This window comes from Chenopodium album, chromosome 12 (genome assembly GCF_948465745.1).
Source record: "Chenopodium album chromosome 12, dcCheAlbu1.1, whole genome shotgun sequence".
NCBI classification, from domain to species: Eukaryota; Viridiplantae; Streptophyta; class Magnoliopsida; order Caryophyllales; family Amaranthaceae; genus Chenopodium; species Chenopodium album.
In genome coordinates, this window is record NC_137845.1 from 13,834,034 (window position 1) to 13,978,212 (window position 144,179).

A 144,179-nucleotide genomic window follows, 5' to 3' on the forward strand; every position below is an offset into this window, starting at 1 on the left:
AGAATTTCCAATTTGCATATGTCATTTTAACCAAACAATTACGAACCTAAGCGTTGCCTAGAAATTTGTGTTGCCTATGTCGAAGAAGTGCAACCAAAAATGAAGGTTGTACAATTTTTTTTTTTTTGGTGCCAAGGTGGACCAAGTCCGAGCAAACATAAAAACCTAAATTTGGTTGTACAATGTTTAATGAGTGAGAAAATTGGTAAGATCAAAGTAGTGTACAGAGTTTTTTTTTTTTTTTTTTTCAAAGGTAAGAAAAAAGAAAATATTAGAAACCCCTCCTTACAAGGAGAATTCCTAATGCATGTGTACGTTAGAATAAAGTAACAACCTTTTATGTCATTCATGATATGAAGCAAATTCAATGGCACATCAAAATGATTAAATGAAGACTATGGAGCAATACCGAAGGATCAAAGAAAGTATCATAATGATTTTATATCTATACTAGAATTAAACTCATGCATCAATAAACGATTCTCTTTTTCATTTTATTCACTTTGAGCAACAATCAGTTATCTTTATACATCAAATATAGAGTAGTATATTTGTTTTTATTGCATTAGAAGAATGATTTATAAATAATTATCATTAAACTTTTAAATTTTTGAAACGGTGATGTTTAAACATAATTAAAGTAAAGAAGATATAAAATGAATTAGACTATAAATTACAAACTCATACATTATATTCATTAATCTTTTATACACAGTTTCTCACTTGGGAGTGATTCTGGGATTGATTCTCATCACTCGCTCTTGGCTCTCTAAACACCAAAAAAAAAAAAAAAAAACAAAGGTTTTTCTATATAATAACCCTTTAACTTTCTGTTTTCTACAATGTGCCACCTCTTTTTAAGAAATCCACACTATAACCCCAAAATACATTTAGTTTCTATATGGTAACCTTGCCGTTATCTCGCCGTTAACGAATTCCATTAGTGAGGCCAACTCTCCACTTAATAATATTTTTTTTATTGATTTGCTTGTTGGAAATTGTTTTGTTAAAGGTTTTGAGGGGTATTTTGGCCCTTAAAGTTCCAAATTGAGCTCAAGTTTTGGAAAAATACACATAAACGCCTCTTTGAGTATTATGAAATATCTCGATTAGCGTATTTTCGCATTCATTACGTAAAACGAGACATTTACGTTATTTTTTGCCAAATCTGAGCTCAATTTGGTCCCTAAAGAACCAAAATAGAAACCAAGACCTTTAACGGAACAATTTCCAACATGCAAATCAATAAAAAAAAAATATTATTAAGTGGAGAGTGGGATCCCACTAACGGAATTTGTTAATGGCGGGATAATGATAAGGTTACTGTATAGAAAGTAGAAACTAAATGTATTTTAGGGTTATAGTGTGGATTTCTCAAAAAAGGGCACAATGTAAAAAACTAAAAGTTAAAGGGTTAAAAAAAATTAAAAAAAAAAAAAGGTAGTCTCTCACTTATGTTGCCCCCATGTGCTTACCCACAACAAGATTTTGTAAAAACAAAAAGGCCGCGAGTGCTTTAGAGGGCCCAATTGAAAACTTTAGATCTCAATTCCTTGAAAAAGTAAAGGAGAAATTCTCGGTTTCTAATAACTTGAGTTTTTAAGGGCCCAAATAATAATTGTTGGTATTAAGTTGCATTTAAATGATATCATATTATCATCTTAATATTAACAAAGTATTTAATCTATCTATAATAATAATAATAATAATATTAAAACTTAACGGGATAACATGGTATCGTCACGTGTCATCTTTCCTTTAATAAATTTGGCGTCACATGAGCAATATGTGTCATGACTTATTCATCTACACTAAATACCTTCAATGCAGATTTATTGTGCTTAATAGAATGATTTAAATTAAGTGTTGTAACTTTCTAATTTGAATGTAATGCTCCTTACTTTAGCCAATTTCTCTATGAAATGCTTTATTCGAATGCACGAGCAACATGCTCCTCAAACCTAAGGATGCCTAATCTTTATTGGGATTAAAGTTTGACTTTATCATCCAACATGCTCCTCAAAGGCTCAAACCAAAGTGTGCAAAAGACAAACATGGCTTTCATTTATGGACAAAGATGTGTAGTTTAATTCTTTATGATACAGTATAACATCACATTTTAGTATAACAAATTAACTACACATTATATAACTATTTATTGTAGATATTGAATCAAACACAAGTCCTAAACTCCTAATGTGTCTAAGAACTTTATTACAGTGCTATGCAGAGGTCAAATATGTCATATGATAAAAACAACTGGTTGTATGCTAATCCAATCCTTAATGAAGCCATCTTTATCTCTAAATCTAATAACAATGTGAAGTTTAAATGTACTCACTTCTTTGTTCATTATATATTTCCATCTTTAAGGGCTCTAGCAATTCTTGTAGAAATGCAGTAAGCTGTTGATTCAATAGTAATCATTGGATTAACTCCTAAAGCAGTTGGCAGAACACTTCCATCACATACATACAGTCCCTTGGCTTCCCAAGTTTCTCCATTTTCATCCACTGCCCCTTCCTCCTCGGACGCCCCCATTCTGCAACTGCTCATCTGATGAGCATTCCCATATATTGTCCACTTCTCGGTCCTAGACCTTGCACCCCCTGGTGCAATAACCGAGTCCAGAAACTCCTCCACCTCCTCGTCTTTCACCCCATCACATTTTAACCTCTGCCCATCACTTCTATATGTTCCAACTTCAACAGCTCCTGCTGCTATTAGAATCCTGATGCACTGTTTTAATCCTATCTTCAGATTTTCCTTGTCAAATGCATTTAAGCGATACTTAACTCTGCCTTCTTTTTTAACTTCACCTGTACTCTGATCTCTGACTAATGAGAAAAGTGTAGCTGTTCTTCCATACTTCACCATCCTCTCTTTAAAATCAAGCCCTGAGACCCATGGCACTAAGGCGGAAAATGCTGCAGGACCTAGTGCAGACGCTTCTATGATAGCATGAACGTTAGAAGTTTCAGAAATTACCTTATGCAGTGAAGTAATGATTCCTCCTTCATAGCATTTTCCTTTAAAATCCGGAGTAGATTCAGGAAAGTAACCCCAGGCTAACAGTGTAGGATGCAGGTGGAGGTTTGTGCCAATGTTCGAGTTCTGCAGACCACTACGTATCAATAGAGGGGGTGTTGAGAGAGATCCACAAGCTGAAATCGAGACTTTGGCCTCAATAATAAGCTTCTTTGATACATTATTGCTCAATGAAGTTGCTAGGACTCCAACACATTTCTTTCTTCCTCCATTTTCATCCTGTTTCAATATGAACTTCTCTGCTTTGCATCCTGTCAAAATTATAGCACCTTGATTAACTGCATCTACCAGCCAAGTAGTATCGGTTCCTTTCTTGTCTCCAGTTCTACATCCATAACAGCACGAACCACAATAATGATCCTTAGATGAATTCCTCGGCACTCTCTCAGCTTTCAAGCCTAGACCTTCACACCCTTTTCGAAGAACTTGATTCTGAAATCCTTCTTGTGAACAATCTTCTGTGACTCCTAATCTATTCCACACCTCATTCATGGCTGATTTGTAATCAGGGCTGCCAAAAACAGGTAACTTGTGATTCACTGACCATTCTCTGAGGACATTATCCGGTGTTCTTATGGATGCTGACCAATTCACAGCAGACCCCCCACCAACTGTTGATCCAGCAAAGATTGTCATTTTCCCATCAAGAGTCGTAAGCAATCCTCCTGACATGTATAGTTCATCGAATGATGGTCCCTCCAAAGAGGAGTAATCACCTGGAGCAAAGTAGTTCCCTCTCTCAAGGACTACTACTTTATGGCCTTGACTTGCAAGAATGGCAGCTGCAACTCCTCCTCCGCAACCAGAACCAACTATTACAGCGTCACATTGTATTTTTAAAACTCTCTGGTCGACATCCTCTTCAACTTTTAGGCCTTTGTCTTCAAGATCTTTAACAAGAGTTGAGTCATTCGTCTTCCTACACTCAACTATTCCCTTCTGAAGTGGTCTTCGTTCTTGGGAGTTCACCAGTGGCGGCTCTCTAGAGTCCACCTTGTAACCGATGGCTTCCCATGTTGGATTTTCAGCCTTTTCATCAGCCTACAAAATTACAAGAAAAAGAAAGGCATGGGTTCAGATACGACTTCTAAAACAGCAGAGTATATGTACACAAGGTATTAGAAAGATTAATATAGTTTCATGCCAATAAACACAATCAAACCAGTGATGTATCCAAAACTTAACAAGAGAATCTCTTGAATCCTCAAAAGAAAAATACATTAATGAGAAGTTCATCATTATTTACATTTGTTCATTTTTCTACAAGATGAATATAGTCCGAGGTTCAGATGAATGAGCTGTCAGAGGATGTGATCGGAGCTTACAAGTTGCAAAGATTGCTCTAACAATGTCCTATATTTCGGATACTAATATCATGAGAAAAATACTTCACGCTATCTGCATTTCCAACAATCATCATTATGGTTAGCATACCACATCTAAGAAGTACCAAACCCAAAGATCTGAAGATACTATTTCCTGTTGTTACTTATTGGTTAATCTTTTCATTAGTGAGTAGTAGTGACCTTCAGTTTGTGTAAAATAACAACAAAGTAAAAGGTTGATATAGTGTGACAACTAATTACTTCAAATGGTAGACGATTGGGCATATATAAGTATATAGCTCGGGTTTAAGTTGGCTGTAAGGTAAAATTTGATGATTGCTAAAGACAGCCCAATGATGCAGATGATATTCCATCCCAGTTTCTTAAAGTCTCGGATACCACCCTCCAAAACTTTAACCACCCAAGCAAGTTGACAGAATTGCGTAGCATTGAATCAATCATCCAAAACTAATCAGAATATATCAAGGTATGCAAAGACAATTGAAAAGGACAATCAACCAAGAGTATGAGGAAAGTGGTGAAACTGTCAGTCTGTTGTTTTTATCTCTTCAGAGCACAAAATAACAGAAGGTCCTTCCTTTATCATTCCAAACCTTCATCTTATCTTCCCAAACCCATACCCCATTGTTAATTTGTAACGATTATCAATCTTATACACAAGCGTAATATTAACTATAGATTCATGTATTTGGTATAACAATCCTTCTTTTAGAAATATGATGCTAATGATCTATAAGTATATTAGAGGTGTCTAAACTTATAATCAACAAAATTAAAAAGACGAAATACTGTTGTTTTACACTCTTTCTCAACAAAGTTCACAATATTTTTCACTTGCATTGCTTGTTTCATCATCTTAAAAATTCAGCAAAGAGACATAATGTTAGGTAAAATGTTTCCATTTTACAATTGATTAATAAATGTATACTCTTTTATTGAACCACCCAATAACAGTAGCATAAAACCATTGATTTTCAAAACGTAATGCCACATACAAAGAGTACTAATTTTTATGACAGTAGTCATATTGGTTCATTACTTAAAATAGTTATTACACTTCACTTAAATTTATTTGTGCCAAATCGTTTTCGTTTGATTTATAAAGAAGCATAAAAGCTTCATAGAAAAAAAAATACTACGTATACAAGTTATAAAGAATAAGAAAGCATAAATTAATCTCAATTTAACATATAGACATGTTCAAACCCACATCTTTCGTACAAAATTAAGACTTTACTTGTTCAAAATCTAGTTGTTTATTGTGTTGAGTAGACTTGCGTACTAAGTTATAATTAAACTAACAATTTCCCCTCTTTCAGAAAACATAATATGCCTACTATCAAGGGGTAATAAACTAAAAACTATCAAATCAAATCAATATTTACTAACTACTTTAGGTCTTTAGGCTTTTCTTTCGGGCTACCATTTGTTTAATTATTCTCTAGACTAATGGTATGATGGTTATAGTTGGTTTTGCTAATTTAGCTCGTCACCTAACTACTACTCTATATGTCTCTAATAATAGGCACATATCAGCCCATCTTGTGTACCACTTATAAATAAACAACGTAACTCCTATAACACTGCCAGTAAAACTGACAAAGTAATGGTTATAACATTGACCAAGTAACCCTATAACACCGATCAAGTAACCCCTATTACACTAACAAAGTACGTACTCCTGTAATAGTTGGCCACATAACGTGGCTAGTCACATATAAGAATTTATGTTCATATATATGTTTCTATCGTCCTCCCATCATGTATTGAGTACTATGTGGTAACATATGAGAAATCGATCATACGAAGTACGAAGTAATTTGTAACACATTACAACAATACTCATACTATATTAGGAAAAAAACTAGTTACATAGTGGCATACGTCCAAAAACAACAGCTGTAGATGTAATTATCTGCTCTAGAATATCTGTAGCAATTTCACTCTTTCATTGTTTATACATTAACTAATTTAACTCTGATCGATCACATTTATCACTAATAATGCATTAAAAAAACTACTCCTTAATAGTTATTGTGTACAATGATATATTGTTGAATTAGTTTTAATGTCTATATTACAACTTTCGATATATATTTATGGTCAAACTTATGCGCACCAACATATGTATTAATCACACTGTTATTTCGAAACAGGGGATTGATTAATTTCAAAGGTATGACATTAGGAGTTAGAATTAGGAGCATTACCCGGGAGAAGAAGACGAAGCAACAAGCAACTTTGAGGAAAAGAAATACAACTTTTAAGGAAGTCCAATAACTTTCTTTAGACCAAGTTTGTAGCAATTTTTCTCTTTTCTCCAAACTCATTTCAGTTAATTTGTGAATAAAAGGCCATTTCCATTCCAAACAAAGCCTCCCACAAATCAAAAGTGTTCCTAATCTTGTTGATAGCAGTTTCATCACCAATTTCATTAGAAGTACTGCTTCTTTTACTCCTCTTTTGGCTATCAACTCAGCCACCTGCAAAATTTGATTTACATGAATTCATCATTATAACCTCTTTGACATACTATTCACTTATCTAAAGAGTATAGACACTATTGCAAATTCACATTCCTTTATGATCTTTTTTGTTCTTCCCACTTCGAGGTATCAGAGAATACTTGTTCGAATAAATATTACTTCTTCCGTCCCCAAACTTCGACCCTTTTGGGTTGATTTCACGGTTATTAAGAAACTTAAATAAAAAGAAATAAAAATATATTGCAAAGATAAATTTACATGAAATTTATAAAAAAGTAGAGAGATAAAGTATTAAAAATACATGAAAAAACAAAAATTTATATGGGGAATCTAATTTTGCACAAATATTGTTGTAAATTGATGGGTATTTTAATATAAATAAGTCGATTATTTTGGAACTAAAATTAGGCTAAAAGGGTCAAAATTTTGGAGACGGAGGGAGTAATAGAAAATTTATATACTACGTATAGTTGTATAATCTAAACCAATAAATTAAAAGTTTGTGGCTTTTAAGTTATCATCAAAGGTCAATGTTTTCTAAAAGTTGATGATTAAAGTGTAAAATAATAAACAAGATTCAATCTATGTCAAATTAAAATTCAAACTTTGGTACTAAGGTGTTCCAATTTCAATATGACCATATAAAATTGGTCTTTATATTCCACTACACGGTGGTTAGTAGGGCGGGGCGAGCACCGGAGTAACACTACGTCGCAGTAACATAATTTATGTCAAGGTTGGACCCCGGGGATAAAGCCTAACGGCAAAAAACTGAATGTACATATTGTACATTAAATTTCTTAAACCAACTGGCTACTAGCTAGCATGAAAGAGACATGGACGTATAAATTCTTCAAATAAATTGTTCAACCATTATTATTTACTTTGTACTTGTATATTTTTGCTGAAATTAAGATGGGAGGGTCCAAAGAAAAATTATACGGGTTAATCATTGCTAAAAAAACTAATTTGAAACCACTAAATTAATATTATGCCGACAAAATTATACAAAGTACTATTTATTTTCGCTATTTTTATTTTTGTTAGAGGGTTACACTAACACGACAATTGTTCTACTATAGATTTTCTATTATTTCTCAATGCGATATATAATACTCTCTCCGTTTCATAATGTTAATCCCATATACTATTTTGGGCGTTTTAAAAAGATCTATCCATATTGAATATATTTCATTTATAACTTGATTTTTTTTAGAATTATTTGATTGTGGATTGATAACATGACTCTAAGTAAGGAAATTTTTACCTTAAATTATGCAATTATAACTTTTGCTTTCCTAATGAAAAATCAAAAAAATTAAATAAGATAAACTAATTATGAAATTTGTTATACTTTAATGTTAGATTCCAAATATATTATGAAATCTGTTGTACTCCCTCCGTTTCATAATGTTAGTCTCATATGAAACGGAGAGAGTAATTATGAAATCAAAAGTCATCCACCAAGATAACGAAAGAAGTGGACACTTTTGTGATCGTCAAAGCGAAAATCTTTAATGTTCCAATAGAAAAATTGGTGGTCAATAGTCAATACACTTAATACTTTCGCAAGCAGCATCACAAACCTACGATTAAACTAAAATATCTAAATAGTACTTCCTCCGTCTCTTAATTATAAACCTATATTTAATATTTACTTCTCTCTGTTATGTTAGGAATAAATACTAGAAATAGTCATTTAATAAAGGGGCGGAGATAGTACATAATCATCAGAAAAATCCCGGAAATATCATGCTCCCTCTTTTATAATCCCTCAATATTTGACCATTACTCTGTAATTTCTTAACTTATACCCCATATATATTATTAATAAAAAAAAATAACAATTTGGATAATTGCAAAGTACATATCAAAACAAATTCACATGACAAGCAATGAACTATACAAGTATAAGTGAGAAGAACAGTATGAAACGGAGGCAGATATATTACCTCATCTGAAACACCAGGCTGAGAGGCAGAGGCAGTAAAAAAGGTAAAAACTGCTTCTTCAGAATTAACAGACCGAATTTCATCAGTAACAGCAGTAGGTGGGAGTGAAGGGATAAGAGCTTCAAGCAAAGCAGCCAATGTTTGGATTTCAGATGCTGTGAATCCATGCTTAAACCCACCACCACCACTGCTGCTGTTGTCGTTGTTGTCGCCGCCTCGCTTCCTCCCTCCTTTCAACAAAGGATGACAATCCATGGCATCAATGGTGGGTGCTCAGATTTGATAATTAACAAATACGAGTAATTATCAGCAACAGATTTGACAATTATTAGTAACAGGGTTTGAATGCAGAAACTGTAGGAAGGTTTGACTAGTTATGATTTTGTGTGTCTTTTTGGTGTGGGAGTTTGTTTAATTGGTTGGTTTTCCCTCGTTTAAATAGAAAAAAGTTTGTTCCTAAAAAAAAAAATAGAAAAAGTTTGGAGATTTGAAGGTGACGTGGCCGTTTAATAGCAGAAATCATATTCCAACTGTATATTCATTGCACTGTACGAGTACAATTTAAAGGCCTATTTGTAACTTGTAAATGAATAATTAAAAACCTGACTTTTATTTAAAGTAGTTTTTTTAAAAAAATTTAATTTTGAGGAGTATATATAGTTTGTACTGTATTGCAGAGTAACAGAAATAGTTGGTTGAAATTAATTAGCATTTGGCCAAAAAAAAAAAAAAAAAAAAAAAAAAACAGTATATTTTAGTTTTTGAGTTGTGATGGAATTTGGAGTTTTTGGATAATATTTTGTAATTAAGAGATAATAAATAAAATAGAGTTTCAAAATAATGAAATAATTGACTATGGAGTAATTATATTGCTCGCGGAGTTTATAAGATAACACCACATCAACAATGTTACTGACTTACTGTAATAGGCGTAACTACTTTCCAAAATTCTTAACAAGTATAGTGTCAAGCAGTTGGGATTGAATCTCAGCAACGAAGGGCAGGAAAAAATGGCGCACCTTTTCAAATTTTAAGATGACTTTTTAATTTCTTTTACGGGCAACAAGGGTAACTCACTTACTCTCCAAAATCTAGAAAGATGACTTAAGATCTACATCAAATACTCCAGAATTTGTTAGGCTAACCATAATATCAATGAAAACTTCCCAGGGAAGGTAATACTATCTTTTTTATGCTGTATGTACAAGCTCTTATCAATCTGCGTGTGGATCATATGCATCGGTGTGTGCAGTTATGACGCAATACAAGTATGCCATATGAGATTGACTTACTTGACAGAGCACGAGTTGCATTTGCAAGCAGGAACACATAGCAAGGGAGCGAGGGTGTAGCCATATAGCTGCTTTTCTAAGCATGAAGAACCTCAATGCAACATCAGCAATTGAAAAGTGCATGAGCAACCTCAATCAAGAGCCACCATCTCAAAAGATAAATAATTCTACTCGTCTTAAAAATTCTCATAAAGCTAGAGTTATATTACATAATGCAGTACTTTTACAATGCAGATTCAACTATTCAAGGAACTCAGTTTATAAAAAAAGTAACAATTGGTAAAGATTCGGAATTTGGACCCAAAGATGTTCATGAAAACATAACAATTGTAAAAGATAAGAGTGATTATTGATTTAACAAATGCAGTGGCTTTCAATTTCCATAATTTCACTTGTTTCACACAGATTTTTTCTGAATCCCTGTTATTATAATATGTTCATACATGTCAATGACTTCAAAAGTAAAAACGTCATCAAGTATCTTCTTTTCAAGCAAGGCAGAAAGTTAACAGCTACTATAGATGGAAGTTCAAACAGAAGCACCAGTAGTTATCAGTCTTATCATACTATGTCGAAGAAGAACAGACATCAGCCACAAGGTAATGCAGCTGTTTTCGCACGTGCAGAATCTGCAACAAACCAAAAGCGCACAAAATTGTTGAGGCTGCCTTAGAGGATCTTGGAGAAGGAACATACTAAATATCAGGGTCCATAAACAACACTAACAGTAATAACTGAAATATATCAAGTTAAAAGGCTTCTACACTTTCCTCAAAAAAAAAAAAAAAAAGGCTTCTACACTGTTTAAGGAGATAAGAGGAAAATGACTTTTACAGCACAAATTGCCAAAATGTCCTAAAACAAAATCTTTGTCATTTCTTATCATACATCAGTAACTAAAGTGAACCTTAAACAAACAAGACATTGACATAAATTTTCAAATAGGGGTAGGGAGAGGGGAGGAAGAAGATGGATCAGTGGAGACATAATATTTATTTCAGGTGCAGATTTATATTTGTTTTTGTTTTCCATTTGGCAATGATAGTTGTACCCTTCTACTTAGTGGAGAATCTAATTTTATGCAAACAGCCTGTTCCTGCTTTCTTTAGCCATTTGGCTTTTTATCTGTAAAACCATAAACTTCAATTATATTACATACTTTCTTCATCTTCCTTCAGAACCTACAACAGAACACTACAGAAGATATGTTTTTTCGACATAGCATTACATATTTACATGTGTTTGTGTCATGATAATGCTCCTCCTTAATACTCCCTGTAATAAATACCATGTAAACAAGCTTAAATATCCAACTCACAATTTCATTAATTTTACTTCTAGAAGTTAAATCTTATGGGTTTTCCAAGTTCCTCAAGCCCTGTACCAACTCTATATTCTCTTTTTGCATCAATAAGTCTACAGTCTACACAAGTTCCAGCAACTTCGAAGTTAAAAGAAAACACAAAATACATTAATCTAGTAACATTAACTAACCTCATGTTGGAGTAAGTCCGGGAGATTGTTGGTGAGCACTATACTACAAAATTCTTCTCGCAGCTTTGGATTTTTAAGATGATACCATGTATCAGGAGGCAGGGTCAAAATTAAAATGGTTAGAGCATCAACCACTGATGGATGGTGCCTATTATAACAACCAGAATGTCTTTGACTGTACGGGACCAGCACTTCCACTCCACATTCAGAATTTTCCACAATCACTTTGCCAGAAATTACAGTGGTAGACTCAACAATGTCACAGTCTGAGGAACTCAATTCTGTTGTTCTACAGCAAATTGCATTGCAAGAGCCAACCTTGCCACGGAAAACCTTAGCATCGTGACAGCACACTTCAGAAGCAACTTTATCTATAGAATTATGACCATCCAAATTTGCATTGCACGTGAAATCTGCTCCAGATGAAAGCCATACTATGATGTGTTTAAAAAGTTCTGTTTCCTGTAGTTGTTTCAACACCTCTTCCTGAAACCAATAAAAATCATAGAGGAAAATTGATAGACAGTGAAAGAGAGTGAAAAAGGGCAAAGGTTTAAAAAAAGTTCTACCTTGATGCTCAACCTTCCCCGTTCCTCTTCACTAATAAAATTACTCTCATCCTCTTTTCTTCGAACTTCAGCAACCCAATGTATGATATAACTCAGATATGAAGGAGATGATGTAAATATAACTGATAGTATATCTTTAATGCTATTGATTTCTTCAGAAGTTACAAGCTGTGGGACCTCTTTAGTCAAGTACATAGCTGTAGTGTCCCAGCCATCATGACAACAACTCTGCCAAAAATCTAGATGTTTAGCGCCTCCAATGCTATGATAGACCAGCAGAACACCAATTTATGATAATTTGCCAAAAGACAACATATTTCCGCTCAAATTAATCATTTTTTACACAAAATAATAACATTCTGTTGTGATGGAAACAATGAATTAGGCCATATTCGGTTCTCCTTTTTTCCACTTGTTTCAAGAAATATAAGCTAGAGTTAGAGAAAAATAAGTTCAGTTAAGTACAGGAACAATAAGGACTGCCCAATTTCAACTTAAAACTATAGTAAGTTCAAATAAATGAAAAACAGGTGAAATAAATGCACCCTTAAAGCTCATGTTGAAACAATTACATGAAATTTTCACAAAGTTCATTTATTATATTGTACATATGCAAAGAAAGTATTATAAGTTTCATGAAACAAAAATAGGATATAAAGGATGAAAAAAAAAAAAACAAAACAAAAAACAAAATACCAGAGTATACAGAATTGATGATGCTCTCTCAGGCCTTGATAGAAGCATGAACCTGACAACAGTGTAAGCTAGATTTTAAAAAATGCCAAAGTAATCAATCAAAATTTCAACAATGGTGACATAACTAAATATGAACTAGAGATCCTCTTCCTTTACTAGGTACTCGTTTCCTTTCCATTCATTTCGTTTTTTGGCTTGTGTTGAGGGGCCAATGAGGATATTGAGAAGGGTAAAGTGTGAGGATAGAGGAAGGTACCAGCACATAGAGGTGAATTACCTAAATATAGGAAATGGGGAATAAATCCCCGAGACTGTTGAAACTATATACTTTGATTCAATCTCCCCTACTCCTCATAGGTATCTACCCCACACCAATATATGATTATATGTTTTTCCATTAAGACTAACATCATACATGCAATCAGAACAAGCAGGTTATACAGCAAATAAATGGTTGATATTCATTAGCAGGATTAAAGACTATAGGTTTGACAATATGACTGCTCAATCTTGCTATTGAACGAACAGAAGCAAGCTGAAAACTAAGTACCTCTTCCAAGAAGACTGCATATGAGAAGCAATGTAATTTCATGGCTTACTATGAATTAATTGTTTAATAAAGAACTAGCATCTCAAAACAAAGTATCAGACCTACAGCCAACTCGTTGTTTGGATGAACATTGGATTTGTGAAGCCTTTAGTGACATTCAATCAGAAAAAGATGGCTTCTTAAAGAGAAAGCCCACTGATATAGAGATTCAGTGAAGAATTTCAAACAACATTGCCCCCTCATATCAGCAAGCAACTAATAATATAACATATGTGTTCACACTTCACATACCCCCTATAAAATCCAGTAGCTTCATCAACTGTGTTCATAGCATCCCATAAAAGTGTGAGGGGAACCCAATGAGGAGGGTACTTGAATCGAGCAACATCTAAAATAAGAACCATATCCTTTCCAGCATGGTAACCACCAATTGGAGAAAAATGACCACTTCCTGTCTGCCAAACAAAATTAAGAAATGCCATTCTTTACCAAGTTCAGCATGACATCACAAGTAAACTATACAAAAATGGCCAAACATGTGATAGTGAATTTTCTCCTCAAAATTCAAACCTCGACAGGAAGTGATCTGCTCTCTTACAATCCCAATAACCCAAACAATTTGAATAACCTTCCATTTTGGTGTACTAGAGTCTAGAGAGTGTAAACAATAGTGATTTATACACAAGGTCAGATGTACACTTGATGTACATTAGATTCCCTTTCTCATCATTCTATTTATACATCAAAATACTATTATCTGGCAGGGAAGCATATACTATTTCAAGTTGACATTCAAAACAGCACAGGTTCAGAAATAATTACTTCATTTAACTAATTTAGTACTGCTTAGGGAATCTAATAATAAACATTTTAATTTTATTACAGAATAATCACTTTTGGTTCATGTAGCCAACCCCACTTATGGGATTAAGGTTTTGATTGATTGATTGATTTTTTTTCAGCTATCTCAAAGAGGGTCCAAATGCAGCCTTTTTCTTCAATTGTTAGATAAAACTGGAGAATATTAATTAGTAAGATATTCAGCACAGAGTATGAACATTAATAATAATACTTTTAGGATAAAGCCCAGAATTTTGACGATTTTATACAAGAGGGTGCTTATGATTATGCTGCAGTATTCTATGGGAAATGACAATAAACAATAAAAGAGACTTGCAGTTTATGATAGGACAGTTAATTCGGAAAAGCTACGCTGCTACTATAGTTTATTGAACTTATTATATCTTACAAGATTGTATCTAACAACCAAATTTGACAAATAAGCTGTAATGAACCCTGTACAAGGAGCAACAACAGGAGACAAAATTAATTAAAGAAGCACTAGGGAGTGTGGCGACATAGGACTGAATTCTGATCTCTTGAGCAGTAGAGGACAAACAATATTAATGTTAGGTTATTTTGTAGTTTTGCTTGGTTATATTAGGGTAGTAGTATAGCAGTAGAAGGCATGAGATTTGTATTGAGAAATATGAGAAAGAATGGTGACTTCAAGTTACTAGGAGAGTGATAACCTAAAGTTATCAAGGAGAGTAATAGCCTAAAGCTATTAACCTATCACCTTTGTATCAAATTCTGCCATTGTCTGTTAAAATTCCAAGCTTTCATCTTATTATCCATATAATATACAAATCAGATTACCAGTCTATTACATAAGCATTAATCATTAGCTACATGTGTTTCAAGGCTTTAATACCTGCTTCAGAATTGTTCTGTGGTAAGAGACGATCATGTGAAAATTTCCAGAAGAAGAACTAGAAATCACATAGCTCCGGAAGTTGTCTATTGCACTATCATTTGTGTGGAATGCTTCTACTTCTGCTCCATTACAATGAGCCAGGCATGCAACTTTGCTAAAAGTGATACCGTTAGCCTTAATTTTCTCCACAGGCTCACAACAATCTAACATAGAATCATCAAACCATCTCCATGGACCTAAGAACATATAACCCATCTGTGAAGTAATTTAATTATATTAAAAATAAATAAAATAAAAATAAAATTTGAGAAGTTCACATCAAGAAAAAGAAAAAAAAAAACTGAAAGATGATTCATGAAAAGCAGCATCTATCTTCTTAGAAACTTATGTTGGTTATCAGATACTGAGAATCTGAGATACAACAGGATCATTAGCAAAGCAACATAATGTAGTATAGTCTCTGACATAGCAGATGTATTATATCATGTTTTTAAAAAGTGTACAGGTTGTCGATTATTTGCTTTTTGGGAATTAATGCAAAAACTCCTTATGAAAGAACAATGTTAGAAAGAACTAGTGAACATTGATCATCTCAGAATGCCCTTAGCGCCACAAGTGGCCAATAATTACGTCAAGAGTCAAACAAGCCTTTAATTGGAAAGGGGAAAAAAAAAATTCAAATTCAGTGCAGTGAGTGTAGCTGAAAAGTTGAACGGATCGGATTTAGAACATTCTCTAAGCCCTCAAATTCTACTCCAAATCAGTTTTAAAATGTAAAGTTCACCTTTCCACTTCCTCCTAGGGTCAATTGCAAGGGCATTTAAAACCATAGCAAGGGTAGCCAGCCCACAATATGCAGGTTCTGATTGAGTCTGGTAATATGACACCAACTTAAAAAAGCCTTCCATATTTCTTTCCAGGAGAGCTTCTGAAAAGAGAATCTGCAATTTTGAATAACTCAATAAAGACAAAAATGAGAGGGGAAAAAAAAAAAGACAAAACTTAACTTATACAGGTATATGAGGAATTTCATGTAGAGAATAAAGATAGCCAACATTCTACAATTGCACAAGTTCTTACCAATCAATGCAGTGAAAGTACTACTACTGACATGAATGATAGCATCGATGATATACATCACAAACTCAAACACCGCCCACAGTGAGAGCTGAGAGGCTATGAGCTATTTCCCAGGACAATCTTCAGCACAATGAAGGTTAATGGATAGCAAATATATGATTAATATCTAATTTTACCCTTAAATGATCAACCAGTAAGGAGTTTGTACGTTGTATGAATTTTATACATATTGTACATTTGCGAAGAATATGGGGGCAAGTTTGCTAAGTTTACAATAATTTATTCTAGAGCTTTGCAAGCTTTATAATTAAATTTGTACTGATGAAACTATAAGACATGCTTTAATGAAATTTAGCTTACATGTTCAGCTCTAAACTCTACACAGGAAACAAGGAGAGATCCTCTCAATTCAGCAATTGCACAAAATGAAGGCGTAGGAAACAAGCAATCAAGCATTAAAAATGATATGCAGTCTCTAGTCCACTTACTTCCCAATTTCACCTATCTCCCGGATTCTCCCCACTCTCTTTCTGCTTAATAGCTGACATAATCAAGCAAATATCTTACAACATATTAGTTTTTGTAACATCATATAAGACCTTCAAAGTCAACATCATAGCGATTTGGAGAGCTTATTCTCACCTATGGGTTTTTCCATTTACTCCATACAATTCTATTTTGTGCAGAAAAATATCATGTCCACTCTCTTTTATAATTGCTCCATTTATTTTACAAGTCAATTTGTATATAGATGTCTACGCCCAAATCGAATAGTTCAAAGGACCACGAGCGGTAACAATATGAACATAATAGGTTCATTTTAGTTCAAAGACCCTCAACAACTTGTTATTATTTAAACCCTAGCCAAATTTAGCATGTAACCTTTGAAGACCTAGGGCCTGTTCTGATTTACTGAACTGAACTGATTGGAGCTAAACTGAACAATAGAGCTGAACTGAAATGTTTATGAGTGAAGGAAATTCAGAACTGAACTGATTGGAGCTAAACTGAACTGAACTGAAATTAAGCTGAAGAGAACAGGCCCCTAGATCCATCTAACTAATTAACTATAAATCTATAATTATAAACTAGTTTTCATTCTCCCATTAAATAGTTATGATATACAAAGTTATACCACAATTAGGAAACTATCCTAAAGATTATTAGAAAGACTATTCACAAAATTAATCTACATCGATGACAACTAGCTTAATTGCTTAAAAGTCTTAGGGTTATATCCAAAACCTGAGATCAAATCTCCGGACATTGAACAAATTATGTTTTCTTTCGATTCTTCATGCATAATCACAATTGACCCAAAATTTCATAAATGATGGAGAAACTAGTTGTGATAAAAGTGAACATTTACAAAATTTCAGGTCATTCAATCAAAGCAAATTCCACAAATAATGATAAAAATAAACGAGAAATTGTATAGAAGGAGAGAGAATTTAACCTTGCCTTCTGAAGAAGCAAATTCAATGGCAGGTGAAGGAAGCGATCTTCTGTAATATCCAGCCACTGCCGCCATTAATTATCAATTTTTAATCGGCAATTGCAGTCCTTACTATTGGTTTTAACTGATTGAATTAGAAATTTGAAATTTGAAACAATTTTGAATTTAGGGTTTTTAAAATTGGGGGATTTGATCAGCTTTTGAATGGAAGCTTGTTCAATGTTCAATTTTAAAATGGCGGGTAAATGTTGACTTTTTTTTTTTTTTTTTTTTTTTTTTTGTGTGTGACTGATTTTTTAAAGAAATCTACCAAGTTAGTCAACTAGGGGTGATCAAATCAACTCATAAGACAATGGCCTTGTTTGGCAATTGGCTGTTGGCTGTTGGCTGCTGGCTGTTTAACTTGGCTTGTTTGACTGACTGTTAGTATTGGCTGTTTGTAGTGGCTGTTTGACTATTTATTGTATGTAAATATGTTTGGTAAAATTAGCTTTTAGATATTGGCTGTAACTATGCAAAACAACCTTAAAGGGCATTATTATGTATTCTTATACATTTATTATCAGTATTATTAATTATTAATTACTAATACAAAATATTAACTACTAATTTATAATTACTTATTATTAATTATAAACTACTAGTTATTAAGTACTAATTACTAATTATTAAGCACTTAATATTAATTACATATTACTAACAATTGTTAATTACTAGTTATTAATAATTAAGTACTAATAATTACTAATTACGGAGTACTAACTATTAATTTTTAAGTACTTATAACTACTAATTATTAAATAATAATTATTAATTATTAATTACTAATAATAGATTATTAATTACTAATTATAAATTATTAATTACTAATTATTAATTACTAATTACTAATTATAAATTATTAATTAATAAGTATTGATTATGAATTACTAATTATAAATTATTAACTATTGATTATTGATTATTAATTACTATTTATAAATTATTAATTACTAATTATTAATTACTGATTACTTATTATTAATTACTAATTATTAATTATTAATAATTAATTATTAATTACTGATTATTAATTATTAATTATAGATTAATAATTATTAATTATTAATTACTGATTATTAATTATCAATTATCAATTACTAATTACAAATTAATAATTAATTATTAATTAATTACCAATTATTAATTACTAATTATTGGTTGATAATTATTAATTACTAATTACTAATTACTAATTATTGATTGATAATTATTAATTACTAATTATTAATTATTAATTATTATTAATTATTAATTATTAATTATTAATTATTAATTATTAATTATTAATTATTAATTATTAATTATTAATTATTAATTATTAATTATTAATTATTAATTATTAATTATTAATTATTAATTATTAATTATTAATTATTAATTATTAATTATTAATTATTAATTATTAATTATTAATTATTAATTATTAATTATTAATTATTAATTATTAATTATTAATTATTAATTAATAATTAAGGATAAAAAGTAATTTGTTTAATGAAAAGCCAAAAGCCAAAACCAAAAAGCTAGTAACACTAGCTTTTTGTTTTTGGCGGAAAAGCCGGCTTTTTCACCTAGCTGAAAAGCCATTTACCAAACAAGTATTTTGGCTGTTTGACCAAAAGAAAAAGCCAAAAGCCAAAAGCCAACCAAAAAGCCAACTAAAAGCCAATTACCAAACAAGGCCAATTAGGGCACAAAATTAAATGTTACTTGTAAGATCATACTCATTATTAGACTTTTTTTAACTTTTCTTTCTTCTTACTTCCTTTCTCGACATTACTTTTCACTAATTTTACTCTCTATTTGCTATTCAATTTTTTTTTTTTTGTTCCCCATATATTAGGTGCCTAAGATTGTCGTAACACTATTTCTTCTATATTATACACCACTAAACATTAGAATTATTACTACTTAGACTCGCCTTGTAAAATTAATTTAATAATAAATCACTAAAAATGTAAATACAAAATAAGCAGCTTCAACGCAGTAAAATCAGTTGTAAAAAACGTTAATAATATGTGAATATCATTGAAGTGAGGTAGAGATAGTGGAGTAGTGATATTGTTTCCTGGCTCACAACCATACACAATCGAGAAATCAAATCTTTATTGCCCAATAAGATATGACAAAGCACTAGAGAAGTGATTGGACAACAACAAAGAGTATGCTATAAAGTGAAGGGCATTTTTGTAAATCTATCCCCCTTCTTCCTCCATCTCTTTATTGCAAAAAAAAAAAAAAAAGTTTTTCTAAATTATGTCCCCAAATTTCTTTGGTTTCTAAGCTGTACCCATGTCTTTTCAAACGTCTAAGTTGTGCCCTCAACCTCACTAATTTTTATTAACAATAATCTTTGACGTTAACAATAACTTTTTTATTTATTATTATTTTATTTTCTGATTTTTTAAAGTGTTAAATCAATTAGAACGGGACACATGTGAAATTAATAACGCCACAACATCATTGTTGATAAAACAACTTAACTTTCGTTAACGGATATGGCTGTCAAAAGGTATTGTTGATAAAATATCATGAGGTGGAGGACACAGCTTATAACTTTAAAAATGCATGGGTACAGCTTGGAAACCGAACAATTTGGGGGGCATAGCTTAGACAAACCCAAAAAAAAAAAAAAAAAAAAAAATCAACCTGGTTTGCCTCTTATCCGAGAATGATTAACACGTTTTAACTTTTTGTACTATTTAAAATAACATTGAGGTCATATTCTCTTTTATTCACGAAGTCCCTTTGGTTATATATTGTGATTTATACCTAATGAAAACATATTGTTCATAAATAATTTTATTAGATTCGTTTTAATTTATACTGTCGAAATATCAATTGTTACATACTGAAAATTACACATGCATATAATTAAAGTTATACGTTGAGAACCTTAAAAGTCTCCATGGTGCAATATTTGGGGAACAAAGGAATAGAGGGGGAAGTATAAATTTTATTAATCTATATTGAAAGTAGGGTTTAATGGTTTATGTGAGGATAACAAACCACAAATGCTTCACACTCAAAGTGTCACATCAGCAGTCGCGTTATACCATATAAAAAACAGTTATGTTTATTACACTTTGAGTGACATACCAATCAACCAGAATCAAATAACAATCATCTTCAATTAAGTAACAAGATATGTTTACAAGATTTCAATAGAGAAAGGCTAGTACAATACAATACAATACAATTTAATTATTAATTTTCAACCCTCTTCTCTCTCCTAACTAAAAAGCTCTCTTCTCTCTCCTAATATTAAAACCCTCCTGTAAACCTAGAAGGCTCGCCGGAGATCCGACGCCGCAGCCGTTTCTCCGGCGAGTGTCCCCCCCTTTTTTCATTTCTTTTTCTCTGTGAGGATCGCCGCCGAAGAGTTTCAGCACTCCTCCTCTTCTCTTACTTCTCTTCTCCTATCTTCTTTCCCCTTCTTGATATGTTGTTCTTTTAGACTTCTTCAAACTCCGATCGACGCCCTCATCCCTTATCTTAAAAACATATTAATCTCAGTTTAGAAGGTGTTTTGTGACCCTTCTCCCGGCTAAGAAAATTTAGAGAAGCCCCTGCATTACCCACCTTAAAGAGGAAGGTTCAAGTTCAAAGGATTTTGCCAGCGAAACAAGAGGTCTAAGGACTAAACCTAACGCCGCCGTCATAAAGGTCATTGGTATTTTGACCGTGACGGAAACGGTGAAGTTAGGGTTAGGGTTTCATGGGTCCTTGCGCTGGAGGGCTAAGCCTAACGCCGCCGTCAGGAGTGGTTCGTGACGGAAACGGTGAAGTTAGGGTTAGGGTTTTGAGGTTCTTTGCTGTTATGGTTTCGGATTATGGGTCCGAAAGGGGCTCTCTGATTTGGTCGGCTTACCTAAGTATGTACTTCCTTCTTGTTATTCAGAGTTTGCTTTATTTTTTAAAGTTATGTATGGTTTATTTTAGCGTTTCTTGGTTGTTGTCCAGTATTTCTGGTTATATTGGCTATAGTTTATTGAATGGTTGTGTGTGGAGGGAGTTTGGATCCCTTGTTAAGGGATTGGGTTTTGTTGTTGTGTTGAGAGAGTTAACATGGGTTGCCGTTGTTTGGAGGACGAACAAGAAGTTGACCATGGCTAGGGTGAAGTGTGTGTTATGGTGGAATGATTATGGTTGTCATTCTGCTCCCTTCTTTGTAGTGATCATCATGATCATTACTCTTGAAAATTTCTATCCGAAGCAGGCGTCCAAACTTTGTTTTGGGGTTTCTCGAGCCTCGACGTTGTCAAAGCTTTCTTGCCAACAAGAACAGCTTTTGAAGGAAAGGTCACATGTCCATGTGATCGGTTTGAAGGCCTTACTTGGTGATAAGTTGATCCCACTAGGTAAGGTTAATCTAGCCATGATCGAACAATTTCGTTACTCTTTGCTCTCTTTGTGTTTTGAAGTAGGTATCTGCTCTTTGGCCTATAAAAAGGCCCTAATCCGCAACATGTCCGGCCAACCCCAGTTATGTAATATGGTTTTTAATGTCGAAAGTTGTAAAGGCTTAAATGAAAAAAGCCATCTAATAGTAAATTTTAGTTTTTATTTCGTATGTTGTAAACTCTGACTTTATTAATATGATTTGCTATTGTCAAAAAAAAAAACAAAAAAAAAAAAGATTTCAATAGAGAAAATGCAAGAAATTTTCAATATTTTTCCTTATGCAAATTGGTACATTTCGTGCATTTGACACATATATGTAACATGCTAGAATGGAGGTAGCAAAAAATGAGGCAGTGAGCAAACCACTTGTCAGCAAATGAATGGTCAATAAATAAAAGGGAAAAAAAAAAAACAGAGTTTAATTGGGGGGCTTTTGTTCTGGAAGGGTGCCCCATAAATTCATAATCTCAACCTCCCCAATCATTGGAAGAGTTTTTGGGTATGCTCTAAATGAGTAACTGGTACTGCAACTGTTTTACAAAAATTTATGTCATTATGAATTTGTTGTCAATTATGAATAATTGAGTATAAATACATGTCCACAAAAAGTTCTTACAAAAATAATGTTGAAATAGCATATGCAAGAAGCATTTAAAATCCAGCAAATACAAGTTTATCTACCAGATAAACAAATTTTTGTTAATCTGGTGGCATTTTTGTAAATATATTGAAAAACTGTGGTCATTTATTCAGTATTTTAGGTGAATTGTCCAATTACTGTTTACAACTTGCATTTACTGTTTGGTAAGGAAATTACATATGTACCCCTCAATTAGTACATGAAAAGACGCATGTACCCCTCCACTAGTACTTGAAAAGACGATTATACCTCCAGATAAACAAATTTTGTTTATGTGGGAAATTAACTAGAGACAGCTTTTTAAAGTCGAGATATCCATTGATGGCTTGTTACACCATTTAACTGTATCACTATACTAGCTCCCCCCCCCCCCTACTTCGTATTATGTTAATTGTTATGGTTGTAATTTGTAACTCGATAACGATTACATATTCGAATGAAAATTTGGAAATAGACAGTTTTCCGTTGTTATTTTCTTAGAATAATTAAAGACATTAGAAAGATCAAAGGGAGAAAAACAAATGATCGAGGACCAAGGTATTGGTGCTCTCGTATTAATGAACAACTTCATACTTTTACTTCAAAATATTTGTATTTGGTTAGGGGAAAACCTCATTTTATTGCGAGGAAAATCAGATGGAAATATCCATCTACACTCTAAACAGCTACACCAATTTCAGAACCTCAATTTATTGCGAGGTATTGACAGGACAATCAGATGGGCATTGCACCAGCAACTTCAATACATTTTGGAGCAGATGAGTATCTGTATACAAAGAGTATGCTTCTTGATGTAACAGTGCTTCTGAAGTTCTTATCCTTATTATGTCCTGCGCTTCACACAAAATGTATACAGATGCTTCTCCATGTGATTTAACGTGCAGTGATATCAGTATCTCCAAAAGCAAACTTCATCAACTCTCAGTTTCTATCATGCTAATTGCTGACTTAGATGCCAAGTTTATGAAATCCCCAAAGCTCATCATATCACGTCGAAGAACAGCAGACATCAGTCACAAGGAAATACAGCTGCTTTCGCAAATGCAGTATCTGCAACAAATCACAACCACATAAACACTGTTGATACTGCTTAAAAATGAACCTGAAACCTTTAGAAATCAGAAGTTCCAATTACTGAAAATTTTAAAGGAAAATATAAAGCAGCCATCTTGTAAGATTGTAGTTACCTCCTGCTGGAGTAAGTCGGGAAGATTTTTGGGGGATATTATACCACAAAATTCTTTTAGGAGCTTTGCATCTTTAAGACAAGACCATGTATCAGGAGGCAGGGCCAATAGTAGTACAGTTAGACCATCAACCACCGATGGACGTTCCCTATCAGAAGTATTCGAACCACATTCACAAGGATTACCAGGGCTCTTTTGGCAGCTTGGGACCAGTATTTCTGCTCCACACTCTGAATCTTCCACAATAACTTTGGCAGATACTACCGTGACAGACTTAGCATTGTCACAGTCAGAGGATCTTAATTGTGTTGTTTTAGAGCTAATTGCATTGCAAGAGCTAACCTTGCTGCAAAACGGTTGAGCACCTTGACAACATACTTCAGAAGCAATTTTTTCCAGTGAATCTGTACCATCCAGAATAGCTTTGGGAATGCAAGATGATCCAGATAAAAACCATCTGGTTAGGTGTTTGAAAAGCTCAGTCTCTCGCACTTGCTGCAACACCTTTTCCTGGAACCAAAATAAATATATAAAAACAATTTTAAAAATTAAGGAAGAATGTATGGGAAAAGCACAAAACTACAAAGGAGTGAGCAATGGCAAAGGTAAGAGAAAATGTCCAACCTTGGTAACCAACCTTCCCTGTTCTTCTTCACTCACAAGATTACTCCCATTCTCCTGTTTTCGAACTTCAGCAACTCAATTGATGAAATTACTCAGATATGCAGGAGCTGATGCCAGAATAACAGATAATATATCCTGAATATTGTGAATTCCTTCAGAAGATAGGAGTTGTTGAAGTTTTTACTCAAGTACTTAGCAATAGTGTCCCAGCCATCATGACAACAACTCTGCAACAAATTGAGATGTTCAGCTCCTCCAATGCTACAATAGGCCAGCAGAGCACCACAAAAAACAATAGACTAAAGTCACAACATAAGGATAACAGTGACTTTAGATGTTAGAGAAGCTATGATGATTTTCAATATACTATATTCATTGGCTTGAGCCTGAGCAGAAAAATTAAACAATTATACCTAGTGTGAATGTGTGATGGACAGTGAATTAGAGTTCCTGTTGAGCTAACTATACAAATTTTGCACAATATCCATAGTTTGTAGTTTAACAAACAAGAAAGTTGTAAGAGATTCATGAAATATTAAGGGAGATAGAGACAAGAGTAAAAAAAATATACCAGAGTATATAGGATTGATGATGATGCCTGAAACCTCGTTAGAAGCATAAACCTGAAACAATAATATAATATTCATAAGGTTTCAAGCCTTTGAAATCAAGCTGAATTAATTATATTTCAATAGTGATAAACATTGAAGATATCCACTCTTTTACTCTTTTTGCTTATACTTGGCTTGGAATGAGGGACAGGGTGGGTAATTAAGAAGGCAGAGTTTGAGGGTTAAAACATGGTACTAACACTAATATGGGAAGAAAAGGGAAAGAAAAACCCCCAAAGACTAAGTATTCAAAGGGTGATCTAATCTAATCAAATCAAACAAATTTCATACATCCAGTTAGAAACTTCCATCCATAGATAATGAACATGGGTATGACAGCTAAAAACCTTGCTATTGACCAAATGAGAAACATTCCGCCTAAAAAAAATCCTCTTACAAAGGACATTGTGTATGAGCAGTAATGAGCTACGCCTTTTCGTTTCAAGCATAATCAAAATTCTGAGAACGTAAGCATAAGTCCTATGTCAACTCATCAGTAGGATGAGGATTGGATTTGTGAAAAAATTAGCAATAGACAATCACAACAAGAGGACTACTTACAGAAACAGCCCACTGATACAGTATGTATTTGAATAAATAATATCCAACAACACTGATGTATGTAAGTGTAATATATTAAAGAAATAAATATAGTGAATTGAAGAAGAATAGTACTCGTATTTAGGAAAGAGTATATAATTGGTTGCAATATAACGCAGTTAATCATCATATTGGGTATAAAATCCCAGATCTTCAATTAGCTGGCCACTACCAACTTACCAAGAGTACCAACTAGAGCTAAAACAAAGTAAATTCACTCAACAATTTTCTGATAATATTTTCTCTCCCCAATCCCTCTATATATAGATTCCTGCATTTACTAAAAAACTTAAAGAACAGGCATTGCACATACCCCCTGTAAAATCCAGTATCTTTATCAACCGTGTTCATGGCATCCCATAGAAGTGTGAGGGGTACCCAGTGAGGAGGATACTTGAATCGAGCAACATCCAAAATAAGAACCATATCCTTTCCAGCATGGTAACCACCAATTGGAGAAAAATGACCACCTCCTGTCTGCCAAAAGAAAAGTATGAATTGTTATTTATTTATTTTTTTTCAACAGGTTCAGATGAAATCACAATTAAACTGTACAAAGATGGCAAAACAACTGAATATTCTTAGTTTTCTTACTCCAGGCACAAACCTACCTTAGCAACAATCTGATCCATCATAATTCCAATACCTACTAGACTCGACAGATGGTGCTTCACAAAATATATTATGCACACAAGAAATTTGGAACATACAAAAGAAAGCCATGACTCAAACATGCTCTTGGCTGCATAAAATCAGTATATAAAACAAAGGTGGGTCCAAAGTAGTGTCAACTACATTTGCATCAAAATGTGTAATAGAGACAGTACGGATTGAGTACCTGCTTCAGAAATGATCTGTGGTATGAGACGATCATGTGACAATTTTCTGAGGAAGTTCATGAGATTACATAGTTTCGGAAGTTGTCCAGGGTACTTTCATTTGTATGATATGTGTCAACTTCTGCTCCATTACAATGAGCCAAGCATGCAACTTTGTTAAATGAGATGCCGCTGACCTTAACCTTCTCAAGGGGCTCACAGCAGTCCAACATAGAATCATCAAACCATCTCCATGGACCTATTAATAGTCTAATATGTACCCACATGATTTGGTTTATAGTAATTATACAAAGCAGGAAATACATATATCTTATAAACTTCAGTAAATTATCAGATATGACAAGATCATCAACAAATAGTTACAAAAAATGTGACGTGGAAAGAAAATTTCACAAAGCAGCACTGCATAACCACTGACATAACAGCCGTATTATGTCATATTTCTTTAAAGCAATAAAGGTTGCCAATAAACCAATAGCATCCTTTGCTTTGTGGGTTACAGTCCAAAACACCTTGTGAAACGACAAAAAAATTAGAAAAAAAAAAATGAAACAACCAGTGAGCGTAGGTTATTTTCAAATGCCCTTAGCATCACTGGCAGTAAATTGATCATGTCAAAGGTCAAGAGTCTTGAGCAAATTAACACTAAGTAACTAAATTTCTTTCAATGGAGTGTATTGAAGTAGTTGAAGTAGAAAGAACATTAAACAACATTTAAGCATTCGGTCTTTCATAATTTCACTTCTGGAATACAAAGGTCACCTTTCCACTTCCTTCCAGGGTCAATTGCAAGGGCATTTAAGACCACAGCAAGGGTAGCCAACCCACAGTATGCAGGTTCGGATTGAGTCTTGTAATATGAAACCAAGTTGAAAAAGCCTTCCATATATCCTTCCAGGAGAGCTTCAGAAAAGAGTTGCTGCAAATTGAACAACTGATGAAAGATCTACCAAATTTCTTATAAAAGCAGCATAAGAAATTCCAGATAAAGACAACCATGACTTTTGCTGGATGTGCATTGCACCTAAATCTTACCTGTCACTAGTCACTACAATGACAAAGGTTTTATTGATGTTAGTGAGATACATCAGATTCATACACCATCCCACAGTTTCAGATATATGTTAAACACACAATTCATAAGCAAAAAAAATAAATAAAAATAAAATTACTAGTTTTGAACCACATACTCAAATGCTTCAATGCTTCATTAGCAGTTCAGCTTAAGTTTCTCTAGTACAATTTTAATTTCTTCCTCCATTGATAAACAAGGCACTTAGGGTAGGTTGCACATCTATTAATAACATTGCTCAAGATGCCATAAACCCCTTTAAAACTTTATACTTGTAGGAGCCATAATTTGTGAATAGTCCCTCCAATGATTGTGCTCCTTAAGTAACACATATATGAATGGAGGTAGAACTAATGCCATATAATGTAGCACAAAACTACGAAGATTGGAGGGATGAATGTGCGGACACTAAGAGAGAAGGTACATATGAGTTGGAATTGGTGAACATGCTTTCTTCTAATAAGCCTTGTGATGACTCAATCATAAAAGTCAAGTACGCTTACTCCACCACATAATCATTCTTCTTCGTCATTGATTTGCTTAAATCAACATCAAAAATGTCCAAGCATAATGAGTCTAATGTTAATAGTATGTCTAAAGATAATGTCGATAATGTCTATTGTGATATGCGTGGTGCATATTATCATCCCCTTCTCAATGCTAATTGTTTAAAAATGTCCCTCTTAGATCCATGGAACAAGTAAAGCTTTAACAATGTACATCATGACCTTTATTCTAACACTTTATATCAGGGTAGGAGACACCACTCCCACCTTGGTTGGAAAGAAAATCAACCTCAAAAGTATGGGGAATCGCAAAACCAAGGGAGTTTCTAAGGAAACACCCGGAATCATGCAACTTTCCATAACAAGGGAACTTTGAAGCTCAAATTGGGCAAGTTAATTATGAAAGTCAAGCCAATCTTAATGGCCAAGGCTACCACAATAACCAAGGCCAATTCTTTAACCAAGGAAGATTTGGGGGGCAAGACAATCGTAGTGGCCAAGACAAAAACTCAAGTTTTCATAATCAAGGCCAAATGCTCCCAAATAATTTTCAAGGCTCTAGAATTTCAAGCAACCCTCCTCCCGAATTTACAAACCCCCTCCCCAAAAGTAATCCATAAAATTTGTGGTAAAGAGCTAAAGACCATTAGGCAATTGACCCTAAAGTAGAAGTCCATAGTCACAAGAATTTAGAGACTCAATTTGCCCAACAAAGCACATGAGCACATCTCATTCAAAGCAACCCGGATTGTATCGTAAATAAATAACATTCATTTATTAAGACTCGATTTGTTAGTATCCTTGTTGAAAATTCACCAAGGCTTTGTTTTCCTCTATTAATCTAGATAAATTTCAGCATAAATAAGTTAAGTTTAGGGAAATCAAGTTAAGTTCAACAAAAATAAGTTAAATTCAACCAAAAAGAAAAATCAAAATTAAGTGAACTCCGACAAAAACAAGCTCAAGCTAACAAAGCTCAAACATAAATCAATATTGATAACAATGCATTATGAATATATGATCATGGTGACATTATAACAATGACCAATTGACAATTCTATAAAAATAATTTATTAATGATAGTTATAAATCTTATGATGACACTAACAGTAATAAGGAATGATAAACATTAACACAAAGTAATTTTAAATGATCAGAAAATTACTACAGTACCCAAAACTAATCAAATCTGTTCAGTTATCTCACTTATTATACATAGATAAAGATATTAATGATCAAAGCTGTATCGTAACCCGCAAATAAGAAAGGGATTGTAGAAAATGGAGGAATGAAACGAACCTTGCCATCCTTAGAAGCAAATTCAATACAAGGTGGCGAAGGAAGCGCCCTTCTGTAGAGTCCAGCCACTGCTGCCATTGTTTTTGCACACCAATCGATTTCCGGGCTATTAAAATGTCGTAGTCTAAACAGATGATGAAAAAAAGAATTTTTTTTTTTCTGTAAAAAGAAGAGGAATAATCTGTAACTCCCACTTTCTGTGGTAATATGTGCGTGTATCATGTATTCATGTACGATCTTGACTTTCTGGTAAAATGCTTTTTTTTTTTGACTTGCAGACTTGGCGGAAAATAATTAAAAACAAAAAGACGTATTTTTATTTTATTTTATTATTTGGCAGAAAAAAAAAATTATATTATGCACGTTTTTTGAAAGTATGAAGAATAATTTTGTTGGATCAAAACTCGTGACATCTGTCAAAAAAAAGGTTATAAAGTGAAATACCTATCAATTATATCAAGAACGCAAGTACTACTTGGTGCTTGTAAATTATTGCAAATTTTGAAGCATGATGGAATGTAGATCCATAGATGTACAAATACAATAGAGTAGTAGACAGTAAGAAGAGAAAAGCTAAAGGTGTGAGAATTCGATACATTAGATACATACACCGCTTGCTGGATTCGAAGCAAGAGGCAGGAAAATTGATATTTGAAAGGTACTCTAGGTGTTGAACAAATCAGGTAATCCCAACTAGTATTAGACAAGCAGTTGCGAAATTGCGCCAATAAATATCAGATTGCCTGCTTTACTTTGTGACATGATTGGATTCATCATACATGAAGTATTCCTGCTTGTCATATTTGTAAAAGGACCCCTGGAAATGTTTTATGGGAATGTGTCTTGTTGGCTTTTCGCAATCAGCACCAGGGATTTGATGAAGAATAGTCGGTAAATAATCTCAGCACACCAATTCAACTCAGAAGTGTTGGACAAAAGAGAGCTTACTTGCACTCTCCGGTATCAAGTTATGCGTGTCTTGTTTCATTCAGTACCTGCTTTCTGACAAGTGGTTTTTGCGTCCTACTAATTATTGTGCAAAGCTTTACAGCATTAGCGCTGTAAAAAGATGGTTCTTGGAAATAATGGACAAAGGCAGCAGGTCAATATTACTCTCCTTGCTTCAAAGCATCAAAAAGTAAAGTTTTGTTGCTCTCTTTGATGTTATACACCACCACACCCAGTAACAGGTATAGCGAATTCTATGATAAAGCGAGTTACTGCAGGTGATGAAACCATTTCACTGAAAAGTAAACAATGATGTGCATGGCCTTTCAAATATCATCTCTTTCTCATAAATTAACACAAAGTACTTTACAAAGTTTCAATCAGCACTATGACTTTTCAGCTACCTGTGCTTAATCTCATATAATGATCATTATGAAAGGGATTTCAACCCATAGAGACCACCTAACTTTAAGAGTCAGATGAATAAATAGCTATTCCCTAGTTCAATTAATTTGTAGACGTGGTTTGTTTTCCAAAGTAAATGTGAGATGTTAGAGAAGAATATACATTACACGGTAGATACACTAAGTTGGCCATCCACCTCATTATCTTGACATTGCTTGAGAAGAATTAGCTGACGTCGCAAGTGCAATACCTAACATACCAGATAGCAAGGATGAGATTCTTTTATTAACTGAAGCAATTATACTTGCAAACTTGCAAGGAACAGATAAAAAGGGTAGCTGGTCTTTTTCATGAATTTACCTTCATTTCAAATTAATAGGCTATTAGAATTCTGTTATAAAAACTCGTTAATTTTGACCACTAAAGGAATACATAATGTACGAGTAAAAATGTAAAGGTGTCATTGATGCAATTATCAGAAAAATGTGTTCATAAGATTGTTATTAATTTATACTCTGTAGTTTTTACTATAAAATACTGCTCACAATTGACTAGGTTTTCACCATAAAAATCAGATGTTGCGCAATTTTTTGAAACTAGGGGTGATATTAAAACAAACCGAAGTAGCTATAAATTTCATTGTACATACAAGGATGCAATCCTGCATCATCAGATACCCCAAGTCTTAAGTACTGCTCTTCTACAAGAATTGAGAACAGCACAAAACATATACATGTAGCATAGCCGATATTGTTTAAAAATAAGAAAATATACTCCGAATGCACGGGGTAATATCAAATTTGCAAAGTTAAACAGCGTTGGCGTGGAATTGCACAAAATTAAGGTTATGGGTTTGGAGACATTCGCATTTATATAGGATGTCCCCAGCTCATGTGCGATTGCTGGATAAACAGATTTGGAGATGTGTCTCCAGACTATGTGAGACCAACCATAAAACCATGAAGTTAGAAATTTGCAATGAGCCTAGGATAACACTTCAATGTTGACCTTCATAGTATGAGAAGACACATATAATACCAGCACTCCAGTGAATAGTGGTGATTGGTGAATCAAATAGTTGCTCACATGACTCGTCATTAAGAAAAGTAGTAGAATTAAAAGATTATATTTCTTACCTCCTCCTTGAGTAAAGTGGGAAGATGTTCAGTATAAACCAGCCTTGTCAATTCTTGGACAAGCATTTTATCCTTGATACCAGACCATGTTTGCATTGGCAGTGCAAGCAAAAGTACAGTTAGAACATCATTTCCAGCAGGGTGCATTCCAGAACAGTTTGGGTCAGAGCAGCAATTGGATTGTTGTTGAGTTACAGGGACCAAAATTTGCAATCCTTGCTTGCTTGCACCATCCTTTACTGTTCCTGAGACAAGAGTCACAGGCTTGCCACCATCACCCCTTATCAGTTTCACACATGTTTTCTCACAACAAAATCCACCAGAAGATCCAGGCTGACCAGTTAAAAGCTCTGCTCCCTCGCAACAAACAGCCGCTGCAACATCAGATAAACTGTGCTCATGACCCAACATGTCACTTTTTCTGGAACACATAAATAGTGAGGCTAGAAATTTAGTCACTTGCTTATATAGACCAGTATAGTGAACTTGTTTGAGTAGCTCTTCCTGCAAAAGGAATTTTCAGGTCTGCAGTAATGCAATATGAAATGGGATGTAAATTACATTTTAAAGCTGCAGCTACAAAGTACAAACCTTTAGCAAATGCCTTTTCATTTCCTCCTGGCTTAGACTTTGACCATCATCTTCATGCCTTCGAACTTCAGCTACCCACTTAATAAAGTCCCTAAAGTTTGAAGGTAAAGACATGCAAACAGCAGAGATGGCACTCTCTATGTCCTTCACATTCTCTAACTTTAAAAGAAGAGGTACATCCTCCATTAAGTACTTCGCTATACTAGCTCTGTTTTCATGCTTACAGCTCTACAAAGAGATAATCTGAGTAAAATTTCTATATTGGCGAATGATATGGTAAAAGAATTAAATTCTATGCAGTGTCACATTGTGTTTACCACAACATCTGGAATATTTTTGTGATAAACAAAATCTGTACGAAAAAACTGTATTTCATGCTATCTAGAGTTCTAGGAAGAGGTATCAATAATTAGTGTTGTTACTTTTTACACGTTTCACAGCACAATTTACGAGCAGGTTAATGAATTAAGCAACAATGTCACAAAGCTTTTTATCGAAGTGGTTGTTTAAGAGGGCATGAATGTAATGTCTAATAAGCTTGTAAGAAGATCACATTTAAGCTTGTAATACTAGGCACCATAAAGAAATTCTCCAGTGCTTTCTTAGTCAGATGTCCTCTAAAACTCTTGCATATTGTAAAGTTAATATATCAGTAATGTGTGGTGGAACAAGACATGAAATTAGTGCTAAAAGTGTAATAATCTGAAACAAATTATCATACAGCAGATCAGACATGGAAAGACAAAGGGGCATTTAACATTAAACAGCATTAAGCTATTAACTATCAGGCAACTAAAAAAAATACGACACGTGGTCTACAAACCCCACTTCACTATAAGTATATCTGGTCAATTGTCTCTATACAGAACCTAACAATCTCATGCTGAAAGAGTTCCTGATCTTCACTTTATACAAGGACAAAGGGTGCAAAAGATTTATTAGCACAGAGCTAATTTGTTATATCCTAGTGCATAATATTGTTAGCTTAGACCATCATACGCATAATATCAGAAGACAATTTTCAACATAATTCTAGAAAAGAGAGTTTTTCTATAAATCATCTTTCACAAGAAATACTCACTGATGTGAATACAGGCATCACGAAGTCAAAATCCATGGTTCATAGTATACGCAGCCAGCATATCATACCAAGGTATAAAGAAGTCCTGGCTCATGCTGTTGTCTTGATACGAGTACATACCTGGAAAACAGACACTTCAATAGTAAGAAGAAAAGGTTACTCAAGGGTTAGGGGATGAAAAAAGACGAATGCGCCGAAGTACATCTCGATAATTATATTTTAACAAAAAAAAAAAAAATCCTGTTGAAAAATGACTGTTGGTAGATGAAACATTATCATCCTCCATATCAAATGATTAAGATACATGTAACATTAGAGAAGGATTTGATATGGAGGATGACAATGTATCAACTACCAACAAAATTTCAGTAGGAAATCCAACGTGAACAACAGGCAGTGCATTTCCAGTCAACTATCTCTAGCTTTCTTTCCCAAATCAAGTATTAGAATAACCTTAAATTGGTTTGCCCCTTAAAACTACCCAGCATAAGGAGTCTTATTTCCTAGGTCATTAACCTAGCCTACTCATACATGTTGTATTTCCTTAAGATCAATAAAAACAGACTCTGCATGTGCTCAAAGCTAACACATTTTTAGTGAACCACATAAATCTGTGTGTATTGTGCATCTTCTTTGTTGTTCTTCGTCAGTCCTTTGCATCTGCTACAACATCAAAATTAGACACTAGCAATATAAAACCAGCAACATTATATTTGCTGCTTTAATTTCATAAGCCTATTTTTATTTTAGTAGTGGCTTTTTAACAATAACTATGTCTATATTGAAGAGAGATCAACAACCTTAAAGTATCCTCCTATATAGTTATTAAGAATATATTATGAGACCCCTTAAAAATACATTAATGGATCTAATTGTAGAATGTCATACATTGATCAGTCTCAATGTATATGATTCATTCTAAAAAACAACCTAGTGCACATATTGTTCAGGCTATTTCCACTATATTCTATTTTCTTAATATATTCGTTTTCTTTCTTACTTGTGTCAAATCCTTTATCTTTCTGCATGAGTATACAACTAAGGGTGTGTTCTTTTCGCCTCAAATTTACTCAAATTGAAGTTATTTGAACTTATTGGAACTCATCTTAACTAATCTGGACTTATTTGGACTTTGGCAGCCCTTTTTAGAATTTATATAAACTTTATTGGCCCTCATCTGAATAATAACTTCTATAATCAGTTTTTGAAGGTAAAAAGAACAGAGCCTAAACTATAGACAAAATCACCAGTACCTTATCTGTGGAAAGCAGAATGAGTACAAGAATGCAATTTGTTAATCGATAATCTAATCTGAAAGCTTTAGGCCTTTAGCACTGTAACAAAAATAATGATTTATATTGGATCATATTTTGAGAGGGGACAGAGAGTTGGGTACAAAGTATTTGATAAACAAGTAGATTGTGGGGAAGGAGGGAAGCACAGACAAATTCCTACCCTCTGCGTTGGCCACTTGCTTCAACAACCGTATCCATGGCTTCCCAAAGAAGAGATAAAGGGACCCAATGAGGGGGGTACTTAAAACGTGCAACATCCAGAATCAGTGCCATGTCCCTTCCACCATGATAACCACCAATAGGAGAGAAGTGACCAGTTCCAGTCTGAGATTGTTGAGTAGTAAGATCAATTACAATTTATACATTAGAGAAAAAAGAACACAATAATCTGTAGAAGTCATATCATATATTCTTATATAAAGAGAAATAAAAAAATCCTACTTCATTGCTATGCTGACATAGTGACATGAAAAAAGTCAGTAAGTAAAAAACTGAAAATTGGTAAGAAAAATTAGAGGCCATAATTCTTACTGTTAATGCCACTGAGCTAATTTTATATACTTGGTTTTTACTTTGCTTCTTATGCTTCTTTTATTTTTATTTTTTAATTTGTGATGATCAGTTTGTTAACAGATTGGTTTAAATTGCAGAAGATTTCATAAGTAAATAGGCATTCTTCTCTTTTAGGGGAGGATTAAGAGTTGGCTATCAAGATCATCCCTAGAAAGCCATGCAATGTTGAAAGACACATTCTACAACAATGAAATAAAGTCAGATAAACACACACACACGCACAAGCACACCAAAAAAAAAAAAAAAAGCAAATAACAACTCCTTGATATGAATCCTGCACCAATAGCAAAACTAAGCCATCAATAATTGCAAAATATGTAGAGAAGCACACTTTGAGTTTATTATTTTATTAATACCTGTTTGAAAATCCCCCTATGGTAGGATGAGATGACATGACACTCATCTGAGATGGAGCATGCCTTGACGTAATTTCTAAACTCACTAATTGAACTCTCACTCGTACGAAAAGCTTGAACATTTGCACCAGCACACTGAGCCAGACAAGTGAGTTTCCCAAAGGGAATCCCTTTAGATTTAACTTTTTCTAGAGGCTCGCAACAGTCTAGCATTGATTCATCAAACCATCTCCATGGTCCTATAGAAAGAAAAAATAAAAATAGATTTGGAAGTTAATAAGAAGTGAAAAGTTTAAGTGTCAAAGCTTCATTAAATTTTAGAAAAATATGGATTCCTTATGTTGAAATCTATGACAGACAATCTATCTTTTCATATCTGATTTTATATTAAATAAAAGGAAATGAGAAGCACACTTTCTTTCTATCCAATAGTTCATCAAAAATTCAGGGGAGACACGTGAGTTCATAACAATATCATACCTCATTACATAATACTGAATCATATTTACAAGTTAGAACAATAGAGAAACTAAAGACAAACTACCATGTAGTAGTAAAGTAGTAACTTTGGTTCAGCTTCTACAACTGTGCCCATTTCTAAATAACAAGACACGTATTTATTTCAAGACATCCCGAAATAATACAGACTAGGCCACTATTTTTTAAGTTGAATTTGACAATTTTCTCATAGTAGTATAATACCCAAGAATATATAATTCATCATGAATATAATTGGGAACTTCAAAGAGTGAAGGATTACCATATTCAAATTATTAAAACTAGCCCTAGATCAAATGTGGCCTGATTAGAGACATTCCATATCTACATCCGATTTTAAGACCTCCTTCCGAGTTCCAATTTCCATATTTCACATTTATGCTACTCAGATAGGCCTTATGTATTTATTCTAAGATAGTCTGATATCATAAAGCTACTGCCTGTCTGACTTTGAAATGTTCAGCTTACTTTAAGGAATGTATTCATTTCTGGTCTCCTATTGACTTTTACCCCTGATAACATTGATTTCATAGTCCATACCAACCCACGTAATCTTACACAATATAATACGGAGTACTTCATAGTACTTAAGTCATTAGTTCATCTTCTCCATTCAACATTTCAACCAAGTAATCTTACATAATAATATAGCCAATGCGATGAAACAAATTCAAACTGCTGCACTATAAAACTATAATCCTCATTCAGCAATCAATATAATGCTTAAACAAATTAACCTTATAATTTCCCTTGTGGGTTAATGTACCCTTATAAGATGTTGCCTTCAATCATGCTTCAGATTTTCAAAATTCTACAGTATATTTGTGTTCACCACGGATAACAAAAACCTTAAAATCTAAAATAAACATCAACTGCAAGGCAACTACAAAGAGTCAAAGACAAAGAGGAAACGGGGGTGGTAGAAAATGTATCTACTATAAGTTCAAGTATGCAAAATGTAATCCTAGTAATAGTTTTGCACCTTTCCAAGTCCTCCCGGGGTCGATAGCCAATGCATTTAAGACCATCGAAAGGCTAGCTAATCCACAATAAGCAGGCTCAGACTGCGTTTGGAAGTAAGAAATCAATTTGAAAAAACCTTCCATCGTTCCATCTTGAACAGCTTCTATGAAAAGTTTCTGCATTGCCATATAAATTATAAGGACAAGCTGAATATACAAAGGCCCAAAAATCCTTTTAACATTCAATTCTAACAATCATATCCATTCGAGTAATCTAACATGACAAAACAGCAAAATTTTAGAGAAAGGCAAGCCCTTGTTTCTAATTATGCACTTCAAATCATTAAAGAAAAACATGTAAACAATTTCTTTCTGATTTTCTGAACTTAGGGCACAAAATTTTAATCAAACTAAAACATTGACTCCAATTTCAGGCACAACGGGCTTCAATTACAGGATCATAACCCAATAAATTGACAAAAAATAAGAATTACATAAAAATCAAGCATCAATTTAGCCAAATTAAATGCAATTTAACTGTGATTGCAACCAAAAAAATAACTAAAAATGAGAATTTTGAAAATGAAATATTCAGCACAGAATTAGTGAAAGACCTAACCTTGCCTTCAGTAGAAGCAAAATCAATGGCGGGAGGTGATGGAAGAACACGACGATATAATCCAGCCGTCGCCATTGTTGTTGCTTGTGAATTCTCTCCCTTAGTTAGGGTTTAATGCGGGTTTAAGAAAGATCCCCGCCAAATCTTTTGTTTCGAAAAATACTGACTTTTTTTCCCCAATTTAAGAATTTAGCCATTCTTACATTACTTGCTTTTAGTCACTTACCATAGTAGTGTCGAGTGGTAATACAAATTTTTTCGCGATCTCGGGAAATTATAGGGTTTTTGGAGAAAATAATTAAAGAATACGGATTTTAAATTAATTTAAAGGCTAAGTAATTGTATCACGTAAGATATGTAATGGTTGCATTGGATATTTTCTATCACATATGCCTTATTTGGCAATTAGCTTTTAGCTATTAGTTGTTTCATTGTTTGTATGAATTTTTTATTAGTTGATTGTAATTAGTTGTTTTGTATAATACTCCGTAGTGTTTTACAAGTAGTTATTAGATGTTTTAGCGTATATAACACAATAAAGTTAAAAAACTCTTTTAAAAAGCTCTTTTTTTCTCTTTCGAAATAGCTCTTAACCAACACCACTATTAGCTTTTAAAATGGTAAGACACCTCTTGTTACTTTAGAAACTATTTTTTCCCAAAATAAACTCCTAACTAAACACTCCATAATCTCATTTTAGTTTGATGGTGTGGAATTGTCGACATTATCACTTTTCATCACAGCAACGTCTTAATATATATGACCACATCATTTAACATATTTCGTGAAATCGTCTCATTATCTATAAAATAAATAAAAAAAATAAAAAAAATTACTTGTAGTAACAACAATAATATTGTTGCCTTGATGCTTAAATCCCTTTAATACCTACCAAGGCTGTCCAAGGCTACCATTATGGCACTATAAGTTATACCAACCCAAACTCCATTGTATACCAATAAGCAACAAGCCAAAAGTAGTGAGCAAAGATCCATCCTAATTCCCAAAGGATACCTAACTACCAACGTTTATTGAAGTCTCACATCTTCACCACAGAAAAATAGCACCTAAACTATGTAACACTAAACCAAGCTAATTTGCAGAACAGCTCTGAATCCAGTAACTTTTACAAAAACAAAATATTTATTTTTTACTCCATTTAATTAATACAGTAAAAATTACAAAAACAGAGTAAATAACCAAAAATTACCCGCAGAAGGTAAGACACTGTAACCAGTACTCATAACATCCTCATTATTCTCTTTTCCACTTTAGTCGATTACTTCCAACATTCACCAAAAAGTTAAAAATAAAATCAGAAATCCCACCATAAATATAATATAAAATGATAGATAAATTAATAAATAAAAATTCCTTTGATATGGGCCCCACTAACCTTGTTTGGTTGGTGGGAAATTTTTTTCAAGTTTTATGTAAAATGAGAAATTCTAAAGTCCTGTTGAGATTTTGTTTTAAAAAACAAAAACAGGTATCTTTGCCAAAATGTACCTTAAGATTTTTAAACCAGGTGGGTATCCAATGAATGAATTACACGTGTTAATATAATGTTTTTTTTGCATTGTTGTCTTTATTTTTAAAGTTTTATCATCTGTGTGTATGTAGCTTAGTCGCTTTCAAGGAGAGTAGACAGAGTGACAAACCGGCGGCGATGGAAGTTTTGTAATTGGGGTTAAAGGTGTTGCCTTTTCTTCTATTACTCCGTACAAGGTTGTCTCATCAACATGGTTAATACTCTTATTTAAGTGTTCTAATTTGACCAATACATTTGCTAACACGCAACTTTAATTAATGATATTATAAATTATTAATAAATATTAATTTTATTTTATCTTATGTTTAAAGCACAAGCATTGGTAAAAGCACTGTATGTAAATAGTGTCAAAGTCAAACTAGAGCACTTAAACAAAAATGGAGAAAGTAATATACAGGGTATATACAAAGTAAATATGGTCCTGTTTTAAAATATTTGTACCATTTCTCTTTTAAACGTATGGTATTAGTAATGTATGGTATTAGTAAGATTTTGTTAAATGATCTCTATATACTTTCTCATTTTATTCAAAATAGTTGATAGGTTTTGATTTTTAACACTATTTACAAACTCTACTTTGATTAGCTTTTGTGATTTTATAGGGTGGTAAAATATACAAGTATATAGTCAAGTGAAATCTTATTAAAATTGTTTTAGTAAACATATTCACAAAATCACAACTAACTTTTTACACTATTTACAAACTCTACTTTGATTAAAATTGTTTTAATTACAGATAAATAATAGTTGAACTTTTGGGTTAACAAATGTAATCAAAGGCACGTGTCAACTAAATTATATGGAGGCAGTATATTTTTAGGGTCAAATTAAGACATTATTAGAGATCATTAAAAACAAGCCTTTGGAAGAGTAAAATGACCTTCTCAACCGATTTAAAATATTTCACTGGTCAACTCGACCCGAGTTAACCAATAAGTATATATCCATGATTAAGATTATACCCACAACCTCATGGTTGGAAATTTTATTCCTTGTACTATAACTCTATAATGTTATTTCTATTTTACTTTTTTTTTTCAACTCAGTCATTATTACGGATCTACCTCAACTTATTTCAATTCAACTTAAAAGAATAGGGCATAATAGACAAATACTTGATTGATCAACCATTAAAAATTAAACAATGGTTACGTAGGTGAAACTATTATAATAATGTAATTATGGAGTATCTGAGTAGAGCTACTTATTAATTAAACTTTTTTTTTCCCTTCAAGTTTTGCCATTTTTAATTGTCTGATTTGAAAGCAATTTAATATGTACAAAATTATTATAAAGAAGGTGCTTTAATATGTGAGGATTATGTCATGAAGTCAGTTATGATGTTCTTATAGATTGGAATTGGTGACATATAGGAATAAAGTTTAGATGTAAGCCTATAATATGGGACTTCCGTGAGTTCCATCATGTAAAACGATTACCCTTCACAAATTCACAATTCAAACGCACTAGTTACGAAGGAAGGACTTGAATTAGATCAGATCAATTAATGTTTAAAGTAGGTTAAAACACATGGCAACAATTATGCATGCTCCTATTAATAAACTTATTTAGGCCACTTCAAAATTTCACTTTATTAAATTTTAAATATGTAGATTTTTTTAAGTATGTAAACAACTGCTCAAAAAAATGAAAATATGGATCAATCATTAAGAAGCGAAGGGGTTGTCAAATATATGGCCAAACATGCACGTACATGTTCATCAACAAATAATAAAACAGTACTTCGTAACGAAATTAAAGTCTTAAATTTTTTAACCAAGAGTTATCCAATCGTATACTATCCTTTATTTAATTAATTTTTTTGTGGGTAATTCACTATATTTGTTACCAAAAACCCAATAAAAGAGCTATGAAAAAAAACAAGGACAAGAGAATGGCAACTAATGTATAGATCATGCATGCGTGAAATGTGGTTAACAATGCACAAGACATGTAACTACCCTGACAGTGTGTTTGGATAGATGATTGAGAAGGAAAAGAAGGGGAGGGAGGGGAAGGGATAGGAAAAGAAGGGGAGGGAGGGGAAGAAGGATGAGTTTTCCTTTCAAATCTCTCCATTGTTGGAGAGATCGATTTCTTACAATTTAATCCCTCCAATTCTCTTCCTCTCTCGTTTGTTATCCAAATGAAAGATAATCTACCCTTCCAATTCCTTTCCTTTCTTTTCCCTCATTTTCCTTCGATCCAAATAAAGTATAAGTTTATTACAGATAAATCCAGTAACTAATTTCTTGGTAACTTGGTAAGAGCTCTAAAAGGAGGAATTGAGGAGACAAGTAACTAGGAGCAGTAACTTTATATGCTTGCATGAATGGCCATGCTTAGATTAGCTAGCTTAGGCCTGTGTATTAGCTTCTTACTTTACCTTGTTTTTCCTCAATGCAATAATTAGATAAATGCCTACTTGCATACTGATGATACATTGATGCCCACTTCCTAGAAAACTCCTTTTGTTTCTTTTTGTTGTTTTGACTTTTTTTGTCTGGCATAATCGTTCAAAGGGGGACAAGGCCGGGAGTTTTAATTAAGAGGAAATTTGTTAAGGAAAATGAATAGATTAACAAAAAAAAAAAAGGAAATAATAGGGAGTAATTCCGCAATTGGATTGGGTGAACCAAATTTAAAATTAACTTAAGGAGTAAGATCGTCCCTAAGAAGAATGAGGGACCATTAAATATATAGCCTAAAGGGTGAAACGGGTAGAACACTAAAAAAAAAAAAAAAAGGCCTAGTAATTAGAAATAATTATCTTGTAGAAGTTGAAGTTTAGGAAATTAGACATAAGTTCACTGATTCTAGTCAAAATCCATGTTATGTAATTATAATTAAACTCCACTTAGCTAGAATCAACCGCAGTCTCAATTAATATGTTGATTATATATATCTAACAGTAATTAAGGTTAACCTAATGAATCATTTGAACACACAAAAAACATTGAATTTTGGAGTGCTAGATTATGTAGAAGAGAGTAGCAAGCAACAAAAGAAATGTATCTTGCATTCAACCATTATTAATGGTCTTACCAAATACATTTTGGTTTGATCAAGTAACTTTTAATTTTTACTTTTCACCTCCTCTTTTTACTTATGAGTAATTTTTAACTTTGAGCATTTTTTTTAATTTGTACTTCGTAATTTATAAGATGAAATGAAAACATTAAACTCATCAATCTATCTTTATTACTCACTTAATAAGCTCATTTTTTTTTCTTCCCAATATTGATGCATATTTCTATTTCTGTGATCCTTAAAATTCCTTCCAAATGTTCCAAACTACGCAAACTAGAAAGAAAAATTCCTTACCTCATTGATGAGACTAACCAAAAAACCTTCGGACAATCCCCTCCCATCTCATCTTCCTTTCCCTTTTCCCAATAACCTCCAAATTTTAGGTCAAATCATCAACTCAAATCAACATCTCACCCCAACCTTACATTGTTTGTAAAAAATTACTTATTTTTACTTTATATGTAAACTATCAATTATACTCGCTCTATTTTTTTATATGCATCAGTTTGACCACCACATTTGCAGAGATACTACTTTAACTATTAATATCTTTAATTCTATATTAATAAAAATTGTAACAAAATTATATTATGAAACTAGACATTATGGCAAATCTAATGATATATTATATAATAACATTTATTTATTTTTTAGAGGTGAAAAAATTAAGTCAACCATGGTATGTGAATAATGCAATTGTCAAAGTGATGGATTTAAAAAAAAAACAAAGGGAGTAACATTTTAATTTTCATATTTGTTAATTTATATACTTCCTTTTGTTTTTAAATACTTGCTCCATTTCTCCACACGCCGAGTTATAAGAGAAATTGGAGAAAGTAATAAAATATGGAGTCAGTAGAATAGGTGGGAAAATAAAAAAAAATTGTAAAAAGCAAAAGTAGTGGAGAGAATTGAATTAAAGAGAATATGAAATTAATAAAATATGATACAAGGTGGGTCCACTAGATGAGAAAAATTAATTAAATATTGTAAAAGCTTTCCAAATAAGGAAATGGAACAAGTATTTAAAAATGACCGGAAATGAAAAAGTAAAACAAGTATTTAAAAACGGAGGGAGTATTTGTTAACTAGTAATTTAAACCCTATTTGAGTAATTTTTAATTGTAACGTTTTTAATTTCCAAATTTGCTAGACAATATCAAATGTTGTGGCCCAAAATAAACAAAGAAAGTACTTGTATTGTATCTATGTTATTATTAAAAAAAAAAATACTCATATGAAAATGGTTAGAGCTTGTTTTTCGATTCCAAGGTACCCTCGATTCTCATTATTCGCCTTTGTGGCTCTCTTTAAAAAAAATAAAAAAAAAATAAAACAATTACTTGTATGGAAGTATACTCGTATTTATGTTATTCTAAATTAAATTCAATCTAAAAATTTGATATCTCAAACATAATTATCAAGATAAATCAAATAAGACATCACTTGATTATTTTATTTATTTATTTTTTTTTGAAAGAATGATTATGATTTTCTTAAGAATTAAGATAATGTGTATAAAGTTATACTCACTCTATTTTAGAATAATCAACACATTTGACTTTTTTCACCATTTATTTGTTAACTTTGACTATATATTGTTAAATACTACTTTCTCCATCCCCAAAACTTCGACCCTTTTAGCCTAATTTTAGTCCCAAAATGATAAATCCATTTGTATTAAAATACCCACCAATTTACAACAATATTTGTGGAAAATTAGCTTCCCCATATAAAATTTTGTTTTTTAATTTATTTTTAATATATTATCTCTCTACTTTTTTACAAACCCCATGTAAATTTATCTTTTCAATATGTTTTAATTTCTTTTTATTTAAGTTTCTTAATAACCGCGAAATCAACCCAAAAGGATTGAAATTTTGGAAATGGAAAGAGTAATATTAATATAAAATTTAATGATGCAATTATTTTTATAACTTTCATTAATACTTAATTAAATAAAAATAAGGTCAAATTGGTACCACAACTCGTATAAATTTTTTTTTGGATCAACGGAGTAAATAGGAACATCATTTTGAAACGGAGGAAGTAGTACCTTTAAAAACAAAAAGATGTAACGACTAACGAGTATAAAAACAAAACCAAAACCCAACTGTATTACTGTGCACACTACGGAGCACTCTTCTTCAACAAACCTCCCTCTCTCCTTCTCTTTAAAAACCCTCTCTAAACCTCACTTTCTCTCTCCTCATCCATTTTCCACAACAATGGCGTTTTCTCTCTCCTCCTCTTCTTCTTCTTCTTCTTCAACCCTCTTCCTCACTCTCACCCTCTTCTCTCTCCTCCTCCTCTCCCACCAACAACAGCAACAACTCCCACCACTCAACTCAGCTGAGCAAGAATCCGTCTACCTCGCTCTCGAATCAATCAACCCAGAAATTCAATGGCGAACTCTCTACCCAGACGACCTCTGTCTCTCCGCCCCACACGGCGTCGTTTGCGGCTATCTCCCCAACCCCAACGACACCGTTTTCACTCCCCACATTGTCGAGCTCAATTTCGGGTATGTTCTAGATTCTTCTGATAATCCTCCTTGTTCTTCCAACTCTTCTTTCCCGCTTTCTCTCTCCTCTTTCTCTCACCTCCGTAAACTCTTCTTCTACCGTTGTTTTACGGGTTCCCCTGTTTTGATCCCTTCTCTTAAAACGGTGTCGTCTGAGCTTGAGGAGCTCGTTTTCATGGAGAATCCCGCGCTTTTTGGGTCACTCAGTGGTATTTTTGGTAATTTTACTTCGTTGAGGAGGTTTATTTTGACTGGTAGTAACGTCTCTGGTGGGGTACCTGATGAAATTACGAAATTACCCTCGATTGAGCAACTTACTATTTCTGGAAATGGGAATTTGGGAATGATGGAAAAGGGAATGATTCCAAATGATTTGGGATTTTTGGAGAAATTAAGGGTGCTTGATTTGAGCAGAAATGGGTTATCGGGTACAATCCCAAATTCTTTGGGTAACCTCAAATTATTGCTTAAACTTGATTTGAGTTGCAATAATTTTGTGGGTAAAATTCCAGAAGATTTGGAGAATTTGCAAAACCTTGAATTTCTTGATTTAGGGTTTAACAAATTTGGGAACTTTGGGATTCCTTTGTTTTTGGGTAACATGCCCAGATTAAGGGAAGTTTACTTGAGTGGGAATCCACTGGGAGGGGCAATTCCGGAGATATGGAAAAATCTCGGGGATATTTTAGGAATTGGACTTTCCGGGGTCGGTCTCATTGGTAATATACCTTCTTCTATGGGGGTATTTTTGACAAATTTGAGCTACATTGGGCTAGACAATAACAAACTGGAAGGAACAATACCAAAAGAATTGGGGTTGTTGGAACATGTAAATGAGATGAATTTGCAAAATAACCAATTAAGTGGTGGAATTCCCTTTTCTGCCCCTTTTGTTGCTAGAATTGGTGGGAAGCTTAAACTTGAGGGTAATTCTGGAATTTGCTTGGATAAGAGTATGAAATGGTCTGTTGACCAAGTTAAGGGTAGTTTGAGAAATTTGAAAATTTGCAGTCCTACAACTGAAAATCCCAATGCTGCCCTTTTCGTCGATGGCTATGGCGGTGTCTCTCTCCGTCGCAATTGGTATTTGGTCGTCATATTAGGGGTATTTTGGTCATTTTATATTGTGGGATGTTAGTGTACGTGACTGACACTTTACTATGTTAGTGCACACCAAATTTTTGTGAAGAGGGGAAGACTTAGGTCATCTTCTGTTTTAGGCTAACCTTGGGTAGAAATGAAAATGTAAATTTTCAGATTTGCATTTTGCTGTAATTAAAGGGCTAACTAAGCTGCAAATCTTTGTAATTATCGAATTTTGCAATATTATTAAAGTACTTTTACTATATTTATCATGTGTTTGGAAATCATTTCCTACAATTAAATTTCTAATTATTCCAAACGTGATAATAAATTATCGAAAGGTGCTTCATTTTCATGTAGGGGTGCTAACACTTTGGATGGGTTATGACTTATGTGAGCTACATAGCCATATGTACAAATTAAGACTACTAGCCGCTAATTATGGTGTAATTATCGACCACTTATATAATCATAAAAGTTTGGAAAATTCTCAATGATAGCTCTCTATTTTTGCTTATTTTCAATGGTAGCCCATTTTTATTACGATTATCATTGGTAGCCATATACTTTTATAAATTTTCAACCGTAGCCTTATTAAGCCTAAATCCGTTAAATAGCCGTTAAGTTTTATATCTCTATTTAACCATTTTCTTTCCCATTCCCTTATCTTTGATGGCTGCGAGCCGCCTGCCACCACACACTAACCCCAGAACCCTCCACCACAACAAACCACCCCCTCTCCATCCCCTCCACTGCAACCTCCCTCGGAATCGGCCATTGCCAACTCTAAACCCCACTCAAAATGCCTCCACCCACAAAAACCACAACCCACCAAAACCTTACCCACGAAAAATCCCCCCACGAAACCAGCTGGCCACCCACCAAAACCCCACCCAAGAAACCCCCAACCCACGACAACACCATCCGCCAAAACCCCACCCACGAAAAACACTCCATTTCCCACGAAACCAATCACCCATCAAAACCCCACCCAAGAATCGGTTATTTCTAGTGCTAGAATTAGGGTGTGGTTTTGATGTTAAATTATCCAATAATGGTGCTAAACCGCTAATCCATGAGGAGGAGAGAGAATCAAGAACCCAAATTTTTTATTGAAGAGGAAAGACGGGAATGAAAATGAAGGGGGATTGCTGTGGGTACTAACTACAAGCACCATCTTTTTTTTTTTTTTTTGATAAAGTAAATCTTAGTTTCTTAGTTATGTTAGATTTAACGGAATTTTAACGAAAAAATATCATTAAGGTTACGGTTGAGAATTTATAAAAGTATATGGCTACCAAAGATAATCGAAATAAAACTTGGCTACCATTGAAAATAAGCAAAAACAGAGGACTACCATTTAGATTTCCCTAAAAGTTTTTACATGTCTTAATAATTTACAAGTACGTATCCATATGTCCGAAATTAGTTACTCATATTAGTACGACTCTACGAGTAGTACTCCATTAACGGTACAAAACTTTTCAATGGGAGGAAATGGGAAATTACATGTTGACGATCTTGTTTATGCTTGAGCAATTGAAAAAGAAAGGAGATGTAGCATGAATTTCAATTGTCATGAAAATCAGATAACAGCACTTTAGTTTGCCTACGAAGGTATTTAGCCGTAAGAGTAGGTCTGCTCTAGGCTGGATTATGTCGATTAAAGTTTTAAGGCTAGACTAAAGTCCAAAGTTATAAATGTTGGGGGCAAACAGCAAAATGTGTGTGTTCTTTTCTGCCCACTTTTTCTTTTTGTTGGGAGTGTCGTGTTTCTGTGGATAGAGATGGCTTTTATTACTACTGTCAAAACACCAATTTTTTATTTTTATTTTGAAAGAAGAGTGATATACAAATGATTCAGAAAAAAGATTTTACCAAAAATCTACCCTAATATAAAGGTTAAAAGAACAAAAGAAGTTTTCACAAATTTGCATTAACCAACTTGTTTTGTCTGAAATTAGGCTTATTTTCACTATTTCTAAACATGAAAATGTATCAACTTACCTTTATTTAAACTTATATTATCTCTGTTTTTGCTGAGTCTTACTGAGTTACTATAGCTACCCAAACCAAGGAAAAGTAAAAGTGAAGATCATATATGTGAGCACTTTTGTATAAAAGAGGAGAGTGATAAGTAAAAGATTTATTATATAAAACTGGACTTCACAAAGTGAGGTTGTGGATGATAAAAAATGAATAAAAAAGTTGTTATAAAAGGAATAAAGTAAAAGTGAGAAGAACTTCACAAATTTTTATATGTAGTCGGTCATACCGTGTGTTCGAGATCACTCGAGTTACTCGGTCAGAGGTTACTTGAGGAGTTAATCTGTCAGGGGTTACTCGTTCAGGAGTAACTCGAGTAATTCCGATCACACGGTGTAGCCAGCCACATAGAAAAATCCCGAAAAACTTAGAAAAATGCAAGACTTAGAAAAACAAAGGTAGTGCTTGTACGCTATTTTGTGTAATAGTTAACTGAAATAAATCAAAATAAGATAATCTAAGGTGAAATGTTTATGAACATAATCTTTTAAGCCCTATTTTAGAGTTTCTACTTTCCTTGAGCTATCTATTGTAGATTCGTCAACGGCTACAGCATGCCCCTTACAAGTTCTACCACCTCCAAAGAAGACAAGTTGTTTGACATCTCTAAACCAGAGTCAGACGGACTTAATTGTCAATCATAGTTGTGGAGTATTAGAAGTTTAATTAGTCAATTCAAATTGGCACAAATTAAGCTCAATTTGAAACTGGATTTCAAAAAGTAAATTCAGCTAGGAACGTAAAGCAGTATATTACACAAAACACTATATACAATACAATATTACTGGTCCACTGAATACAATTTTTGTTGTTAAATATTAACGAACTCAAATCAGAAAGATGGCTCAGGAAAACAACTGCTTGGTCATTAAACTGCATATGAATTATACAAATGACAACTGATGAGAAGAAAATCAGCTCGCTAAGCTTCCTCCCTCACTGTAAGGTATATCCGTAGCACATCAGAGTAAGTACTAGTAAGCATCAATTTGCAAATAACCAATGAAGGCTTGCCCTGAAAGATTCATGTACCCCTAAGAGCAGCCAGTCTCTCCTCTAGATCATCAATGCCGGACCTGAAGAAAGAGAGAAGGAAAATGCCACACAATTGATAGATATAGTTAATCAATGTAATGTTCCACAAGAAGTTAAATGAGATATAAGAACAGGTCACACAGAACTGGCACCAAAATACCCCAAATAATAGTGAATCCCTAGCTAGAAACTAAAACCATACATTGCTATATAAAATGATGAGAGGGTGATGACTGACAAGAACTAAATATTCAATTGCTTGAAATTCACGGGTAATGAAAAGATACCCAGAGACAAATATAAGGACATAAGGTCTTTTTCTTCCTGGTCATTTCAACAAGTCACTATATGTATCAAATATGCATGTCCTACATTAAAACCCTTTTTTCCAGTAATCTACCACAACATAAATAGTTCAGCCAGCAAATAAAGCAAGCCATAGTTTAGGATCAATTGCTTCCATGTAAATGAAGATACCAGATTCTTGAACACGGAAGGAATGTTCACGTAGAGCAAAGTCAGCCAGGACATCTATGACATCTATGACTCATCAGCTACATTAAAAACTAAAAAGCTCAGAGACATGAGCATAAATACATATAAGAGAAACTCAAGGGCCAACTTTCAGATGACCAACAATGATGCTACTAAAAATTTAGGCACATAGGCTTACAATCGTCAACATTGCCATCTCATCACCTCAATAATAAAACACTTTAGCTCAATTTCTAAAGTAAAGTTCACCAAAGAGAACAGCAGTAAAAGGGAAAGGAAAGCCTGTGAGCAAAGTTGGTATAGCCAATGATCATGGTAGGCCTGTAGCAAGTGGTGATTGTAAAAAGAGCCTAAGCGAAAGTGATGAAAATCTTAAGCTAGATGCAGCAAATTATCAAGATGGTCAAGGCTAAAGAGCGGTCACAAAATCATTGGAATTGTCCATATATCAATAGCAATCAAGGAAACTTAGAATGGCAGTATCAAGTAATATAACAGCATTTGCTTTATACAAGGAGCTAAAAGTTTGTTTGATGCACTACCTAAAGCAAATTTTTAACAAGGAAAAACACCACTGCTATATTGCTACAACAGACGGAATTTTTTCTCAAGATATTGTCAAGTCTAAACATAACATGCAGGAATTGTTTTTAAGGGAGGGGAAAAAATGATGTTTTGTATTGCCGAAATGAGGATACAATTATAAGGATATTATTACCCTCAATACAGTAATTTTGTTTCCCAGCTCCCCCTCCCCTACAAAGTAATTTTTCCCCCTTAAACAAATTACCCTCTTATCCTATTTTTTCCCCAATATATCTCACCCCTCTCCAACCTTACTCTTCTCCACCCACCACCACTACCACTACCTCTGCTTTTGTCTTCCTCTTATTCCATTTATCTCTTGTTCACTCAGTTCTTGATGATCTTGCCTCTGCCGTGATTTATGTGGGTTAAATTTTAAGCCTAAGGTGGCTGAAATTGACCGGAGATGATAAAAATTCTCCATTGCCAATTTTAACCACCATGGATTTGGATTAAGCCCAAAGTGGTGATGAATGCATCTCTGTCTTATTTACTCTTTCCTTTTGGACAACTTTGTGCATTACCATCGCCAAACTTAAGGGGAAAAAAAAAATCTTTATTTGATCCTCCCAGTGAAAGTTACCCTATCAAATTTTGCCACTTTATTTTACGGAAAGCAAGCATGCCCTAAATAAGAAAGATCAATAAAACAAGTGTACGCATTTTGAATGATTGAAAGGAACACATTGCTCTCCATGTTGAAAATATTTATCCAGGTACAGTTATAGTTGAACACAATTGACAGAATGTCAGTATATCTAAAAGTTTCGTCATGTAAAACCATAATAAATGCATGAAATGAAGTCAAGGCAACTCGAGAAATCTAACTGTTGCCCCAAAAGTATGAGTCGAAGAGGAATAAAACCAGACGAAAGGCCAAAAGATGAGTGAATATTTTGTGAGAATATAATGTACCATAATTTATATACATAAAAAAATAGTTGCATTAGGTTGGTGTCCTAGGGTGCAAGAAAAAGTAGGAAGTATATCATGGAGGGATGAAATGAGAGAATTTGATTTTAGTACAAGAGTAAGCCTCTAGAGAAAATGGTACATAGTACCAGCCAACCATGGGAGCACACACTTCTATGTCCCACAGTCCCACCAATTTGCCAAAAGAAGACCATATCTTCCCATCCTCTACAACTACTACGACTCTACGAGACAAGTAGGTTTGACTACTCTACATTACAATACACATGATGCTATTCCATCACCATTTTTGGCTTGTTTGTATGGTAGCTAGTTATAAAAAAGCAAAAATGAAATGAATATTAGTGTAATTTGACAAGCAAAATAACCCCCTAATATCCACATATTTGCAATCTCATCCCAAACTTGTGTTTTTCTTCATAAATATCCCTTACTATCTAAACCACACCCAAATGGTAATGGATGTTAATGAAATTTTGTGAAGTAAAAGTATAATTTGGGGGTGAACTAGCATTACTATGGGAATGAGCATTAATTTTCTTACAAATTTGTACAAATAATCCATTTTCTTTACCACTATTAACAATTACTTAACAAATGGGTAGTTCTAACTTCTGAAAATTTTCATGTTTTTAATCTCCCCTTCTGATATCATTATCATTTGCTGCCATTATCCACCATCTTACCACATCCATCATACAATCCGTATATGTTGTTTAGCCACGCCTCAACACATGAAACAAACACCCCTAGGTCCTCAACTCTTCAGCGAGCCAAAAAATTACACTTTGTACCAATTTTTTCTAAAGTAAATAAGGAATCTATATAAGTAATGTAAGGAAACCCTAGTTTATCATCATGATAAGCAAAGATCGTTTATCTAGTGGCATTTTGGTAAATAAATCAACAAAAAATCCAAGTTATGGCCCACATTTAATAAAAAGTTGTTGATTTATTTAAAAAAATGCCACTAAATAAACATTTTTTTTTGTTTATCATGATGATAAACTTGTATTTTCCCGTAATGTATTAAGCAGGCAAAAGATTCCATATTTCCATCTGAGTGGAAATTGGCAATGCTGATTGTTACATGAAAACCAGTAAAGGGGAAGATCAAGAGTCTCATAGATAGATTTTTGAAAAACTGAAAGAAAGACACAAGGCTAAAGTAGGATAATACTTCTTAGCAAGGTAGCAATGGCAGTATATCAAAGCAGAGAAAGAGTGACAGGCAAGTTTTGTTTATGCTGCCAGATTTAGCTTGGGTTGTGTGCCGAAAGTTGGGATACATGACTGAAATTAAATTCAACAATCTGATGAAAAAATAAAGAAGTAACCTATGCAGTTCTTGTAAGGGTGATTGAAAAAGTAAACTAAGTGCAAGTATCTGATCTCAGCTCTATGTGAGGCTAATAGTTAGCAGAAGCTACCCAACTACTAAAATGACTTGTTGAAAACAAAGCGAGAAAAGGAAGCATATTACATCAATCTAATGAAAGTATAGTGGCAATGTGTGAATTTGATGAACCAAGAGCTCATGGTTGATTTTCACCTTTTCAAGTTATGTGAAACATGAACAAGACAAAACTTGTGTTAGAATGTCCCCAGGGACAACAAATTCTTTTCTAAAGATATTAATTTAAATCCTTTCACTTTTAAGTTCTAAGTGGTTTTCAATGTGTTCAGGCCATTAGTTAAATCTTGATGAGTGCTCTGGACCATTGCTTGCTATTGTTTCAAAGTCTATAGGGGAGGAGGGGCCAGGGTTGTGTGTGTCAACATTAGGTTACACAAAAGTACCATCTAAAGTTGGTTGGGTAAAAACCCAATATGGAAGTTGTTAGGGTATAAATAATGGATCTCGATCAAAGAGTTGAGCCTGCTAGGCTTGAGGGGAGAATTTTATAGATATAGCAAGTTCAACAAGGTTAGTGGGGTGACTGTTGTCAGAATACACATGATAGGTTACAAATTCTTTTGCAGAAGAGGTCAAAGAACATAGCAAGTGAAACAAGAAACTGAAGCAAAAGCATTACGAGTACAATCACGGTGCCACAACTGAGACCATGGCCCATGTCCATGAGTGGAGAAAGGAAGAGGTGGTTATGCAGGTTTTGCTTGCGGAGTAAATTAGTTTCCTTAGCTTGGTTGTTTTAGGATTTACGTTCCTATTTCATTATTAGGAAGATAATATTTAGTATCCTAATATCCTTCTAATATTCTAAACGTAGGATAAATTTTAGAATACTGTTTACTTAGAAGAGTAAGAATATAACTTCTATTTAAAGAGGTTTTGAGGTTATTGGATATTTGGATGTATAATAAAACAGTGAGAGAACTTGTAAACACTCTTAGGATACAAGATATAGTCTTGAAAGAGGGGCTGTAATGTTTGGGATAGGTTTTGGGGTCATTGGATGTTTGGGATGGGTGTCAAACACTCAAAACACACATAAGAATCTGGAGTAGAGTTCTTGAGATACGAATGGTTGTAAAATACGGGGTATTGAGAGGGGGTTACTAATATTCGTTGAAGGATTAGTGACATTGTGTAATGGACTAGATAATCTGCTAACTTAACTCACACAAATAACAGGAAAATAGAGCGGAAAAGATTGAATCTTTGAGTGAACTATATAATCTGATTTTAGTAAATTGATTGAATATGAAGAAATAATAAAGATGGAAGCTTGAATATTGATTGATAGGTTAATAGCTTTATGATATTACTCTCACAATAGCTTGAGGCTATCACTCTCACAATCACTTGAGGCTATCACTCTCAGAAAAACTTGAGGCTATCACTCTCTAACAATGGTTTATGCCATGACTCTCTAAGATTTCCCTTCAATACAAATTTCTGCCTATCCTTCTCAATATCTATCTTCCAATATATATTTACATGCCAGTGTTTGAAAAAGCGCGCCTAGGCGCTAAGGCGCAAGGCGTTAGAGGTCATGCGCCTTTTATGGTCTAGGCAAGACGACTTCGAAGAGGCGCGCCTAGGCGCAGCTTAAGGCGCACCCCTGAGGCGCACAAAGAGATTTTTTCAGAATTTTTTTATTGCTTATTATATGCGCCTCACTTCAATGAGGCGCACCGAGGCGCGCCTTAGGCGCAAGGTACTCCGAAACGCCTTGGTACGCCTTGAGCCTTTTTACACATAGTTACATGCTCCATCCCTAGGATGATTCTAGAATAAGTTTTTGTCTCATGTGCACACATGACATCTTTGGTTCATTGCCTATTTTCCCTCATTATGTACTACATTTGATGACTACTAACATACTAAATTACCTGTAATAACCTCCCCTAAGTCAGTTCATTACATAGTTGATTTTTCCCTACTAGCCATGGATGGTTTACCACGTAAGATAGCATTTTTCATTTTTATCTTTTGCACCTTTGTTTTGTTCATGTTATCTTGTTTAATTATTGTATTTTGCTTCTGTTAAGCCTAAAAAGTTTAGATTGAAATCAAATTCAAAATCGGGATGCAAAACATATTAAATAATGGGTTATTTAGATACCATGGATGAATCATTGAACCAATTGAAAAATAGAGAAAATTATAAAAGACTAAATATTTTTTCAACTATTATTATTCTATTAGTGCTATTGTGCTAACTAATACAGAAAACTATTAAGACTACTGCTATTAATTTTCCTACAACTGTGTACTATGATGATGAACATTAACTTTAAATCTCATCAGGGTAAGTGGGGAACATGTTAGCCTAACCTAGCTTCCAAAAAAATTTAAAGCATAAGCTCAGCTGGGAACAGGGCCATCAAGTCATCAACCCTAAACCATTTTTTTTTTAAATAAGCATTTTTGAAGCACATTAATAAATAAAAATTAGCCCTGTTGCAATTTTGTCTTCATTTGTTGTTAGGATACAAGGAGAATCTAGCTGAATGTGCGAAAAACCCTACATATTAGAGGATCACATGAGAGTGTTTCTGATACCCACATAATCAAGCAAATAAGCAATCTACCAATCAAATAAGGTAGCTAGAGATTCAGTATAAGGCCAGCCTAGAACTACCTACTCCGGTATAAGATACATGCCATGTACAAACCCTTTGCGGTAGTTACATACTTCGTATATAGTTCAAAGTAGCTAATGCTACCAGCTATTGATCTTCTGCTATGCTGGAATCACAAAATAAATAATGCAAGTGCCCGATACAAATGAATTTTGATATAAAAGGGGGACAGAGAGGTTTACTTACGTGCTGACTTCCTCAGTTTTCTTTCCAGCAATTTTCCCCTTTGGAGCTGCTGACAACTGCAATAAAATCAAGGGAGATAACCATCAATATTGTTTCAACATAGCTTGAGAAGTTCAAAAAAAATTGGACCAATACCAACCTGTGAAGCAACATCAACTCCAATTTCATCAAGCACCTGAACAGTGATGAACACATTATTAAATTAATGCATAAATGAGAAGATGAGGCACTTTTAAGTCTGTTTCATCCATATATCACTAACTTGCATGAAAATCAACAAATTCAGTGTTCCCATGATAGTAGAATGCAGATTATTTGAAGCATTTTCTACAATGAATTCTAAATTTTGAAGTTTAAACTCATGTTCCCTTAATACAGCAACTAACATAAACCAAAAAATGAACAAAACATCTACCATACATATCATGTTATACAGTGTTTTCAAGATGATGGACGAGGATACTTGAGAAGGTTAAACCATAAACTATAAGCAATCTAATACACTGTAATAATTATTTATTTGGCACAAGATCAAAATGAGTTAAAAGAACAAAGCACACTCCCAGTTGTCAGATGATGATATAAACCTGATTTGTTAACTCGTCTGTTTCCTCTTCAGCCTCATCATTGTCTAAAGCATCGTCAATTGCATCAGACATCATTTCAGTCTGCAAAGAAGATTGAAAATCAAGGTCAATACTTCCCTGTCAAAAAAAGGATGCATACCTCACAGAGGAATGCGGCAGCATTGGTAAAACTTACTGTCATGTCCATCTGGGCGGATTGTTTCTGAAAATCTTGCAATATTTTCATTTGTTTTGCAGGTGCCATTTGCTGACAAAATAGAAAACCATTAATCAATTCTGATGTAAGTGCTCTTTTTTTTGGGGGGGGGGGGTGACACAATAATTAATTATCAGTAATATTTATAAGAATTTAAACAGATATATCCAATTGAACATGAAAATATGTCCACTGTATGTCAAATTGTAAATGGTGTGTGTTCAAACCTTATTCATTGCTGACATTGCTTTGGTGGCACCCTTCAAGCCAGTAGCAACAGAGGATTGGGCATGCATGGCCTGTAGAGGGGCAATACAATGTCAAGGTCAGAGATTTGCATTAACGGAAATTTTAATTACCGACTCTCAGACAACAGAAGGGAGTTCGAAGGTGCACCTGTGTGTGTGTCGCTATACCCCTCATTTGTGCTCGACTGCCTTGCAGATTAGCAATTTGTTTTCTAAGTCTAACCAGCTGACGGGCAAGAATCTTAGTTGCAGCCTGCAGATTAGATACTTTTAAGTAAAGTTATCAATTTTAAGGCCAAAAATTGGAGCACGGAGATGGATGTATTCCAAGATAAGTGTTAACAACCAGAATACACACACTTCCGACATTCCCATATACAATAACCATTGAGAGATTTTTTCCTTCCATTTTAAAGTGTTATTTTTTTTTTGGATGGGGGGTGTAGTATGCCCTACCTCATTGCCTGTTTTTGCAGTTTTTTTAATTTCAGCTACCAGCCTCTTTTCCTGTCATCATAGCATATTACATCAGACATATATACTCAAGCAGTCGAGCCTAATCAAAAAAGTTAGAACCAATAACACAATTGACATACTTCCACTTGTAGTGCAGAAATTTCCTTTTCGATGCCTGAAATAAAGGCAAGTACACCGCACAAATCAGCATAGATTATTACATGACAACGCCAGCACAATATATTGGGTGATCAAACCTAACAATTGAATTATAATCATTAGCTGTTTAACCCAATAGCTTAATTAAACAAATCAAGTATCAAAATCGCGCAAATAATAATAATTCTAGTATTAAAATTTCAAAATCTGTAATAATTAAGAAGTTTTGTCCAATGAAACCCCCTAATTTAACAATTACCCACTTATGAAGACTTCCCTAGGTAAAGTGATGAACTTCAAATGAAGTTTAAGTACTACAATTGAAAGTCCAAACTTAAAACTCATAACTTCATAAGAAATATACTACTTATGAGAACTAATGTATTCCCATTTCACATACAATAATACATTAAACTGAAGTATGATTACTATAATAATTAATAATCACTTGATAATTTACTAGTAAAAATTAAACTCCAAAGTAGTACATAACATCAATTAATCAACAATTCAAGAAAATCAATTGAGTAAAATTAAAAATCAAACAATACCTCGAGTAGCATTTGCCATTTCTCGCTTACTTTCCCGAAGTGCCTCTGTGATTAAAGATCATGACAACTTCATAAACTTAGTAAAATTAAAATAATTGATCAAATATCAAATTTAGCTTAATTAAATAAAAACCCAGAATTTGCAGTAATTCAAGCTTTAGAAAAGTGAGAAAATCAATCAAAATATGGAAAAATTAGGGCAAAAAAAAAGTACCTTTGGCAGTAGGTTTCTTCTTAAAGATGTTCATGGTGGGTGAAATCTGTAAAATTGGGAATTTTTGAAATTTGAATCCCTTTTAAGGTGATTGGGGAGGAGAGAGAAAGAGAGGAAATCGAACCGTTGGAAGACTTTTTATGAGTTTGGGAAGAAGAGGTTTTTTACTGGGTACTTTACACGCTCTTCTCTCTAGTTTTCTTCCTATCAAGGATTGTTGCTCCCTCGGTCGTTTTTCTCTTTCCGGTTTCCTTTTTTTAATGATTAGTTTCGATTATGAGTACTTGCTCCGGATATAATCGGAACTAAACTCCGGTGAATCGGGTGGGACAAACACAACGAGTACTTGCTCCGATTTTTAAAGTGCTAATTCTTCGTGTTTAAATGAGTGAATTTTTTTGACTTTTTACACTATTTATCTAATAAAATTTGATTAATGTTTGTAATTTATACATATTAATATACTTGATATATTTCTATTTAATTAATGCGTTCAAGTTACACACGCATGTACATGTTAAGGAAAGGAGAGAGAATAAGATGAATGATAAAGCAAGTAGGATGGACTAGTAAATGCAAAGTATTAAATTTTGCAACCATAGCAATGCTAGAAGAGCGGTACTATTCAATGTTATTCTGGTGACTCTTGCTATGCACATACTGTCTATTTATCTGTGCCCTTCTACAGTGGCACAAAAGTTAAAGTCGGCCATGCTAAGGTTCTGGTGGAGTTCCAAACATGGATGCAAACCAATATACTAGAGGAAGAAAGAGTTGTTGTTCACCCTCAAGCATGCAGGGGGTCTCGGATTGCGTAATCTAACCTCTCTCAACATAGTTTTGGTGGCTAGGTAAGCATGGAGACTTCACTTAAAACCGAACTCGCTGGCTAGCAGAATGTTCCAAGTAAAATATGGAGCTTCTTCGGTGACTCTTGGCTATGCAGGTGGCAAACTAAAAGCTGGATTGTCCTGGCAGCCAAAAGCATGGTAAGAAGTATTAGTACCTTGAAGGCTAGCATCAGAAGAACTTTAGGCAATGGCTCTTCAATAAGCATTGATAAGGACATTTGGGTAGGAACAAAACCTATCTCTTTCAAACAGGAAATCCCCAACACAGTTGCTCTACCTACTAAGGTTGGAGAACTGTGGAATGAATGACAGGACTTGGAATGTTCCTTTAATCAGAAGCTTATTCAATTTTGATACAGCTCGGAATATTCTATCTATGCCCATTCCTATAGAAAATAAGGAAGATGGGTATGAATGGATGCACATCCAATCTACTTCTTATTCTGTGAAAACTGGATACTAGATGCATGAGAGAACAGAGGAGCTAAATAAAGATTTAGAAGACTTCTGGAAGACACTATGGAAATCCAAACTCCTTCCGAAGTGGAAACTGTTTATATGGAAGACTGTTCATAATGCAATTCCGACATCAGACAACCTGAAAAAGAGAGGCATTATTGTGGACCAGCTGTGTAACCTATGCAGTCATGCAGAAGAAACTCAGCAACATCTTTTCAAGGAATGTGCATTCTCTGCTAGAATATGGGCAGCTAGTTTATTGGGCTTAATTTCTAACCAATGCCAAGATCATTGCCTATAATCGTGGGTGGTCTATCTCATTACCACTCTAGCAAAGCAAAATGGACAATCAGGGACAACTATGGTGGAGTTTGTCATATGGTTTTGGTCAATCTGGATACATAGAAATCATATCAGGTTCAAGGGAGCTTGCCCAAATCCAGATGCACTAATCCAAGAAAAGCAGAAAGAAAAAGAAGAACAAAGGGGAGCATTGATGAGGCAAAAGACCTGCATTTGGAGAAGAAGACACTTGATTTCCACCTCAATTCTTCATATTCAGGTTGATGCAGCATGGAAGAGAATGAACAATGCATCTGAAAGGATAAGGGCAGCTGTTGGATGACAAGCAAATCAACCTATCCATTGTTAAAGTGCAGGTGTGATACTAAGGGGAAATAGGTCGTTTACTACCTCCTCCTAGTCAAATTATATTTATACTCTTCACTACCCTAACACAAGTATAGGGGCAAACAAAGGATCAATCCACGAGGAAAAGGGGATTTTCTCGATTAAGGTGAATTATGAATCTATTGCAAAGGGGTATTTTGAATATTTTTTTTTTCAAAAGTCAAATTACTACTACGAAGGAATGAAAGCAAGAAATATAAGAAATCAAAAGCTAGAAGAACTAGAATAAGGGAAACAACGCTAGGAGGTACGGCGGTGTCAAACACGATTAACAAAGATAGACAGTGATGATTATCATGAAGAACATGCCATAGAATACAAAATTCTACCTAAACAATTCACTCTCATGCAATTGTCTAAGCAAATCAATGAATGAGGGCTTGGCCTAATCGAGATCACTTTCGCGCATCCAATTAGGCTCTAATCAAAACGAGAGATTAAGAGTGCACAATACATAAAGCTCTACTTAAACAATTCATTTTCATGCAATCATTAAAGTAAAGGTAATCTAACCCTAATTTAAATCACTCTCGTGCATCTAAATTAGAGAACATCAAACAGTATGCTACTAATAATCTCAAATCATCAAAAATCATACATTCATCAATTCATAGCATGAGCTCAATCAATCATCATCAATCATCAATATTAATCCATGCCTTTCACCTCCCTCCCCTAGCTAAAAACTTAGCCTAGAAAAGAGAAGCTAACCATCATAACTAAACTAAATAAGGTTCAATCAACATAAAAATAAACATGATTTAAAAATAAAGGAAAAACAAATCCAACAAGCTCAACTGAAAAATAGATGGAAACAAGCAATATTAAAGGAAATAAATCAAACTAAAAGAAAGGATAAGAGGATACTAATGAGAAACTTGATTAAAGATGGAAACTTGAAATTCTAGCATTGGATTGAAATAACCTTGACCAAGTCTTGATTACAATGAAGAAGCTTAAAGAATAAGCAACTTTCTCTCTCTTAAATACTAAGTTCTAATGTTGATTCAAAATAGGATAATTACAAAATTCAATAAGAAGGCTATTTATATGCATCACCAATCCGGAAATAAAGACCCAAGGAGAGCCTTCTCTAAGCCTGCTGTGCCCTCCCTTTGCTGGGTATGGAACTGCCTAGCCCAGAAGACCGTGCCTGCGGCCTATGGTGCCGCACCCGCGGGTGGAAGCTGGAGAGGCCTCTCCAGCAGAGGAGAGGTCGCGACCTGGGAATAGGGAGGAAATGAGGCTCGCAATGCCGTGCCCGCGGGAGGCAGAGGAGAGGCATCTCTTAGGGCGCGGCAAGGCATTTACCGTAATCTTGGAGAACCTTCAGAGCTGCGATCCGCTCTCGCGGCTTCTAGCCCCGCGCCCGCGGCCTATGCTTTGCTGCACGCCCTCTCCTTGTGCATCTCTTTCTCCTTCCTTAGCTCCATATGCATCCATAGGCTTCATCAAAAGGGGCCGGGAACCTACATAATAACAAAGGAAACTAAGAAAACACAAGGAAAAGGAGAATAAAGAGGGAAAACACGAGAAAAGACAAAACAACACAAACACGAAGATAAAACGCTTTGAAAAAGCTCAAATAAATGCAAATGAGGGGAAAATCCTTAGAGAAGATAAAATAGTGGCATTTTTGATAAAAGTGTGGCATAAATGCCACTCATCAAGGTGCGAGCTCAGTGGCAACAATGGATGCTTTACAGGCTGAATGCAGGGCTATTGAGTACGTGCTAGTTTTATCTAAGGGTATGTTTCAGCAGGTTATTGTTAAAACAGACTCTTAAGAAGTCGTTCGCCTGATCAAGGATCCAGACCTAGCACTAGCATACATCAGGCCAATTATTGATCATATTAGAGAGCTTGCTAATGAGTTTTTTTTTTGTTTGTGTATTAAGGTTAATAGGAAGTGGGTACAACAGGCCCATATCCTAACAAAAAAGGGCATGTAGGTCCTGATTTGTGTTTGTTTCCCAGCTGCGAAGAAAAAAAAAACCTTACCCATAAAGGGTCAACTAAAAATAAACATCCTAAAAAGAATACTTCTAACTCCCCACATTATAGTTTCTGTTTTCCTATTTTAGAGACCCAAAATGTTGCTCCCTTTGTTTTTAAATACTTGCTCCACTTTTCATTTACAGCCGTTTTAAAATACTTGCTCCATTTCCTTATTTGGAAAGCTTTTACAATATTTAAGTTATTTTTCTTAACTAATGGACTCAATATAAATTATATACTATTAATTTCATATTCTTTCTCCTCCAATTCTCTCACCTACTTTTGCTTTTTACAATTTTTATTATTCCACCTACCTCACTACCTCCATATTTTATTACTTTCTCCAATTTCTCCTAAAACTCCACGCATGGTAAAATGGAACAAGTATTTAAAAACGGAGGGAGTACTCGTATTCCTATTTCTATTTTTGGATAGTATGTAAATACCATTATATCCTCATTTTTTAACTTTATTCATTGAACTTCTTAAATTACCCTTGAATTTTCCACTTGCATTGTACTTTTTTTTTCTTTCTAACTTTTGTCTATAGTAAGACTATAAATGTAATTTTCACTTTTTAAATGTATTTCGCCCTGTTCTTTTGAGCTTTTGTCCTGCTCTACTCTGCTTTGCCATGTTCTGCTTTACTTTGCTCCGTTCTGTCTTGCTATGCTCTTCTCTGCTCTGCCCTGCTCTGCTCTGCTCTGCCTCTGCTTAAATCTGCTCTGCTTTGCAGTGTGTTGGAAGCCATACTCTACTCTGCTGAAATCTGCTTTGCTCTGCTAACTCCTGCTCTTCTCTACCCATAGGCTCAAAAGAATAGGAGGATGGTTTATGTTCCACAAAAACATCCTACCTTCTGGGAAAAGGGTGTAACTTAGATCAATTTCACCAAGCATGGGTTGATATATGGATTAGAGGTTGGAAGCTTCTCCTAAGGTGCAACGCTTTTACTGGAGGTTTTGTACAAACACTCTTCCTACGAGAGCATTGTTAAAGCAGAGGCACTTACTTGACTTTTTTGTTTGCCTGTGGTGTGGTGAGATGGATGAGACTGCTTCTCACGCCATCTTTGATTGCTTTCAGGTCCAGGAATTGTGGGAGGACAACGGTTTTGCTAACCTTTTGAGAGATAGAAGTGGTATTGTAGACACCTAAAAATGTCTCCCCAAAACCAAACCCGATGATGAACAACCTTTCACCGCCATTATTGGTCGGGTTGAGTATTTAAACATTGAAGTGCTTAAATCCATATTCATTCCCAATAAATTTCATAAACCAATCCAATTCCTAGCTCATTTCCCTAAACCATAACTTACTTTCCACTTTTCATGTCCACATCACAAAACCGAGAGAAACTGATTTTGTGGCCCTATAATTTTGATCCAATTATTACTTGGTTGAATAGGCCTTGAAATAAGCTTTCCAAAATTATATCATAATCCCAATTCCGATTTATAACGAAGAAGATATGAGTAAAGTACTAAACTCGGCCCAAAATTGACACCCTTTCATTAAAACGGCCATATCTTAAAATCTACAAATTATTTTGACCTGATTTAAATTTTTTTGGAAAGTAGACTCGATAAGATTTCCAATGATATATTATATGCCTTATTCCGAGTTACGGATCAAAAGTTATCGTAGTTTAAAAAACGCGTAAAAAACTGGAATTACCGCGCAGCAGCTAAAATGCCGCGTCGCTGCAAAAGATTACGTGGCACGGTGCATATTGTCGTGACACGATACTCTACACCGTGTCACGGTGCTTTTTTCGTGTATTTTCTGCGTTTTTCTCACACGTTTATGAATTTGAATGCATTTCGGGAAAAGCAATGCACCGTGACACGGCGCCACGTGCCGCGCCACGACAGCTTCTGCCGTGTCACGGTACCCATGCCGCGTCACGGGAATTTTCTGTGTTTTATCCGCGTAAAACCTGCTCGTGTTTTATCATTTTAGGGCAGCTATTGCACCGTGACGCGGTAATCTATACCGTGTCGCGACAGACACATGTCGTGTCACGGTGCCCCAAATTAGGGTTTTATCTTTTTAGGGTTCCGTGTGTTCCCTCTACTCAATTCCTCTATAAATATAGCCCTAATTTTTGCAGTTTCGGGGGCACCAAATCATTCTCTCCTCTCTTCTACACCAAAAAAATCATTCTCTTCTGTCTCTCTCATACTCTAAGCCTTAAACTTATATTCCTATCTACATCATTCCTTCCTTAAGCATTCTAAGGTGTCCACACTTAACCCGAGGTTCCGTGCTTAAACCAAGGCGTGAAAGGTATAATTAACTGAGGGTTTGGATCAAATCAACTCTACTTTTAATTTAATTTAATTTCAATTTGATTTATATTTTATTGAAGTTACTAACAATTTATTCATGATGTAGCAATTTTAAGGAACGTGCGTAATGTGAGTAATTAATTATTTTAATTATTTATTTTATTTTTATATTGCTAGTATCATGATTAGGTTAATTTATATTTGATTTGACTAACAATTTATTGTTAAATTGCTTCCAATATTAATGTTTATTCTATTATATATTTATTGATCACCATATTGCATGTTTAAAGGGAATATGTAATTGAAAATCACGCCTAATAAGATAATTTGGACGACCGGCTTATGTTCCTTTTTAATCTTGTTGTTTAATTAAGTGATCACAAATATTTTAGAATTATGTGTTGCATTAATATTCAACCAATTTAGCCTAATGTTAGTTTGGAGCAAATTGAATCTTTGTTTGCATGCCTTTGAATCGCAGGGAATACTTTTCACTATAAGAATCGAGTAGAGGCCAATACGGGCGAATGTGACTCCATGACTCACTTCGTACCATCATCTCCAATCCTCCTTTCGTGGTTCCGAACCATATGGAGTTAGTAATCTCATGGATTATGAATGGGGTGTAATCTTCACGGGTCAATCGTTGTTGCCTATCGTGGTCCCTTTATCGTGGTTGCCTTAAATGATCCGTGAACGGTTTACAAGTTCCTTAAAAACTTGTTGACGGCTCCCTATTTTCCTTGTCCTTAATCGTATTATGTCAATTCCCACTTCCTATGAGTGCCAAACATATTCACAACATGGTTTTGAAGGATTGATGTCTTCGTCGTGTGCAATTACTAGATATATAAATGGATCAAATTATGGAGATAATTAAGTTCGGACATTTGGGTCGTCGTTTTATCATAGCTAGAGGTACTAACGATCTTTGGGCTAGTAAAATAGCCCAAAGCCCAATTGGACGGATCCTATAAGGTCACACAAAGGGTCTAGATCGAGCACGAGAGGACGAGGCCCATGATGGGCCTCATCCTCTAGTATGGTCGGCCATATGGAGTGGATTGAAGGGTTTTGGGCTTCCTAACCCTAGTCTAATTATAATGTGATTATAAATAGACTGGGTGCCTAGGGTTTGCATGTAAGTTGAATTCAAGTGACAGTTTGATCAAACCCGAATTAGCAAACACGAGACCAAGCCCTCTCAAACTCTCCTCTCTCTCACGGCCCTCTCTCCTCCCTTGGCGCTAGTGTGGTGGTTCGTGGTGGTCGGTTAGTCCATTAAAGGTGGTGATCGCGGTTTTCCTCAATCACTTGACCAATCTAGTATTGGTGGACGGCTCGTTCGAAGCTCATGGACTAAGTAGAGGAGTAATTCTTGGGGCTTTATTCTCTCCCTGATTTGTCAATCAGTTGCTACGTGGAATTCACGCTTCAAAGGTATGATTATGTGTCTTGTGTGTTATTCATGTGATCTTGGGATTAGGTGCTAGATTGAATATGATTCATGTTTTTCCGATGCGTAGTACCTATAAACTCTTATAGCTTTAACGTAGGTGCACTTCGAACGACGCCTACAGGTACCATGTGCGATCTATTGAAGAGATGGAGGAAGACTGATGCAAAATTGGTACAATTGTAACACCCCAAAATCTCCCTCTACGGAAATACTAGTATAATACGTATAATTATACCGTAGAGATAGACTTGGGCGTATTACCGCCGCGTGATTGCGCAAGGCTACTTAAAATACTTAACTCAATAACAAAACTTGCAGCAGAAACTCAACTTTCTTTTATTAATACTTATAAAAATAGTAACATTGTTATGAGTACTCAAAATAAAGACGTGACCAACATTCCTAAACTAGGTGAAGCAAATCCCAGGACTCCCATATGCTCATTCATGACTCCACCTGAAAATAGTCAACACTATTTACCATTACGGTAAACAGGGCGAACCAAAACAAATAAGAAATACGGATTAGCAAATTATGCTAAGTACGATAAGTACAAGATAATGTAAACTTAATTTATTTGCAAACGTGCTTTAAAAATCAATTCCAATAATTAATCCAATAAATTCCAAACTCATTATTCCAAAACCGATTCCAATGATTCAATATTCAAAATGATAGTTAGTAAAACCAATTCCTTTATTAAGAACCAATTTCTTTTAATCCAATTCCTCACCCAAGTGTGCACACTCCCCAAGCTAGTCTCCTCATATTACAAGGCTATTCTTGAGGAAAGACCGGGTCATACAAAGTCCAAGGCCTTATCAATAAACCAAATCCGCATAGTGGGATTACCAACATGCTTATAAAGCATTAATAATAATAATTCAATGGTTCAATAAATTCTTTTAATATCCAATAAATTCCAATATAATTCAAACTCCTTTTTAATAATTCCACATACTTTCAAAATCAAAACCTTTTAAATAGATACTTGAAAATAAAATCTCATATTAATAACTTTTCAAAATCAATAACTCTTCCCTGAAAAACCTTTTATTAAATTCAACAAACCTTTTAAAATCAATTCCTTTATTTAAACACCATAAGTTCAAACCATTCAAAACATGATTTAAAATTCAATCATTCAAAATACTTTTATTAAAATTAATATCTTCAAACATAATTTATTTCAAAATCATAATTCAAATCAATTTAATTCAATTACCAATCAAATCATGTAAAACATGTTATTCAAACCAATCACTTTCAAAGGTATCTAGCCACCTAAACGTACTTTGATCCCTGCTAGAAAAACCACACAAAAAGAACCTCAAGAATCTTAATTCCGAGTATCAATCAACACTTCGCACTTTCAAAGTTCAATCACAAATACACCTTGCAAATAACATAACCATAAGGTTATCACAACATAAACTCAAATCTAATGTGTATGGGCTATAAAATTCTTTTAAAATAATACTTTAATATAAAATTATAACTTTGAAATAGGTATTTGTATTTTAGAAAACTAACCATGAAGAAGATAAAGGAATAGGATTAAAGAGAATAGAATTTTCATTGTAAAGAATAGGTTGAACTTGCAGAGGCCATAACTCCTTCAATATAACTTCGAATTGGGTGATTCTTGAGTCTAACCTCAAGGATTTTTTGAGAGGAACAATCTTCCATGAAACATTAATACCCCAAAAACTGACCAGAAGTGTCCGAAAACTGGTTTCAAAGATAAACGGGATGATTTGTATAAAAAGAGGAGAAGAAAAGTATGAAAAAGTTTAGGGAAAAGAAGAAGAATAAGAGAGAAGAAGAGAATTGGGTTTTTGGTGTGAAGAATATGAGAGGTATGAAGGGGTATTTATAGGCTAGCTCATGCAAGAATTATGGCCAGAAAATGTGGGAAGAATTATGGTAAAAAGAATTAAGGAATTACTTGGAGAAGAGAATGAAAGAAATATGGAAAGTTAAATATTAAGGTGATTAAGAATAATAGAATTTAGGAAAGTGTGTTTGTCATGAAAATAATATGGCAAAAGAGATTACTTGGGAAATAATCAAAGATGAAATAAGGTAGGAAAATAAGATGATCAAATCTTTGTGAGATGGAAAAATAAAATTAAGGAAAATAAGAGATTTTGAGGAGATAATTGAAAATACAATTTACCAAAATAAATCACCCAAAAATCCATCATGGTGGCCGAAAATTTGAGCTTTCCTAAGCTCATATTTTCGGACCTCCCTTTAGATATTTAGGGAATTAATTGGCTAGTTTTAAGGAATTAAAAATAATTGTGTAAATAATATTTATTGTATAAAAATAACTAATTAAGAATATACCAATTATTAACTAAATAAATTCACTAAGAAAATCAGATTTTCTACACTTAGAAAATTCAAAAATCATAGCTTATTATTTAGGAAATTCGGACCTCCTAATTAAATAATTAAAAAATAATTTTGATTAGTTAAAATATCCGAAATATATATAAATAATCCGGTTTTTAAAATAAAATAAATGGATAATAAATCTTATCCAAAATCCAAAAATAATAATTGAGTTTTTAAAATACTTTTGGCGCCAAAATTCAAATATCATTTTGGTTCCAAAATTCAAATAGTAAAATAAATTACTAAAATACCCTTTTTAGAAAATACTAATTAATTAATTAATTAGAAAATACGTTCAAAAATACGGGGTATTACAACAATGAGTAGCTTACCTTGCTTGGATTATTTGGTATAAGCGCAATAAGAAGGTGTTTGAAGGTACCACTACTCATAATGTGATCTGGCAAGAGATAATGCGGAGGTTAGCTGATGAGTATGGTGCGTATACTCAAAAAATTTATGTTGTTAGTACCTCAAGGCTTAGGAAAAGTCCCTCTAGATGGATAGCGCCACCTAAGACTATTGTGAAGATCAATTCTGATGCGAATTTAGCTGATGAGGGGTGGGTGGGGCTAGGTGTGGTGGCTCGTGACTTTTAAGGTGATGTTTTGATGGCTGTAACAAGGAGGGTGCAGGCTTGGTGGCCTCCAGAGATTGCGGAAGCAAGAGCCATCCTGCTGGCCATTAAACTTGCGAAGAGATATGGGTATGAATATGTTATTTTTGAGTCCGACTGCCAAGTTCTAGTGTCCAGACTCTCAAAAGTGCAATCTACTTCTCTGACTTGGATGGTATTATTGAAGATATTTTGTTTTTAAGTAGTGGTTTTAATTCTTTCTCTTGGTCTCATGTAAAGAGAGAGGATAATTTTGTTGCCCACCATCTCGCTAGATTACTTCCTTTCAGGGTTGAGCAACTTTGGATCAACCATTGTCCGGAAGAAGTTTCGCCCTATGTACTCTCGAACGCTTTGTCCCTTGATTAATCTATTTTCTTGGTGCATTTTCCCTCAAAAAAATAATAATTAAAATATAAATCATGACAATCTAATAAGTACGGGCAACTAATTATAGTAATTTGTCGCCCAAACCACACTAATAGGCAACCGACAGGTATTTTGTAGCCCATAAAGCAATAAAGAGAAAAACATCTCCTATTTCATTGCCCATAGTTCGTAATAAGGTGATGAAACTATAACCTGTTGCCCATTATTCTATTTTGGACAACAAATAACATCTCGTTGCCGTTAATAATAACTTTGTGCTACGAAATGCTTTTTCGTCGCCCAAAATAATCTAACTCGTTTCCCAAAAGCGTTTTTCTTGTAGTGTTATTGGTCGATTCTCCTATTTTATCAAACTTCATCGTTTACTAAACACTTAAATAACTTTGATCACCCCCATCTTAATAGCCCACAACCATAGGAGGGAATGGAAAAGATGTGAGGTAACGTCATAAATCATTGTGTGTTGGTTTGAAAAGGTGTAGTTCAGAAACCCTAAAATGCAATTTTTTTTGTAAAATTCGACAATTTTACAGTAAGGTTGTTTTGTTGTTGGTGGACGGATTAGTTAGTCAAGTTATTTAATGGGCAAAATCCATAATACTTGAGCTTATAAACGTTGACCAATTTTTGGTGGTGCTCTTCAACCTCACTTAAGGGTATGTCTTTACGATCTACCTCTCTTCAGCATTTACCAAAGGGATTGCGTGTTCTAGGCCTTCTGTAATACCTCGTATTTTTATACGTATTTTATTTTAAATAAGTATTTTGAGAAGTATTTAAATAAATTGAAATGTTTTATTTAAAGTATTTTAATTATTCATTTTAATAAGTTTAGAAATATTTTATAAAAGGATAGTTTATTTAATTAATTATTTTTTTTAAGTTGGGGTTTAATTTAAGAAAGTTTTATTTTAGTAAAGTTTTATTAGGGAAGGGATTAGGAAAGATTAAAAAAAGGAAAGTTTAGGGAGAAGAGTTTCTAGAGAAGGGGTATAAATATTCAACACTTGAGGCAAATCAAACTTTGCCCAGAGTGGAGAAAACCCAAGGTAAACTTCTCTCCCCTTTCCTTATTTTTCTTTTTCTTTTCTTTTTTCCCCCTCCCCTTTCGGCCTTCACCCTCATCACCGGCCACCACCACCACCGGTGGGGCGCCGGCCACCAGCAGCACCAGCCGCCGGCAGCAGGCAGCCACCTTTTTCGAACAAAAAGAAAAAAAAAATTAAATTAAATCTTTTTGTTTTAAAACTAGTTTAATCCTAGATCTAATTATTAAGTATGAGTTTTGTGATTTAATTATGATGTTTGATTATGAGTATCTTGTAAATTAATTTTCAGATTTTATTTTTAATTGAAAAAACCCAATTTTTGAAACCCTAGATTCTTGAATTATTAATTATTGAAGGATTATGATATATAATGGTTTAAACCTTTGATTTAAGTGTTTTGAGGCCTAATTACAACAAGTTTTTATTAAAATATAATGCTGGAATTTTTGATAGTGTATTAAAAATCAAGTTTCTTTAAGGAATTTTAAATACCCATTAATTGGGGTTAAAGTATGATGTTTTAAATATAATTTCAGCTTATTTTAATTAAATTATGAGGGGTTTAATAATAGTATATATTGCTAGAAATTTGTATAGAGAGGATTTTAATACTCTTCTATTATTTTAAATTGTAGGAGACTTCGAAGTGAGTGATTTCTATTAGTCGTGGCGATTTTAAAATCGTATACAAGGTACGTTCGCGTACTTAGCATAATTTTATTGATGTAGTAGCATGTTAAATGTGTTTAATTGATTACAAGTAGTATCATGCTAGATTTGGAATGGAAATTATGATTTGGTTGTTATTGGTGATTGAATTATGAAGCATGATTTATTTGTGATGGATTAATGGTTGGAAAATAATAGTTTGGAATATTGTATATGAACCACACTTTTATTTATGGCATGGTAGAGAGCATGTTTAATTAAACTAAATGTTTAATTTGGTTTGGAATATCAAAAGAGAATTTTATTATGGTTCATATAATTTTTATTGATACTTTAAGCATGAGAAATGAGCTATGTAAGTGTCTATGTACACGAGGAATAAATTATATGTTGGTGCCTTAGTGCACTTAAGGTGTTTTTAACACCGAGGGATAGGATCTTTGGCGCATTAAGCGTTTAAGGTGTCATTGACACCGAGGTAGATTCAAAAAGGGTTCAACATTAAATATTATGTGGTCACTAATAATTCAAGAATTAAATTGGTATGTTTGATTATTCGAATAATTATTGTTGATTGAATGATTATGGTTTGAGAGTCATCACCAAGTTTAATAATATGTAAATAACGTAAAGTGAAAGAGATTACGCACCAAAACTCTTGGAACGTATACACATTGAGTATGAACATATGGGGGAGTTATGGGGTTTTACATTTAACCATAACTTCTACTGGAGTACAGGTCACTGTACATTCCTTTTATTATCATTATGCGCAGGAATTCCGCCACTTACGAGTGGTTATTGATGCTGACACGGTTAACTCCCGTGTCAGTAACCTCATTTATTGGGGAAGGTTAGTTGGGAAACCCGTTCGATTCGTAATCAACGCTAAACAAATTATGTGGTTGTCTAGTTGAGAAGTTTTGTTGAATATTGTATGGTTGAAAAACAGGTGCAACAAGGTAAGTTGTGTGTTGATAGGTAATTGCATGTTAGTGTGTTAAATACGCTTATGTACTCAGCCTTGTTGATTGTGTGTTTTGTGTGTTTGTTGACCTTCTTTATCTTGGCCCTATGATGATCCATTTTTAATGGAAAGTAGTGGAAACAAGTAGAGAGAAGCTTTTCAGGTGATGAAGCATATTTATGATGGACATGAGTGAAGAGCAAATCATGCTAGTTTCCATAGGTTCATGACGTGTTTAATGCTTTAATTATTTATGATATTATTATTCATGAGACTAATACAAGGTTTTAAAGTTGGTTTGGTTTTAATAAGGGCCTACAGTGGTTCCAAGTTGTAGGTTGATTTTTATTTTACTTTGTTTTACTTTGGTTTGACTTTACTTTCGTTGGTTGAGTTTTTAAGTTGACTTGTTTTGAATGGTTTTGAAATTAGTCTTCCGTTGTGTATCTTTGATAGTTGCCTTAGCTGTTTTCACGGTGGCGGTAATATCTTAGATGTTCCTATTTAAAGTTTTAAAACAGGGCAAAACAGGTATTTTAAAAGAAAGGAATTTCTAGGATGTTACACCTTCACAGTCTTAGATAATGTTTTAATTAAGCTCTCTTAGCAAGACAATGTTAGCGTCTCTTTCACCATCCTTGGTTACTAGTTTATAGTCTTTTGTTCACCAAGTACCTTTCTTCTTTCCAAATTATTTGGCTTTTTGGGGTTTCCGTGGTTTGATTAACGATTTGTCTACATTCCTAAGTGTGGCGTGGCATGGAAGGTTAGATCTGGTTTGCAAGTTTGCGTTACTGAAGATGATTGGGTCACGGGTTTAGTCCAATTTAAAGTCACACTTTTGACATGTCTCTTCTATTATTTATCCGCATTCCAATGAGTGGGATCCTTCACTAGTCCATTAGTTTTTTGATAATCCTATAGTAGTGTGTATTCTTTCTCTCGAACGACCTCAAGAACTAATTGATGATTTTTTGTACAGGTAGTACACCTAGGATGGCTCTTTCTCTACGAAATCAGTTTATACCTTTCTGATAATCAATGTCTAGTGTGTCTGTGCAAGCTTCTCTATCCTGGTGTATATGTTTCTAGGGTCTTTCACTTATTTTTAAAGGGAAGATCTTTGATTGGAATCTGCTTCATAATGCCCTGCCTCTTACCTCTGTTTTACACTCAAAGGTATGTTGGTTGACCCAGCCGATTTGTGTTTTTTGCAACAAGGATATAGAGACAGTTTCTCATTTGTTTCAAGATTTCCCTTTCTCTTATCATCTTTGGGTGTATAGACCCATGGGATTGCGTAAGGAGCTTTTGGGTATTCAGCCCTTTAATCAATATTGATTTGGTTTCTCACTTCTCGACTTCCAAGAAATGGGCAAGATTGACTACTTTCTTCTTCTTAATATGGGCAATTCGGCTTTCACGTACGTAATTAGTCCTAGTTCCATCAAGTTGTTTGTACCCTAGGCTCGTTTTTCTGCCATGCTGCTAAGTGGTTACACACTTACACTGAGGTGTTCAAGTTCTATATTTTTCCTGGGATGCATCTTCTTCAATGCTTTTGGTTGTCTGCATGGGGATCCTTCTAATTCTATTGTTGTATGTTTGATATTTGATGGCTCATGGAGTTCTTCTGATAACAACGCATGTGCAATTGGATCTTCTAAGATGTGCATTCTGATAGGGTTCTTGGTGGATGTTCCTAGCAGCCTTGTCAAGCTTTATCCTGCCTTTCAAGTAGAGTTGTAGGCCTACTTATGGGATCTCCATGTGGATAGTCGGAAAAATTTTGTATTGGTTGGTTGTTTGGTTGAAGCTTTTGGAATATATTGAAGTGGATTTAGAGTCCATTCCATCCATATTATTGTTTGATTAGACATTTTTGGTATGGAATATCATACTAAGAGGTTTCTAACTCCACCCCATTCCCCTAGAATCCCATATATACCCACCTCATTCCTAAAATTCACAATCCATTCCTTTAATGAAATGTAAAAACCATTTCAGACTATAGACCAAACAAGTTTAGACAAATATGGGGTTTAGAATCCATACCCTAGTATGAGATTTCCATACCAATCCATTCCACTAAAACAATTCAAACGACCCTTGTAATTTTTTTGTTTCTAGTTTCTTTGTGCTTCTTGTAATTTTTTTTATTCTATTTTTTTAACTAAAAACTAATACTATCTTCGTTTTTTAGTTGACACCATTTGACTTTTACAATATTTACTAACTAAGGGTCTGTCCTCTTTAGAATAATTTCAGATCAGTTCGTAATTTCCTTCTCACATAAAATATTCAGTTCAGTTCAGTCAATCAGAACAGACCCTAATTTTGGCTAGTTTTTGTGATTTATAGCTATGATAAAACATAGTTAGGTGAGATCTTGTTTGAATAATTTCAATTTATATATTATTAAAATCCATTTTTTTAATACTCCCTCCGTTACTTTTTACTCGCAACAAACTAGTAGATTGCGGACTCCTAGGCAAAAGATTAGTAAGTGTAATTAACAAAAAATAAGGGCATGTGTTTAGTATTAATCCAACCCAAAAAAAAATAAAAAAAAAAAAAATACAACCACCTATCACTAGCAGCAGCAGCACCACCACCTAGCAGCAGCACCATACGACCACCACCTAGCACCATACGACTTCGACCACCACCACCATCTATGTCGCCCACATCCCACAACCGATTTCGAAGCACCACCACCACCACCATCTATGTCGCCCACAACCCACACCCCCGATTTTGAACCACCACCACCATCTATGTCACCCTCAACCCACAACCCACACCCCCGATTTTGAAGCACCACCACCACCAACGCGCGATTGCGACCTACCACCACCTTTCGCCCACAACCCACCACCGATTTCGACCCACAAAACCCACCACCGATTTCGCCCCACAAAACCCACAAACCTAATTCGATCCACCACCGATTTCGCCCCACAAAACCCACAACCTACTTCGATCCACCACCGATTTCGCCCCACAAAACCCACAACCTACTTCGATCCACCACGATTTCGCCCCACAAAACCCACAATCTAGTTCGATCCACCACCGATTTCGACCCATAAAGCCCACAACGAGGAAGGCGTCGACAAGGAAGAAAAGAAAAGAAAACGGAGCTGGCGACAAGTGAGGGGACAACGGCGTGACTTCCGGCGAGGTGTAGCGGTCGTAATGAGGGGAGATCGGTGAAGAAAGAGAGAGAATTTTTTGGGTGTGGTGGTGGTGGTAGTGGTGGTGGTTGGCAATTGAAAGTGATGATGAATTTAATTGAGAGGGGAATGATTTTGGTGGAAATAATTAAGTTAATTAATGTAGAGTTTAAGTTAATGAGATAAAATTAGTAGTTTAATTAGGGTGTTTAAAAACAAAAGTAAGGGTAATTATGTAAAATCACACAAAAAAACATACTATAAAAGGAAAGAAATTAGTTTGTTGCAAGTAATGTGTAACGGCTAAATATGGTAATTGTTGCGAGTAAAAAGTAACGGAGGGAGTATATATTATAATGTCGAGATTGACAAATATTAAACGTTAAAATAGTGCATTGACAAGCGTGAAAAGAAAAATATATCAACAAAAAACAAAGGTAGTACTCCGTAAGTGACCTTTAAAGCCATGGCCCACACACGTTAGACCCCACCCTTACAGTGGCCTTACAAACAAACAAAATGGGGGTCTATTAAGTTTATTAATTAATAATTTAATTTACTATAATCAATTTTGATTGTTGTTGGTTAGTGATAGTTCAAACTGAGGAGGGAAGAAAACCGTTAACAGTACAAACAACCTTCTCATTTCATCTTCTTCTCCTTTTCCCTCTCCCTCTCCATTTTCTCTCTCTTCGTGCCTTTTTTCAGATCATACAAAAACCCTATAATTTTTCAGTATCCTTCAAATTTATATACTCAAATTCGAAGAAATTTGAATTATTCATTGAATCGAGTCGAGGATTATGTCCATTTAATTCAAATCCAGCTTTACATTTAAGGTTTCAATTCATTTTCTCTCTCATCCTCTTTTTCAATTAAAACCTTAATTAATGACATGTTTTAAGGTAAGAGAAATTCGTAATAATTTTCCTTTTTTTTTTTTTTTTTTTTTTTTTTTGATCTGCTTTTTTTGCAATTTATTAGAATTGATTTTTAGTTGATTTGAATTTATTTCAATATGTTATTTGTAATTTTGTGGATGATGAATGATTGAAGTTAGGGTTCATGCTGTAAACAGTATGTTTGTTTGTCAAATTGTATTGTTCTTGTGACTAAAGGAAGGTTGCCTTTAGGATTGTTGGTTTAGTTGGTTTGTTGTGAAGTAAATATCATTATTTCGGGTTTGAATTCGAATTGTTTCGGTTATTTGAATTGATTTTTTGAGCTATAGAGCTGATTATCTGTTGTTGGAGCAATAAGGATCCTTGACTTTAGCTCCATGATTCTTCTAATCGGTATTCACTAAGTATGGTATCGACATTGGCCCATTACCTCGGTTTTGGTATTGAAATCATTATCTTGATTTAGTTGCTCGAATTTATCCGAACATTCGGAGGCAGGAGGATCCTGGAATGTTGGTCATGGAGAGGAACTGAGCTGCTTGAAATATAGAAAATTGAACTATTTAAGACATGGAGAAAGGATTTTGATGATGTTAATAAAATGGTTTATAAGTTTAAGTAATGCTAGATTACGTTATACGTAGTATAGTTAAGATTTTTTATGTTTTACTTTTGTTAGTTTGATTGAATCTCTTATATATAAATTTGAAGTTTGGACGTTTTTGGTACTGATACAGATGATGTTTTTGAAAAGAACTACTCAAGCTGAGTTGGATGCATTTTATCCAGTTAGACCAGAGTGCCAAGACAGTGTCCCGAAGCCCCGATTCAAATTGAGGGTGAGAACATTGCTTTTTCGTCTTGTTTAGTGAGGGTGATTTTCATCTTTTGGTATATGAAAAGCCATTATTGTGTTTATCATGTACTTTTCCTGTCAACATTAAGGCTAGAATTTTCTGTCCCTTGCTATTCAGAAGTAGAGTATTATCATCACCTCGATTCATGATCCTTTATGCTCACAAACTTGGGGTGGAAAGTTTATAGCTATCAGTTTTATGGTTGAAGAAAACTGCGTTAAGATTTATCTATTTTTTCCTGTGTCAGACCGATTTTTTCCATCTGATAATTTGTTTTGTTATGTATTTCTGCAGACAGGAAAAACTCTTAGCGCAAGGAGGTGGCATTCTTCATTCTCTGAAGAGGGTCAGCTGGACATTGCAAAAGTTCTAAGACGGATTCAACGTGGGGTAAATTCTTGATGTGGTCTCATTATTGTTTTTTCTATTTGAGTCCAGCTTCTTTTGTTAGCTAGCACAGGGATTTTAATTATTTTTATTTTATTTCTTTTTTTTCTTCTTCTTTTGTGTGTATCTTATTTTAGCAAGTGGTATTTTGTCTGAAAGCTTATGCTATCACTCTAGTTATTTTCTTGCCTTTCACTTCATTGATGTTATTAGTGATGATGCATAAAAAACAGATTGTTTTTGTTGATTATTGAGTTGATCATTGGCTATGTGAATGCTACTGAGTACTGATGCTATGTTGTTTTTCTTTTCAAATTGTGTAGTAGATAACTGGTGCACATCTCTAATTAAAAATTAATTCTGTTATTTTTTTTTGTACTTTTATTTGTGCTAGGGTGTCCACCCTTCTATCCGAGGTGCTGTATGGGAGTTTTTGCTGGGCTGTTACGGTCCAAATAGTACTTTTGATGACAGAAGTCTAATCAGGCAACGCCGCAGGTAGTGGTAACTTGCAATTGTGGTTACTCACTTGTATCTATTTATATATTTATCTATTTATTTTTGCATGTGTGAGTGTGACCATTGAATTATATGAATGAACTTAAGTTGCATGTGATGTGACTTTTGAATTATAGCTCTTAGTTCCTAGTATCTATTGCCCAATACACCCTGTTTTTCCAAAATATTTCTATTGCTAATAGCTGATTGGCTGCAATATGGTAGACAGTGATGGGCTTAACAAAAGCTTGATCACGGACTCAATCATGTTAGATAACAACTTTTATATCTGCATTGTGTGCAATGTGCATAAAAATGATTTTTTTTTTTTTTTTTTTTTTTTTTTTGTTTTTCTTCTTCAGAAAAACCTATTTATAAATTCATTTGGCTAGTGGCTGATAAACTAGTATATGTTCTCTTGGAATCTTAACAGCAGTTGCTTATTGTTTAACATTCTGTTCTTTCTGTTTGTTATCATGTAATGGTTGTATGTGGATCCAAGTATTCGTGAAAATATGTTTGTGCACATGAGTTGACAGTATCTACTATATTATATGCACTTAGAGAGCAATATGATGAATGGAAAGCAGAGTGCAAGAAGATGGTGCCTGTTATTGGTAGTGGAAAGTTTCTCACAACACCTATCGTAACTGATGATGGACAACCAATAGAAGGTGCCCCTGGCGCACAAGGTGATCAACAACAGAATAACGATCCTGCTTTTGAGAAGAAAGTGATACAATGGAAGCAGGTGTTGCCTCAAATTGGTATGCCAAAATTGGTACATAAAGCTGCTTTTTTAGATTTACTACCTCTTCCAACCCTCAGCAAATTCATAATTATCTGTTTGTAGTTCATGTTTGTTCTCTTGTTCATTTTGCCATTGTTTTTACTATTAGTGTTGATATTGATGTAGCATGTGAGAACCTTAGTGCTTGTAGTTAACTCTTCTTTAGAGAGAGGTAAGGTGGTTAAAGGCAAGTCTCGTCGAGCCTACCAAAGATAATCCTATCTTTTTCTTACTAACTAATAGCAAGGGTAAGAAAGGGTCGAGCCTAAGAGAGGCATTAGATCATCCACCGATATACTATCGTTTAAATAAGCTAAATCAAGTGGGTTTGGTTTTAAGTAACTTCTACTAGTTCAAATCAATTAAAGATTAAGGGGAGTTTTACAATACTAAGAGAGATTTAGGGCTCGGGCTACACCACTCAATTTCATCACAAACCACAATTAGCATGCAACATAAGGTAAATTGGGGGATAAATTTGGGGAAGTCATTTAAGACACCCAACTACTCTCTTAAGCTAGAGGGATTACTTGAATCATGAATACAACCTACTCTTGTGGTTGAAAAGCATAAAACAGGTGTTAAAGCATAATCACGATGACATGAACATTTCATTGGCATTTTACGTCAATTAAGCACAAGGGAACTAACTCAACTTCATCTCTTGATCCTTCGTTGAGAAAGCTTAGATAAATAGCTCTAGCAATGGCCGTATACCCCACAATAACCAAATTAGCACATTGGGGGTTTTACCCAAATTCTAGAAATTGGATTACTCACAATCCATGGAGGATAAAGAAATTAAAGATTTCAAGCAATTCTTGAAGAAATGCAAACTAAATATTAAACTAATTAACAATCTAAGCCAACAAGAACTAAACAAGCAATGAACAATAAAGTAGAGAGAAAATAGAAGAAAAGAGTGAGAAATAGTTGCTATGAAGCTTCAAATTGATTAACAATGGTAAAATTTGTCTTTTACAATGATTTGGATTGAAATTTCCAAGATTAAGAACTAAAATCTATCTACTAATTTGAGAGTTTTTGGAGTTCTAAGTTGCTAACTAAGAGAAAAGACTCTAGGAAATACAAAAGAAGCCCCAAGAAGTATTTATATCCCCAAAATTACATAGTAATCTCCGCTAAAAAGTTCGCAGGAAATGACGGGCGCGGCTGCACCATGCCTTGGAGAGGCCGCGCCACTCTAAGTATGAGGCAAGAACTCCAACGCTGGGGAGGAGAGGCTCTCCAAATAGGCGGAGAGGCCGCGCCCATGTTGGAGAGGCCGCGCCTCCATGTTCTTTCAAATCTGCCTAAGGGGGTAGAAGCTACAACAACAAGGTGGAGAGGCTGCGCCACCTAAATTCTTCAAATTTGCAAAAGGGAGGCGGGAACTTTTGGTTGGGTTTGGAGAAGCGGCCGCGCCACTTCTTAGAGAGGCCGCACCACTTCACTTCTTTGAATTCTTAGCTAAAGCTTGTTTTCTCTTGGCTTCTTTCCTTCATCTCCTTGCTTCCAACTTCGGTTCTTTATCCATAGGTATCAACTGATCGTCTTTAGACTTGCAATGTTAACAAAAACACGAACAACCCGTGAAGCATAGGATACACAAAAATTGTATAAAAATGTAGTAAAAATGAACTAAAATGCCAATTTATCAAAGAATCAAGGTTCAATAACACCCTAAAATCATATCAAATAACAATTTATCACATCCTAACCACTGTAATTGCAAAGAGGTTTATCAACCTTAGTATCGCTAGTGCAGAAAGAATTTATGTAGTGTCACCGTTTCAAAAGGCAACAACCATACTAGTAATGTAAATTTCATAAAGAGATAGTGAGTAATCATCTTCCTAATTACTCTAATATACATTGATATTATGTAAATTGGACGTGGAGTATAACTGGACTAACGTATTACATTCAAAGATTGTTGATGGAATGTTTGGAAGTAAAAGAAATTGTATACCTCTGGGAGAGCAACATTAAAAACATTAATATTATCCCCTTTTTAAATGGATGGTTTTGGTATGAGCTTGATAGCTATAGGCTCTTACATGATTTTGATTGGTTTGCTTGGGTAGGGAAGACGGAAGTTAAGGGAACATATCTCTTATAGCAGGAGGGGAATGAATTGAGCCCAATCCATTTATAATCCTTACTTGAATCGTCTCTGCCAGGCCTCCTTGCTTTCCTCCATTTTCTTCCCCTCAAACTTAAATAAAGTGAGCCTCTATTTCCAAAAACTAATTTTGTTTCTAAATAAGCTTAAAGAAGGCACATCAGCTGTGTAATAGATAAAATTATTCAAAGCAGCATGTCAAACACAATTTTCAAGTGAATAACCTGTAAAGTTCATTTTTTCAAGGAGTTTCTGTAGTTTCTTCTGTACAACAGCTAGCTGTTTGTTAGAGAAACCAGTGGAGACCTTACTTGAGTTTACTTTTTGTAAATATGAGTAAAAACAAATGTCCGATGTTGATCACTATGGATTAAGGTAACTTGGATTTTAATAGAAGGCAATCTGTATAGTTTATATACTCTATGTTGCTAGTGAGATCTGCCTCAGATCTCATCATAAATTGGGCATAAATTGACCTTTATCAAAATGCTGCTTTCATCTGAGAATATGTAGATTAGCAAGTCTGTTGCTTAAAGGTCAATTGTGAAAACCTGTGTTTATAATCTAATTTATTTTTCATTGCACTTAAATATAAGTTTTGGCAAGAAGCTTTCCAATTAATATTCTTACCTTTGATTGCGTGTAAGATATGACAGTTGAAAGCTTAAGAACCCATGTAAGTTCTTAAAGTGGGGACTGGAATTTATTAGCCTCAAAATTGAGAAATCTGAACTTCTTTGATTGAACAAAGCTTATGTGAAATGGTTCAAACTGTTTTAGCTATATTCGATAGCTTGGTTGTTTTTAAGCCAGGATATTATGGTATCTGCTTGTTGATCATTACTGTAATTGTTGTAGGTTTGGATGTAGTACGAACAGATCAGCCACTTGTGTTTTATCAGAATGAACATAACCAGGCAAAACTCTGGAATATTCTTTCTATATACGCTTGGGAGGACAGTGAGATTAGTTATGTTCAAGGTACAAACTCTGATTTTCAATCTCTTTTCACGATGCCTAAAAATGGGTAACCTTATTGTTAAAATTTTTCTCTCCATTGGCTTGATCTATAGATTTTTTGCATGAGACACTTATTTGTCTAACCAGTCTAGTCATTGACAAAGGTCAATAATCCTCCCTGCCCCTGCATTTATAAAGTTAATTATACTTGTTTAACTTGATGTAGTACTGTATGAGATTTGCTACAGTGAATTACTTTGACTTGTGTGCAGGGATGAATGATATTTGTTCTCCAATGGTAGTACTTTTTGAAAATGAAGCAGATGCCTACTGGTGCTTTGAGCGTGCTATGCGTAGATTGGTAAGAATGCTATCTGTGTTTACTAACTTGTCGTTTGTCAAAGTGTAGATTATGTAATCTAGAGTTATAGCTTTTTGCTTCAAAGTTTCTTGCATAAAACTGTTGAAATGACAGACTGGTTGCATAATATGCTCCCATAATCGTATTTTGGTTTTACCTATTTAAAAAGAACATGCATCTTAACACAAAATCTGTTTGACTTCTCACCAACTTGTAGCAGTTAAGAAACAATCATTTTGTTTAGTTTTGTTTTTTTTTTGCTTTTAGCTCTTGATTTTTTTATTGGTTTTCAATTGAAATGAAGTACCATGAAACATTAGCAGTTAAGCTACAATCCATTTTATTTCTTATAAACTTGTTAGCTAGTAAGCATTGTCACATTCATTCGAGATGCATGTTTTATGTTGGATTTGTGGCCATACAAGAAAGGAATGGTTGAGGAATGAGATAATTAGGGAGAAAGTAGGAGTTACTTGAGAACAAGATGAGGGACAATTGCCTATGGTGGTTCAGCCATGTAAGATAGAGATTGAGTGAAGCTTTGGTAAGGAGGCTTGACGAGTGGCACAGTGAAGGAATCGTGAGGGGTAAGAGAAGACCGAAGAAAACTTGGTGGAGGGTGATTGAGAGTGATATGAGTCTTTTAGGGAACGAGGAAAGTATGGTGTTGGATAAGGTGAGGAAGAAAATTTACGAATTTGGTTGGGTTCTTGTAATGTTATAAGATAAACCACATCTGGGTTACCTACTTTCAAATGGAAGTCAAAGCCATGGTTATTGGGATGCTGTCATTTGTGTAAGCAATGGAGTAAGTGAACTTTTTAGTAGTATCTTTTATGTTCGTACACGATTATATCATTGGAAAACAAGCTCCAATATGGTCTGGTGGACCTTGGGTTAAGTCAGGGAGAGATGTGGAAATGCAACTACGCAAATCGTTGCTTGCATATTTTGTAGTAAATGTGTGAAAAAGGACTTCATGCAATATCTGATCTGATTTGGTGCTGGACTTGTTTTCCTTCTCTAAACGCAGTGCCAAGTGCTTGGTTTGTGTTGGTTGACGTGCTAAATTTTGTTCCTACTTAGGGCCTCAGCTATTAATAGTAGTTTTTCTGGGCTTTATCATGTATCAGTTTGCTAATTTACTTGAGCAATGATGAGAGTTAAGCTAGAAGAAAATAAGGAGACAAAAGTGGATTCACTGTGAAAGGTTCTGGCTAATAGTTTAGGATTCCTTTCATCATAAACTATTAAAATTTGTCAAGGATTTTTTTTTTTTTTTTTTAAATATCTTTAATAACTTTGCTCTAAAAAAAAAAAAAAAAAAAAAAAAAAACTTTAATAACTATGTTATTTCTCCCTCTATGTTTAAATAAATGGAATGTTTTGACTTTTTGCACTATTTATCTAATTCACTTTGACTAATGTTTGTGATATGTACATAAGAAATAAATGTTGTCTTGTGGATACTTGTTAGAATCGTTTCAATAAATCGTTTATTAATATTCTTTTTTTTTTAAAAAATAATATTTTCTTATTAATAATTATAGATATTATCAGTCAAGTATTGCATTGGCATACATGCACAAGGGAAATGTTTCATTTATTTAAACACGGAGGAAGTATAAACTCAGGACCCCAGGCGGTAGAACATAAATTTAGATTCTTTTTCTTGTTATCATGCTGGGTATTTCTTTCTAAAATATAGCACACTGTGACTCTTCTCCTGCACAGCATGTTAAAAATTCATATTCATGAGTCTTTGAGATTTATTTGTCAAGCTCTTTACTTTTTGTGAGAGACTGAAAGCTAGTAGCTTATTTAAAAAATGCCTTAATTTACATTTTAGGCTACAATACCTTGGAGTGAACATACTAAAAAACTTGAGTGAATTCTGTTTGGGCCTAATCATTAAATTATCCTTTATCAGTTTTAACAGTACTTGATTGCTCTAACATCTCTGTTCATGTGTGTTTGTGAATAATGTTAGGAATATTTTCATTCTCAAAGGCGGTACCAGAAATTTATCTGGATTCCTGAATAATATTAGTGTAAATAAATATAGTTTCTTAATGTAGTTGGATACTTGGATGGAAGAAATTAAAAACCTAATTGGATTTGACTCTGGCTAATAATCAAGATATTTTTACTCAATCTTAAGCTGACAGCCTGACACCGTTGTTGTTTTGGTTCTGTTAATGCATGTACTTGGAAAAGAGGGATAATTTCAAGACAACTTCAACTTCAATTGGAGTGCAAACTCGACTGAGTACACTTTCAGCAATAATCAAAGTTATTGATCCAAAGCTGCACCAACATCTTGGTATGTTTGCTCTGTTATCCTTGATGTCGTTCATTTAGTCCATGACAATCTGTTTGTGTTTAATCTGCAGTTCATGATATTTATTTTGGTTAAAATGAAATATCTGTTGGACAAAGCTAGCTCAAGATGAGGCCTGTTACCATTTTAATTTCCTTGTCCCCTTACCTCCTTCCCTTCCCCCCACCCCCACAAAAAAATAAATAACAATAATAAATCATATGTCCATTGATTACACTAATAGCTTCCTCTTTAGTTGCTCCACTCTAACTTTCTTGTTTGCCAATGCACAAATCTGATGATCAATATGTTTACTAATTGTTTACTACATATTATTAAAAGTGGTAAGTTAATATTCTGAATATATACACTGTGACCAAAAATCCTTTTTTTTTTTTTTTTTTTCTTTCATCTTATAACATTTTTTTTTATGTATTTATAAAAATATATAATTTTTAAAAATGGTGAAAATACAATATATAACTTCACTTTATGATACCAATACAAATTAAATTAAATTTAACCAAGTTTCTACTAATGTTTGAAAATTGGTTAGCAACTTATGTTTTGGAGAGAGAGTACAAGCTATAATAACCTTCCTTTCCCTTCTGGATGTAAGAAAGACTAAGACGAGAAACCTTGTGCTTAATAGACTTTTTAGAAGCCTGTGCTTTTAAGTTTTAACAGACTAGTTTTAGTCTCGGTAAAGCTTGATGCATCTGCATCTGAACAAGATATCATGTGGTGGAGGTTTCTAGGAGTTCATGCTTCACAAATTCACAGTTCGGTTCATAAAAAGAGGAATGTTGTGTAAGAAGAAATTTTCTAGAGTATGAGATTGTTCGATAGTTATGTTGGAGATTTTGAGTTAATTGAGTAGAATAAGAAAATGCATGGGAGCAACAATTTATGAAGATTTGAGATTCACAATTCCACATTTGATTTTTGTGTGTGCAAGAATAATCAAAAGCATAACATTATTAAAATTTAAATGTTAAATACTTTTGGTTTTACAACTGCTAAATTTTGCAGAGGAATTAGATGGGGGCGAGTATTTGTTTGCATTTCGTATGCTGATGGTGCTTTTCAGAAGAGAGTTCTCATTTATGGATGCTTTGTATCTTTGGGAGGTAAGAGGATTTTTACATTTTAATTGCCTCATAGCTGTCTTAACTCTTAAGTTGCCAACTAAAGTAATGGGCTTTGTTAGATAAAGATGATCTTGGTTTTGAAAGTTGTCTATGTCTGAGGCGCATTGAGGGATTTTTGTTTTAAGTCTCAACCAATCCTAGGCAATGATAAGACAAGAAGTTGCACCCAAGGAGCATGAGGCGCTCCTCTCATTTCATTCGTTTCCTCCATTCTCTCTCTCTCTCTCTCTCTCTCTCTCTCCCCCCTTATAAGTACCTATTTTGTTGAAAATTTCGAGGGCATATGAAACAAAAATAATTTATAAGCCTTTTTTAAAAAAATGTGCCTGTGTAATAACATCCACCTTTATACCGTGTCTTACACCTCTAGAACTCATTGTGTTTGTGCCTTGGAATGAATCACCTTATAAAACCAAGAAGATGGCAATATGGCATGCATTTCGTGCCAGCAACTGACTGGTTAATGATAAGGATTTGTGCACCTTGATGCTTGCATGCCCCATCTACAATGGCATTTTTGTTTACATTTTTTTTTCACTGGATGAAGCTTAACTTAGTAATGAAGATTGGTTACAGCTGATGTGGGCCATGGAGTACAATCCAAATACTTTCTTGTTATATGAAACCAGTGCTGCGGCAGAAACTACAGCTAATGTAAGTGAGAAACTGCTGAAGCAATATGGGAAATATGAGAGGAACAATGTCAGAACTGGGTTCAAGGATTATCAGAGTGGATTAGCTGTGTTTCTTGCTGCAAGCATCCTTGAGAACAAGCACAAGCGAATCTTGAAAGAAGCGAAGGGTCTTGATGATGTCGTTGAGGTTTCTCTCACTTTGTCCCTTTTCTTTTTCATATCTACTGCTACATATGTGCGTGTTAAGAGTTTTTGTTGTTTCTACAGATTCTAGGGGATGTAACAGGAAACATAGATGCAAAAAAAGCATGTAAAGAGGCGTTGAACATCCAGAAAAAGTTTTTTAAAAAGGTGAGCTTCATTCATATGATCATACTAACTCATAATTTGTTGTTTTAACAATCAATTTCATCAGAAAGTCTTTCCTAACTCGTGCAGGCGCAGCTGCAAACACAATAGGATCTTACTGTACCTCCATTTTGAACCCAAGATATTGATACTTTGTGAACTATATATCCAATCATTTTAGACCTTGTTGTAAAAAGTTTTTTAACATTGTGTTTGGATTAAACAAAAGTCGGAACACAGAAAAAAAAAAGAAGAATTTTCCTGTCTGATTATTGTCTGTAACATTTTTGCCCTGCTCTTTTGTCTGTGGGAGGTTAGAGACAGGCTAAATGTAGCCTTATGTTTTATTCTTTTGTTGTGAGGCGTGTTGTAAGTTGTAGTAAACCAATGATTTTTTGTAATGTCAGGACATTTTTTGCATAAATGTAAAGGAGAAGAAATTTTTCGATGATAATTGTTCTTTCTGTTGATTTCTTGATAAATTCCATATTTCTTTTGATTTTCAGTTCCTTATGGTACATTGTACAGACATTACTAGTAAGGTTATTTTGTTTTCAAATTATATTCTCTTTGAAAAAAGTAATCCGAAACTAATGTCCAATGGTATGAGTAATTGAGTACTGATTAACATATCGTTTGAGCTTTTCTATGGTCAATTTATAACGATGCAAAAAGACATTACCATTTGTTACCTTTTCTATCGGAGGGAGAAAGAAAGCTGTTGGGATTTAGAGCATCAATAGTGGATACTTGGAGTACCTAACTGATAGTGGATTAGTAGAGAATATTTTAGATGGAGGTTCTTATTTTCTTAATTACCCTCCTATTCCACATTATCACTAGCTTCTAGTCTTCTACTAACACCTTTCATGTAACCTTCGTGACACTCACTTTGAGGTAGAAATAAGTATAGACGTACAAATTAATCAAAATAATGTATACCTGGAGTACCTAAACCGTTTTCTATTCTCGGTGTGAAAATTATTTGGATAAAATTGCTCGTTTACCTACACTAATCAACTCCTAAAAAGCATACTCAAAGGATCAACTCCTACACTAATTAACTCCTAAAAAGCATGCTCAAAGGAGGTTGAATTTAAAAGAAAATACTATACTTCCAAAGCAAGTAATGCAATTTTAAGTAGTTAATTATAAGGAAAATTTGTCAAAAAAGTACTTATATGTTCACTTATTTGCGAAGAAGGATTTTATATATTCAAAGTGATGAAAAAGGTCCTTATAAGTCACTTTTATTGTAAGGAGGGACCTTGATGTCGAAATATGGCCGTTGACTTTACTTTTCCGATGTTATCATCACACATGTGGCATGTGATGTTTTAAAAGGCCCTTCCATTCTTTTTTCTCTCACATTTTCACATTCTCTCTAGCTCTTTCTATTTTCAAATTAAATTTTCTTTCAAAATTCCTTCTCTTTCCTTAAAATCATGGGAAAAAAAAGGAGAAAAAGACATTATTTCTTTCTAATCATCACATGCATTTCACATGATAGTCAATGGCAAAAAAGTGAAGTCAGTGGCCATAATCCGATGTCAAAGGTCTCTCCTCACAACAAAAGTGACTTATAAGGACCATTTTCACCACTTTGAACATAAAAGACCCTTCTTCACAACAAATGAACATTTCTTCATTTATAATCAAATTTTCCTTTTCATAAAATACATTTCTTCATTTATAATCAAATTTAAATTCTGAGCATTTGCTCGGGAATTATCGAGGACTAGTATAAATTACTACATCAACTCTAGTACGACATTAATTATTTGATCTCTTTGCCACATAAATACTTCCCTTAAAATATAAATAAAAAATTACTAATAAGTACTCTTTTCGTCCAAATTTCGACCCTTTTGGTCTAATTTTAGTCCCAATATGATCGACCCATTTGCATTAAAATACCTATCAATTTACAACAATTTTTGTGCAAGATTAGCTTCTCCATATAAAATTTAATTTTTTCATGTATTTTTAATACTTTATCTCTCTACTTTTTTACAAATCCTATATAAATTTATCTTTCCAATATGTTTTTATTTTGAAAGTTCTTTTTATTTAAGTTTCTTAATAACCGCGAAATCAACCCAAAAGGGTCGAAGTTTTAGGGACGGAGGGAGTATTTAGATTATTCTTCAACAAAAAAAATAAAAAAATAAAAAAAAAAAAAAAAATCCTTAAATTAATATAACCGATTATCTCTCCTTTTCTTCTTCTTAGGTTGCATTTCAACCTTGAACTATCCTTCTCTTTCTCCCATTATCCTAACAATTTTCATCGTCCTGGTAATGCTTGATCCTTTTCTTTTCATTTTGCTCACATTTTATTCTTTTTTGATCAATTTACAAAATTAGCCTTGATATAATATCTTATATCAACTTCTATTTTCTCTTATGCTATAACAATGATTTGAATCACATGTATGATGACTTAATATAATGTATGATTTTTTGCTTATTTCTGTTTCGTGCTATGAAATCATGAATATCCTCATCAATCTATCTTTTGTGTCTTTTTTAAAACAAGAAGATTGGGTGCATATTAATTTTGCGTCTCAATTTTATTAATGTTTATGGGAAATGCAAACTTTTCTTCTTTACTAATGTAGTTTGTGGAATTGCTTAAATTTTATGAATGTTTTCATGATATATATGTACAACATAGGTTCATCTCTTAGAATAATAAATTGGTAAATACGTCCATTCATATTTTCATCATATAGTTTGGCTTGTATAAAAAATAATTTATTGTTCTTATGCATTAAAGGTTATACTAAATTTAGTGACTAAATTTGACATTTTGCTTAACAATTAGCATTTTGTGATTAAACTTTATTCATGCAAAAAAAATTATGCAATATTTAGTTTCTTATATTTTTCTCTAACTAATATGTGGATTTTATGGTGCATGCAGACTATTGATGTATGGTTGTAGTCACTCCTTCCTCAACATCTTGCAAATAATCTAGAATTGCTATTCTTTATAATTACATGTTAAAGAAGTGAGGTGCAAGCAAGAATAATGGAAGGAAATGTGTTTTCTCGCGCAGTGGAAGGAGTAAAACTTATTAGGTTTGAAGAGGGAATTATACTTACTAAGCCCTTTTTGGATTTGTGCAGATTGTTACTACCCCTTATAGGTATGGCAACCAACTATCTTAATTACTCGATCTCTTGTACATAGTCGATGCTTGCTAGCTAGTTTAGTTTGTGACTTGAGATTGAATCCTTTTTAATTTACACACAATTGCAAGTTTTTAATAATAATAATAATAATCTCAAATGTGATACTACCTCCGTTAAATATTATGTGCAACAAAGGAATATTTTATGTCTCACAAATAATACCCATTTGTTGCACATAATAATTAACGGAGGTAGTATAATGGTTGCAGTCTCACTCTCTTTTATCTTGTTACAGACAAATTTGGCTCACAAATGTCTTGTATAAAGGCCGATGTTGCATGTAATGTCACGGTAAGATACTTGATGTCTTTTTTGTGTTGTGTGTGTGTACAACATTGAAGTTTAATTTGATGTATGCATAGCTTCAAATTTGGTTACCTTTGATCACATCAAGTTTTAGTTGTACATATATACCTATATTGTTTTCTTTTTTTCAAAATTTTAGTAGTCACATTTCTTACTTCTTTTTTGCAGAAATTGGAATTGAAGTATGCCTCTAATCCTTCAAAATACAGTAACTTGTGTACTATGACAAAAGAGGAGGTTGATTCTAAGATAGCAAGGAGTTCATCAAGTTGCACTCATGCACTTGTTTGGTTGAACAGGTAATATTAATTGCTAATTTGGAAGTTCAATTTCTTGGATATATATAAATAGGTTATTGAGTTATTCGTTGATAATATAATTTTTTCAACCATATAACTTAATAGTTAGTATCTAGCTAGTTAAGTACAGTTACATCTTTTTTGACATTTCTAGGGCGATGGATTTTATGGTACAATTTTTTCGCAACCTATTAGAGCATCCGGAATGGTCCATGACACAAGCTTGTACAGATTCCTATAAGAGAACACTAAAGAAATGGCATGGTTGGATGGCTATCTCAACCTTTAAGGTATATACATGGTACAATACTTTATATTAATTTGGATGACCTTTAATTTAGTGTGCAAAATTAATTTTTTCCTACTCATACAATATTAGATACTTTTGCCCAAAGGAATTTGAATTAATCAAATTTCTTAAATGATTTTTGCAGGTTCTCATTAAGCTTGCTCCAGACAGAAAGAAGTTTATGTGTTCAATAGGTGGGAGTGTCGAAATTAATGCTGAGATTGAAAAATTATGTAGAACTTTTGCTTCAGTACTTGAAGAAAATCACAAAATCTTGGTAAGAGTATTGAAAACATTAGAATAACATCCATGAAAAATATATAAACGAACTTATAAAAGTTCCTGTAATTGCTTATGATTGTCTTACTCTTGTAACAGGCTAGTTTTGGAGTTGATGATATTAAAGCTCCATGAAGATAAGTGTACATACAATTTACAAACAAGCGCGTTTGATAGTTTAGCAGACTTAATTGCTCAACGTTTTTGAACATTTCTCTAGCAAGCTTAAGCTCTACTGCTAGAGTTGAGTAGCCTTTGTATCATTATTGTAACAAAAGAACGAAGAGTAACTATTACTTCGTATTAATTAGTTGCTCAACCATGCATCATGTAATTAGTTGCTCCATCATCATGTACATGATCCCTCCCTTTTTGAACAAGAATTTGTTTCTCAAATTCTACATTTCTAATGAAGGATACATTTTTCATATGTGACAAAAACATGATAACGATGAAAAACATATATTTTAGTATACAGTTCAACCAATAAAAGAAATTGACACTCAAATGATATGATGTTTAGATTGTGGAACAGAGGATTTGAATTCTTTATCAATTCATCGTTATATACATATAGATTCCTCCTCTTACTACGTACTCATCTTTGTTCTTCTATACACTAATATATTTGCCTTGCTATGATTTGATGCATAGATGACAAATTTTGTAATTTGACATAATATGAAAGCCATTCCTAATCAAAAACAAAATAAAACTTAATCAAATCCTGCAATTGCACTTGAAAAGCTTACATGATGGATCTCCTTATATCTAGTGCTAAACATTATTTCACTTGAAAGTAGGGTTGGATGAGATTTGAATCCATGTTTTTGTTAACCTAACTCTTAATTCTATATAGATTTGATATGGTAACTGTCATTATCGGCCAATACTAAGACCGCATAGATATGATCTTCTAAAAAACTAACTCAAACAAAGGTCTAAGCTGATGGTTTAAGCCTAAAATTGGTTTTTAATACTCGATAAATATGTAAGCATACGTGCACCCCACTAAAATAGGGCTCCACACATTCACACAAAGGACTAGGGTTCCTAATATCGATTTGTTAGCTACACTGGCGTTTAAGCTAGGCTCTTTTCTCATTGCTAAATGCGCGCTCCAGGGGTCATCATTACTTATGTGCGTAACTTCAGCTTTTCTAAGCTAGGTTTTTGAGGTGTATTTTAATAGACTTTTTTAAGTTCTCTAGACTTTTTAAGATAGTACAATTGGGTTAAATATTAGCACATAGCGCCTATATGTTTTTTTTTGCGTCAATATATTTTAGAAACATATAGAATGGTAAAGTGTATCACTACAACATAATAGGTGATAGGTTGTAGCTATTTTAGGAAAAAATAATCAACAAAAAAGGATGACAAAAAGTACCACTACATGCATAATAGTACACAAAAAGTATTATTAAGACAACTTATAATTTAATGATACATTATACATACATAATAATACACAAAAATGTACTACTGTAATAAAACAACAAATGAAAAAAAAAATTAATAAAAACCCCATAATGCCCTCCTATATGCATGCTTAGCGCCTATATGCACTCGTACAACTGATTCTTTGTCTTAACAGTTAACGAAAGGTAACTGTTTGTCAAAAATTCTTGGGTGGACCTGGTCCACAATAAATTTATTGTGGACCTTATGGTCTCACGTGTTGCTGTCTGAAGAAAATAGCCCACGCGTACTTGCCCTGCCCAATTCAACAAAATCCCTTCTATAACCCATTAACCCAGCATTCCTTTATTGATTAAAAAAAAAAGCCCCAACTAGTTTCTCTTCCCTCTGCGAACAACATCATCGACGGAATCACGATGCAAATTCATCGATTGTAGTACAAAATTCTACTGCAATTGATCTCAACAAATCAGTTTTTGAATCAGAATCAAACACAAATACGTAGGTATCAATTTTTTTTTTTTTTTTTTTTAATTTTCCGTCAAATATTCGATTAACTATCATGAATAACAATTGATTATGTTTGTAATTTGATTTAGTACTTCCAAATCATTATGTTTTCTCTACTTAGGGCTTTTAATTATTCTAAAATGTTAATCAATTGGAAGTTTCTTCATCAATTTTTGTTTCGTTTATGTATGATTTGAGGTTTAAAGTTTTTGTTTTGTTTTTTTTTTTTTTTTTTTTTTTTTTTTTTTTTGTTGATAAATGAGGTTTAAAGTATTAAAACTATGATCATGGTGAGAGATATGGTAATTTAAGGCTTGAAAATTACATAAATTACATTGTGAGTAGTATTCGATTTGTGTTGTTTTTCTAATTCATTAATTGTGGTTGTTGTTTTAATTTAAGTGAAATTAAAAAGATATATATTTTAGTCTTGATTTTTTTTTTCTTCCAGATTGAATTGATTCCTAACTTAGGGGAATAAATATGAAGCATGATGCAAAAGAAACTTCAAATTAGGGGAAAACAACTTGAAATCGCAGAGTAATCGAGTTCTAATATATGTGCAGGTAAGCATTTCAAATCAATTAAATTATTGAATGTGACAACTTTAGAACCATGTCAAGAGTCAAGACAAATGAGGAGTCTGTGAAATGGAGGTTTGGGACTTTGGGAGGAGGCTAGCTAACAACAATGTACTATGTACTTAGTAAAGGTGACTCTAAGCTAATAAAGGTCACTATGTCTATTGTGACATTAGTTTATGAGAAAGGTTGCTATATTATTTTAAGGGTCACTATATATAGCTAGTTAATTGAGTTCCGCTATTAACTATGTTTTATAACAATTGATATTGTGAAAGTTAATCAATAATGTTATAAATGCGAGTAATGAGCTTCAAGCTGATAAATTCTTGTCATTATTTTCAGTTGTGAGGAGTGTGGTACTGTGGTATTATTTGTCTTGCAACTTGAAAGAAAAACAAAGTATGTGCAAACGTTTTTCTTTTAGTTAGTGAATGGTCAGATAGCTAATGCTATGTTTGGTGATAAGAAGGGGACATGAGCATTGTTCTTAAAGACATGTATGCCTTTATAATAGAGTTTCGCAGGATCTGGAAGATCATATAGTTGAAAACTCTATAAGCCTATTAGCTCAATTGGTCGAGCACTGTGTATATTTTTATTGGCACAGAGGATGTAGGTTCAAGTCCTACATAGGCTATAAGATTTAGACAAAGACTACAGTGAGCCTTTTTAACAAATAGGTTACTTTTTCACATATTTCTCTCCCCAGATGTTATGACCCTTATATAAATATAGCTACCTTTTTTTTTACATGTAGTAACCTTTTTTTTTTAATATAGTGACCTTTTTTTTTTTACATATAGTGGAGTATTTGAATATAGTGACTTTTTTTGTACATATAGTACTTGAATATAGTGACTTTTTTTTTACATTTAGTATTTGAATATAGTAAGTTTTTTTTTTTTTTTTTTTTGCATGTAGTAACCCTGTTTTCAATGTAGTGACCTTTTGTTTTTTCATGTAATAACCCATATTTGAATACATGGACCTTTTGTAGTTATGCTATTTTCACACAAGGTGACTCCTACACATATATTGACCTTTATTTAAATAAATAGTTATAGCTACCCTAGTTTTACATATAGTGAATCTTATTTAAAAATAATAACCCATATTTACATATGTTGTGACCCCAATTTATATAGTCACTATTGTTATGATTACCTTTTTTTTTCATATAGTAATCTTTATTTAAATAAAGTCACCCTATAACGATAATCAGCTTTTCATAGCCTATGCAGGATTCGAACCTACATCATTGTACACTTGTACAATGCTCTACCAATTGAGCTAATAGGCTTTAAATAAAACTCATACAAGCATAAACATTAAAGCAAAAACTACGACAACTCAAACTAATTAAGTAGATATTTAATGCAGTAAACCAACCCAACAAACACTATTGTCACTTAATCACTTATCATGCCCATAAAGCTTTTTTTTGGAAAAAAAAAATGAAAGCAATATTATTAAATTAATCCACAAAAGCTAAAATGCCCTGGGGAAAGAATTTACAAATGATTGTTCTACACCATTAGCAGGAAGTAATCTGTAGGCAACCATATTGCCATTTTGTCTAACATGATTAATAGAAAAACACTCACACTACTCTCATTACAAGTTAGACCACCAATGACACCAAGTAAAATTTCTGGCAGCTTTACCAAAATAGCTTTCCCTTCCAAAGAACCTTGGTATCAGTTGCAATTGTTATGCCAGAACACCACATTCATGTTGTTGAGCTTATGAGCTCATTAATAGCTTGACATCATTATAAACATTCAAGCATCACATATGAGCTCGATTTTCACACCAGTAGCATTCTAACCTCTCAGCCAAAGCTTCACCAAGTTTCACAGAAAACCCCCAGCTACTCTTCGACCCCAATAACCAACAACTCCTGATCCCCTCGCTGTTCTTGCCAATAGCCCCAAGCCCGACACCCACACCTTTCATCAAAGCTGCATCAGAATTAACCTAGACACTGTCAGAAGCAGGAGGCAGGCTGCTACTACGATATACCCTAACAAGCTTGACTTAAACACAGACTTAAACTTGCACCGAACCTCGCCGCACCAACCAGGCAACCACACCCTCGCCTCACTCGCCTAACTCACCCACCACAAACACCTACTGATAAATGTAGTCAAAACCCTAATTATAATCAAGGTGAAGTAATTACCTAAATCAAATAGCTAATTAAAAAAAATAAAATAACGAAATTCAACTTAATTATAATTAATCATGGATTGGACAAATTGAAACCCTAATTCGTTGTTACAGAACAAAAATTCACGCAAAAAGAAGCCATAATCAAAAGCTTAGAAAGATGAAAAATCAAGGTGAAGTAAGAGATATTACCACGATTTTGCGTTCCACCTCCTCGCGTTCATCTCTTAGGCGTTCCACCACCTCGCATTTCACCATTGAAGAGGAAGATCAGAGAGCTTGAAAGTGTGTATAGAGAAATTCGATCTTTGAAGAGAGAGAAAATGCAAATGGGAAGAGAGAGAAAATGGAGCATACGAAAAAAATCAAAAAATGGGAAGAGCTGAGATAATGAAAGAAGGAAACAAATAAAACTAATTGCCTGAAGGAAGCACGCACGTGATGGCAGCTGGTCTACAATAACTTATTGTAGACCAGGTCTATTTTAGAATTTGTAACTGTTTGTAGTTTGTTTGTTTGACAGTCTTTGGGCAAAATGATCGCGATTATTACTACCACCCTCAAAACTTTACCAGCCAAATTAGCTAATATTCACAGGAGGTGGGCTATGCGTTCATGTGCATAACATATTGTTATCGTAACCTTATTCAATAGATCAAATTTTATAACAATTATCCGTGGTTAAAACATTATGAAATCCTTCTCCAACATTAATATTATTGCATGTTGGAAGTAAAAAATAAAATTTACATAATAATACTATAAATTATTTCTCTTAGTTTGCCAAACGAGCAATAGAATCACCTAAGATAATGCTATTAGAATTAACCAATATAAGGTAGTCCTAATTTCTGTTAACTATTAATCTGCTAAATCCTAGGATATTAATGTATATTTAGTTAAAAGAGAAGGATTAATTTTAACATGCATAGAGCCACTGACTTATTAAAAACATACTAATAATAGGTGATGAAAGAACTTGCATTTGCTTCCTTTCTTCCTTGACAAAATGCTAAATTTTCGATGATCGAATGGCTTCCTTCCATTAAGGTTTATTAGCAAGAGTACATTAGCATTTGTCCATGTAATTAGTGAAAGCTTAGCCTTCCTATATACAAAGCTTTGCTTCCGTTAATTTCCCTTTCTTTCTTTTTCTTAACCATTTTCATTTTATTATTGTACGATTATATTCTATCTAGTATTGGCAAAGGAGAGGGAAGTAAAAAAGAAAGACTTATCTATAAGCTAAATAAATTTTTTCTTTGCTCCTACAAAAAAAATTAAAAAAAAATTAAAAAAAAAAAAATCAAATCTTCTAATTGTTTCATTACATCAAATCTTTGGTTAATTTTTAAGGTATATCTTGAAGGTTTGAGTCTCTTTTATCATATTCTTAATCTTCTATGACGTGATCAAATTATGATTAGCCAATGTTCATCTAAATTATCTGAAATTAATGATTTTATCTTTGATTGAATCCTTGTTTTTCCAGTTGGCTATATTATGTGGGCAATGGACACGGAAGATTAGGAAGATAAACAAATTTTACAAAAATAAAGTAACATTTTTCTAGGTTATGAGCATAAAAATGAAGGGCCTATTGAAGGGCCTCAGATATATTTCCCAGATATTTGGTATGTCTACCATCTTTCTAATAAATAACTTAAATTAGTTAAATTTATGATATTTTTTTAAAGAAAGAAAAATTAGTTAAGTTTATGATATTAATTACAGCGATTAACAATATCTTATGGATTGTTTTGATTAATTAGAGGAAGAAGAGGATGACAAGGAGATGCAAATAGGTTTTCCCACGGATGTAAAGCATGTAGCTCATATTGGATGGGATGGTCCATCTGTTAACTCACCAAGTTGGGTATGTTGTAGGTTTAACCCTTATTTTCTTGTACTACCTTGTTTCACAAATAAAAAACCTTTGTTGCAAATAATAGACAATGAATTTCATTTAAACTAAGCCATTGATGCATGTATTTTGTTGTTAGATGAATGAGTTCAAAGCCCCGGGAGCAGGAAATGCATCAGATCCATTGCAAACTGGAGTTGAAGACGTCAACCCGCCGGTTTCACAAGGTATTAATCATTCTTACTAGACCATTTTTAGGGGATGAATGATTTGTTTCATAGCATGTTACATTCGGGTCAAGTTATATATATTCTTTTTGGTTTTTAACAAGGTTCGAGTCATTTATAAGTTTATTAAAATTACTCGGTAGAATTAATACAAAATTAGCTTATTACTATACTGTTGTGGTTAACATCGATATAATTGCTTTGATAAGTTCGAGCTTGGATTGAATCATCGGGTACTATAGTTGGGTTACCAGGCACGTACAAAAATCTCGTAGAGGGTTATGTACTTGTGTTCAGTTCGAGCTTGGATTGAATCATCGGGTACTATAGTTGAGTTTACCAGGCACGTACAAAAATCCCTTAGAGGGTTATGTACTTGTGTTCTATAGATTTCTTATTCCTCACCGTAGTGTGTGGTATTGTTTCCCATTCTTAACCTTCTGACTCAACCGTGTATTTGGTTGCATGGTTTGATTTAACTTTTTATAGAATCATCTCCCAAGAGAAGTTCTGTAAGAGAATCTCCAGCGCGAGACATGCCAGGTTTGCCAAAGTCATCAAGACGGCAACCATCAATGGACAGCATTGGGTCAATAGACTCTCCGATAGGGAGTCCAAATCACAAGACCAGATCCTCCAGGAGGCGCCAAAAACAAAAGGAAACCACTAGCCCCCGAGTTGGTGAATCCTCCAGTGCTCAAAGCCTTCCTAACATACCTAAGAAATCTCGACGAAAGAAATCCAAAGATGTTGATAGCTCACTCAAGTCTAGTTTGAAGCCAAAAGATAAAGGTTCAAGACATGGGTCTAGGCATGGTTCAGATGATGGGTCATTGACCAAGCAGTACAATGTTGAGGCAAATTCTAGCGCGAGTTTGGCTTCGTTCAACGAAGAGGAGATGAAGGCATTGTAAACTCGAATTTTTGAGGGATGTTAGAGAGCCTATTCTCCTTAAGCAAAGGCTGGTAGCATCATCATTTGCCCTAGTAGGTGAATGAGAGATACCAGCAACTAGCTTCTTAGCGAAGAATATGGCTTTTTTTTGTTTACTTTGTTGGGTTTTTATTGGTAGAGTTCTAATTTCTCAGAAACCAGGATATTGGAAAGCTAAGGGTTTTTATTGGTAGGGTTCTAATTTCTCCTGTAAAATCCATCATTTCCAATATTGGTGGATAGAGAAGAATATACAGGAGAAAACAAGAAAATCACAAGATTCCTGTAATTTTTGCATGCATATAAAAGATCCCATACAAATTATGTACCGTAGTATACAAATTTAGGTTATAGGGAGATCAGAGTTATATGCAAAGAGTTTGCAATACACAGATAAAATGTACACGATACACGAACTAACATTGCAAGTTTTTGTTCATAGAAGTTGAAAAATATTAATGATAATTTTCATCACCTAAAAGGGACAGGAGAAAATATTGAAATTTTCCGAGAAAGATGTGAAAGTAAAAGGTTTTTACTTTTTCTTAGTATAGTTAATTACCTATCATTTTAGTTATGAACATGCCAAAGTCGATATAAACTTAGACCCAACCAGTTTCTTTACCTGAAATCTAAAATCCAGACTAGCAAAAAGTATGAAAAATGAAAGAATATCTGCATAATTGGAAGTTGTCACACATCGAGTTAATCACTAGGCAAAGTAAGCATGAATTCTTTTAGCTCGGCGAGCTAGATTTTTATTGTGTCCACTCTCAACCTAAAGTACTTGCACTCTATGTAGGCTAAAGCATACAGAATGTGAGGATAATAACTAGCAGCATAAGCATTCAGTCCAATTGTGGCTGTTCATCCTCAACAGCCTTTTACAAATATGTGACACTCCAGTATATCATATATGCATCACATCCTCTAGCGCTGTCAACCACACACGTGCATGTAATTCAGTTGGCATGCACTGCACATTCCTTTTAAATTAATACAACACACAAATCATCACCTATGGGGTCTATTGAAGTAGATTTTGCTTGTTCCAAGCAAACACTATGTACGTTATAAGGATTCTATTTACAGTTGTCTGAAACAAGAACTATATACAGGGAGGAGGGTGGCATTTCCGTGATACCTTCATTTCCTCGGTTTGATATCCTGTGGTATTTTGAGTGAACATATAACCTGTGCTAGTAAATTGCCATATTGGATGCTAGAGTTTCACATATATGCGCTTCATATGAAGTAAACCAGCAACCAGGCCCCAAAAAAGAATCTCAAGCAAAACAAAGGCTAGGGTCCCCCAATTCTTTGAGTTTAATACATCTTGAAAAAATGATTCTGTCCCATCAACCTGCACAACACACCACTTTCAGGTTTTTCTCAGAGAAGGCAACATTTTATTGACAGGTCTAATTTTCTTTTGGAGGAAGGATAACGTTGACTTAAACATGTTTATTTAGTAACCCTTTGTACTATCTCTCCCTATTCGAATTACTGGTGAGTGTTGCAAGTAAGATTGAGGGTGCTACTAAAGTGACAAATGGCTGTCCCTGGAAAATTATATAACTGGTTTTCAATTCATTCTCCCCTTTAGAGAGGATGAAGAACACAAGATAGGGGATGGTCATCAGTTATCAAATTCGTTTTTAGGGAAGATGTTTGGAGAGGATCAAAGAAGAGCAAAGTTGTGTGATTTCCTTGATTATGTTGTTTGTCTTATCTACACAATGCCCGTGTCTGGTTATTATCTAGAAAAATTCTAGGGATCTACATTTTCAGAGGCCACCGTCCACAAGAAATATTGTTAATAGGAACTTTCCGCAATTCCGCTTGAGGTTCTGAGCCTTTAATTGACTGCAGTAGAGGTCTCAAAGGTGTGGACAGCGGATACTTGGAGATTGTTGTATGAAAATTTCTCTGTTGGAAAATTTGACTTGGAAGGAGAGAATCCCTTTACAAATGAGGGCTTTGTGTGGACGTTGGCATGGGGTACGATAAATACTAATGACATGCTCCTAAGGTAGGTAAGGGCTAGTCTGGTTATTTCACTGAAGGTATGTTTGTTGTATCAGTATACTAGTGAGTGAGTCTTGTTCATATGAATCCCTTTGCTATGAAATGGCAAGTTGCCTTAGGAAGTGACTGTTTGGTTTGCATCAGGATTACCAGGCTTGCCCTTAAATGTTGAAGAATGTAGTACAAGTTTGTTGAGGGTATTTAGTAAAGATAAAAGACAGAAGCTGTTATGGGCCTTGTGGCACAATGCTTTTATGGAATTTTGTGGTGTTTGTGGTTGGAATGATATCCCTATGTCTTTGTTGAACATACTCATTTAATTGGGGCAGTTAAAGGAAATTGGTATATTCTGTTTCCTCGTTTTTTTGTTCCAACTGATAATGTATTCTATATTCTTGTCAATGAGAAAGTGTAGAAGATAAATCCTGAGCACTGTCTAAAGGACATCTTGTGGTGTTTCTATATTCTTGATTTCTTGTAAAAGATACCACTCCTAACGGGTATAAATCCCAATGAAGACAGTGCTCAGGTAAATATGTACTCTGTATTCATACTTACCCCCAGTCTGTAAAAACTATTTCAGGGCCATTCATTATGGCCCATTAATATATTAATTTTGGGGCACCATTGAATGCATAGTATAATTATGAACATAAATAGAAAACGAAGTTACGTTACCAAGTTATTTTCAGGTGAACCCCAATAGAATCCTTGCAAGGCAATTGAAAAAATCTCACAAGCAGCAAGAGCATAAATCAGAAGAGCATTCATCCCCATCCATTGCAGTAGTATGACAGGCTTCTTAAGATATTTGACATCAACCTGAAAGGTAGGCATAGGAAATATCTAAACGAACTTGTATAACAGACCCTCTTAAATCAAACAAATAAAAAGGTCTTGATAGAAAGAAATTTTAACAGATCTGTTTCCATTTGTCAATCTTATAAATATTCTAAGCTTAAAAATTGTGTAAAATGGAAAAAGGAGGGAAAAAAAGGGAAAGGAGGTAAAGGAGAGAGGTAGAGAACACGTAATTTTATCCATTTTTGGTTCATGTCAAAAACTAAACCAAAAAATATACAATAGCACACTTTTCATTAAGGATTCCTGTGAGAAACATAAGACAGTTGACATGTGGGAAAAATAACTTACTAGGTAAAAGATGATGGTGAAGATGACGCCTGAAGCACCAGCTGTGATACACATATAGCTTACTGTGTAAAGCGGTTTAGAGAGCGGCATCCCTGGAAAAAATAGCACATTACAGGTTCCAAAGTAATTTACAATAAGGGAATGCTATGGTCACTCCTCTCAAATTGTGCCCATCTATGGTCCACATTACTATTCCATAATTATTATGTATGTGTAGAACATTGTGCTTATCTCAAAAAGTAATTTGTTAATCTGGGATAAAATTGTTGATGAACAGCATAGGAGCAGACATAGGGGGTAAGGTGAATGACCATAGCATTCTGATTGTTGAGTTTATACATAATGTAGATACAAAGGAAAACATACCTAAAATCAGCAAAACATACCCTGAGATTAAAAGAGAGAAAGCAGATACAGACCACAAGAATATCCTCTGCCAGTGATCCTATAGCAATGAAACATAAAACATGAGATATAACATGAACAAAATTGGCTATCATCTTCTTCTCCCTAAATTTAAATGTGAGAAGTATTAAACCTTGAAGTGTGCAATTATTTGTCCAAAGTGCAATCCCACAAAACATGTAACAGCAGCCATTAATGAGCTGGACCTCGTTGATAAGAAGCAAGTCAACATCAGAAATCGAGGAAATACTAACTCTAATAAGCTGCAAATAATATCTATAAGGATCAACAGAGTAAGCACTCATGTGACTTATGTGAGTGTCACAAGAAGAGTCCCTCAAATGGCTCAGCATATCCATAATATTTACGAAGTGATGTATACTTGCAAGAATTACTGTAAATGCACCAGCAAAGCTAAAAATATTGCGCCAGTGAGCCACATTGAATGCATCAAAAGAGTACCAACAGAAAATGTAATTTCAAGAAGGTTTTGCTTCTTTGCGGCTGACTTATACAGCATATAACAGAACTTAATACTTATGCAACAATAGGAAGTAGAAGAAAAAAAAGGAGAGAAAGATGGGCAAAGAGAAGATAGAAAAGTAGAGAAGCAGCTAAACTTTTACAGGGGGGTGGGGGATTTAAGAAAATATAGCACTGTTCTTTGGCCACAGAGTGGAGTTGAAATAGAGATGTGAGGGAAGGGCCACTGAGTTAGCCTTTTGCAGTACGCTTCAATGATGGAAGCTCTAGAGATGAGTTTTCCGATGGGGTGCCTAATAAAGATGTTTTTTGTATGCCTTGTGCAATGTCCTCCTAGATAAGGGGAATGGAAGCAGAAAAATCTTTGCATACAAAATTGAAGCTCGTAGTTGGCTGTGATCAGCAGTCTTATGAGTGTTTCTATCTTGTCCTCTATTCTTTCAGAATATGATAGCAACTAATTCACACAGAAATAAAAAAATAAATAAATAAATTCTTTCATTATATTTCCTTGCAATAGCTGTTATGAGGAATATTTTTCTTGGGCGAAGGAGGGAAGTGTGGGGGAGATACCTTAATATGCCCTCTGGATCAAAAGGAGCAAGGCACCATCCAGGTGAATTGGCTGGCAAAGATCCATAGTCTGGAGAATTTACACTACATTCCTGTAACAACAATTATTAATCATTTAATTACCCATAGAGGAAATCAAAAACAGAAGAAAATATTAGTATAAGAGAAAAGACCTTTGCTCTTCGGTATACAGGACGCTGGTACAGATGGTTTTCACCAAGCAAAAGTCTGTCAATGAAGCCAACAGAATTGCAAGGCGGGTCAAGACTACCCCTTACTTCACATTGAACCTATTTTGCAAGTTTGAGATGTTATGCATTGTTTAAAGACATGAAAAGCATGCATAATCAACACTTTTTGAACTTCCTACAAATGATAACTACAGCAATTTCTTATTCTGTCAAGCCAAGCTAAGTGGATGGAAGCGTACTAATGGACTTAGTGATCAAGATATTTCAACATGCAATACAGGATATTCAGAACGCCAACAAATTTTCAATCATATATAAAGTGAGAATGATACAATAAATACAACATTTACATGGATTATAAATACATTCAGAAGTGATTCCTCAAGTAAAGCAAGAATAACTTTGCTGATTAGAACCTTTAGCACCCGATTATTAGAGTGGAAAAGTATTCCACGTCTGGTTGTTATGTAGGTATAGTAGGCTAATTGCACATTCAAGGATGGTACACATCATGCTCTATGACTTTTGGGCCTTTGGGTAGACTGATCAGCTTAAGTAGAATAGCTTTGTTCACTGGACAAAACACGAATTATTTCGGCATTATACACTTAGGCCCTGTTCTATTGAGCTGACTTGAACTGAACTTAGTTGAGCCGAACTGAATCGAAAATAACTCCAAAAGAACAGGGCCTTAATGTGTAAGATAAATCAAAGTTATAATAACAAACACAGGATTAAACTGGCACTATAGTAGCCCAATATTGAATATCCCATACTGCTAAATTCTGTTGTTGTCTTGTTGACCCTTTCCCATGAGGCTGTGTGGCACTTTTTTATAAGCATATGCTAACCTCATTGCATCAACTTTGCTTCACATTCCTAATATGTGGGTTTATAGAATTTTTCAAGTACATGAGAGATGAGACTAATTATCACACACATATAAATAACAAGCAAGAAAAAGGTGTAGGTTTTAATTTAAGTGGTAAGGCAAAACAGACAAGATCATCTTTTTATGAGATATTATCAAGTGCAAAATAGTCTTCATCATTGAAGAATTAAATTGCTTTTTTCTCCGTTCAAACTTCCAAGATACAATAAATACAGTAGAATTTTAAAGTTCTATGCATAGCAATTTGCATGCATTTTTTAATAGTTCAAATGTGCATACCAAGTTACAATTTTCTCAAGTGCCTTTTTTTTTCTTCTTATTATCTATTCTACGACATTTGACTTCCCAATTGATCCATCAACACTTCTTTATATTCCATTTATTGGTACCGATCACAATCCATACTCTTTAAAGTGGAAATTCAATTACAAAAAATGATCACAGTTTGGCAATATTAAACATCAAAGGAGAAGAATGATCAAGAATTAAGACTTGAACTTACAGTCTGAAGGTATGAAGGCAACAGTGCTGAATTTGCTCCGTGAAGCTCATACTCCCAGCTTGGAACTTTAAGGCCATACAGCAAGCAAATATAAATAATGCACAACAGCACAGTTACCATCCTACACATGGAATCATCAAGCACTTAGTACATGAAATTTTCAGCAACAGTAAGGAATCTGAGGACATCCAAGAGAGTTTAGCTCATAAAGAATATCTTTGAAAAAATAAAAAGTTATAATTCAACCGGAATAAGCATGACGTTGACTCATGAACAGCAACACATACTGTTGCCACTTCATCAACATTGCAAGAGGATTAGCGTGTGCAAAACATGCCAATTCTTGAAACCTCTGGGCAGCCTATGCTTTTCCCTCAAATAAGAATCTAAAGATAAAATCTGATACAGTAAATTTGGGTAGTAAAAAACAGATTAATGACTGAAGATGTTTTACACTAGCCCCTAAATGTTGAATGCATTTTGGCCAACTCTTAATTGCTTCCTGATTTCCTGAATCCTTAATTATGAGTTCATTCTTTCTGATTCTAAAATTTACCTCATAAAGGATGGTATTAACTCTTGTGTACACCTTTTTCTTTCCATTAAACATCATGCAAGGATTCCTATACAGCTTATTTTTATATCAAGACTGAAGTGCAATAAGTTTAAGTTCAATCAATACATTTTAAAACCCTCGCCAATATATCTAATACACCACTATTTTACTAGAATTAGGAGGGAAATTGTTATTTTAGTGTTGAGACAACTCTCAGTAAACATAAAACAGATGAGGTAGTATATCTATATAGGCAGTGTGCTCATGGTCATAAAACAAATATTTGTTGCTCTGAGTTTTTGAACCTTTTGATAGTGGTTCACATTTGCTTCACTTGAAACATGTGGACTCTTACCCAATGACCCACCTAATTTACCTAAAGTAAAACTCAGCCCAACCTGATGATACCTTGAAGCGAATAAGCAATGATGAGCTCCAAACTCTTTCCAATGAGCAAACCAATTTAAATTATAAAAGCATAAATGTCTGTTGCTGCAAATGCCAGTAGAATAAACCAACCTCACCATTGGATGCAGTAATTTCGCATAAATGCAAAAGGTGTGTCCACCACCAAACCCTTGACGAGCCAAATTTCAGAAACTGAAGCCAATAAATATCCAATTGATATCCTCTGTAATTGAAAAGGCTTATATTCAAAAATATTTGAAGAAGAATCCAAAGTATATAAAGGAAAATGACTTTCAGTTTTTGAATTCCAAATCATAATGAAATGACATAAACTTGAAAAATAAAGTCACATAAGCAATCAGATTTTCTAATCCACAGATGAAAAGCAACTTCTTTTTAGATGTTACTTAAAGTCCTTAATTTCCTTATATATGCACCAACATATTCATGACTGCATGAAGATTCAGGTCTCAGGCTAAATTCTTTTAGGAGAATATTTTGCTCTTACTATAGATGATAGATACACTACGCAAATTTTAAAGCACATTACTGAACATTAATAAATCCAGTAATCTACCTGCAGTACACCTAGCCAACGTATTTTCTCCACATCAACACCATAAGTCAGTGTTTTCCTTCCATGAAAAAATCCACCTACACTTACAATCACCAAGATAATGTAGTCAGAGTCTTTATTACTTCTCACGAGCCAAGAATACTAAGGCCACACAATATGCTCATGAAGTACTGTAGACAATACATTCAACAGTTATATGTGTCAAAGTAAATGCCAATGGCATTCCTCGAACTCAGAGCTTGAAGGAACAATAATATGCCTAAAGAACTTATAAAAGCAAAACTTGTGAATACAGAAGCGAAATTCTTGATTAGAATTGTCCACCTAAGCACACACCTTGCAAGAAGATACCCAAAAGGAAGAGCTTGATTACCCTGATAATAACTTTCTTTGTAGCTGTAGACTTATTGTCAACTTTCTGAAATTGATATAGATTGAGTTACATAAGGCCATCATTCAATACAAATATACAGCACACACATTATACAATCTACAATAATCTTCTGCAATGTATTAAGAGAATTAATTTGACCGAAGAATTTTATTAACCACTTTCAACTAATCACTTGTCACCCATATCTTCCAAGATACATGTTATAGACCATGCAAACAAAAAGACGGACCTTAGGTATAGCACTAAGAGAAAATAAAGATTTTTGCAAAAGAAAGAAAAACAGAGTTAAATGATACCGAAGACTCAAAACAATGGAATATTGGTCCAAACTATCCGAAACATTATGTCATCCTATCGATGTGAAGCATTCACCGAAACTGCTCCTGTGCCATTAGATTTGTTAAAAAACAATGCTGTTTTGGTCTTATTGAAGGTCAATATTTGACTAAGGCTATTCTTCCTGAGGATGCCAACAATATGAATAAGAGCTTGGACAGCATATTGTAAAATAAATGCACTTTCACAAGTTCAACGTAATCCATTCACCAAGTCTGCTGCTGAACCATAAATGTTGTTTTAAAAAACGCAGTTTTAGCCTTGGAAATCAATATAAGACTAAGGCTAATCCTGAATTCTGAATTGCCTTTTGCGGTGGTCTTACAAAAATGAGGTACGTTGGATAGGCTTTTAGACGAAGGTACATCCTGAATTCATAACTAGCAATTTAAAGAGATCTTGTCATTGATAGCTAAGTAAATTAAGGCTAGAAAAAAAAAAAGAAAATGAATTAACTGTTCACAATTGCTAACTGATACAAAGAGAATTGTGCACACAATAATTAGTCACACATGATCAAATTTATACCTTATATACCAGACCAATGGAAACACCAACAATGAAGAGGAAAAAGGGCATCACAAAATCTGCTATTGTCACTCCAAACCAAGGAGAATGGTTTATGGATGGAAAAGCTCCTCCAGCATCATCAACCAAAATCATAAGCTGTAAACAGAAAACAATGAAATGTGGAGGGAAGATGTAAAAATTACGAAATAAAAACTTAGCTATTCTATAAAATGATTTTCACGAGCTAAGCCACTAACAACAATGAAAATACTAGCAGTGGAATTCAATGCATATCAAATACTTCGTACTATATTTCCATCTAAAAAAGAACATAAACTTTCAATTCATGTTCAGCAATTGGCCAGACTTTTTCTTATACAATGTCACAGTTTAGGCACCTATCTAGCTCTTCACATGAAAACATGATAGCGTCAACCCTTAATGAATACATAACATGATATGCAAATACTAATTGTGTACAGGAAAGTTAAAGTTCAAAATAATCAGATAACGATAATCACTCTGTCTTACTTATGTCTATGTCTGATAATCATTCTGAAAAGAGTGCTTGCTCATCTACTTGATGGATGAATGTATATGTAATCAAGGTGTGATACATACATTATTCGAATCACATATCCATGTAAGGTCTGATAGTACATGGACCAAAGAGGCTATATGCATCAATGTTACAATGAAATCATGTTCTAGTAATAACATATTCTTCACTACATTTCTCCTCTCCTTAGTCTTTCCATCAAAACTTAGCACAAGGCGCCATGAGAGGCAATAGGGAAATTTCTAAGCCTTGGTGAAGTGAGGAGCACTTGCTAAAGTAAATTTTAGCTGAAAATTAAGTCCTGCTGCTTAGATCACCTCACCTAGGCACATGACCCTTGTTGCACTTGCGCCTTTATCATACACTGAATTAGAACAAACGAAGATCCTTTTCTTACCTATAAACGGTCCTCAAATCACTTGCCAATTGAGTGAAGTCTAGATTTAGCTGCTAACTTGAATTCACAGCCTTTCACAATAACATATTTACGACTCACGAGCCATACAATCAAGTGACAACATACTCTTATCAAGTCCCAAAGACTTGGCTAATCAACAAAGAAACGCGTCTTAATAACTAGAGTAGTTCTAGCTTACACATTTAATAGTGAACTTGAAGGTTTAGAATTTTACAAGTGAATTCCGGACACCTCTCAATATAGCATAGCGCTCACTCTTTCAGTCTTTCTTCCTTGGACCACAAACAAAGAACACCCTAATATACACAAATATTACTCCATATTTCAACTTCATATCTATCTGTTTGTCTTCTATTATACAGAGTAGCAAAAATTGATCAACAAAAAACAATCATCACAACAATCCACTGAATAACACACTAAATTCAATTCAAATTTTCATTTCATCAAATTCAAACTCACAAAATCCAAACCTAACACAAGAATTCAACATTTAGCAACAATAAACTTTAAAAAAAAAAAATTAAAAAAAAAAAAAAAAATCCTCACCAAATAATTTCAAATTATAAACAAAACGAAAAAAAAATAAAGAATTCCGGAGAAAACATACGGCAATGGTAAGACCGCGAAAGACATCAAGAGAAACCAGTCGTTGATTCTTCAGAGGAACTGATGGAGATGATGATAAGACAACATGAATTTCTGGTTCTGGAAGTTCAGAAGGTAAATAAGGAAGAATTTCATCTTCAATGTATCTTTGAATTTCTTGAGTTGAGGAAGAAGGTGAATTATGGAGAAGAGGAGTTTGAGTTTCTCTTTCCTCCGCCATTGTTAGAGCTTGAGAGGTGAAGAATCTGGAGTTTAAGAGAGAGAAAGAGGGAATTTGAGCAGAAGTAGTGGGTAGTGATGAATAATTAAAGCAGTCTAAATTGACTGGAGAGTTGGTTGCTTGTAAAAATGGCGTAGAAAGTGATGGGTTGAGTTAAACGACAATTTTTGAAGATCAGTTTTTATGGAATTTTCTTCGGAAAGGGACCCATACTTAGCGTTGAGACTTGAGAGTTGAGACGATTGAGTGGAGTTAGGGTTTGTTCTTATACGATTATTTTCAGTTTAATTTAGTTTATCTCTAATAACTTCACTTTAGATCAGTTTTTAGTTTTCTTTTTTTTATAAAATATACAGTTTAGCTCAACTTCTAGTTTTCTTCTTTTATAAAATATACAGTTATGTTCTGTTCCGTTCAGCTCTAATAAATTCAGTTCAGGTTATTTCAGTCAATGAGAACAGGCCCGTAGTACTTATGGCATTTTTGGTTGCACAAAAAAATTGAAGGAGAAAAATTAAGAGAATTTGAAAATGAAAGAGTTATTTGGTTGACAAAAAAATATTTAATTGACTTCTTTTTTCTAGTTAGGGCATGTTCTGATTGACTGAATTGAATTGAACTGAACTGAATATTTTATAAGTGAAGAAAATTAAGAACTGAACTGAATATTTTATAAGTGAAGAAAATTAAGAACTGAACTGAAAATAATCTGAAGAGAACAGGCCCTTAGTATTTTCTCTAGTTGTTTGGTTGATCATTTTATACAATAAACAAAACTACAGAAATAGTACATGACTATTTTATTTCAGATATGAATTACTCAATGCAAAATAAGACAAGTAAATGAAATGGAACTCTTTCTTTAAAAAAAAAAAAAAAAAAAAAAATGAAATGGGACATGACTATTTTTTCACGTACGACATCTCACTCAAAGATGACGTACTCTTTATTCTTCAATGCATAATAAAACAAGCCAATAATTATGACAGTTCATTTGCTTAGTAAAATAAATCAATTAAATTTTCAAACTTACATATTATACAGCTTATGGAATAATATATTAACTTGGTATGCGACTTGTTGAAGTACGTAATTCTTAATACAAATTTTACTTAACACACTACTAAAACAAACTTAAATACAAACTTAGCACATTACTAAAATACAAATTTTACTTAACACACTACTAAAACAAACTTAAATACAAACTTAGCACATTACTAAAATACAAATTTTACTTAACACGCTACTAAAATACATATTGAACTTAAACTTAAACTTAGCATTCCACTAAAATACAACTTGATAGCCTTTAAATACGATCACAATACATATAAACCTACATGACCCTTGTTGAAGTAACTCTTCCTTAGCTTGTACGCCTCTTCAATAGAAGTTAGTGGTTGCCTTTCCTAATAGAGACTGTTGCATATCAAAATTCATCTTCCTCTTTTGTAATCTAACTTGTTTTTTCTTTCTCTTTTCATTTTCCCCATCAAGTTCCAAATTCTGTTGTCGTAGATTTGTTTCCCTTTCTCTAACTTTAGTTGGCGCCTTCATCTGCTCACAATGCTTAAAAATGCACTTTCAGAAACTAAGGCTTTGCCCTTACTCTTAGCCTTTTTTACACCTAGCGAAAATTTAATGTGCTCTTGTGGTGGTTGAAATTTTTTAAAAATGTCTTGCAAGCATACACTTAGGAGTAGTATATCATGAATCAATGAGAGATTATAACCTAAGGACTTTGTACTTTGTAGTTCAAAGAAGGCGTGTAACTTTTTCCAATCATATCCATTCTTAATGGCCTAACATTCAGTTACCTACAATATAATCAATCTTTTCCCATTAAAAAGAAGTTTATGGAGACTAATTAAGGTGATCAAGACTATTCTCTCTTCTACGGAAAATTGAAGGAAGCCCTAAAGGTTACAAGGCTTCCAAGAAAGAATTAGTCCATGGTCGAAATATCTGAGAATAAAACATTACTAGTTTAATTAAAAAGAAGTTTTGGAGACTAGTTAAGGTGATCAAGACTGTTCTCTCTTCGACGAGAAATTGATGGAATCCCTAAAGATTACAAGGCTTCCAAGAAAGAATTAGTGCATGGTCGAAATATCTGCGAATGAAACTTTGCTAGTTTAATATTAAGTGAGAATAATGTTCATCACTTAGAAAATAAGATTAAAGGAGATGATAATCCTAATAGCTGCATCGAAACCTGTATTAGTAGTCTCTAATGATCTTAATACTAGATTAGTACCCGTGCGATGCACGTTTAAACATTTTATATCTAACATATAATTAAATTAATTTGTGAGAGTGAGGCGTGATTAAAACTTCATTTTCGATTTAAGGGATCATAACATTGTTTTTTTTATCACCGGTTCTTATATATCTCTAAACATCAATAATAAAATAAAAAAAATAAAAAATTGTTGGTTAATAAATTACTATAAAAATATTACTAAAAGAATTAAGATGCAACCTCTAAGTAAAATAAAGGAAAAAAAATTAAGATGTAACTCTAAGTAGTAAAATAAAGGAAAAAGAATTAAGATGCAACTCCCACCAAGTAAATTAGGAAAAGCAAATCCATTTACCATTATTCTGAGTTCTGACATATCTTCTACCAAATAAAATAAAAAATAAACACTTAAAAAAAAAAAAAAGACCCCAAACAAAATAAAACCAACTTCCTAAAAGTTTATCCTTCTTGAGTCAAATGATATGATCATGGTAGAACAATAAACAATCTTAATTCAAAATTAGATATAGTGATAGATCTAGTCCATTGTGCGAACAATGAAATTTCAGATATTTTATCTTTTCCTCTTCAAGAAATTGTAGAACATGAGCATATCATACTCGCAGGAGATTCAGATCCGAGATCTTAAGCCTTATTAATGTCGAAACTCGATTCGATTCCTGCATGCAAAAAGTTTAATTGAAAGGTAAGAATCATGTTTTTTACATTCATATAATTTTTTAGTCCACTTAAATTATTTAACATACTATTTTTCTCTGGAAAATAAGGTACTGTGTACTTTATTTTCACTCCTAAAAATTTGGTAATTGCAATTTTGGATCGTTGTCAGAGTTTGATAAGAGTAATCTTGATATTAGCTAATTAATAAGTATCATGAGACATCTGCTTTGTTTTATATATGTATCTTCCTCAAAGTATAGTCTTGGTTTGATAAGGATTACTTTTTAATGATATTAGTATCAACTTTTTTGACATTGTTTATTCTAAACGATTATAGCAATTGAGCATAGTTGTATTATTAATTCTAATTCAATAATTAGTTCTATAATAAGCTTATAGCTCTTGATTTACCTTCTTTTGGGAAGGTCGACAACCCCTTCTTGCTTAACGGAATGTGTGCAATGTCTGTAGCAAAAAATCAGAAATAATATCAAACACGTTACTGTAGAAATCATCAAAATATGTAGTTAAAAATGACAAATCTTTTAATTTCTTCTACAAAAATATTAGATAGTTTACGGCAATACCTTGTCACAAATTTTGGAAAACCTCCTTGTATACTACATTAGTAGTAGTACAAACAGTCTGACCTTTCTCGTCACAAATAAGAATTTTCAATCCTTTTTTTGATTTCACCCTTGAAATTGCGACGTATAATTGACCGTGACTAAACACAGGTCTTGGTAAATATAGTCCAACATGTGAAAGGGATTGACCTTGACTCTTATTTATCGTCATTGCAAAACAAAGAACCAATGAAAATTGCCTTCTTTGCATTTTGAAAGGAAATCGGTTATCTGATGGGCTTAAAACCATGCGAGGTATGAATACTTTGTGCCCAATATTGCTTCCAGTGATGATTTTCGCCTCAATTACATGGTTGCCCAGCCGAATTACCTGTAATATAGTACCATTGCACAAGCCCTCAGGTTGGTTAATGTTTCTTATTAACATTACTGGGACACCTCTCATCATGGAAGCTGTATATATCACCAATAATGAGTGCAGCTACCTCTGAAGCAGTTGGAAGATTGTATGTCCTTCCATCTGTACCCCTTCTTCCAATCAGCTTTAGCTTGATATTTTCACACTCATTTGAATCAAATCGATCTCTTGCAATCCGAAATGACTGAGTTAGTGGGTTATGCTCATCTAGAATTTTCTTTAAATCCTCAACAATATCAGCATCATATGCATCTGAGTTATCTCGCCTTTAATTATATCAATTACACAAAACATAAAAGAAAAAATTAGGGGATATATAGTAATTAAAAGGGACCAAAGTTTCATATTAGTAAGATATTCTCATGGTTAAAAATATTTTATCAAACTAACCTCACTGAAGAGATTCTGTTCGAAACTTCATTATCAGTATCATGTATGTAAAGTTATGAAAACTTTGGAGATGACCCTGGGTTCGGAAGTAAACTTCCAATCCTATGGTAGTTTTGTCCATGTAACCTAAACACATATGGCCCACGACCTTTATTGATAGAATAATCCACCACCCATTGATGTGAAAGAGAACATCATGTTGAAGAGACGGATATTTTTAATAAAGCGTCTACTTTTAGCATCCTTATTTTCAAGAAACCTTTTTAGAATTAGAGGAGGATCTTTCAATAAAGGTAGTTTTACTTTCCCACGCATACAACACAATGAAAATTTAGGTTGAGATGATCTTCTATCTTTTCGAACTCTCTCTTCATACCACATCCTTGCACCACAAAATGTGCATGCCCATATTGGATCTCCAATATCCCAATATTCTCCTAACATGAATATAAATAATTAATTTGCAACTATGATGACAAAAAAATTATAATGTTGTGTATGAATAGATGCTTGTAAATGTGCTTCATTTTAAATTAAGAAGAAACCTGTTGTATGCATTGAAACATCATCAATATCCTCCTCCACATCATTATCACTCTCCACATCATTATCAATCTCCGCATTTTCTGAAAAAAGATCTTATGTAGTTTAAGTTATGACTGCTCACTTAAATTAAAACCAAATTAAAAGAAAAAAAATTACAAAAGTACTTAGTGATTTTTAAGGCAAAACCTGTAATCATGGACTCATGCACTTCGTCCACTGCAATGATTTGATTGTCCGGAGTTGCATCTCTACAAACATTTATGTTGTAGCTTGTTGACAGCAATGTAGTTTTATCATGGTTGATCACAGGGGCACGATGTTGACAGGAATACCTTGATAAAGGTGTGACTGGTACCATTTAGGGTGCCATTAATAAAGTGGGTATAGTGTTATTATATAAACAATATATAAAAAATTTAGATTAGAAAAATAGTGAGTAGAAAGTTGACTTACTGGGAGATGTTCGGCTGAAAGTGTCATTTCTAATGATATGCTTTCCAGAGCTTAAGGCATTAGATCCAATGCTCAGTTGACCACTTTTAGAACGACATTCACGACGGTCCAATATTGTCAATTGAGGTTTATTGGAAACTATAATATTTATCAAAATATGTAAGTTTATATTTTTTACATAAAATTGAATGTTATAAAATTTAAATTAACAATTATCACTTACATGATTTTTTGCATAAAGTAGCATCAAGATTATATTGTCTTGAATCTTCAGTTACGTTTGATATGTTCTTTACAACATGGCTGATAGTAGAAGCACTTTGAATCACTTGTTTTCTGGTATTGACGATACCACTACTTGGTAAAGATTGCTCGGATGAAGAACATCCACGCAAGTGTGTCAAAGCTATTGATGGAGGTGTCATGAAAGCTAATTAATTTTCTAAGGTTAGTCTCATAACATAAAATAAATATAGGTGTTATATGATAAATTGAAATTAAATTAACGTACTATTTGATATGTCTTTCAGTGGAAAGCTGGACATGCTTTTATTTTCAAAAGAGTGCGAAGATAACATAGATGAATTTCCCATGGATTGTTGATTTGAATTCGGATAATAATTTTCTGCAATGCATCCGGTTGAGTTTCATGTAAGCAAATTAAATGCAAAACAAACATGTTTATGATAAAATAATTGAGTTATAGATGGAAATAATACCTTGCATTAATGTATTGTTGGTCTTACGCCTCTTATTGGTCAATATCAATTTTCTTTTCATCCTTGCCATTTGTTGGTTGTCTTTCTCCATTGATAAACGATTGATTTTTCTTACTATTCAAAAAATGACTGTTTTTTTTTCTAATGAGTTAGGGTGAAATAAGGAGGGATGAGGAGAAAAAGAAAATATATTAGCACTAACCAACTGAAATTTTGAAAAATTGACTAAAAAATGGGAGGGAAAAAGCTGCACTTGAACAGATAGACTAAATAAGATAAAACCAATTCATCAAACTTAGATATTTAATGAACGCTTGGTTTTTGGTGAATTGTTGATAAAGATTACAACAAAGTGCAAAAAATCATGTAAGTGATAATTACAACAAAGGAGATTAGTATTAACGATTGATTACAACAAAGTTCACTTGAACAGATGGACTAAATAAGATAAAACCTCTTATTGGTCAATATTTTAGTAAAAACAATAACAATAAGAGGGAAAAATATATGAAGAGTTGTTGCCATTATTTATTTATATTTGTACCCGTGTAAAAGGAGATTAGTATTAATTCATTCTAATTATGCCGTAATTCATTCCCTTTTTTTTCTTTTTTTTCTTTTTTTTTTGGCATCCTATGTATATATTATTAGTATTCGTTTCTGAAATAGTTTGAGACATTTAATTTTTTCCTTTACCTAATTATTGATCCACAATTCTAGCAAAGTATCTTAGTAATTTATTTATTTATAACAAATACTGTACTCATGTAAAAGTAAATGTGATTTATATGATGAAGTTTCATTTAAGAACATGGAATCTAGTATTTTGCTGTAGAGATAATTTCACCTTTGCTACAATTTGAACTTTTTTGAGGCACATTTAAATGTTTTCAAGTCTAACATAATATTTGTTAAGCATTACTTTAGTCAATGTTAAATCATGAAACCATTTTTAAAGGATGGATCTATATTAGCTATTTTTATAAGAGGTTAATGTAATTTCCAATGAACAAATTTATTTCAAATCTTTATCTTTTTCTACAACTTTTGTCAGTATATTCCCTTTTAAGTGCATTATAATAAGGGAATAATTTCCACTTATGTTTTAGGTTATATGAAAAGTAATTGTAAAGTAAAGATCATGCATATAAAATTAGTCATTCTAAAATTATAATCATTAAAAAAAAAACATAGAACACCTTAACCTTATAAGGTTTCAAAAGGAATTCCAAAAACTATTCATCATAACAAAAGAGACATATGCATAGAAAATTAGTCATTCCAAAATCATAATCATTAAACATAAACAATAAACATCAACCTTATAAGGTTTCAAAAGATAATCCTAAATTTATTCATCATAACAAAAGAGACAGCCTATTGATGTCTGATTCCAGAATATATAAATTTCATTGCAGCCCATGTATCAATTCTCATCCTTTTCAATCTTGACTTCAACCCTCTTCTTCTTAGTGGTAGATAATTCAGCTTCAAAGTCACATGAATCAACTTAAACGATCGTTTAATTGATATGCTAGGAGATGACCCTGACAGTTGATCATTATCTTCAACGCATGAAATTGATTCCTACAAATTATAGCATAAGTAAATAAATTTTGTAAATAATATGCTTCTAATTATGTTTTATTTTTTTTGAAATTTGTTGTTGTAAGTAGTTGTAATCAGGATTACCTTCTCAACGTCAGCGATTGCTTTATGTCCATCGTAGTTGATTGATATAGAATTTGAAGCATCATCCTATGAAGAAGAAAAACACAAGTAAGAAAAAAAATTGCATATATCAAGTTGCAGCAAAATAATTAACTTATCCAAAAATATACGAAGTAATATAAACCTTAGTGATGGTAGAAGTACTCAAGAAAGACTGCATTAGGTCATCATTATCACTCATCTTATTTATAGCATAAACTTCCCAATTTTGCTTGAGGTTGTAATCAGAAATCTCAACTTTAAAAAGAAACTTTTTTCCCACAAGATTGTTGAGTTCCTCTGGACATGAATCACTATCATCAACCTAGAAAATTTATATAGTTAGTCAGTAATTAGTTAGTATAGCCATTCTTAAACATAGATGATTGATTAAGTTTCTTCCTATATCCACACTATAACTGCACCTTTGATAAAGAGTCCTTCAAATCATAAGCAGACTTGTGCACAATAGACATTACTTCCCGATCGAACATGACAAATGATGCACTACCACTTTCATCAATTACTCGGATTTGAACTTTGAACCTGGTTTAAAATTTGTATGAGGTTATTATTATATCAAATTCCATCATTGATAAATTGAAATGAATAATTATATTGTGTAATATATCTATATACATATATACCAACCTTGGAATTACATCTTCAGCAACAATCGATTTGTTGCATTTTTGCAGAAGAAAGTAGTGGCTGACTTTTCACCATCATTGTCTAATATTTTTTCATCGTTTTCTGTTACTTTCTTGTTGCATTTTTTGCATGCTAAATAATACCATCCATGTTCCAATTGGAGACTTACAATTGTGGCCAATGCAATACAGTATATTGGTTTGTCAATTTCAGGTATCTCATCTAATATTTTTTTGTCATGCAATTGAAGAAATTCATCACTCATAGAGATTGAGCTTTGGGTAGGTTGTGTGAGCCTACGAACAGAAGCATTCTCTGCATTTTGGCCAAGTCTGAAAGAATACAAATTACATTAACGAAAGCTAATATTGGACTATATCTAATCTATACTCTATACTTAGTATTTAAAAACTATAACTGTTTCGGGGATTTTTGTGATAACCCGAAAGGGGGGTATGGATTCCCGCGGGAGACAGATCCGGGATGCAACACTCGTACGGCCGAACACCTGCAAAACAACGGAACTCCGGTTTACCGGAGTTTCGCCTCCGATGATCAAGTTAGTGACCGGAAAACGGGATTTTAGAGAGAGAAAGTAGAGAGAAGTGAGAGCATATTTTGGGCATTGTGCCTTTTGGAATTGTGTGTGTCCCTTTTCATCATGAAATGATGGGGTATTTATAGGGAAGTGGGAGATCATGCTCCTAGGGTTTCATAACCTAGGAAAATTGGCTGCCCTATACGTGGTTGACACGTGTATTAGGGTTTCCTTCATGCTAGGCATGTTTCCTTAATGGGCTTTGAGCCCCACTTTTTCTGATATCTCTCTTAAGGCCACGTGTCATGCTCTTATTGGCCCTTATTTAGCTGAGCAGGATGCCATGTGTCGGCTTACTATTGGGCCATTTGTTAGCCTCTCATTTGTCTATAAAAGGGGGTAAAAATACCCCGAAACATAGCCCCTCGAGAGGGGTGATTTCTCTTCCCAAGAGGGATTATACCTCTCGAAAATGAATTTATAACTTCTTTGAAATTCGACATCTTGTCTAGTTCAATTAAAAAAGGTTTGATTAATTTGGAAAATTTTTATACCTTGGCCGGTATGATATTTTCTAAGTTAATCAATCATAATAATGATTGCCCTTGAACTAGACAAATGTCGATCATTATGCTTTTAAGCCCCACTTTGATTGTCTTGCGACTAATGGGTTACTTAAAGTACCTTTCTTACAAGGTTTGATTAGCTATTAAGCTTTTTCAATTCCTCCCATTCATGAGGTTTGCCCTATTCGGTCTATCCTTTTTAAGGATTATTTTGGACCTAGGCTTAGACATTTTTTCTTTAATGGCCAATTAGGCTTAGATGCTTCTTTTGCATTCATTCGGCATATAGTCTAGAAGCTTTCAATTAACTTAGACTAGGAAATGCCGAGAAACATTTAACACTTGCCGAGGGGCTTTGCCTCGTGTCTGTGCCGAATTAGATATAGCATTTTGCCGAGATTCTTAGTCTCGTCTTTATGGTGGGATGGATTTTCCTTTATCTTTTCTCGGCGTCCAACGATTTTTTAGTTGTTTGGACTAATCTTTGAGAGGGCCAATTCTCAATAACTTCCAAGTCATATTAACAAGAAGTTTCGTCCCATGCCCTTGTCACTTATGATTCAATTGGGCTCGGACTTAGTTGGGGCGAAAGTTGACCATCTGTCACTTCTTGCCCTTGCTTTCAGAATTCTTTTTGGCGCATAGGCTTAGAATTCCTATATTTTGGAGTTTAAGCTATACAATGTGTTTTGCCGAGCAAATCTTCGGAATTATACTCGGTGTTATACCATTGTATTGGAAATTATACTTGGCAATGTTTCCATGTGTATCTTCCATCTTGCTCTTTTATATGGTAAGTCTTACTCAGACTTGGAAGGGTTCTGTATGAACAGCTCAGCCTCTTCTAGAGTTTTCTATACTTGTTCAGATGAAGGAGCCATTCAATGTACACTCGGACCATATAAAGATCTGTACATTGCCCTATTAAGGGAGGCTTATCTGAAGGTATTAATACATTTATTGGGCCAAAGCCTTATACTAAGGGACGTTTGTCCTTAATTTAATGAAGTGGCTACTCAATAGGGAACGTTTGGACCTTAGTCTTTCCTTATTGCCCCAATGGGGTGGCTTGTCTTTAAAAGACTTGAATAAAATGTGACGGCTTAGCATTTGGTATAGTGATTAGGCTGTTAAAAAACTAGAAGGAGCTGCCCTATCTTATTTTGATAGGCTTTCTTCTTTTTTCAATTATGAACTTGATTATATTGTAACGATACCCGACCTTGAAGCTATCGTGTGAGCAATGAATGCTTACATAGAGGGTCGAACACTAAGTAGGCATCTTGAATTCATGGAGGGCCTACTCGGCCTAATTGCATTAGGCTTTAGAAATTTGTTGCCGCTTGCGATCTTAAGTAATAAGTCGAGGCCTCATGGTGCTCGTCCGCTTGGCTTTTAACAAGTGCCACTTATCCTTCTAAAGGAAGGTTGTTTTCTCATTAGTTAGGCCTTTCGGCTCATGCATCGGCCAGCTCGATCATTTTCTTTGCTATCTTTTGCATACTATCCCCTATCCATTAGGACTTTACACTTGGTTAGCCTCATGTCCGTTTGATTATTTTCGGACAGGCCTGATCTTGGTACTCGGTTTCACTTTGTTGCTGGACGACTCTCTAAAGGCCCAACTTCAGATATTGCATGCCATCATGCGATAGGCTGCATGATTTGGTTAGGACCACATGCCTTGCCCTTGATCGATGTTGTTAGATACTCGTCACCGATTCCATTCGGTTGGAGCATACTAAGTCTGGACGACTCTTTTGATGCCTTTTGCCCCTTGTATAAGCCTTGGGACTCTACCTTTGAAAGCTCGGCATGCTTGTGTGCCACCTAGCCCCTACTCATTCTTTAACAATCGGCTGCCTGCTACTTGGTTGGGTAGCTGGTCGCTTAGCCCTTGCCCTTGCTAAAGGCTCTCTTGCTTATCATTGGTCGTCATTCGACCATCTTCAGAAATTCCACTTGGAGAAAGGTTAGCTTGGATGCTTTGATTTTATATTCAACTCTTGAATGTCGAGCCAATTATCATAGTCGACACTTTACCAAGCTCAGATGTGAATGTTGCTTATACCTTGGTACCGAAGTGCTTGTGTTGATTAACATTGATCCTTTGCAAAGTCCGCCTAGAAATGAGAAGGAGGTTCCTTTGCTTAATAGTAGCTCGGCCACATAGCTCGATCAGGTTGTTGGCCGCACCAAAATGAGGAGGTGGTTTTCTCAGTAGCAGCTCGGCCACCTAGCTTGGCAAGACAACGTCCGCCTAAAAATGAGAAGGTGCTCCATTGCTCAATAGCAGCTCGGCCACCATCTAACTTCATTTGGCACATTGGCCAATTCATTCTGTGTACGCCTCAAAGGGGTTAGGATGTCATTTGCTCAATAGCAGCTCGGACACCCATTCATTCGTCACATAGTCGACTCAATGCTTGGTCTCTTGAAATTAATTAGGAGGTCCCTTGCTGAATAGCAACTTGGACGCCTATCCATGGCTGACTTACAACATGTCCGCCTGAAATAGGAAAGGAGGTCCCTTGCTCAATAGCAACTCGGACACCTATCCATAACTGACTTACAACATGTCCGCCTGAAATAGGAAAGGAGGTCTCTTATTAAGTAGCAACTCGGACACCTAGCCATGCCCGACCATCTGTTCACTCGGCCAGGAAGCTCGGACAATTTTTTTTTTTTGAAATCAATATCTAATGATTAATCAATCATAATAATGATCAATCACTTTTAGTACAACTCTACTAGTTGATGGCCGCATGAAATTCAAAACATGGACCCTTCCTCAATAGCAACTCGGCCAAGCGCGTGTCCGCCTAAAAGTCATTATGTGGTTCTTTGCTCGAAGGATGGTTGGACGCCTTGTGCTGACCGTATGAAATTAGGAACATGGGCTCTTGCTCTATAGCAAGTCAGACACCCAGCTCGGCTCCCGTATGATATAAATTATATAATCATGAGAGTTTTGCCATTTCTTCTGCCAAGATGGCCGTTTAGATACAAAGAGGCTAGCCTTTTCTCATATGCAATTCGGCCACCAAGCTTGACTCACTAGCTGCCGTGTGACTTTGGGAAGGAGGGTCGACAATCATAGGGAGCTCGGCCTTCTCGCTTTCATGCGTCCATTTGATAAGCTTGCCGAGTTGCTATATTCTCGAGGGTGAGCTTACCCATTTTACTCGTACAGCCAAGGTTGATGGCCGCCTAGATTTAAGAATGTGGTGCGTCTTTGACAGGCAACTCGGTCTGCTGTTGTGTTATTGCTGCCGAGTATTAATTAGGTAGCTGGCCGCATCGAAGCATGAACTTGGTGCTTTGCGATGTAGCAGCTCGGCCAAGCCAGAGGCCGTTCGGTCAAGCCAATTCCCAGCTCAACCAAATTGCTTGATTGCTTAACCAGCCGGGTATGTATTGGTAAGGTACGACCAATTATACTTTCAGGAACATGCTTTGCAAAATTTCACTCGGCCACCATGCTTTGGCCGTATAAAAATTAGAACATGGGGCTTTTGCATGATGGCAACTCGGACGCTCTGGTTGGACGACCATCTACGCTTTTATGGGCATGCGTTGTGATTTTACCCGTCCAAGGATAGATGCTGCTTACAAGCTAGGATGGAGGTGCGTTTATATTGCCCTCAAATGGAGTTCGGCAATAATCATGCCGAGTAACTATACTCCTAGCGGTGAACTTCGATAAGTCACTTGTCATGACTCATGAGGAGTTCGATGAGCTAACTCATATGTACTACTCTTTTCTCATAGAGCTTCTCTTGCATTGAACATGTAATAATTACTATTTTATGATAGATTATCATCATAATATAATAATTGACACATATATATATATATATATATATATATATATATATATATATATATATATATATATTTTCCTTTTTTTAATACTCTCCCAAGTAATAATATAATGATGATATCAATAGGGATATCCTTCAATCCTAATATGCCGAGAACACAGCGGTAATAGTAACCTTCAAGCTCATTATGACAAAAGCCTTGCTTGCATGGAAGTACATAGCTGACTGTTCGGCCGAGAGTGCCGCTTAAAAACTTGGAGGTGACCCTTCTTATGACAAGCTTGGCCATTATCTCTACAGCCAGCCTAAAATTTTTAATCCACCACCCATGCCGTGTAGAGACAAGAGGCCGACCTGCTATGCTTTGAAGAGCTTGCTTCGCATTTTCTCTCGGCCAACTTACCTTGGCCGTATAGAATTCTTAACATGGAGCTTCACCTAGCTCTACTACCTTGCCGCCTAGAAGTGCATAGGTGGTTCTTCACACAAAGGCAGGTCAAACGCCGAGATGGCCGACCATCTATGCTTGTGAAAGCGGGCTTTGGGATTTCACTCGGTCAGCTCTCTAGGCCGCATAGAAATAAGAACATGGGGCTTCACATGGGAGTTTCTCAGCCAACTTACTACTCATATATCTTTTAATGCCGCCAAAATCACGACAATGGACCTTCATTATATGGCTGTTCGTCCTCTTGGCAACTTGGATAGGCTGTTGGCCGCACAAAATAGCAAAGGAGGTTGCTTGCTCAAAGGCAAGTCGGACACTTAGCAAAGGGCCGACCTGCTATGCTTGGAAGGGCATGCTTTCCCTTTTCACGCGGACGGACAACTCGACAAGGTTGTTTCCGCCTAAATTGAAGAACATTGTGCTTCTTTGAGGGGCAACTCGGACACCTTACTTTGGTTGGCCGACCATCTATGCTTTCAAGAGCGTACATTGTGGATTTATTCGGCCATGGGTGGCCGCCCATAAATAATATCATGATGCTTCAGTGAGGGGCAGCTCGGCCTTCTACTATTGCCGACCTGCTAGGCTCATGTAGGTGAGCTTCAATAATTCACTCGGCGCTGGTACCGTCTCGAATTATATGGTAAGCTTATTCTCTTTGGAGTTTGGCCATCATATGCAGTATAATTTTACTCAACTATGGAGCCGTTCAGGTGTTAATACAAGTGAGTCTTGATCTTGGTTGAGCTACCATTTCTGCCATAGTGATCTGGGCATTTCATGTCTTTCATATACATACTCACTTGCAAGTGTATACCTTGCTCACGTGAATATGCATGCTCCTGGAATTATATATACACAATTGTACATATAAATATAAAAATATATATTAATATGAATATATTTATATATCTGTATATTTTTATTTATATAGTGATGATGCATTATTATAATCTGCCAAGTTTGCTAATAATAATGCCGGCCAGCTCAATAATCATGTAATTTGGCTTCATCGTCATATCAAGCTCGATACTTTTATATTAATTTTTTTTTGTTATTATTATTATTATTATTATTTTTTTAATATATATATAATGGCCATTCGGCTTATATACTTTTGTATATATATTTTATATATGTATTTATTTATTATTATATATATATATATTTTTGATTATTTGTGTGGTATTGAGTCGTCCTTTGACGCTATCTCTCGGACGTACTCATGAAATTTCAAGTATTTTCTCAACTTGCAAATTTCTAAGGGCTTGTATGCCTAGGAGTGTCCTTGCCTTATTTAGGTAAAAAATACCTTAGGCGATTTTAGGACTTCCTAATGTTCATCCGTCCATCCATTATAAGGCCGGATGGACTTATCGACCGCGTGGTCTTCATGGCCGAGTAATTTAGCTAGGGAATGCCCCTACAAGCTTTTTAATTTTGCTTGTACATGCTGCTTGGCTGCCCTGTACGGGTAGCTATACTTGTGTAAGCACACTTTTCAATTTTGCTCGTACAGGTTGTCTGGCTGCCCTGTACGAGTAGCTATGCTTGTGTAAGCAAGCTTTCCAATTTTGCTCGTACAAGCTGTGTGGCTGCCCTGTACGAGTAGATATGCTTGTATCCACAAGCTTCTTGGTTTTGCTTGGACGGGCTGCTTAATTGGATATTTTTTGACTATTTTGAGCCACCAAGGTTCGTATTTCTTTCAGCCTTCATTGCTTGTGCGGCATACACTGATGGCCACTTGCATTATTGCTAACTCCATTGGTTGGGCAGCCTTAGCTTAGAGCCGTATGACTGGGTGCAAGATGGCTTCCAAGCTTTCAAAGCCATGCAATAATATAGGACTTGATGAATACACCCCTCACGGACGTATAGTATGCATAATACCTTGAGCATATATTTATACATGTATATTTGCATGTACACAGCTGGTTGCCATGCAAACTATTATTATATATATAATAATAGTGCTAATAGTAGTGCTACAATACATTCACAAAATAAGTTGGGCGGCTTTTCCCTTTTTTTTTTTTTTTTTTTTTTTGATGATATATATATATATATATATATATATATATATATATATATATATATATATATATATATATATATATATATATATATATATATATATATATATATATATATATATATATATATATATATATATATATTAATCAATCATAATAATGATGTTTGATTTTGCCGCCCAAATCTTACATTTAGACAGGAGTTCGTCTTATTGTCTAAAGGACGACGATCTGAGACTTTTACGACTTTGCCCCCACATTGGGTTACGTTTGTAACGAAGAGTTCTATTTCTTGAAAAGGTGTTCGATTATGGCTAAGTGCCATTCCAGATGTGCCTCCCCACAGACGGCGCCAAATGTTTCGGGGATTTTTGTGATAACCCGAAAGGGGGGTATGGATTCCCGCGGGAGACAGATCCGGGATGCAACACTCGTACGGCCGAACACCTGCAAAACAACGGAACTCCGGTTTACCGGAGTTCCGCCTCCGACGATCAAGTTAGTGACCGGAAAACGGGATTTTAGAGAGAGAAAGTAGAGAGAAGTGAGAGCATATTTTGGGCATTGTGCCTTTTGGAATTGTGTGTGTCCCTTTTCATCATGAAATGATGGGGTATTTATAGGGAAGTGGGAGATCATGCTCCTAGGGTTTCATAACCTAGGAAAATTGGCTGCCCTATACGTGGTTGACACGTGTATTAGGGTTTCCTTCATGCTAGGCATGTTTCCTTAATGGGCTTTGAGCCCCACTTTTTCTGATATCTCTCTTAAAGCCACGTGTCATGCTCTTATTGGCCCTTATTTAGCTGAGCAGGATGCCACGTGTCGGCTTACTATTGGGCCATTTGTTAGCCTCTCATTTGTCTATAAAAGGGGGTAAAAATACCCCGAAACAATAACCAAGAAATTAAGAAAGACACATGTTCCCATCCATTCTATTACACTTCTCTAACCATAGTGCCACATGTTATCTTACACTATTAATTTTTTATTACACCATTTTTTTTTAATTCTTTCATTAAACTTATACTTCATCTTTCATATACACTTCATCTCTCCCCTTTAACTCAACCTTTTCCTATTCTCTCTTTAATTTTAGCCCTTCCACCTTCTATTTAAGCCTCTTTTTCGATTAAAGTTCCAAAATTTTAATTTCTTTAATCATGTTTCCGATTACATATTATACCCTATAATGACTTACTGATATTTCCTCACTTATCTCTCAATACAATTTTATATGAATAACCCGTGCATTGCACGGGTTAGAAGGCTAGTTAAAAATAGTAAAGGGAAGCATCATACGATAACTTTATGCATGAACTAACCTTTGTTTGAATAAAGCAACATCATCAATGTCATCCGCGTTTAAAAATATTCGTGTAGAAAATAATGTGTTTGACAACGTCATTTCACCTATGAATTACCACATGACATAAGTTTATTTAGATAATTATATATGTAATCATTTTGTGAATAATAATTGAATATTTTTTCGACACCTCTCCATTCCTTAATTTTTCCAAATTGGAGGATAAGAATAGCAAGCATTGGATCATTATTTTCAAAAAAGTTGAAGACATCTTCTGCATATTGATCCCATAAAGTGCATGTCAGTTTTGTAACCCTGCAATATTCATGAAACCATACATGTTATATAAATCGTCAAAAAATGTAGTTTGATAGAATATATTAAGTGTCAAAGTCAAGAAAATATACCTTATATCATTTAATTCTATAGTAAGCCTCTTAGTTTCCTTTCCATTTCGTTCAATAGTTTCAATGGAACCAACTACCACAACTTGAGCAATAATGTCTATCAATAAAAAAATCCCATGATTATAAAATTGATTTTATAATATATTCATAGTATATAGAATATTTTAAATATTAGTAAATAGATTGAGTTATATAGCTTAGTAGCTTACCTATCAGGAACTTATCATCTAAATTTTTTGATAATATATCATCAAATGATACTAAGTTAAACCCATGTATAGGGATGGATAAGTTTTCTTCACAAACATTAACAGTTGTTGAGTAGAAAAAATTAATCTTGTAGAGATGGTGTGTTGCCCTAAAATCTCCGGTGTTTTCCCCAACACCAAAATTACTAATGATACGTAACTGGCCTTCTGCAAGCATATCTGAAAATTTTCTAATCAAAGACTTCTTAACTGTAGCTTGAATTCTACCACCCTATACATGCAAACAAAAAATCGGATAAGATGATTAGAGTATATTAAAAACATGATGTATGAGTTATTTAATATTAGATATTTGGTTACCTTTTCATCTAAAAATACCATTTCAATACTGCCATCTTTATTTGGATTTTCAAAACTTGAAGGTTTCCACAACCGTACAATTCTTATTTTAATAGTCATGATCCCCATCAGTGGTGTAATTTCTTCCACGTAATTGGTTCCTTCTGCCATGTTAATACTTGATTGTCAACCTAGCAAAATCAAATGTAAACAATGTAAGTAATGGTAGATACTCCGTAAAAGCTTCTTTTTTTTTTTTTAAAAAAAAAAAAAAAAAAAAAAAAAAAAAAAAAATCAAGTGTATGATAAAAGGAATTTATTTTCATTTAATTAAGAAAATAAAGAATAGAAGAGATGCATACTTATGTTTGCGAAACAGAGGTAGTACGTATTTTCATAAAATGGATAAGTTATGATTTCGTAAGATGCCCATCTATTTATAGTAAAAATTAATTGATTTAAATTTTAAATTATGATGTTGATAAAATTATGATGTTGATAAAATTAATTGATTTAAGTTTTAAATTTTAAATTATGATGTTGATAACTATACTCAATCTGATAAGATTAGTACCTGTGCTCAGGATAAAGAATATCATGTACACCTCAATCCCTACCTTATAAAAAGTAGAAACTTTCTCTTATGAATAGTGTGTGGACGTTTATAACCTTTAAAAAGTCATTTTACCTATTTGCCCTCACGTCAAAAGCATATGAGTTTAATTTTATTTTTTTAAACCTCTTTCTCTCTTCTTGGTTTAGTTATTTTCTGGCACAACTTTTTATCTTTCACACTAAATGCACACCTCTTCAATTCTTCATCCTCATCTCCACCGTCACCACGGGTCACTTCTTATTCTCTATTTTAAAAATTCACTAACCTCTTTCTACAATGGTGTGCATCTGGTTTTCTTTAATCAAAGGTTTCAATTGATTGATTTTACCAATTCCGCCTTTGTTAGGTTTTTAAACGACATGTTCTGAAATCTGATTTAGTTTAGCAATACAATTTGGTGGCTTTAACGTTTCTTCCATTGGTGAATTCTTACATTTTTTGTTTTTTTTTTTGGTATAATATGATGTTTTTTTTTTGTCAGTTGATTATCTTGATAATGTTATGATTTTTGCTAATTTTTTCATTATTATTGTCTATTGTTCTTAATCTGTAAAAAGTTTAATTTTAAATAGTTATTTTGTGTTTAATTATTTTGTTAATTAATCATATCATTTCGTTTTATGCTATAGTATTTATTTAATTTGTTAGATTATGTATAGCCAAAGCTTATTTTTTAGAAAAACAGACAAATTTTATTTAGTTAAATTATGTGCAGCCAAAGCTTATTATTGGTTTTCAATGCAATTCAATATTTTCATACAATTCAATTTACAGTGGATGGGAAATCTGGTTGGAAAGGAATGAACGATTTTCCTAGAGGTACTTTTTTTTTGCACCATTTTGAATTCTTTTTTATATCCAAAGACCTCCCTTTCTCTATAGGTGATACACTGATACCATGGAAAGAGGAAAGCTGAGAGTTCAAAAGCATGTTACTTGCCTTCAAATATAAAGAATTAAAAGTAGAGGCTCTACCTATTGTCTTTGATCCGGGAATTCCACTAGGCTTCTAAATTGCTAGCTTAGGGAAGAATGTAGAATGTCCTTGTTTTATACAATTTGACCAAGCCTGGTCATCTGGAACAAGACAAACAAGAACATAGGACTTGCCTGGGTGCTGAAAAAAAAATTGGGTTGATTGGGTTCCAACAGATTCAATGGCTCACTAAAGTTCCTCTAATTAGTAATCACCATAGCTCATCCTCTCCTAATATTTGAACCATGTTAAAGTGACGGGATGAAACTTGAAACACTTTATACATTACTAGGTAAAACCCCGTGCAATGCATAGTTGCAAAATATTTTTAAAAATATTATTATAATAAAATTCTATAAATATAATACCTCGAGTATCAAGAAATATGGAGTATGATTAAAAAAAAAAAAGACATGCAAGATTAAATACTTAAATTACACGTAATGGTATAATTGACAGTGTAATATTTTTAGGAAAAGATCTATATTTTAAATAAAATAAATGATACTACCTCTGTTTTTTATTAGTTGACACATTTTGACTTTAACATTTCACACACTTCCCTTTGACTATGTTCCGTGCTTTATACGTATTGAAAATATAATCATGTGGGATTTTGTTAGATTTGTCTCAATATATATTTTAAAAATATCAACTTTTCATAAATTTTGCTTATTGATGATTAAAGATATAGGTTTAAATTTATGCATTGGCAAATGTGATTAAAGAAATGTGCTAACTAAAAAGAAAGGAGGAAGTATAATTTAGATACAATTATTTTTCTTTAAGTAAAATTTTTAATTAAACACTGAAAGTGTCATCTTTGTTTCGCTTTTAGTAGTATGTAATAAATAGATAGATACTTAAAATTTAATTTACATTACTTCTTAGTAAGGGTTTTAAAAGCCTACCTAATACGCTTCCAATTGTAGGACAAACTTTTACAATTTAAAGATAACGACTAAATATGCCGCGCGCAACGCGCGCATACACTACCCTAGTTTTAGGAAAAGTAGCTTATTATTATAGATTAAGTTTTTTTTTCGTATAAAAATAATAATGATAATTAATGTTTATCAAGATAGAAAACATCACGTACCCCTCAATTTTAGGAAAAGTAGTTTATTATTAATAATCTGTATCAAGAGTTATGAAGTGATAATAATTTCTTTTTTTTTATTATATAATATTTTCATAGCATGCAAGACAGTTTTGGGCGGGAAAACTTTTTATAATAAGTTGCCACGTGTCCAGGTTTGAGGAAAAATGACGTCTGCGATTTCTACTTTAGTTATAGTTATAGATTAAACTATATAGATTTTCTTGTACATCTCTGTTCTACCTAATATAATTAAAAAGATAATATAACAATTATGAGTACTATATCAATACACATAACTATATGGGTCAATAATGTGTAATATAATATATTTGTAGTTTCAAGTAATTTGTTAATTTATAATGAAAAAAATACAATTTAATAATCCCAACTATAGGCAATTTACCACTAATAATCCCAACGTTTATCATCAATCAATAACTTAATCAGACACCGGGAATGATAATAAATCACCTCTTGATGTGTTTTTTTCCTCTAAAAACTATTTTCCAAAATTAAAACTTGATTTTTCTTTTGATATCTTTATTTTTACAACTTATTTAAGACAATAAAATTATTTATATTCAATTTATATATTTTATATATAATAGAAATCAAAGATTCTTATTACTAATATTAATATTATTTGCTTTAAATAATTTTTTTTCCTAGATACATTACAATCAAATGGTTTTAATTCATAGTATGGAATTTAAAAGCAAAACATTTTTACATTATATTGTATCAAATTGATCACTTTAACACTGAAACCTATAACTATAACTATATTTTATTACATATATTGATATTAAAGGTGAAACCATGAAGGACATGTGTCATATCCTTTTTAAAAGTTTCTCGCCGAAATATATCTATTTATTTTGCCAAATCTTCTTAGAGAATATATATTTAATACAATACAATAATATTACCATTAGTATTTGGTAATTATATATATATTTCCTTTATACACATTCCACAAAAATATTATTCTTTTATTTTATACTATATAATTATATTTTCCTACATATAACTTTATGACGTAATCCGTAATTATTTTTATTAGTTGTGCATGTAATACTCCACTATTTTCTTTAGTATGATATAATTTTATTTTTATTTTGTAATTAAATAATTTTTTATAATTGAATATAGTGTTAAACTAATAATAAAGTGAAAATTACCGTGCATGTGACCTAATCTAGTTATCTAATAATTTCAACTATGCTAGCACTTTGTCTCTTATAGTCTCAACCGGTCAACTATTAGCGATTTACCAAGACATGTGTCTACACGTGATTAGTCTAAAAAAACTTTTAAAAAAATTAAAAAATAAACCTTCCCCACGCCAGCCACCCACACCTAGCCAGACCCCCTTCCCCGATCGCCGACCTCAGCCATACCTTATTCTTTAACAATAATCGTAACCCTCCCATGCACGTAACCCCTACCCTCCCATTGATAAACCCCTTATAACTCGTCTTCAACTATCGAAAACACCCAGCTAACCCTCCCTCCACAACACATGACAGTAGCATTTTTTTCTCTTTGACTTTTAATAATATTATAAATTTATATGATAAATTAAATTAAAATTTACTTGATTGTATTAGCTCTTACTTAATACTAGTTGTTGGCCCGCGCGCTACGCGCGCGGTCCCCCAATTTGGTGATTTCGCCTCGGTGATTAGTGTGTAATTAGTCGTTATTTATGTGTTAATGTAATTGTCGCATTTTGATTGTTGATTTTCTTTTGCTTTGATTGGTCAATGTATAATGATCACTTTAGCTATAGTTAATAAATAAGTGCACAAAACTAATGCTTCAACTAAAATTGGAGCAATTTATAATGTAATGTCAAATAATTGTGTTTAAATTATACGGATTTTGCATAACATGTAGCATTTTAGAGTGTATTAAACCAAATTAAGTAATGATGGGAAGTAATACACATAACTTGTTATAAGTAAACAAATAAGTAATGTTACGGAGGGAAAAGATGAGAGCGCTCAATCCCCTTATATGGTGAATTACTCGGTACGCGAGCGATCCCTCAATTTGGTGATCTATACTCAGTGATTAATATGAATTAGTCGTTGATGTATGTGTAGATTATTATAAATTTGTTTTGGTAACAGAGTCAGGTATATTTGTTACCGTTGTACAAATATGAAATTTGATGGAATAGATTGTTTTGCTAATGAATTAATGTAATATATGTGTGTTGTTGATTAGCACATTAAATAAGTAATTACTCATGGTTTCAAAGGTGTTGGAAGTCATTGTTTATTCGAAATTTAATGGGGTGTTAAACGTTTTGGTGCCAAAAATAGTAATATTATAAATTAGAATCGAATTTAAGAATTTGCTTTAAACGAATTAAAATAATTATTATGAATTAGAATCGAATTTAAGAGTTTTGCTTCAAATGAATTAAAATAAATCACATAAGTCTCTCTCTCTCGCTATATGTATGTATGGTTATTCAAATCACTTTTTACTTGAATTTTTTTTGTTCTAAATGTGTTATTAATCATTTTGACTTTCTATACAAAGTATCACATCAATGTTGTTAATTGAGCACATAAAATAGGCAATTAAGTAACCATCTCTATCTCACTCTCTTTCTCCTTCCTTCCATCTCTCCCTCCTTCCCTAACTTATGATTTAGCAAAATTTATAAAGTCAATCTTTACTTGTGTTCAACCTCTTTACTATCCTCTCCCTTTACATTTTTACACTTAACTTATACGGTTTTTTAGGATTTAGAATCTTTTAAAAAAGTTCTGTTTATCTCTTCCTTAATAAGGGCCTGTTCTCTAGCTCAGATGAGTTCAGTCAATGAGAACATGCCCTAAAATTCTAAAAATAGCCTTATAATTTAAGGGATAAGGGTTCTTCATATCTTTCTCCTTCCTTAAACCCCCTCATTGTTTTTCATCTTAATTTATTTTCATTCCTAATTTCTCTTATTTTTCTTCTTTGTAGCCGTTGTGTCTCTTCTACGATTAAACACTATAAATGGTCTCTTGAAGTGTTACTCATCTTTCCTTCCTTTGTTGTCCTAAATCCTCTCTTTCTCCCTTCCCTTAGCCTTGTTTGCCTGCTCTTTCTTTGAAAATTATAGGTCACACTCACTCCTCTCATAAACTCCTTCCTTTATCATTCTTTATGTTCCCTTGTTTTTAAGGGATTTTAAAAGTATAGCAAACTAATTTCAGAATGGAAACTGTTCTTTTTAATGAGGTTAAACTAAACTTTAATTAATGAAAATTGTGAACAAATATAGGCCAAAAAAATTACTTAAGGATTAACTTAGCCTCATTAAGGTATTAAACTAAAACAGAAACCATAAGATCATTAATAATATCAAAAGAGAAATAAAACATCAACTAACAATAAAAATAGCATTATGAATTAGATTCAGGCATTTAAAAAATAAAAATAAAAAGAAAGAAAGATCATGGATTATGATGAGGTATTAAGGGAGTATTATTCAATATTTGCAACATGTTAAATATACATATGACATCATTATTCTATTGTAATAAACATCAATAACCAGTTGCATTTCTGAACTGCTTAATCAAACACCCATTACCTATACCAAGGTAGTATATTTTCTTATCAGACACTGCTCTAGATTGTATGCCAAGCAAGCATGACTCATTGCTACAAAATCCGACTCTTACGATAAATCATGCTTTAGTTGTTCTCTCAATACTTGCTTCAATATTTGCTTGTGACAGTTTGTAGAAATCCTGGAAGAATTTTCACCAGGCTCACCTGCCAAATAATTAGGTGAAAAAAGTCTATTAAATTGACAACAGAAAGTTGTGCCGTTTAAAGCTTTCTTAATTTCCAGAACTCTGTAACTGCATTGCCATTATTGAATGCATAATTAGTGAAACAAAAGTATTTAAGCAAAGGAGATACGACACCTTTAAAAGAGGATTGACGGTACGTTGAATGGCTTTTGAGAATTGTATACTTAGCTTTTTCTAAATCAGCATTAATTCCCTCTTTAAGAACCATGCATATAAACAGCAAATTCAGGACCACCTTGTGGTGGAAAGCAACGCTAACTGCCGCAGTCTCCAGCACCCTGTCATTGCATGTCCTATCAGGTTCTCAATTTTAACAGAATTGGTCTGCACCAAACAAAAAACTTCTTATATGTATAATGGTTATTTTATAAGCACACCATCGATCACTCTACCCAATCATTACAGTATGAGTTCAGTAGGTCCAGAATAAACTCAATAGATTTAAACTTTTAGATTCTACCCAAGCTACCTGTTGCATTTGAAGTCATAATTGTCATTGATCCGCTTGATGCAATGAGCTGCAATTGCTAACTTAGTATTAAACTGAAAGAGTCAGACCAGAGTTCCAATTAATCAAAACCAGATATTTTAGTTGAAAGCCATATGACCATTAATTATATCAAAATAGAAATAAAACACCATCTAACAATAAAAATAGCATTATGAATTAACATATTCAGGCATTAAAAAAATGAAAAATAAATAAAAAGAAAGAAAGAATGATCATGGATTAAAATGATGTATTAAGGGAATAAGAGGATTAATAGTGAAGAGCAAGCTAGATATGACTGAATTACTGCTAATTACAGCCTAGCCAATCTTTCAAGTGTACTGGCACTCTCCCAAAGCAACAAACTAATCAGTCATCTCAATATTCAACATGACTCCTCTCTATCATTAGCTCTATTTATAGAGCTCTTTTTCTAACTAAATAGCTTTTTATTAAAGACAATGACTCATGATGAAACTACTTAAATTTCCCCCACCTCTATCATTAAAATGCCTTCCCTGGCTCCCCTATTACTAATTCATAGCAAGAGGTCACGAGGGAAAGATGGAAATAAGATACCAGTTAAAATGAAAACTAATGAGCAAATGATGGGAAAAAGAGATAGAACTCATATAAGAGACCCAACTTCTACAAATCAAACATGACTTTCTAGTTTTTAGCAGCATTTAAGAACCTAAAATATCTAGCAAAAAGAAAATCACTAAGGACAGCTTCAGGGTTTCATAAATGCATATATATCAGTGAGGACCCCGCAGATTTTAGTTGGCTTCAGTTCATGGAGATCCTCGATATCACATCCTGTAAGCAGAATGCAGAATAGAGGTGCTGGTTGAAGGTGTAAAGGATCGGAAAAAAGAGCAGAGAGTACTTAAGAAGTTAACCTACACTAAACTGATTGACTATTAGAATAGTGTTTAACTTTATATAATAAAATTTTCACTTGAACTTGAAATCAAATGAAAACTGTTGAATGTAAATAAAGAACATTGTCCTAAGTGAACAGATTCAGCTCTTTTCAAAACTTAAAGGTCAATAGATAAAATAAGAAAGCACTTCAGCTTTTAGTAAATCCACGCTCTTCATAAAATTAAAGTCCTTCAATGTCTAAATTGCAGACAAACTGTAAACTAACTCAATACAAGAAAGCACCATCAAATAATTTTGAATTGGACACTAATTATAGCAAGCAATAAAAATAGTGGTCGTTTCTCACTTAGAAGCTATCTGACTAAAATATAATACCCCTTTCAATGTCACATGCTTCAACTAACATCCTAGATTTGATAATCACGGCTTCCAAAGAAGCAATCCTTTTCCTCTTACTTTGGCTCCCTAAAGTGACTGTATTTTCAAGAACCTAGATTATGAATGGATAGTCGTCTAAAAAAATAGAAAATCTTAAACGCTAAATCATATTACAAAGATTCTAAACATTACCATTAAAAATCAAAATTATAAAATATTACTTTCCTTACCATTAAAAATCAAAATATGAGTAAACAATCAACATCTAAAGATTCTAAACATAAACCCATTAGAAAAATAAAACCCAGATCTTCAAATTGGGGATAAAATCACTACTGTATGTGCTTACGAAAATTGAGCTTGCGACTTACATCGTTCAGCTTTTCTTACTGGTTTCTCATCATCTCATGATACAGCCTCCACCATGATAAATCACTATCCCACTCTAGGCGGAAATAACAAAAGATCTACACAAAAAAGCATAACACATTAGTGTACAATATGTACATAGAACTGTGAATTCCTCTCTTGTGTCTGCACCTGAACCCAAAATTATGTACAAGGAGGTATCAAATGAAAAAATGTATGCTTGGTTGTCCTGAGCAATAATCATCATGCCCTCGATGTGTAATCTTGAGTTCCTGACTGCATTGTCCTCAAAATATAGAGGTATTTTGTGTAATTATATTACAAATTTAGGGCATTTGGTGAATTATTTAACAAAGTTAGGGCATTTGGTAAATTAAATTTTATTGCTAACGTCGGGGGGTATTTTGAGCTCACGGTGTGAATAATAATAAACGTCGGTGGTATTTGATGAATTTTGCAAAACTTGAGGGTACTTGGTGAATTTTGCAAAAGGTCAATGACATTTGGTGAAAAAACTGTTTTTTTTTATTGTTATCTCTCTCTCTCTTTTATAGGTTTGACTTATAAAGTCAATTTCTACTTGATCCTACTCCCACCTCTTTTTATCACTCTTCTTATAGTTCTCTTCAGTTTTTCCTTCTTTTTAATTTTCTGGTATCTCTCTTTCATATTTCTCCATCTTTCCGATCTTTTTTCCTCCTTCCTATCACTTTTCCTCACAGCTTTTTGTTACCTTTTCCACCATCTAGCTCCTATTTTACAATTTGAACACTTAACTTAGTTTAATCCTAACTGCCTCCTACCCCATTTTACCTTCTGTAGTAATTATATTTAATGTATTTTACATTCATCCTCAATTAGACTTTAGAAATGACCTCTTAAAAATGAACTTATTCTTTCTTTCTCCATTCTTGTATAAATTTGCATAGTTTATAAGCTCACCTAGCTCCAGAAGCTCATAATCCAACCTTAAAATAATAAAAATAAAATAAAAAGAAATTTATTAGGCAGGCACAAGGTTTAATTTTCCATTAAGCCTCCTACCCCAATTTCCCCATGGCTCCACCTTTAAAAATCGAAGAATACTAAATATGTCCTCAAGGTTATTCTGGAAACCAAAAAATCAGATGTAAGTCATCATAACTTGAATAAAGTATAGTTCTCGTATATGACTTCAAAATACTCCATGTAAGGGGCAGTATTTAAAGCAAGCATTACATAACAAAAGATGGTATGTATTACATTCTAACTGCAGATAAAGCATTGCACAACAGAAACTATGTATTAGATTCAAACTATAGAGAAAGTATTACACAACATCTGAAGGTATGTATTACACTCTATCATCTGCTGAGAATTATATAGCAGCAAAATACCCAAAAATTTGCCTGGATAAACCAACAATATAGTAGACATTAAGCTTTCAATAATATTCTTTAAGTTCAAACAAAATCATAGGTCTTCGACCTTTACAACACTCATATATAGAATCCTTGAGTGATTCCAAAACACATAAAGTTTTGACAAAAAGAAACAACAAAATACCAACTCCATTCTTAATTTCACCCCTCTTTTCATCCCTCAAATATTGGGTTAATCTGGGTCTCAAGTTGATTTTGGGATTATATGATGAGTGAACTTTGTTCATTTTGGGGCTAAAACAATATTGTACAAGTGACCTTTGTATAATCAAATACAATATTATAATAAAAAAAATTGAACTAATTAACCCAATATTATATAATCTGTGACCTTTGTTCATTTCAACCCTTTTTTCATCCCTCAAATATTATCAGATAACCCGATATGTACATTTTATAACACGTTTCTATTTTAAGTATAGTTTATCTTTTCTCTCTTCATCACATCAGCCCCTACAATATTTCTAACTCTTTCTGTCTATCCACGACCATATATTTTATGGGTAGAAATAAATATTCTAGATATTTTAACCAAACAAAAATATGATAATATTATTAAAGAAAGGAGGTACACTACACACTCTAATTTCTTTTTTTGACGAGCACCACACAAACAGAAACATACTAAGAAAAGCCACCTTGTCATGAGTAACAAGGGGTAAAAGAGACCGACAGCATTCTTCCAACCAAATTAGTTCCTCCTGCCATTAATATTTCATTGACAACCACTAAGGGGTCCTTTCCTGCATTTTGGCCTCAATGAGCTTCATCTATCTGGTAGAGGCAATCAGAGGAGATTTCGAGCATTCATAAGCCAACATTAAGTATATACTGAATTTCATATCTTATGATCCTCAATTTCAAACCTGTATCTTAAAATGAACCACGAGTAAACTGAAACATGAATAAAGTATATACGGAGTCCATTTCATGCATTATTGATATAATCTATGGCTGTATGTCAATTTCGCTGAACATTCTTTAAATATTAAAACTTAATTTGAAAAGTAATGTCTCAGTCGTTGTTTTTCTTATTTCTCAATTATCCTCTGAAGTCCTAATTATTATTATCTTACACCCAATTTGAAGGAACCCTTAAAACCCTCAATATAGTTATTATTATCTTACCCCCAATTCTTCCTCTAAACCAAAACTCTTAAAAACAATTGACAAAATTTGAACGCCCCACCAAAATATACAGCATAGTTGGGAAGCCCAATAGCAACCAGAAAATGAGCTTTTTAAAACTACAATGGCAAGAATACAACAGAAATACACCAATAGGTTACATCAAAAGAGCAGCAACAAGTTCTAATTTCAACACATTAGAAACTCCAATTTCACCAACTCATATAAACTTATGGTAACCCGAAATCGAATAACTGAAATAAATATCATGAAACTTGTGATAACCTGCTAAAACAACAATAAGCGACAAAAAATGAACAATTTTATACAAGTCTCTGGAACCAAAGCAGATTGATCATCACATAGAATCCTCAAATCACAGCACGAGCTATGTGCATCAGTGGTTAAAGCAAACCCTCACTATCCTCTGAAAACAGAGAAAAGCACACCCTTACTAAGCCCTCGCAAAGAAGAGAGCATAAAACCATTATTAAACTCAATTTTTGTCACAGAAAATCAACCCGTCATACAATTACAGTAGAGTGTATACTCCTAATTAGTGCTTAAAGCTAAAGCCGAATTCACAATATTAATTCAAATAAGCGCTTCACTTTCAAAGCATAAAAAGTGTACTTAAGAGGTTTGGTATGAGCTATACCAACCCAACTCCTTAGGTTTCTAAACCTCATACCTTGTGATTTGAGATATGAGTTTAGAAATTGAAATTTTTCTCAAACAAACGTTAGGTAAAGGTTTTACTCATTCTAAATTTGTACCTCATACCTAAAATCTACAAACCAAAAATCTCCTGAGTAGTATACTAAACTTCATACCACTGAAAAAGGTTCATTGAAAATCACATGAATTGAAATCATAGTTGAAGATAGCTACAAAGAGAGGATACTTACAAGTTCAATTAGTTGTAAATTGAGACTATCTGAAATACCCTTCCTTTGAGTCAATGTAATGCCAAAGAGATGGAATTGGTTGATTTTGGATTTCATGTTTGATAATATAGGTGCTAATAGCTTTGTCCAAGGTTCTTGATGATCCAAAGAGGAGTGTTCGCCAAGAAGCTGCCAGATGCCGGCAAGCATAGTCTGTAGTATTTATATATGTTACTCTTACATCTACATCATAGTTAATCCTTCATAAATACTTTTTGCTCACTTAATGAACTGTATTTAGTTTAATAGGTCTTCAATCACATGAAGAATTTGGTGTTATTAAGACCAATAGTAGTTACGCGGTGAGCTTCTTCTACGATAACCTTAGTATGTGCTTAAAAAAATTGAGCTTGGGACTTACATTGTCAACTCCAGCAATATTCTTCTTCTTTGCAAAGAATTCTGCTGGTGATTCTGCCAACCCACAAACATAAAATCAAAATTCTTCAATTAAAATCCTAAAAGCCAATTCTAATAAAAAAAAATTGACACAAATTGAACTTCCTTTGCTTGAGAAGGCTTTCTTTAGTTTTTCTAGTAGTCTTAGATTTCCCCTTCTTAGCCCAAATTAGGATATCAATATTATCTCTAGAATCCATCAAAGCTATACGTAGATATTATGGATACAGATAAAGAATACTATGAGCATGTAGCTGATAAAAAGCCCTCAGAAATCAATTTCAAGCATGATTAAAGACACACCAATCACAAGATTGTTCTATTCACCCGAAAACGGCTAAGGTCTGTGAATTGAAAATAGCTAAATTCATCTAAACACATTACCCAAAACTGTACATAAAAGCCCAAGATTGAATCTGCCCTCAAAATCTGACCCAGGACATATATTGGAATGTACTACAAAAGTTAGCACAAAAAGTAGCAATTAAATACAAAAACACGCACAAATTAAAAACCAGTTCCAAAACAAACAGCGATTTTTAAGAGTTTGAGTAAAAATTAGCTCACAAACCTCTTGAAGCATCTAGGTTAGCATTTCAAGCTCTACAAAAGAAGCCGAACATGAATTAACAAAATTCTGTACTCCCCATCCTTCTTCACTCAACAAAATCCTCTCAAATTTTCACCCACATTCCCAAGAAAACCCTAAATTCACAATGATCTATCCTCACAACCAAGAAATAAATCCGAATTTCACAATTTATTGAAACCCTGATGATCAAAACTCAATCACAATCAGGATTCAATTGAGGAGAGAGAAAGTGAATAAAGAGGGAGCAGGCAAATGTACACCAAGCAACGACGCGTCAACATACAAGTAACAGCTAGAATGCAAAAAACAGAAAGACTAAAATAGCCCTAGTCAATCTGGTCAATCAGGGAAGGGTGTTAAGGGCAGGGGAGGGCAAAACCGTCAATCTCCTGTTCATAAGGAACAGTAAAATTGCTACAGTCTTGGTGCTTGGGGCTTTTAGAAGGGTTATAGATTATATTGAGGTTTTTTTTAAAAAAAAAAAAAAATTGATATGTTACGACTTATCTTGTTAATGCAATGAGTATCTTATCATACTCGTTATTAACAAGCGTGAATATAAGTGTCATTTCAACAAAATGTATCAATTACGTACTTTCCTTGAAATTGATGACTTTTTTATTTTCAGTTATTGTAACAATATTATTGAAGATGAGTTCATATCAATATTATTGAAGATGAGTTCATATGCCCTTGGGGATTTGTACATAAAAGTTAATCGATATGATTGTACAAAAAAAAAATCAATAAATAAATTGAAAAAGGTTAATTAAATTGATGAAATACCAATTTGATGTTAGGATTCAAGAAAGAACCTAACCCATATTTGTTAGAGGAAGATGGGTTATCTCGAAAAAATCAATTAAGGAGATTAGAGTAATCAGTGTCGTTTTATATATATTGTACTCAATATGCACATTGTAAAATGGTATTATTGGTAATGCCACAAAATTGGAGAACGCTACAGGCAGCGATCTTCGACGATGTCCCGAGGTACAGAGGAGATTGTCTACAACGGCGAGGTACTACCGTGACAAGGTGTAGGTGTCGTTCGAAGCGCATCTACGTTAAGCATGTGTGAATATGCTTGACACTCATAGGAAGTAGGAATTGACATATACGATTAGGGACAACGTTTAGGGACAAGGAAAGTAGGGAGCTGTAATACCCCGTATTTTCATACGTATTAATTAATTAATTATTATTTCGTAAAAAGGGTATTTAAGTAAATTAACGTACTATTTGAATTTTGGAGCCAAAATGATATTTGAATTTTGGCCCCAAAAATATTTTGAAACCTAATTATTATTTTTAGATTTTGGATAAGATTTATTATCCATTTATTTTATCTTAAAAATCGGATTATTTATATATTTCGGATATTTTAATTAAAGCAAAAACTATATTTATTAATTAATTAAAAGGTCCGAAAATTCCCAAACAGTAGCTAGGAATTTCGGATTTTCTATGTATAGAAAATCTAATTTTCTTGGTTATTTTATTGGTGAATAATTGGTATTTATTTATTTAATTAATTATTTTATACAATAAATATTATTTACACAATTATTTTTAATTCCTAAAAACTAGCAAAATAACTTCCTAAATTACTATAAGGAGGTCCGAAAATTTGAGCTAAGGAAGCTCAATATTTTCGGCCCTCTTGGGTGATTTTTGGGAGAATTATTTTGGTAATTTGTATTTTTAATTATCTCCTTAAAATCTAGTATTTTCTTTAATTCTATTTTTCCATCTCCTAAATATTTGACCATCATATTTTCCTACCTTTTTATTTTCCTTGATTATTCCCCAAGTAATCTCCCTTGCCACATTATTTTTCATGACAACACACCTTCCATATTTTTATTATGCACAATCACCTTAATATCAAAACTTTCCATATTTATTTATTCACTTCTCCAAGTATTTCCATAACTCTTCTTGCCATAATTCTTCCTACATTTTCCTACCATAATTCATGCCCATACTAGCTTATAAATACCCCTTCATTTCATGACCAAACACTTATACCAATTCTCATAATTCTCTCTTATTCTCTTCTCTTATTTTTCTCTCTTTTTCTTTGTCCTCCTTGCGCACCACCACCTCCACCTCCACTGTACACCACCACCACCTCCGGCTCCCCCCTGCCGCCGCCAGCCACCTCTGGCAACCCTTGCCGCCACCAGCTGCCGCCGGTAGCCACCCCCTTGCCACCACTCTCCTCCTCTTTCTCCTTGATTTTCTATCTTTTCTTCTTCTCTTTTCTTATTTAATTAATTATAATTATTGTGGGGGATTTATAAAATTATTATAAGTAGTTTTAATTAAATAAAATCAGATTTTTAATGATGTTTATGAGAAAATAATTTAAAAGGTTCATGTACCTATAGTTGGGGGTTTTTAATTTGATTATTGTGATTATTTGTTAACCTTATATTAATTAAGGTTATATTTAACTGTAGGGTGTGTTCAATCAAGGTTCTTGAGTTCTTTTGTGTGGTTTGCTAAGCAAGGATCGATGTACTTTTAGGTGGCTAGATACCTTCAAAAGTGATTGGTTTGAATAGCATGTTTTATATAATTTTATTGGTGATTGAATTAAATTGACTTGAAATATGATTTATGAAATAAAGTATGATTTTAAATATCTGTTTTAATAAATTGATCTTGATATTATGATTTGATTGAACTAGGATTTATGAAATAAAAAGTATGATTAAAAGATTGGTTTTAATAAATAAATTAAAGGTTGATTTTATATCATGTCTTGATTAATTAAATTATTAATCATGTTTTAAAGGTTTGATTTTGGAAGCATGTGTAATTTAATAAAAGAAGTTTGAATTTATTAAAAAGGATTTATTAAATTATTGAATAATTATTATTAAAGCTTTATAAGCATGTTAGCAATCCCACTTTGCGGATTTGGTTTATTTGATAAGACTTTGGACTTTGTATGACCGAGTCTTTCCTCAAGAATAGCCTTGTAATGTAAGGAGACTAGCTTGGGGGGTGTGCACACTTGGGTGAGGAATTTGGATATTTAAAGGAATTGGTTTTATTGATTATTATTGAAATATTGGAATTGGTTTTGAATCATGAATTGGAATTATTGGCTAATTATTGGAATTGGTTTTAAATGCATGTTTGCTACTAAATTGAATTTAATTATCTTGCACTTATCGTACTTATCATATTTTACTAATTCGTATTTCTTATTTGTTTTGGTTCGCCCTGTTTATCTTAATGGTAAGCAGTGTTGACTAATTTCAGGTGAAGTCAATATGTGAGCATTTGGAGTCCCGGGAATGTCTTCATCTAGATTAGGAATGTCGGTTATTGTTTTTAATTATAAGTACTCATGACAATGGTTACTATTATGGTTTATTTAATAAAAGAGTATTGAAGTTTCCGCTGCAAAGTATTGGTTTTATTTAGTAAGTTTGGTAGCCTTGCGTAATCACGCGGCGGTAATACGCCTAAGTCTATCTCTACGGTACGTATTTTTCTAGTATTTCTGTAAAGGGAGATTTGGGGGTGTTATAGGAGCAGCCAACAAGTTTTTAAGGAACTTGTAAGCCGTTCAAGGATCATAAAAGGCAACCACGATTAAGGGACAACGATAGGCAACAACGATTGACCCGTGAAGGTTACACCCCATTCATAATACATGAGATTACTAACTTCATATGTTCGGAACCATGAAAGGAGGATCGGGGATGATGATACAAAGTGAGTCATGGAGTCACATTCGCCCCTATTGGCCTCTACTCGATTCATATTGTGAAAAGTGATTCCCGCGATCTTAAAGGCATGCA

General features: G+C 33.8%; 11 protein-coding genes and 1 pseudogene across 15 annotated transcripts; 4 read left to right on the forward strand and 8 right to left on the reverse strand.

The window, feature by feature from the left end:
* Positions 1 to 2,059: 2,059 nt before the first annotated feature.
* On the reverse strand, positions 2,060 to 9,341 carry LOC145572066 (long-chain-alcohol oxidase FAO2-like). Its single transcript, XM_081631084.1, has 3 exons — positions 8,833 to 9,341; positions 6,605 to 6,877; positions 2,060 to 4,089 (listed from the first exon to the last, which is right to left on the reverse strand). The coding sequence occupies exons 1-3, from the start codon at positions 9,085 to 9,087 to the stop codon at positions 2,353 to 2,355; spliced, it is 2,265 nt and encodes a 754-aa protein (XP_081487210.1). The 5' UTR covers positions 9,088 to 9,341; the 3' UTR covers positions 2,060 to 2,352.
* A 1,180-nt stretch (positions 9,342 to 10,521) lies between these two features.
* LOC145572067 (glutathione gamma-glutamylcysteinyltransferase 1-like) lies at positions 10,522 to 16,214 on the reverse strand. Its single transcript, XM_081631086.1, has 5 exons — positions 15,148 to 16,214; positions 12,884 to 12,935; positions 12,188 to 12,415; positions 11,619 to 12,104; positions 10,522 to 10,753 (listed from the first exon to the last, which is right to left on the reverse strand). Exons 2-5 carry the CDS (start codon positions 12,929 to 12,931, stop codon positions 10,691 to 10,693), a joined length of 825 nt encoding a protein of 274 aa, XP_081487212.1. The 5' UTR covers positions 12,932 to 12,935; positions 15,148 to 16,214; the 3' UTR covers positions 10,522 to 10,690.
* On the reverse strand, positions 13,613 to 17,761 carry LOC145570923 (glutathione gamma-glutamylcysteinyltransferase 3-like). Its single transcript, XM_081630042.1, has 7 exons — positions 17,687 to 17,761; positions 15,935 to 16,091; positions 15,555 to 15,610; positions 15,148 to 15,405; positions 15,013 to 15,036; positions 13,725 to 13,888; positions 13,613 to 13,628 (listed from the first exon to the last, which is right to left on the reverse strand). Exons 1-7 carry the CDS (start codon positions 17,759 to 17,761, stop codon positions 13,613 to 13,615), a joined length of 750 nt encoding a protein of 249 aa, XP_081486168.1.
* A 5,570-nt stretch (positions 17,762 to 23,331) lies between these two features.
* LOC145572068 (glutathione gamma-glutamylcysteinyltransferase 3-like) lies at positions 23,332 to 29,663 on the reverse strand (annotated as a pseudogene). Its single transcript, XR_014096680.1, has 8 exons — positions 29,511 to 29,663; positions 27,396 to 27,552; positions 26,633 to 26,871; positions 26,108 to 26,271; positions 25,155 to 25,206; positions 24,584 to 24,810; positions 23,960 to 24,469; positions 23,332 to 23,822 (listed from the first exon to the last, which is right to left on the reverse strand). The product of XR_014096680.1 is annotated as a glutathione gamma-glutamylcysteinyltransferase 3-like (transcript).
* Positions 29,664 to 30,785: 1,122 nt separating this feature from the next.
* Positions 30,786 to 38,111, reverse strand: LOC145572069 (glutathione gamma-glutamylcysteinyltransferase 1-like). The gene is made up of 8 exons (XM_081631087.1): positions 37,975 to 38,111; positions 37,376 to 37,532; positions 35,896 to 36,134; positions 35,127 to 35,290; positions 33,740 to 33,791; positions 32,591 to 32,818; positions 32,000 to 32,503; positions 30,786 to 31,113 (listed from the first exon to the last, which is right to left on the reverse strand). The coding sequence occupies exons 1-8, from the start codon at positions 38,047 to 38,049 to the stop codon at positions 31,027 to 31,029; spliced, it is 1,506 nt and encodes a 501-aa protein (XP_081487213.1). The 5' UTR covers positions 38,050 to 38,111; the 3' UTR covers positions 30,786 to 31,026.
* Positions 38,112 to 44,784: 6,673 nt separating this feature from the next.
* On the forward strand, positions 44,785 to 46,305 carry LOC145570924 (uncharacterized). Its single transcript, XM_081630043.1, has 2 exons — positions 44,785 to 46,163; positions 46,248 to 46,305. The coding sequence occupies exons 1-2, from the start codon at positions 44,785 to 44,787 to the stop codon at positions 46,303 to 46,305; spliced, it is 1,437 nt and encodes a 478-aa protein (XP_081486169.1).
* A 2,584-nt stretch (positions 46,306 to 48,889) lies between these two features.
* Positions 48,890 to 58,127, reverse strand: LOC145572070 (vacuolar protein sorting-associated protein 2 homolog 3-like). The gene is made up of 11 exons (XM_081631088.1): positions 57,905 to 58,127; positions 57,691 to 57,735; positions 57,121 to 57,155; positions 56,981 to 57,031; positions 56,673 to 56,777; positions 56,504 to 56,575; positions 56,256 to 56,327; positions 56,081 to 56,161; positions 55,633 to 55,668; positions 55,494 to 55,549; positions 48,890 to 49,285 (listed from the first exon to the last, which is right to left on the reverse strand). The coding sequence occupies exons 1-11, from the start codon at positions 57,936 to 57,938 to the stop codon at positions 49,234 to 49,236; spliced, it is 639 nt and encodes a 212-aa protein (XP_081487214.1). The 5' UTR covers positions 57,939 to 58,127; the 3' UTR covers positions 48,890 to 49,233.
* Positions 58,128 to 75,540: 17,413 nt separating this feature from the next.
* Positions 75,541 to 86,509, forward strand: LOC145572072 (uncharacterized). Of its 3 annotated transcripts, none has more exons than XM_081631089.1 (12): positions 75,541 to 75,830; positions 76,565 to 76,666; positions 76,979 to 77,074; positions 77,466 to 77,569; positions 78,134 to 78,336; positions 81,343 to 81,465; positions 81,717 to 81,805; positions 84,023 to 84,128; positions 85,158 to 85,255; positions 85,853 to 86,098; positions 86,179 to 86,262; positions 86,350 to 86,509. In XM_081631089.1, exons 1-12 carry the CDS (start codon positions 75,816 to 75,818, stop codon positions 86,368 to 86,370), a joined length of 1,287 nt encoding a protein of 428 aa, XP_081487215.1. In that variant the 5' UTR covers positions 75,541 to 75,815; the 3' UTR covers positions 86,371 to 86,509. The 3 variants fall into 3 exon arrangements, with proteins under 3 accessions (XP_081487215.1, XP_081487216.1, XP_081487217.1); XM_081631090.1 differs by having other exon boundaries at positions 75,542 to 75,764; XM_081631091.1 differs by lacking the exons at positions 86,179 to 86,262; positions 86,350 to 86,509 and having other exon boundaries at positions 75,542 to 75,830; positions 85,824 to 85,960.
* A 2,783-nt stretch (positions 86,510 to 89,292) lies between these two features.
* On the forward strand, positions 89,293 to 90,764 carry LOC145572073 (glycolipid transfer protein 1-like). The gene is made up of 6 exons (XM_081631093.1): positions 89,293 to 89,410; positions 89,692 to 89,747; positions 89,931 to 90,061; positions 90,216 to 90,351; positions 90,496 to 90,627; positions 90,729 to 90,764. The coding sequence occupies exons 1-6, from the start codon at positions 89,293 to 89,295 to the stop codon at positions 90,762 to 90,764; spliced, it is 609 nt and encodes a 202-aa protein (XP_081487219.1).
* Positions 90,765 to 96,890: 6,126 nt separating this feature from the next.
* On the forward strand, positions 96,891 to 98,319 carry LOC145572074 (CRIB domain-containing protein RIC6-like). The gene is made up of 4 exons (XM_081631094.1): positions 96,891 to 96,948; positions 97,087 to 97,190; positions 97,318 to 97,405; positions 97,895 to 98,319. Exons 1-4 carry the CDS (start codon positions 96,891 to 96,893, stop codon positions 98,317 to 98,319), a joined length of 675 nt encoding a protein of 224 aa, XP_081487220.1.
* Positions 98,320 to 98,996: 677 nt separating this feature from the next.
* LOC145572075 (uncharacterized) lies at positions 98,997 to 109,384 on the reverse strand. Of its 2 annotated transcripts, none has more exons than XM_081631096.1 (13): positions 108,934 to 109,384; positions 107,365 to 107,502; positions 106,443 to 106,524; positions 106,107 to 106,183; positions 105,646 to 105,752; positions 104,566 to 104,686; positions 103,154 to 103,270; positions 102,981 to 103,072; positions 102,058 to 102,124; positions 101,886 to 101,964; positions 101,520 to 101,611; positions 101,046 to 101,189; positions 98,997 to 99,702 (listed from the first exon to the last, which is right to left on the reverse strand). In XM_081631096.1, exons 1-13 carry the CDS (start codon positions 109,150 to 109,152, stop codon positions 99,562 to 99,564), a joined length of 1,476 nt encoding a protein of 491 aa, XP_081487222.1. In that variant the 5' UTR covers positions 109,153 to 109,384; the 3' UTR covers positions 98,997 to 99,561. The 2 variants fall into 2 exon arrangements, with proteins under 2 accessions (XP_081487222.1, XP_081487221.1); XM_081631095.1 differs by having other exon boundaries at positions 106,431 to 106,524.
* Positions 109,385 to 116,568: 7,184 nt separating this feature from the next.
* Positions 116,569 to 127,399, reverse strand: LOC145570925 (replication protein A 70 kDa DNA-binding subunit A-like). Its single transcript, XM_081630044.1, has 10 exons — positions 127,250 to 127,399; positions 126,890 to 127,160; positions 126,681 to 126,777; positions 126,464 to 126,588; positions 126,290 to 126,377; positions 117,564 to 117,884; positions 117,327 to 117,447; positions 117,047 to 117,226; positions 116,884 to 116,949; positions 116,569 to 116,778 (listed from the first exon to the last, which is right to left on the reverse strand). Exons 1-10 carry the CDS (start codon positions 127,397 to 127,399, stop codon positions 116,569 to 116,571), a joined length of 1,629 nt encoding a protein of 542 aa, XP_081486170.1.
* Between the last annotated feature and the right edge of the window lie 16,780 nt (positions 127,400 to 144,179).

Excerpts from the sequence above, each read along its gene's own strand:
- LOC145572066 (XM_081631084.1), bottom strand. The coding sequence starts at position 9,087 with ATGGATTGTCATCCTTTGTTGAAAGGAGGGAGGAAGCGAGGCGGCGAC. Across the intron at positions 6,878-8,832 it reads AGCCTGGTGTTTCAGATGAG|GTGGCTGAGTTGATAGCCAA; the intron begins GTAATATATCTG and ends CAAATTTTGCAG. Across the intron at positions 4,090-6,604 it reads GCTTCGTCTTCTTCTCCCGG|GCTGATGAAAAGGCTGAAAA; the intron begins GTAATGCTCCTA and ends GTAATTTTGTAG.
- LOC145572067 (XM_081631086.1), bottom strand. The coding sequence starts at position 12,931 with ATGCTTCTATCAAGGCCTGAGAGAGCATCATCAATTCTGTATACTCTG. Across the intron at positions 12,416-12,883 it reads CATCAATTCTGTATACTCTG|AGTTGTTGTCATGATGGCTG; the intron begins GTATTTTGTTTT and ends GATTTTTGGCAG. Across the intron at positions 10,754-11,618 it reads CGGACTTACTCCAACATGAG|ATTCTGCACGTGCGAAAACA; the intron begins GTTAGTTAATGT and ends GGTTTGTTGCAG.
- LOC145570923 (XM_081630042.1), bottom strand. The coding sequence starts at position 17,761 with ATGGCGGCAGTGGCTGGATATTACAGAAGATCGCTTCCTTCACCTGCC. Across the intron at positions 15,611-15,934 it reads CCCTAGGAGGAAGTGGAAAG|AGACTATACTACATTATGTT; the intron begins GTGAACTTTACA and ends CTGCTATGTCAG. Across the intron at positions 15,406-15,554 it reads TGTTGTATCTCAGATTCTCA|ATGGGTTATATGTTCTTAGG; the intron begins GTATCTGATAAC and ends ATTACTTCACAG.
- LOC145572069 (XM_081631087.1), bottom strand. The coding sequence starts at position 38,049 with ATGGCGACGGCTGGATTATATCGTCGTGTTCTTCCATCACCTCCCGCC. Across the intron at positions 37,533-37,974 it reads TTGCTTCTACTGAAGGCAAG|AAACTTTTCATAGAAGCTGT; the intron begins GTTAGGTCTTTC and ends ATGGCAATGCAG. Across the intron at positions 31,114-31,999 it reads CCACTTTACTCAAGGAGGAG|GTATTGCACTTGCGACGTCA; the intron begins GTAAGAAATATA and ends CTGGTATGTTAG.
- LOC145570924 (XM_081630043.1), top strand. The coding sequence starts at position 44,785 with ATGGCGTTTTCTCTCTCCTCCTCTTCTTCTTCTTCTTCTTCAACCCTC. Across the intron at positions 46,164-46,247 it reads GTCTCTCTCCGTCGCAATTG|TGCACACCAAATTTTTGTGA; the intron begins GTATTTGGTCGT and ends TTACTATGTTAG.
- LOC145572070 (XM_081631088.1), bottom strand. The coding sequence starts at position 57,938 with ATGAACATCTTTAAGAAGAAACCTACTGCCAAAG. Across the intron at positions 56,778-56,980 it reads CTGCAAAAACAGGCAATGAG|GCTGCAACTAAGATTCTTGC; the intron begins GTAGGGCATACT and ends TCTAATCTGCAG. Across the intron at positions 55,669-56,080 it reads CAGACGAGTTAACAAATCAG|GTGCTTGATGAAATTGGAGT; the intron begins GTTTATATCATC and ends ATCACTGTTCAG.
- LOC145572072 (XM_081631089.1), top strand. Across the intron at positions 81,806-84,022 it reads AGCGTGCTATGCGTAGATTG|AGGGATAATTTCAAGACAAC; the intron begins GTAAGAATGCTA and ends TACTTGGAAAAG. Across the intron at positions 84,129-85,157 it reads AAAGCTGCACCAACATCTTG|AGGAATTAGATGGGGGCGAG; the intron begins GTATGTTTGCTC and ends TAAATTTTGCAG.
- LOC145572073 (XM_081631093.1), top strand. The coding sequence starts at position 89,293 with ATGGAAGGAAATGTGTTTTCTCGCGCAGTGGAAGGAGTAAAACTTATT. Across the intron at positions 90,352-90,495 it reads TGGCTATCTCAACCTTTAAG|GTTCTCATTAAGCTTGCTCC; the intron begins GTATATACATGG and ends TGATTTTTGCAG. Across the intron at positions 90,628-90,728 it reads AAGAAAATCACAAAATCTTG|GCTAGTTTTGGAGTTGATGA; the intron begins GTAAGAGTATTG and ends CTCTTGTAACAG.
- LOC145572074 (XM_081631094.1), top strand. The coding sequence starts at position 96,891 with ATGAGCATAAAAATGAAGGGCCTATTGAAGGGCCTCAGATATATTTCC. Across the intron at positions 97,191-97,317 it reads CTGTTAACTCACCAAGTTGG|ATGAATGAGTTCAAAGCCCC; the intron begins GTATGTTGTAGG and ends TTTTGTTGTTAG. Across the intron at positions 97,406-97,894 it reads CAACCCGCCGGTTTCACAAG|AATCATCTCCCAAGAGAAGT; the intron begins GTATTAATCATT and ends AACTTTTTATAG.
- LOC145572075 (XM_081631095.1), bottom strand. The coding sequence starts at position 109,152 with ATGGCGGAGGAAAGAGAAACTCAAACTCCTCTTCTCCATAATTCACCT. Across the intron at positions 106,184-106,430 it reads CTTGCAAGGTGTGTGCTTAG|GTGGATTTTTTCATGGAAGG; the intron begins GTGGACAATTCT and ends TTGTAAGTGTAG. Across the intron at positions 101,612-101,885 it reads GTATGTTTTGCTGATTTTAG|GGATGCCGCTCTCTAAACCG; the intron begins GTATGTTTTCCT and ends TATTTTTTCCAG.
- LOC145570925 (XM_081630044.1), bottom strand. The coding sequence starts at position 127,399 with ATGGCAGAAGGAACCAATTACGTGGAAGAAATTACACCACTGATGGGG. Across the intron at positions 126,378-126,463 it reads AAAAATTAAGGAATGGAGAG|GTGAAATGACGTTGTCAAAC; the intron begins GTGTCGAAAAAA and ends GGTAATTCATAG. Across the intron at positions 117,885-126,289 it reads GTTGCTTTATTCAAACAAAG|ACTTGGCCAAAATGCAGAGA; the intron begins GTTAGTTCATGC and ends GTATTCTTTCAG.